Source organism: Apodemus sylvaticus, chromosome 12, assembly GCF_947179515.1.
Source record: "Apodemus sylvaticus chromosome 12, mApoSyl1.1, whole genome shotgun sequence".
Lineage (NCBI taxonomy): Eukaryota > Metazoa > Chordata > Mammalia > Rodentia > Muridae > Apodemus > Apodemus sylvaticus.
The window spans coordinates 85,140,759-85,280,128 of NC_067483.1; the positions used below are offsets into that span (position 1 = coordinate 85,140,759).

The 139,370-nt window shown below is 43.0% G+C and overlaps 2 protein-coding genes and 1 pseudogene across 2 annotated transcripts; 2 read left to right on the forward strand and 1 right to left on the reverse strand.

Annotated features, from left to right (window-relative positions):
• The first annotated feature begins 34,946 nt into the window (after positions 1-34,946).
• On the forward strand, positions 34,947-35,726 carry LOC127697091 (60S ribosomal protein L7a-like; annotated as a pseudogene).
• Positions 35,727-62,328: 26,602 nt separating this feature from the next.
• Positions 62,329-77,267, forward strand: C12H1orf100 (chromosome 12 C1orf100 homolog). Its single transcript, XM_052200658.1, has 4 exons — positions 62,329-62,384; positions 71,117-71,212; positions 73,149-73,321; positions 77,158-77,267. The coding sequence occupies exons 1-4, from the start codon at positions 62,329-62,331 to the stop codon at positions 77,265-77,267; spliced, it is 435 nt and encodes a 144-aa protein (XP_052056618.1).
• A 6,854-nt stretch (positions 77,268-84,121) lies between these two features.
• Adss2 (adenylosuccinate synthase 2) lies at positions 84,122-117,146 on the reverse strand. Its single transcript, XM_052200031.1, has 13 exons — positions 116,847-117,146; positions 105,764-105,866; positions 105,018-105,086; positions 103,777-103,827; positions 97,580-97,646; positions 97,235-97,342; positions 96,223-96,304; positions 94,402-94,528; positions 92,896-93,050; positions 91,975-92,099; positions 90,727-90,824; positions 88,205-88,354; positions 84,122-85,225 (listed from the first exon to the last, which is right to left on the reverse strand). Exons 1-13 carry the CDS (start codon positions 117,027-117,029, stop codon positions 85,173-85,175), a joined length of 1,371 nt encoding a protein of 456 aa, XP_052055991.1. The 5' UTR covers positions 117,030-117,146; the 3' UTR covers positions 84,122-85,172.
• Positions 117,147-139,370: the final 22,224 nt, after the last annotated feature.

Sequence of the window (139,370 nt, forward strand, 5' to 3'; positions counted from 1 at the left end):
AAGCCCGGGCCTGCACACATTTTTAGCTAATGACTTCACTACGGAGAGCCCACCATAGTCTCAGGTTCCTCTAACTGAAAGGCCCTAGGGACAGTCCAATGCTTCCTCCCTAGAGAAAGCGGGACTTCTCCAAACCGGCAGCCATTCCTCCCCACCTCACAGAGAGGAAACTCTCCAGGCTCCTCCCAAAGACAGGCCACGCCCACTTGCAGCAGACCACCTGCCTACACGGAGGCTCGAAGTCCCTTTGAGCTGGTGAGGACTCCCACACTGCCACCTGGGATTCCTGATGTCTGGAGGAACAGGGAGAATCCTGTGCCTAATAATTCAATCTGGGCGGGAGGCACTCTTACTTAAGACAGGGATGGAAAGTTTCTCTTCTATTTTGTGTTGCTAAATGAGAGCGCTCCACAACCAACCTAATTCCTAGCCCCTCTGGATAGCTATTTTTAAAGAGAACATTAGATGAATGCACAACTTCTGATCCCTTCAAGTACTCATTCAACAACCATTTAGTAGGCAGCAACCGAGGAAGCGAGATTCAGCATAGACAGATTCCATCCTATGCCTGCCTGCGAGCAGATTTCTTAAAAGCCATTGCCAGGCTGGAAAAGCACAGACTAGAGCCAGTGGCACTGGACTAGACACAGCCCAGCTGCTAACAAGACCTGAGCAGTTTTTAACTGGAGTGCTCTATCTCCTGGATGCTGTGAGGATTTTAAAAAGATGCTGTGGTCCAAGGCCCTACACATTGAGTCTGACATGCCCTAGACAGTCGGGAGAGGTCTCAGGTTCTAATCTCCCTCCACTGACCCCCTTCATTTGTTTGTTTGTTTCCATCTTCAAACTTTGCTACCGGTGCCATCTGCTGTGAAGGGGACTGGGTGACTCTCCTCTATCCCAAGTTCACACTGAAGCCTTGGTCCTCCAAGTGAAAATGTGTCACGATGAGGGACTTTGGGGACATTTGTAAGGTTAGAGCAGGCTGTGAAAGGGGGCACCCTCTCAAATGGAGTTAACATCGTTTTATAAGAAACACAAATGCCAAATCTGTGGCGGCTCATGCCTGTGCTTACAGCAGGAATTTGAGAAGCTGAGACGGGAGTACTGTGTGTTTCAAGCTAGACTGAGCTACACAGTAAGTTCCAGGGCAGTCTGAGCTTCAAAGTGAGTTTTGGGCTAGCCTGAGTTACACAAGGAAATGCTGCCTTCAAAAACAAATGAGGATGGGGAGAGGGAAGATTAAACACACACACACACACACACACACACACACACACCAAGTCCATAATTATTAACTAGCCACCTTTAGAAACCCAGGCAGGGTCTGCCAGCTCCTTGACCTTGTACTTCCCACCCTCTGGAACTGTGGAAAACGTCCTGGTGTTTGAAGCACCCAGTTCTCCTGTACAGTAATCCAAGCCAGACACCATCTCATATGCTCAGGTCGATATGTAAAGACAGAGCTTAGACCATAAAATGCTGAAGAAAAGAAACTCAAATTTGGGGTTCGTTATTGTAAAAGTAGCAGATTTTGTCCCAGGGACCAAACTGATTATCTAGAAACCATGCTCACTTACCTTGTATGTTGTGTGGCGATTTTTTCTGTTGTTTGATGTTTTGTTGACTTCAGGTTTCATGTAGCTCAGACGGACCTTGAACTCACTGTGTAGCCCCTGGCTAATCTTGAAGTCACAATCCTCCCGGACCTCGCCTTCTCGAGTGCTGAGATTATAGGAAAGAGCCTTGGGTATTTTGGTTGTTTTCATGCTGGGCATCCAAACCTGAGTAGTAATGACAAAAGACATTTTCATCTCAAATTGTTATCTAAGGTACGGCCTTCAAAACCCCAAATATTGACTATATGGTTCTTTCAAGAAAAAGTTTCCCAGGACATGCTATGAAACCTATTCCATCCTACATGCCCAAATTAAGGTTAAATGCTGAAAATTATCTTTTCAGCTTGTGAGTCAGTAAGGTTTACAAGGCATAGTGGTTGTGGCTGGGATGAGAAGAGGTTAGAAACAGAGACAGCTCTGGTGGCCTCTGGCCTGACTATAAAAACAAAATTAGGGGCTGACATAAGGCGCTTTTTTTTTTTTAAGTAAATAAATTGGGCTGGGGATGCAGCTCAGTAGTAGAGCATCTGCCTACCTGAGCTCCAGCCCCAGCCCAGCAATAAGTCGATTCACTTAAGTTAAAATAAAATGAAAGGTATTTTTAAATTCAAGACAGCCGAAGTGGGGTAGGAAACAGAAGTAATGGGCTGCCACCAGTTAGGTGTATAATTGGGGCAATCACTTCATTTCCTTGAGCTGCTACTTTATTTACAAAATAAGACACTCCTCCGCTTATTGAAACTCTCAGGCCCCTCCTGTGGGGAGCTTGCCACTTCAGACAGGGACTTTTTGGGCTCTGGAGTAAGAGCCTCTCTTAGCCCTGGAGCTCAAGGTGAAACAAAATGTTGAGCCACGCCCTGGGTAGTCCTGCAGAGTTGTGCGGAAGAACTGAGAATTCACAAAGTACTGTTGGCTCTACTAAGTCTTAATGATATTCGCCATGGTCATAATTTATCACCACCTTGCCTTCCAAATAGATAGATTAATGTAAGCCGGTCTCTCCCATCTGCAGAGGGAGGAGACAGCAGGACAGCTGCGGATGGGACCGTCAGCTTGAATTATGTAACAGTAGCGGAGAAAGGCAGAGAGGTTTTCTGGATTTATGCTTCGTGAGACTAGCGTTACAGCGAGTTTCTCTACCCTAAACTCTCACCACACACAGTACGGATGGCTTTGTCCCAGGGGCAGTTAATCCATGTAGCACAGGAATCCTGTAGGCATTGCCAGAGATCTTGGGGTAATTGAGACCCGACAGTAGATAAATCCTGCAGAATCAGGACCGCTTTCTCTCTCCAAAGCCCTAAAGTGAAGACCAGCTTTCCGAAAGCCCAGGCTCCTGAGCTTGTTTATCCCCTTTTGTGGCTGAGTCCTCCATCCTGGACCCAAGAGCCCTGCTCCCCGCCCCCCCACTCCTCCCTAGCGCTCATTCAGAGAAGTGACCCCAGTTGGCAGCCAGGCTGCACAGAGTGCGATCAAATAACACCCACAAGAGAACTGCAGCTGATGGCCGGGCTTTCAGGCAGCGGCTGCTGTGCGCCGCTCTCTCCTGGCCTCCTGAAGTTCAAATGGCAGCCTGATTTTGCCCTGGAAGCATCCCAGCCCAAACATGGAACAAAAGTTCCCTCTGACAAGCCTGTTTGGGTTCCAAAGTATGTTTTTATGCTTGTTGGCAAATAGAACCGTCACCAGCAACAATAACGACACTGTCTCCCCTCACTGAAGCGACTTCATTTCTTCACATTTGTTCCAGAGCTGGGGCTGGACAGATGAATAATGTTCGCTAAGGGGCTGGCCCGAGTCCTGACCTCCTGCCTCCGAGAGCAAACAGAAGTATCACATAGGCTTATGTGAACTTTCATTGCTTGATTCAAAACAGAAAGAAAGTAATACAAACTTCGATTTAACCTATGTGGCCACCTACGGGCTTTTGTTTTGTTTTGTTTTTTCTTTATTCCTTAGTTTTATTTTTTATTATTTATTCATGGCTTTCATTTGTCTTCTTCAGCAAGAGGGCCTTCAGCTCTCCACTGTTGACCCAATGAAGTCAGTTTCTCAAAGACCGAGATTAACCTGACATCTTGTGGCTACACTGGGGATCTACAAGTCTAGACAAACCAGACCCTCATAAAATAAGGGGAGGGTTACAGAAAATGTTTGAACGGGTCTTCGAAAATACTTTCCACAGTGTTTTATTTAAGACATCTCAGGAAGTCATGTAATATGTTTTAGGAAAACTACACAGGACCATATTTAAGTCCCAAATGAAACTATTCATCTCTCACTTGAATAAATCATTTCATTTTAACGGTTGGCTTCTCATCTGTAAAATGGAGTTCATGATAAATATTATTATACTTTTCTGGGGATTATATAAAATAAAGCAAATAAAACGACTATCATCAATTCATGGCGGCTTAGTGCTAGAACTAGAGGTCACGCTCGGCATGCAGAAGGCCCTGCATCCAATTTCAAAACAAAACCAAAAAATAGCATTTACGCCTCACATGCACGTACACATGAGAACACTAAAGAGTCCTAGAGAAGTAGAGTCTAAACTCACACTCAGTTACACTTCTTCAAAAACCCAAAACCTGTTTTGATGTCTAACCCCGATATAGCATAAAGCCCTGGCCTCGGACTAGATAAAAGAAAACACATCCACACAGTCACGTGCTTTCCTAAATAGACCTACTGCCAAATTCTCGCGCTTGTGTTTTCTGTGATGTAGGTACAGCCATTTTCTTTTCCGTTTAGAGTCAGCAAGTGAACCATGAGGAAGGGATAGGAAGGGGTCTTGGGAGTTAAATCAGTTAAATCACAGGATCACACGGTACCTGATCGGTAGTGGGGCTTGAGAATCTAACTATCTTCTGTTTACAGCACTAGGAGGAGAGTCTTGGTGTGATTGGGATATTGGAGGTCAAACCTCTGTCTTGTTTTTTTTTTTTTTTTTAAGATTTATCTATTTTTTAATTTATGTGAATACACTGTAGCTGTCTTAAGACACACACCAGAAGAGTGCATCGGGTCTCATTAGAGATGGTTGTGAACCACCATCTGGTTGCTGGGAATTGAACTCAGGACCCCTGGAAGAGCAGCCAGTGCTCTGAACTGCTGAGCCATCTCTCCAGCCCCAACCCTTTGTCTTTTAAGTACTAAACATGTACCGAGTGCTAAACATGCTCTCTACCACTAGGCCATACCTCTGTTTGTACCTTGTCTTCTGGAAAAAGCAGGAATTCAACACGGCAGCCCCAGAAGTTCCTGGGTGTCCGTGTCCCACAAGGGTGATGCAGGGTGACTCATCCAAGACAAGATGGGTTTGGCTGTTGCTGCTGTGCAGTGTGTGGTGTGGAGGAAACCAAGAACTCCTGTTGTCAATGCTAGGGAGTTGGTGAAGAAATGCGCATTGCATAGACCTCCTCTTGTGCTACATTTCAGTTCTGCTGGGGTCAGTGGACCAGCTAGCTAGTGTCCTGTCCACCGACAGTGTTCAAGCACTCCCAGGAGCAGAATGTCTTCCCACTCACTGATGACCTTTGCTGGATCCTCTGCTTGCTGAATTCATCACTTGTCTCCCTGAGGTGAGCTTAAGGTGCCTCTGACAGCAAGATCAATAGTTTTACACAGAGAGTGTAGCAAGCCAGCCAAAGGGACCTCAGATCCTTGGGTGAATGGTCAGGACAGATGACTCAGACTTCCAACCATCTTCCCTCCAAGCTGGGCTTCCTGGATTGTCTAGGGGACTGACAGGAGGAGGGTGCACCACAAAGGGGAGGGTAGCAGGATGTGAGGGGCAGATGTTCAAAGAACATTACATGCTTGTCTAGAACTGTCCTTATGTAATTCAGTACAATAAAAATTAAAAATAAAAACTTGTGGCAAGGCAAAAATCCCCTGCAGATAGGCAAGGGTTGGTTGTTCACAATAAAACAGGACTTCTGAAGTCTGGCAATATTATCAGAAAGACTTGCACTGTTATAGGCACTGGGTCCGGGTCTTGGTGTGTAGCCCTAGATGACCTAGAATTCACTGTGTAGACCAGGCTGGCCTTGAGCTCCGAGATCCGCATCCGCATCCGCATCCGCATCCGCCTCCACCTCCATGTGCCAGGATTAAAGGCATATGCCACCATTTATATTTATATTCTTGCCTCTACATCTGACTCTTGTCCTTTAGTTCCTTCCATTGTCTGGTATGTTCATCCTCAGACCTGGTCATTCAGACCTGTAATCTCTTCAAATAATGGGAAATGACAGTTGTTAGCACAATTTTTTTTTTTGCAAAGAAACAAAACAAAAAATGGTTGTATACATGAGCTCTGCTCCTAAGACTTAGGAGTCCTGTGGTCTCACAAGATCACAGCTCTGTATGACAGGGGAGATTGGTCTATATGACCATGTGTTAGGCAAAGTGGTCTACTCCCAGCCCTGAACACATATTTTTGATGCTGACATGATTACATAGTATCTCCTCATTTAGCTCCCCTTGATGTATCCAACTGGATCCCCACTTTTGTGTATGTAGGTTTCCAATTTTCAGTGTGATGTATAGTTGTGTGATAAACACTCTTGTAGGTCATTTCTAGTTTCATTTGTCTCCAGAGACTGCTCAGGTGACATTCTCTCTAGCCCCCAATTCAGAGGCTGGTGAGAACCAAGGATCCTCAAGCCACTGCCAATGAATAAGCCTGAGCCTCCCAGAGTCTGATGCTATGGGCCTGCCTTCTGGACTGTCTCCACCCTGGACAGTGTCTACCCCCCACTGCCTTTGCCTTCCACATAGGAAGCCTTGCACAGGGAGAGGAGGTGTGTTGGGAAGCGGGATGCTGCTGCTTTGTGCCTCTTACCCCTCCTGTAGCTGCCCATGCCCATCCCATCTCCCCTGTGGTCGGTCATACAGGCCCTCCAACAGCTGGGCGGTGGTGGCGCACACCTTTAGTCCTAGCATTATGGAGGCAGAGGCAGGCAGATCTCTAAGATTGAAGCCAGCCTGGTCTACAGTGTAAGTTCAAGAACAATTGGGGCTACACAGAGAACCCTCATCTCAAAAGAACCTAGAAGGGGTGGGGAGAGGAAAGAAAGAAAGAGAAACTTTTCATGTGCTTCCTACTTAAAGGAAAGAAAACTGGAAGGCTTTTGAATATTTTCATACTGGAAGCAAATATTTGAGGACAAATGTGTTTCCTCTGACTTGAGCATTTCACAATGTATATGTGTGTCTCAAAAATGTCATGTGGGCCAGACACAATGGCTCTTGTCTTCAGTGCCAGCCTTCTGGGGGTTGAGGCAGGTGGATGTTTGTGAGTTCATCTGCACAGCGGGTTCCAGGTCAGCCAGAACTAGTATGGTTAAAAAAAAAAGTCACATGGTAACTCTATAAATGTGTCTATAAATATGTGTGTTAATTAAAAGGTAAATGCTGGAGTTGGGAAGGGAAGGCAAGAGGGCTGTTGGAGACAGAACATAGCGAAAATATGCTATATAGGTGTATGAAAATACAATGAGACCCAACACACCACCAAAGAGAAAAAAATCATAATATAATAAATGGGTAAAAATTGTTCTCAAAGACTAATTTGTGACTTGCAGAAAGTTTCTGTTGTAAAGACAAGAAAAGAATTACAAAATGTCTCTGTTGACGCTAGGTTTTTTGTTGTTGTTGTTTTGTTTTTTGGTGGTTTGTTTTTGTTTTAACTCAGTGCTATTATAGACAAGAAGGCCACAGTTTTACCCAGGTTGTAACAGTCTAAGAGGCCTGTCCCTTTTATCTGCCTACTTTTGAGAGACCAGACCAACTCCATCTTGGGTTCAGGCTCCCTCTTAGAGAACCTGACCTAAGGTTGAACTCGTGTTAACCACCAGGCTTGCACCTAGCACTCGGTTCCAGGTCTCTCCCTAACAACCACCAACAGGGAGGAAAGCAGAAGTTACAGCTGTACCTAAAGATATTTACTTATAAAAGTTTATGGTTTGGCTCCCAGCACCACCCAATCATTTTCAAGAGCAGCAAATTCCATAATAGCCTCCCCAATCAGATGTGTGCCAAGCTGGAAACCCCCTTGCTAGTTTGCTTGCCTCTATAAATGTTTGCTTGACACTGGGCTCAGTGCTTCATCCCCCCCCCCCATCCACAGTGTGGCCCCAGGCTCAAGCTAGAATAAAGCCCCTTGGTGCAATTGTATCAGAATTGGCTCCTTGGTGGTCCTTTGGGGCTCTCGAAACAGACACAACACCTTTGCTTCCACTTAATCTCAGACCCCTCTGCCATGAGAAAACATTTTTAAAACCATGACACTCTAAGGTATGGGAGTTGGTCTGTCTGGGCTTGAGTTAACTTGGCAATGCTATAGGACTGAGGAGCAGGAGGGACACTGCCCTCCAGCCATGTTTGGTCAGAATTTATCTACACCTGCTTAGACACAGCCACCACTTGTTTAGCAGAACTCTGATTACCATTTTTAGGGGACTTCAGGTCTTGTTAGAGAAAAAGAAAGAGGGAGAGAAAGAGGGAGGAAGAAAGGAAGGAAGGAAGGAAGGAAGGAAGGAAGGAAGGAAGGAAGGAAGGAAGGAAGGAAGGAAGGAAGGAAGGAAAAGGGGAGGGTAATAGGGAGAGAAGAAAGAAGAGAGAGGTAGTGAAAGAGAAAGCAGGGAAAGATAGGAAACAGAGGTTGAATGGTTTGTCTCTGGTGCAATTGTATCAGAATTGATACAATTCTGTGTGAAACAGATATCTCTGCTGAAACAGGCTTAGAACTGCCAGGCTATTCTTCCTATCTCAACTTTACATGTTCTTGCTTTTCACGACAAGAGGTAGCGGTGGAAACTGGCAAGTGGACTCATGCAACAGCCACGCTTAGAAGAACTCAGTTGTGTGAGCATGTAGAAGAAAGTAGCAGCCACCCTCTGGGTCATCCGTGAACTATGAGCTCTGTCTCCTCTTCCTGAAGTCTCCCAAAAATAAGGACTTTTGATGAAGCCACAGCAGATAGCAATACAATGGCTTTTAAGTCTCCCTGGTGCCAGGTTTAAAGTAGGCTGAGACCTGGTGACACATTGTGATCCAAAGTCTGAGGAGGAAATGCTGTTAAACCCCATAGGTCAGCCAGAAGGTTAGTGCCCCCATCACAGACACACACACACACACACACCAGTTTACCTTCTCAATTTAGACTGCCAAAGAATAGCCTCACACTCCCATAACATCACACAGGCACCAGGTCACCACAGAATCCACACACTATAAAAGCAGTCATGTCTTCTCCCTCCAGCACCTTGTTGTGTTAAAAGAACCTTGGGGACTTTGGGGTGCCTCTGAGCACTGACAGACTGTGATCATTTGAATGTAGGGTAAGAGAATGCATATGTGCTTGCATGTAGGGGAAGGTATTTATGATGTGGTGCTTTGTATGTGTGGTATGGTGGGAAGTGAATCGTGATATGTGTATGTGGTATATATGATGTGTGTCTGTGTGTTATTTCCTTTCCCAAATGATAGAAAACTAGACCAGGTATGGTATCAGACACCTATAATCCCAACACTTGGAATGTGGAAGCATGAGGATCAAGAGTTCAAGGCCGGCCTGGGCTCCATAAGTCACGGTCTGAGAGCTAGCTCAGTGGGCTAAGATACTTGTTGCCAAGCCTGACAACCTGAGTTTGACCCCTGAGGTCTGTATGGTGGAAGGAGAGAACAGACTCCTCTAAGTTGTCCTCTGACCCCTACATGTGTGTGTTGGAATGCAAACACAACCCAAACAAACACAAGATAAATAAATACATGTAACTTTTTTAAATGTAGAGAATTGGACATGGCCTGACAATGTCAATGGTACTTACCCTAACAGGAAAACGAAAGGAATTTACTATTGTTTGCACAACTTCTGGGACTCTAGAACTACTCTGGGAATCTGATGAGTGTGTGTATGGTGCGTATGATATGTATGGTACATGTATAATGTGTATGATGTATGTGACATGTGTATGATGTATATATGATATGTATCATACATGTATAGTATGTATGATGTGTGTGACATGTGTATTATGTGTATACGATGTGTATGGTACATGTATAATGTATATGATGATGTGGCATGTGTATGATGTGTAAACGATATGTATGGTACATGAATAATGTGTATGATATATGTGACATGTATATGGTGTGTATATGATATGCATGGTACATGTGTAATGTGTATGAAGTATGTGACATGTATGTAATATGTATATGATATGTGTGGCACATATATAATGTGTATGATATATGTGACATGTATATGATGTGTATATGATATATAGTGTCCACACGCCATGGTACACATGTGAAGATCAAAGGACAATTTTGTGGAGTCAGTTTTCTCCCTCCACTTTTACCTGGGGTCACAAGACTAAACTCACCTGACTCCTTTACTAGCTGGTCCTGCCAGTTCAACTCTGGGTCTCTTTTTGAAACTACTTCATTTCATTCCTTCAAAAACCTAATTACTCTCCGACACATTTTTGGTCTAGAAACTGAAGTTCAGAAAGAAGGGCCTAGCTGATTTTCAGCAGGCAGAGGGGGACACAGCTGTGGCTCCCCAGCACACTGTGGTTGGGGACTAAGAGCTCAGAGTGATCTACATCCCCAGGGACGCACCCCTCCCACCATGTTCCCAGACAATGAAGAAAGGCTAATTGACCCAACTTGCGTTGGTTGTTGTATTCAATGGCAATCCTAAGACTGCTGCTGACACGAGCAGAGTAGGCAAGAACCCGGAAGACCGCTGTCCCCTCCCCATGCGCCACGCCCAAGCCACCACCACTCTCATTTTATCTGGGAGGAAATAGATTCCAAAAGTTTGATATATGGTGACTTCTAATATTGTCGGCTTGACAGGATCCAGAGCCACCTAGGAGAAACCCCCAGGCATGTCTGGGAGGGAGTTTCTAGACTGAATTTGAGGTGGAGAGACCCAGCTACAGGTATCTGGGACTAGTCCTGGGGTCTTAAAGTGAACTAAAAGGAGAAAAGATGCTGAGGGACAGCGGTCACTGCACTCTGCTTCTTTCATTTCTTATTTTATTTTCCGTGTTATGTCTGTGCATCATATGTATGCATACAGAAACCAGAAGAGAGCATCAGACTCCCCGAAGCTAGAGTTACAGACTGTTGTGAGCCACTCGTGGGTGCTGGAAATTGATCCCATGTGCTCTGGAAGAGCAGCCAGTGCTCTAACCACTAAGCCCCCTCTCCAGCCCCAGCTCCCTGCTTCTTGATAGCAGCTGTTTCCCACTCCTGCCGCCCTGCTCTCCTTAACAAGGAGACTAATAATAATTAATTAATAATGGACTCTGTGCTCAAACCATGAGCTAAAATAAACCCACATACATACAAATACTTCCTCCCCACCTCTGTATGTGTGTGTGTGTGTGTGCATGTGGTGAGTGAATATGTATACACCTGGAGTGTGAAGACCAAAAGAGCAACCCTAGGTGCCCTGTACAGCTTCTTGGTGGTGACTTACTCTTCCTCTTCCTCTTCCTCTTCCTCTTCCTCTTCCTCTTCCTCTTCCTCTTTCTCTCCTCTCCTTCTCCTTCTCCTTCTCCTCCTCTTCTTCCTCCTCTTCCTCTTCCTCTTCCTCTCCTTCTCCTTCTCCTTCTCCTCCTCTTCTTCCTCCTCTTCCTCTCCTTCTCCTTCTCCTCCTCTTCCTCCTCTTCCTCCTCCTCCTCTTTTTTCTTTTTCTTTTTCTGTTTCTGTTTCTTCTTCCTTTTTTTTTTTCAAACAGGGTCTCACTGACCTGGAATCATTCAGTAAGTTAGGCTGTCAGACTGGCGAGCCTCAGGATCCTCCGGTCTCTGCCTCCCGAGCTGGGGCATTACAGGCTCTAACAGGTCACCTCCTCATCTCAGAGACTGTATTTGTGGGGGAAGCTGCTTCCCCTTGCCTGACTTTTGCAAGTTTGTTTCCTGGCATTACCTTGTGCTAGCCTCCTTCTGCCGGTCTGCGTGGTTCAGTAGATACAGCAGAGACGACTCGGAGCCGGATGCCAGGCATTGCCTTCCAAGCCCCACAGCCTTGCCTGCTGCAGGGCTGCCTGCTGACCTCAAGCTCCCCCCAACTGTCACTGGGCTGCAGCCTTGCCTGTGACCCTGCCAGCCGCTCACAGGTGCTGCCCAGCTCCGGCCCCCTCCACAGTCTCTCAGACTGGGAATACCGCCGCTTTGTCTCCAGGCTGAGGTTGCCTTTAGACCTCCCATGGGTCCTCGCATAGACGAGTTCCCACAGGGTGGTTAATCTCACCCCATTTCACAGATGAGGAGCTGTGGCCCCAGAATCCCCTTGTCTTCCAAGAGGGAACAAAGACAAGGAGTCCACCGGGGCAGAAATAAAAGCCTCTCCTGGAGCCAGGTAAGGTTTCATAACCGGTCATGCATCTTTTTACCTTTTGAAACTTTGTGAGGTTTATATATAGCCTCCATTTTTGTCCCTCTGAACTCTGCAGGCTTGGTAATCAGTCACTGGGCTGAACACCTGGAACTCTGTGGGGACCATCATTAGAAGGATGCGAGGCCAGGTGTGGTTTTGGACCAGAGACCTATTGGAATGGGGAGGATGTCTCACTTTCCAAGTTTGCCCGGCTCAAGTTAAAACAATTAACCTCCTTACCCTTCAAACAACTGCTTGCAGCTCTCCAAGAGCAAAATAGTCAACCACAAACACCGCTTGGAAAGTAGAGGCTGTCAGCCCCTCAGAACCTTCAGAGCAGCCAGCATGGTGCCATCCTCTGATCCCAGCACTGGGGAAGTGGAGGCCAGAGAATCAAAGCCAGCCTCAGCTATGTGGTGAGATCGAGACCCTCCCAGGCTACAGAAAGCCCTGTCTAAAAACCAATGAAAAGCTCTCTGATGAGGAGACAGGCGGGGCCTGTTCTTGGGGCTTCCTTCTGCTGTTCTTACCCACCTACTTCTCCATGTCCAGAGGCATGGGAAACCTCCTTAATCAAGCATGGATTTTCTCTCATGCTGGGGTCACCAAGACATTGTAGCAAAAGAGGGTCTGACCACAGTTAGGCCTCCACACCTCACCTCTTGATACTTTGCCAGACTGGCCAGCAGGAAGGGGAGGGCAGATGGTAAAATTATTCCCAGCCACTCGGAGTCTTAGCACTCTGAATGATGTAGCTGTCCACACATCGCCCTTCTCAGGCTGTGACATGTCCCAAGACTCACACCCTCCAGAGCCATTAGGAATATTAATGTTTCCAGGAAGCCACACAGCTCTTCTTACGTAATTCTTTAGTGTGCATGAATTGAATGCTTACGGGTGTCTTTTCATGCACCAGTTTAATCCCCACAATAATCCTAGGAGGAAGTTTGTAGGATAAGCCTGAGACTTAAAAACTAAAGCAAATAGCTTAGCTAGGGTCCCACAGCTACCCGATGGCAAAGCTGGAGACCCGGTCTCACCTGACAGGTGAGTTTGCCATACCCAGTCTAAGGCCTTCTCTGATCTAGGATCTGGGATCTGGGAATGTAGTTGTCAAGGCCTTACCAATGAATACCCAGCTATCCCTCACCAAATACATCCACATCTTCCACAGGCTTGCCTTTTTCAGAGTTGAAAAGGGAGACTGGGATAGCCCACTGCCCTGTGAAAACATGGCCCGTAGTTTATCAGGCAGGAGATGAGAACATGGGAAATGTTAAACTTCGGCCACTGTCTATAGGATGTGCTAGGACAGCGCTGGGAAGAGAGTGGTCCAGAGTATTCCCCAGGGCTCTAAAAAGCGTTCTTGGGCATATGCCCTGGGTGGGTTATCCAAGTTTACATGGAGATGGGCATGAAGGGAACTGTAGAGTTCAATGTTGGGGCAACTAGAAAAATGGACCAAGCAATTTGTCTCTGACAAAATGCTTTATGATAGGCAGAAGGAGGAGACACCTAAAACCCAGAAAACACTGAAACGAGGCTGAGGGCAAGCTGAGCCCATAAAGTTCCCATTCACAAGCTTGTGGGGTCCAGAGGGGATCCCAGCACCCATGTGAACCCCAGGTTCAGCAGCAGCTGTATCACCCAGCTATAACCCCAGTGCTGGGCTTAGGGGAGAGCAGAAACAGGCAGGTTCCTAAAGCCTGCTGGCCAGCCAGTCGCCAGTTGGTGAACTTCAGGTTCAGCAGTAGACCCTGTCTCAAAGAATAAGAGTGACTGAGGACATCCCAGTGTTGACCTCTGGCCTCCATTAAACTTACATACATGCATACTTGCACATGTGTGCATTCATCTATATAAACGCATATATACAACACACATAAACATACATAAGCCTCAAGATTATGCTAGATCAAACAGATAAGAAATGGAACCCTTACAGTGTAATAGCATTTATAACAATTTTTAAACAATTATGCAAAAATCGAGGCAATAGGCGTGCGTTTGTGCAGGAGAAGGTGGATTGGAAACCCTGTGTTAATATGTAAGTCTAGATCTTCTGGAATTGAGGGGCAATGGGATTGATTGCAGATAATTCAGGGAAAAAGAATAATTATTTTAGATGCTATAGATGTAACTAACTTAGCTGGGAGAGTGCTTGCTTTGTATGCACAAGGCCCTGGGTTCAATCCTCAGCACCCCAAAAATAAATGGATAAATAAGTAAAGTCTTGTAGAGATGCTGATAATAGCACACCATGCATTAGTGATTGTGCTTAATTAGATTTTGTCCCTAGAACTAAATGGGGTGAATTACGGAGATCTTCGAGAAAAGTTTCTATGATCTGAATGATCCCTAAACTTGTCTGAACCAGTCCCCACAAAAGGAGGGGGGACTCTACTGACAGCTTTCCACTTTTGCACCTTATTTTCCTGATGAAGACAGGCCTGTTCCTCACCTGGCCACACAGGTGTCCCTGGGCCCTCTCACCACTGCCCTGTGTCTCACCTGGCCACGCAGGTGTCCCTGGGTTCCCTCACCGCTATTTTCCATAGCGTCATGCTCTGGTGACCAAGTACCATGGAAAAGGAGCAGAGGTGCCCAGGCTCGGAAACATGAGCTTGGGTCCTGGCTCTGCTACTTACTGTCCGTGTGGCCATGATCTAGAAGCTTCACTTCTCTCTGTGTTCCCAGGAGACCCAGAGCCTAAGAGCAGTCTCCGTCTGCAGACCTGCTACCTGTGTTCCCAGTGGCAAAAGTGCCAGGGTCAGCTGACTCCTCCCCCTGGCATGTCTGTGTGTTGCCTGACTTGCCTCAGACATGCCAGGGAGGCCGTGGAGGTAGCTACAGGTGGGCAACACCTGGGAGTGGCTGGTAAGACACAAGAATGGCTACAGGAACCTCTCCAGCTATCCACACATCTGATCATTCCTTCAGTCGGTGTGCATGGATGCGCACACATATGTGCAGTACTGAGGATGGAGCCCATGAGCTCTTGCATGTACCAGGCAATCAGACTCCAGGTATCAGATTCTACCCCTGAGCCACACTCACAGTGCCCAACAGGCATTCTGAGGACGTCCTAGCTAGGCGCTCTGTGGAAGGAAACAGTGGAAGAAACTCCAGCACAGAACTCCCCAGCTAGTGAGGAGAGAGGAGTTAAAATCACAGGGCAGGAAGAGACCTAGAATCACAAGCAGCACTGGGGTGCATGAGGGGAATCCCAGGCCATGTGAGGAGTGAGGCTAGACCCCGAATTGAGATGAAGAGCAAGAGAAAAATGTGTCTGTCAGGTGTGTCAGAGAGAGAGACAGGGAAACTGAGGCAGAAATCATGAATGTGAAGGGTGGGGGAACAGAATCAACAGCCAGTGGAAGGACCCCTGGCAGAACCAGGAGGCCTCGGGCAGTCAGGCCGGGGAGCTCAGGGCAGATGCTTCTGGCAATTTTGCCCCTTCATCTTTGAAGTCCAGTCCTATGTCACTGTTGAAATAAGTGTCTTCACAAGTTTAAGAGAAAAACAAACAAAACAGAGACGGGAGTGTCTGCTTCCTGTCAGTGACCTAAACAGCTGCTGAACGGCCCCAGGGTGCAATAAAGATTCTGAACAGGATGGGAACAGGTGGGCCCATCTTCCCTTACCCAGCAAATGGCAGTTTCAGGAGTTAATGCCGACCTGTCTGACTGGTTGGGACCCAGCTGGGCTCTTCTGCTCAGTACAGGTGGAAAGGCTACAGAAAGGGTGTGGGAGACCAGAAAAGACTTCCCGGACTCAGGCAACTCGTGGTCCCCTCTTGGGCCCAGATGCCATTTGCCCTGGGGCTCTGACCCCCGGGACCTCAGTCTCTGTCATTCTTCTTCTGTGGTGTAGCATTGCAGTCTCACACGCGGCCAGGTCCTCAGAGAAATAACCAATCCTCAGCACACAGGGGCTGCAAACTAGAGTGCCACAGAGTACTGCTGGAAGCTGACTTTAGCCAATTGTCTCTTCAACTCCAGCCTGTCCTGCCCACATGTACTAAGGGCCTCAGTGATGTCTTAATAAAAACTACCTATGATTCTTTTTTCTTAAGATTTATTTATTTTATTTATATGAGTACATTGTAGGTGTCTTCAGTCACATCAGAAGAGAGCATCAGATTCCACAACAGATGGTCGTGAGGCATGATGTGGTTGCTGGGAATTGACCTTAGGATCTCTGGGAAAGCAATCAGTGCTCTCAATCCCTAATCCATCTCTCCAGCCCTCCCCGATACCTATGGTGGTTTTATTAATTTATTTATTATATGTAAGTACACTGTAGCTTTTTTCAGACACACCAGAAGAGGACATGCAATCTCATTACAAATGGTTGCAAGCCACCTTGTGGTTTCTGGGAATTGAACTCAGGACCTCTGGAAGAGCAGTCAGTGCTCTTAACCACTGAGCCATCTCTCCAGCTCCCACTCAGTTCTTTATAAGACAGTGAAAGTATTCTCAAATTAGAGAGAGGTGATGGTTACTTTGAGCAGCCTAGAAGCATCAAGTTCTAAACTTTCAGGGAGGAAATTTTGGCATGTAAACTAAAGCTCAAGAAAGCTGGTAAAATGTATCCAGTCTGGGCCCCACGCCAATTAAATTGGTGAATTCAGGGGTTGGAGCATCTCTGCAAGTGTGTTTGGTCTGGCTTTGGGTCTGGCTCTGGCTCTGGCTCTGGCTCTGGCTCTGGCTCTGGCTCTAGCTCTGGGTTTTGGTTTTGTGAATCCCCCAGGCCATGCTAGTCTGTAGCAATTGACTGAGAGCCACTTCCTGGCCTAACCTTCTGTGAGGCAGCAGAAGACGCTGGGGTCCAGGAGACTGCAGTGACCTTCAATGTCATTGGCAGATGTGTACTTTCTAGCCTCCCCTGAGCCTGGTCACTGAGTGAATGCCGGACGCCTCAGTCATCTGCTTGATAGCCCAGGTTGGATCTCCCAAGGCCTCCCTGACTCCCCTGAATGTCCCAATGACTTCACCTGACAAGATGTCTCTTTCAGCCCCACTGCAATTCCTGTCGAGCACCGGGCTGATTCTGAGTCGCTTCTCTGCCTCTTCTTCACGCCTCGTTTCTCCCACCCATCCTGCGAGTCGGCTGGTTGCTCGTCCGTTTACTTCCAGCCAATTTCCTATCCATTACGGGTCTGCACGTACGAGCGTCACATTTACATTGAAGGCACAAAATGAGCACTGTCTTCAGCTCAAAGTTTCTACCTATTCCGTCTTCACAGTGAGCTAGGAGAAGCCATTCATCACCCGAGGTGAAAACCCTCAGGGAAGCCAGGGTAATTGGCTGTTCATAATTCCCATTCTGAGGTAGGTGTCTGTTTAAGCTGTAAAGGTTGTTGGGAATTAAATCCAGGGCCTTCTGAAATCATCCTTGGGGAAATCTTGACCACTAGTTAACATGCAAGGTAGGAATATAAGAAGCAGGAGGAACTCCTGTCAAGAAATTAAAAATAAGTTACAAACTGGGCTATATTCGGTAGCTCAATTAAAAGATAAATGAAGAGTTTTCAAATGAGGGCTCAGTCAGTAAATGCAAAACTGATTTGTTTCCAAGGCACTAAGATATCTGCAAGATTTCCTCATCTAGGAAAGCGTACAGAAGGGCGTGGCTTACTCACGTGTACATCTTTCCTTTCCTTTTAGACTTTTATCTGGTTTTGTTTTTCAAGACAAGGTAGACCTGGCTATCCAGAAACTCACTCTGTAGACCAGGATGGCCTCAAAGTTCAAGTTCGTCCGGCCTCTCCCTCCCTGAGTGCTGGGATGAAGAGGGTGCAACAACACAGTTCCCTTTTAGGCAACTAAAGATAGTTATTCTTAATCATCTCTGATCTATCAGCCTGCCCTTCATTAGGGCCCAGCACTGTTTCAAGGGTCAAAAATTATGTTTTGAATAAGACCACAGCAGTGAGTCCCTGATAGAGCCAGGAGTAGCTGAGGCTGGAAGTGTATGTATAGGTTATGGATTGTATGTATAGATTTTTACTATACAGTCACACTTGGCAAGTGTTTACTGGGCTTCTAGAAGCCAGGCTTAGCATGTGTGCTCAGGCCTCTGAGCACGGGTGAGCCAAGCTTCTGAGAGCCCCAGGAAGGAAGCTTTCCCACACAGACGGATGGAGGCATGGGGAATCCACGAATCCTCCAGAAAGCAGAGAAAAGACAACCACTTGTCCAGTTTTCCCGGTGCTCCTCAAGCTCCCTTCATGGTTCTCTTTCCTCTGTGAGTTCTTTGTTTGGTTCCAGCAGCTGTAAGTGCACTGTCAGGCAGCCGCACACATGCTATGGACACATGCTATGCCGTACTATTGTGACAGAAATGCAGAGGAGCAAAATGGGCAACGCACCAAAGGAACAAACGCAGGCACGGCTTGCTGCCTGAATAACCGCTCACAGTGGCTGATCTAGTCCCACAAGAGATCCATTGATCCCTCTTGACCTATCACCTCAGAAGGGAACTCCGGGGTAGAAGGGAGCATGGGGACACAGCAGATCTTAGGACTCTGGAGTCTATTGAAGCCTCTGGTCCTTGAGAATGGAGACTTTTAGCACAGAGGGACTGGCAGATGACTCGGTGGGCAAAACACTGGAGTTTGGATCCCAGAGCCCACCTGGAACCCTAGTGCTCAGGAAGTGGAGACACGGGGTGCCCAGGGCAAGCTGCCTACCTAGAGGAGCTGAGGCAGCTAATGCGGGGTTCCACAAAAGTCTGTCTCCGTAAGGAAAGTGGATATCAGTCAAGTAAGGAGCTCAGCATCAGCTTCTGACCTTCATATGTATGTGCACATAGTACACTTGTACACAGCTTCCCTCCCACACATGTGAGACCATGTATACACACATGCCAACATGCTACACACAGACACATAAAGGAAAGATAGAAGAACCCCAGCACGATTAACATTTGCTATGAAGACTGCTGACAGAAGGACAATATTGCCTTCTTTAAAGGGTTTATTTTATTATTTTTAATCATGTGTATGTGCATGGGGTCTGTGCATGGGTATATACTTGGGAGCGCAGGTACAGAGACCAAAAGAGGGCAGCATGTCCCTGGAATGGAAGTTATGGGCACTTTTGACTCACACAACATAGGTGCTAGAAACCAAACTCCAAGAGCAGCCGGTGACCTTAACTGCTGAGCCGGCTCTACAGCTCCTGCTATTTCTTTTATATAGATAAATATAGTAAGGCTGTTTTATATAGAGTCATCCAAATAAGGATGTTAAAGTAGCAATAAACCATGCTTAAAGCTGAGAATCTATGACCTTAGTATGACATTTCTCCTTTCCCAGAGGTTCTCTGGGAATCTCACAAGCCAATACCTTTAGCTTACAATGAAAACATCGTTGTTTGCTGTGCAAGCCTGGGACTTGGGGTGTCACTCTGCCAGCTGTAATCCTGTCCATGACCTCCAGGAACTGCCCTACCCACCACAACTCTGGAGATGGCCATTGTTAAGGGAAGCTGGGCTCCTTCTTGAGACACTCACATTCCAGTGTGCCATATACTTTCCTCTGTTTATAAACCCCAGCTCTGAGGCATGTCTGCTCGGCATGAACTCTCTTCTGCACCGACATCAATAGCACTGCCTCACCTGTGTGCAGAGCTCTGAAAAGAACTCCCGGGGCCTGGCGGAGTGCGGTGGCTCACTCCTCTAATCCCAGCCCTCAGGAGGCAGAGGCAGGAGATGCCTGTAAGTTCAAGGCCAGCCTGGTCTACACAGAAAGCTTCAGGTGGGTCGAGGCTCTACAGTGAAGCTGTCTGAAAAGGAACTCTGCAGGCTGCTGCAAGCACTAACCACTGATGACATCAACACCTCAGGCCTGTCACACAGGGACCTGAATTTAGACATGTGCTTTGGAGAGGAATCATGAGGCCAAATGGCATACAGTATACAGGGGTATGGCATGATACCGAACTGAATCCCCCAGGTCCTCCCCCATTCCACCCCTGGTTTCCTGAGGGGAACAGGAAGCTTAGGGATGGAGACAGGGGACTGACTGCTCATCTCAGCCTACACATTGAGACATCAGTCTCAGAAATAGGAAATAGGGGCAGAGTGAATAAGTAATTGTTGCCAGTAATAATAAAGCTATTTCCTAACCCTAAAATGACAAGCGTTAGGCAATCCCAATTTATTAAGGTCTTGAGTAACTTTGGTAATAAACCCTCCTAGAATACTGACATAGATGGCTACCACATCTTCAGCATGCAGGGGCAGACTGACGGCCTAACTGACCCTGTTCCCCACTAAGTCTGACACCTTGCACGGAAGATCGGACTTTACTAAAGCCGCTCCAAGTCCCAAGGGATCCCGGGGGAAGGCGGCTTTCACAGGGTCACAAAGAGTATTCCCAAGTTCTGTGAAGCCATTTGAGGGCTGCAATGAGCCACAGTCGCCCCTGTGTGGCAGCCTGGCATCTAGTCATGGTCGAGAGCAAAGCTCTCCTCGCTTCCTTCTGTGGTGCGTTTTATTCCCTGGGCAATGAATACCAAGGGGAGCCCCGAGCTTCTGCGAGGAGGTGCAGCTCCCACCCGCAGTGGCCCCTCTACAAAGGCCATGTCAGACTGATGCCTGCAAGGGCTCCTTCCTCGCCATCACCTCATTTGCTTCCATTCTTCCCTAAATCTCTTCTCTCTCCAATTAGCCTGTCTTCCCACCCTCTGCTGACTCAGACAAAAAGTGGGTCTCCGCTCAGGCAACAAACCACAAGAGGCCTCGGGTCCGCCTGGGGACAAAAGAAAGATCCCTTGGAAGATTCCGTTGAGCACTGGTTTCTCAAATTAACTGGGTGGGAGAGAAACGTATCCGAGCAGCGGCAGTCGCAGAAAATGGTACACTGCTGCCACCTAGAGGCAAGCAGACTCAAATTCAGAAACTCTGGACCAGCCCAGGCTTGCAAGCCCTCCCTTGGGAGCGGGCAAGTCAGCAATGAAATTTCCAGGATGACCAGGAGGCAGCCCTATTTCCCTCCCATCCAGCCACCGAATCTGTCCTACAACAGACTAGAGAGTCAGTAGCTCTGTAAGGAAAGGTGACTTAGAGACAAAGGGGAAGCATCTGACACAGAGAAGAGAGAGAGAGAGAGAAAGAGAGAGAGAGAGAGAGAGAGAGAGAGAGATTGTCTTGGGATGGAGGTCGACACTCAGAGCCTGCCCTGCCGGCTTGCCCAGGTTTTCCCCCAATGGCCCTGGGATTCACAATACTCTAAGGAACAAATGAATAGGGAAAATAGAAACCACCACAAGGATGTCTTGGGCCTTGGTCTCTGAGCCCCCAGTTACTTCTGCCAGTAGTGGCTCTACAGAACAGGATTTAAGTACTTCATTGCTGTAATATTACATAATTTGTTTCTCTCTCCTTCCAAAAATGGAGTATACTTAGCAGTTTTCCCTGAGTCATTGAGTCATGGAAAGTTTACCGGTAGCTCTGCTTCCTTCCTAATGACTAATGTTTTCTTAAGAAAGTTTTCAAAGATGGATAGATGACTCAGCAGGTGAAGGTGCTTGTGGCACAAGCCTGACTGAATTCAGTCCCCAGAACTCCCTTAAAGGTGGAAGAATATGACCTGTGGCACACTCTACAGGGCCGGGGAGCAATATGTGTAATACACTTATAAGATTCCAGATGAAAAACACACTTTATGCATCCTAAAGATTTCAGAGCTTCCTTGGATAATATCCGGTAAAAGCAAAATACAGCATTCAGATAGAAGATCTCCAGGAGACTGGTGTAAAAATCCTATTTTGACACATAGGTGGGTCTTTTTAAACCAGGCCTGAACAGGCTGCCCTTACATCAGACGGTGTTTGATTCCCAGCACCCAACATGTTAGCTCACCACCATGTGTAACTCCAGTCCCACGAGATCCTGTTCTGGCCTCTAAGGGCATGAATATCATGTAAGCAAAACACCCATACACATAGAATGAAATTTAAAACTATATTTAAAAATAGAAGGGTGAGTCCTGCGCTGAAGAGCTTCCGGGTTTCCTCTGCTCTCTGTTCCGTTGGAGAACTCTGTCAGGTGGAGCTATCCATCTTTAGGACAGGTCTCTCCCACCCCAAGCCCAGGTCTCCAACCAGGCACACCAACCTCCTTTCAGAACACACCCACAAACAAAACCGGAAGTCAGTTTCCTGTCGAGTCTGGATCCAGGGCAAGTTGCTTTCTGTGGTGTTTCAATGTGACTTTTGCGGAAGAAGCACCTGGGGAACTTAGGGACATCTTCAGAGAGAGCTCTGTGGGCAGCACTGCTCCCAGGAAGTGCAGTCCTGCACTGAATAGAAGCAGAGACGCCAACTGAACCTCAGTGTCTCTGGCCCTCTGCTTCCTAATCCCTCCGATGTGAACAAGCAGCTGCAGCTGAGACCGCCATGCATCCCTGCTAGGATGGACTATACCCTCAAACTGTGAGCGAAGACAACCCCTTCTCTCAAGCGGCTGCTATTGGATATTCAGTTAGAGCCAGTCAGTGCTGGTCCATTGAGTGAGTACACCCTAGACTTCCAGCCATGCTGCTTCCGGCCACACCAGCAAAGGCGGAGTCCTGCAGACTTGCAGGACAGCTGCATTTTCCAGCCTTCTGGAGTGCATACATTTCTGATTTTTTCCTCCGCATCTTGCCCATCCTGTCTCCATAGGATGCTGCGTTCTCCATCTCTCAGAGCCTCAGTAGCAATGCACCCTCTCCTTCTCCTGGGGTTCTCACTCAGAGCACCCAATCATAATCTAGGGGAACATTCAGGTAGCCAAAAAAAAAGTCCTTTTGTCCTAATTTACAGTCCACCCCTCTCTGTTAAAAATGTACCCAGGAAGCCAGGCACTGGTGGCTCACGCCTGTAATCCCAGCACTTGGGAGGCAAAGGCAGGTGAATTTCTGAGTTCGAGGCCAACCGGGTCTACAGAGTGAGTTCCAGGACAGCCAGGGCTACACAGAGAAACCCTGTCTCAGGGAAAAAAAAAATGTACCCAGGATACACATGGTTCCAGCCAAAAATGTGGCAGAGGAATGCCTTGTCAGGCATCAGTGGGAGAAGTGGTCCTTGGTCCGGTGAATGCTCAATAGATGTCCCAACAAAGAGAAATGGGGAGGGGGAGGTGGGAGTGGGAGATACTTGGAGGCAGGGGGTGGGAGGAGGGGCTGGGGGTTTTCAGGAAGGGGGGAAACTGGGAAAGGTTTTAGCATTTAAAATGTAAATGAAGATTATATATTCAAGAAAAAAGAAAAAAAGTACTCAGGATTCCTTTGAGTCGGGTGAGACAGCAAACTTGGAAACAATTGTCACTAAGAATTTCTTGTGACAGATTCAAGAAACAGGAGGCAGCAAGGTAAAAGGAGGGGTGTTTGACTGGGTCTGTTCTCTGGAAGGAACAGGAGAGGATAGGTACAGTGTGGGACTGAATAGTGGTGATGACGTCAGCAGGGACTAGGCAGGATGGACTGGACCTGTAGTCTCCAAATGCTCACATGCATGCAGACACACACACACACACACACACACACACTACACAAACACATACTACACACACTACACACACACACACACTACATGAACACTACACACATGCACATACACAAATGTATATACACACAGAAAAACGCAAGAAGTTACGTAGCTCATTATGACCAAAACCACAAGAGACAGAGACTGAAAGACAGAGAATTAAATCCACTTAAACCCCTTAGAATTAAGAAGATATATAATCAGCACAGCCCCCACCACTGGCCTACCCTACCCCATTCTTTGACTTATTCCCTCACCCCAGGACTATCTGCACTGTGCTGGCTCTTGAAAGCTGACCTTGGTCTCACAGCTCCTTCTCTTTCTCTGAAGGCCCAGCTCTTCCCCCTCAAGCTATAGTATGTAATAATCAGCCTCACGCTCAAGGGGGCGGAAGAGGGCAGATCCTCTAAGGTGCCTGTTGTCTCCAGGCACCGTAGTATCTTGGTACTATGTAACTTGGTATCTACGTAACATGGCTACCGTAGTATCTTCTTAACCAGCAGATGGATGCCAGCTGCTAATGCAGAGACCGGAGTTGATCTTTCTGTGTTAGGACGGTCCAGGGAACTGGGATTTTTTGAAGTATGTGGGCTCAAACGTCACATGTGCTCATCTCCAGATTCCACCCTACCATAGCCAGAGCTTTGACTAGGGAATGGCTCACCTACCTGGGCTGAGAGCTCAACTCCTTTGAGAAATCTCATTTTAGGTAAAATGAGCTTCACCCTGAGCTTTGTCTGTTTTCTAGCGACTACAGATGGGGATTCCTTTTATCCAGCCCTGGCTTTCACACCAAGCTTGGAATTTGTGCAATGGCATCAATTGTCTGGTCCAACGGTCACCAAATCCCATCACCCTAATTCCTAGTGCAGGCCGTGTTTCCCTTGGGCCTGATGCACTTCATCTGCTACTGCACTTCCTCCCACTGAAGCACAATCTGCATTTACTACTGGCAAAGCTTTGACAACTACACTGCTCTTTGACCAGGCCTGAGCTGTGTCCATCTAGAAGCAGGTGCAGCATCCTCATTATCAGCCCAAGAGCTGGCTGCTCGTGGCAAAACTTCTTCTCAACATCTTTCTCATTCTTGGGCTACCCCTGGTGTGAACAGTTACAGATGGGTCATCTGGGCAACAGACTGACATAAAGATTGACAGGAAAGAAATTGGTTAGAGAGGTCTTGAGGTCAACACCCTTGGAGAAAGGGCAGGAGGTGGTCACGAGGACAGATAGATGATGCATTGGTACCACCGAAGATTTCATTCACTCTATGGGACACTCTGACCTGGGACAGTGGTCTGGTTTCATCTCTTTTGATGTGACAAAATACCCTGACTAAAATCGCCTTAAATCACAGAAGGGTTTACTCAGCATAAAATTCTATGTTCCGGTCCATCATTGAGGGGAAGACAAGGCAGAAACTCAAGGTAACTTACATGATATCCACCGTCAAAAGCAAAGTAATAAATACCCCCTTGCAGCCTGCTTTGCTCTGCGCATGCTCAGCTAGCGTCCTCCTGTCTTACATAGTCCAGGATGCCCTGCCTGGACTAGCATTACCCACAGTAGGCTAGTCTCCCACAATAGGTTGGGTCATCCTCCACCAGCTAATGATCAAGACAAGTCCCCCACAGACGTCCACAGGCATGTCTGATGTAGACAATTTTTCATGAAGACGTTGCCCGCGAATGATGCTAGGTTGTGTCAAGCTGACAGTTAAAACCCAGCCATCACAGATGGCTGGTCAAAGCTGCCAGAGTGTGGGGAGAATGGCTTTAGTCCTTGTAGCCCTGCAATGAGCTATCACTGGATACAGCTCCAGCCTGCCTTCTTTTGCTTGCGACAGACAATCACTAAGTAGCTCAGGTAGGCCTTCGTCTTGTGAGCCTCCTGCCTCCAAATCTATCAGCTGAGACTATAGACTCAAAGTGTGGCTACTCGGTGTTCTCAACAGGAGAAAGCAAACTGGGACTTTTGAATTGCACATGGGCCCCACCCAGGCAGGTTTACTTGGGGAAGGCATGATCTACCTTAGCAAAATAAAAAAATACAGATGTTGGGAGTTGAATTCAAAGCAGCTGTGAGTGGCAGGTATGGAACAAACAGAATTTTCTTGTTTTTGTTTGTTTGTTTGTTTGTAGTTATGTAGGTTTTTAATATTTTATTCATTCACTTGACATCCCAATATCATTTCCCCCTCTCCTCCCAGTATCTCCTCTCATAGAGCCCCCTCCCCATTCCTACTTCCTCTTCTTCTTTGAGAGGAGAGCCCACCCCTCTAGGTAACACCATGCTATACACACACACACACACACACCAGGTCACTGCAGGACTAAGCACAGCCTCTCCCACTGAGACCAAACAAGGCAATCCATTTAGGGGAACAGGATCCAAAGGCAGGCAGGGAGGCAGGCAATAGATTCAGGGAGAGCCCTTCACTCCTATTGTTGGGACCAAGCTGTTCTTCTGCTACATATGTGCGTGGGGCTTAGGTCCAGCACACGCTTGCTCTTTGACTGGTGATTCTGTCTCAGGGAGCCCTAGGGTCCAGGTTATTTGACTCTGTTGGTCTTCCTGTGGAGTCCCTGTCCTCTTCAGGTCCTTAGATCCTTCTCCCAGCTCTTTCATAAGACTCCTCAAACTCCATCTAATGTTTGGCTGTGGGTCTCTACATCTCTTTCCACTGGCTGCCGGGTGGAGCCTCTCAGAGGACAGTTACTCTAGGTTCCTTTCTCAGCTGGCTGTGTCCAGAATAAACAGTTGGTCTTGGTCAAAGTAGAAAAAGCCATCCCAATGCAGGTTCCAAAGCACACGTGCTTACAGGTCTCTTAGGGTGGCACAGCATGTCCCAATATGCCCATCTGGGTAGTATCAAACCACAGTAGGTAAAATGGTGCAGGCTGGGGTGTCTGACCAATGACAGAGACCTCACCTTGGGTTCCCAATGCTCAGGGCCCCATCCCTAGCACCACAATGCAAAACTGAAACTGATCTCAGGATCCAGCTTCTAAGGAGGGTGAGGCAGGAGGATCCTTGAGGGCAGGAGTTCAGGTCTAGTCTGGGCAATACAATAAGACCCAACTTCCTTCTTCCTTTCATGTTTTCATTCTTAAAACAATGACATTCAACCCAAAATTCCTCTCAATAAATAAATAAATAAATCGCAAAGTATATTCAAACAGATCAAGGGGCAGTCTGATTCCCAAATGCCAAGTCTGTGGTATTCCTTCTCTCTAGATGGTATCTATTTCCCAGGGAAAACAAGAATGCATAAATGTTGCTTAAAGATCTCATAGACCTCCGGGCAGTGGTGGCGCACGCCTGTAATCCCAGCACTCTGGGAGGTAGAGGCAGGCGGATTTCTGAGTTCAAGGCCAGCCTGGTCTACAAGAGTGAGTTCCAGGACAGTCAGGGCTATACAGAGAAACCCTGTCTCGGAAAAAAAAACAAATCCAAAAAAAAAAAAAAAAGTCTCATAGACCTAAGACTTCATGGTTTGCAAATCTCATTCCACTGTGTTATTTAAATGCAGACAAGAACATAGGATCTGAGAGCCTGGAGAAATGGCTCAGTGATTAAGAGCACTGGGTGTTCTTGCAGAGGACTGGGGTTCTGTTCCCAGAAGATGGCTCCAGTCCCAGGGGATCTGATGCTATCTTCTGGTTTCCCTGAGTACCAGGCATACATGTGGTGTTCATGAACATATGCAGACAAACACTCATACACAAGAATAAATAAATAAAAATAGATAAAATTTTAGAACAAGCAAAGGAGTATAGGCTCTGACGACTCAGGTGGAGCCATAAGACCTGGGGGAGTCACTGTTACTTCGTTGCCCTGTCCCCCTAATACATGGGGAGGTTGGAAGGACCGGCTGACCTCCATGCTGCTCTAACTTGTGCTTCTTTGACTCATTGAGGTTGTGTCATTGAACAGACAGTTCTACACGGAGGAAGCTCAAGACCTTCATTTTCAGGGAAGTCCTGGGAGTACTGGTTAGTGGTAGAATGTCCACCTAACATATGCAAAACCCTGGGTTCCCTCCCCAGCATGAAAAGTAAATTACTATATGGATGATAGGCAGATAGATTCATTAGAGACATGTTCCTGTGTCTCAGAAAACAGAACAAAATATGAAAATCCATGGAGGACCTGAATTCTGTCCCTCTCTCCTCCAGATTTTCTCTATCCTCAAGCATAGTAGGACTTTTAGGAGTAGCTCAGATCTGAGTCAGTATTAATGTAAAATCAGAGCTCCTGCATTACTAATCATAAAATAATCTCTGACTTGACACAACTCTCCTTTTGCATCTTAAAGAAAGACCTATTGAAACAGTTTGATCACCATTGAGTTACTAGTAAATTTTTAAAATATATTTATCAACTCTTTGAGCATCTCATACAATTTATTTGGATCACAGTCACCCCAACTCCTTCCAGATCTACTCTTACCTCCCTATCCCCTCTTTTGGTCTTTTTTTGTTAGTAATCAATCAACTTCATCCTGCGCTATATATATATTCCTGGATGTAGGACCATCACTGGGGCATGGTTGACTTACCAGAATCCATGACCTCATAGAAAATTGACTCTCCCTCTCCTAGAAGCCATCAACTGTCCGTAGCTACTCAGTTGGGTTGACTTTCATAGAATCTGGCTTGATCTTGTGCAGGAAAGTACAGTTGTGAGTAGGTCAGTTCTGTCAGGCCTAGAAGACACTGTTTTATTCTCATCCTCCCCAACTGTTGGCTCTAACCAGTCTTCTACATCCTCTTCCAGTGTGCTTCTTGAGCCTTAGGAGGCAGGTATGGGGAGGCAGGGCTGAGGAGGCAAGGCTGGTGGTGGGACATATAAAGGTCTTGTTACCAAGAAAGCTTCTTTGATGAAGTCTGAGAACTTCATTAATCCCAGTTCAGAACTCAGTAGCTACTGAGAAGGCCTTCCAAGAGGAGTCCTGGCACATACTGAAAAGGGACGGGACAAGACCAGCTTATGTGTAAGGAACATCAGGAAACTGAGGGAAACATTCACAAGTGAGTCTGTGAAGGAGCCATGAGTCAGAGATGGCAGGAGGGCAGTGGTTTCCTTAAGCCTTGCCTTGGAGGTTTAAAAAACAGTGTTTCCTGCCAAGAAACATACCACAGCAGTGACTCAATCCTCACTCTGACCAGTCAACTTTCAGAAAGGGTAGTTAGGAGTCCCATTGAGTCAGCGTCCCTGCAGCACAGACAATGTAACTAGACATTATTTCTTTTGCTCTCTTGACTTTTCAGAAAAGGGAAGGTGTCTTTGAAGGAAATGTCTGGGTAACTACAAAGTTGAGCTAAGAGATCCTTGCACTTCAAATTCTCCATCTAAAAAAATACTGAAGATTAGGGCTTCAGATGTAACTCAGAGGTAGAACAGGAACTTCGCTCTGGGTTCCAACATCAGCACCAGGACTAGGGGAGATAAGAACTAGATATACTAATTCAGCCTTGTGTGATGGTGTATGCCTACAATCTCAACACTCTGGAGACTGAAGCAGGAAAATCACAATTTCTTGGGCAATATAGCAATGTTCTAGTTCCAACAAAGAAATTATAATATTTATTCTAAGCCATATAAGATACAGAGAAGAATATCTGCTATAAAGCAGCCATTGTGTAATATCCCTACCACCACCATCACATTGAAAGGCTTACCAAGGTCTTGCTTTTTGACATAATCTCCTTCTCTTTTCCACCCTACAGTTCTCACATATCAGCCACACCATATGTCTTACATATAGTGACATGAGATAAATTATGTCTCTTAAAATTTTATGATAAAGTCCTAACCCCAAATACTTCAAAATGTGACCTCATTTAGAAATTGGTTGTTGAAGACTTAAAGTCAGTAGGGTAGTCCCCTAATCTAATATGATTTGTGTGAACACAAAGGCAGAGAAAGGGGGAGAGGGAGAAGAGAATAGACAGACAGACAGACAGACAGACACACACACACACACAGATTCTGAAGAGATATTTTTGAAGAGGAAGGCAGAATTCAAAGTGACATGTCTATTAAGTGTTGTGTAGCTGTTTCCACTGGCCATCTTGAAACAGTACTGCTGTGGCCACTCATCCAAGATAAACCCTATTAACTCTCTCAGGTGCCAGTTCCCACCCCTGGAGCAGAGCCAGCAGGATGTGGTCTCCTCAGAGTGCTGATGGGTACTGTAGGCATAGCACTTGTTTGCATAATTTACATATTTTACTTTGTGTTCCTCCTTTTCTTTATTTTTAAAGATTTATTTATTTATTATATGTAAGTACACTGTAGCTGTCCTCAGATACACCAGAAGAGGGCGTCAGATCTCATTACGGATGGTTGTGAGCCACCATGTGGTTGCTGGGATTTGAACTCAGGACCTTTGGAAGAGCAGTCGGTGCTCTTACCCGCTGAGCCACCTCTCCAGCCCCTTTGTGTTCCTCCTTTAAGGAATGTTCTCCATGATAATCAGAACAGCATGATTCCAGGAAGTAAGAATGTATATGGTGACCCTCATCAATATGGTGATGCTGTGACCTTCAGAACTGCCCTTAAGGCTGTGGGAAAGAACTCTGAAAATGTGAGTTCAAGACCACATAAATCAGTGTAAGAACTGTTCTTTACAGAATTTCTCAACTGTGCAAAATATAAAGATATAGTATGAATTGTATGAAAGGCTTCATGGACCTGAAAGAACAGAGGCAGTTGCACTAATGAGGAGATATGATTTGGTCAATAGAGGAAAACTTGCACAAAAGAGAAAGGAATAGTTAAAAAAAAAACAAAAAAACCGAGGCTCAGATACATGGTTATATAATATTAGTGACAAAATGATGGTCTTCTCCATAGAAACCATCAACAACTAAATTTGATCCAGGTATTCTACTCTCTAACTGAGAATGTGTGATCCAAATAGAGATTGGGGACAGATGAGTCTGATATCAAGAAAAAAGATGAAGGATTAACGATATTCCTACTTTCTGGGATTGCTTAATACTTTCCAATAATAAGCCTTAGAGTTGCTGAGACAAAAAAAGAAAAATATTAAACATTTAAAAAGAATATACTGAGGTAGCTAAGAATTATAAAAATGAGCTTCAATGGTACTTGCACTGGCATAAACAAGAACTTGCCAAATTGCAGGGATAAATTATATATAAAAAAAGTATTATACTTGAAATTAACTTTCTCACATAAAAATTGTCTAGATTTGGCAACCACAGGTGCTGTGCCCAGAGAACCACATAGGACTTGCTATGTTAAAAAAAAAAATGTGCTGGCTCTCTGGTTTATTTGCCTTGAATGTACCCTGTATTTCTATTTCTATTTCTATTTCTACTTCTACTTCTACTTTTCTTTCTTTCTTTCTTTCTTTCTTTCTTTCTTTCTTTCTTTCTTTCTTTCTTTCTTTCTTCTTTCTTTCTTTCTTTCCTTCTTCTTCTTTCTTCTTCTTCTTCTTTCTTCTTCTTCTTCTTCTTCTTCTTCTTCTTCTTCTTCTTCTTCTTCTTCTTCTTCTTCTTCTTCTTCTTCTTTCTTTTGTTTTTTCAAGACAGGATTTCTCTGTGTAGCCCTGGCTGTCCTGGAACTCACTCTGTAGACCAGGCTGGACTTAAACTCAGAAATCCACCTGCCTCTGCCTCCCAAGTGCTGGGATTAAAGGCATGCGCCACCGCTGCCCAGATCCCTTTCTATTTCTAAGGGCTAAGGTCATAAACTGCTGTTTTGTGGAATGATCAAAGGGGAACCTGGGTAAGTGATTAAACTGTTATGCAATTTCTAAGGAAGTAGCTTATGTGATTGTAGTAAATAAAAGGTTGGGCTTTGGTCTGCAAGATACAGCTCTCTCAAACAGATTTCAGAGCTGTCAGCTTGCATCCATCACTGGCTCTTAGTCATTCTTCCCCTGCTCCAATTCACCCCTTCCTCGGGACCCTTTCTTAGGCCGAGGCTGGACCTCAGCACTCAAGGAGAGAGGGAGGAGGCTCACAAAGTTCACAAAGCTCACGGAGCTCCTGGTGCTCATGAGCCTCCATGCGAGCCTTAGGAAAGCCTATCCGAGCTACAGAAGGGGTTAACAGCTAACTGGGGTGGACTCATTGGAAGTGTAGCTGTTACTCATGAAGCTCCCTGTTAGCATAGCCATCTGTGAGTCACCCGCACTTCTATTATTAACCCCAGTGAACTTATGCACACCCAGATGGACTTGGAAAGAATCCTGTCTTTGGTGTATTGGCACCCTGTATGGAGGAGGTAGATAAATGCTTCCCCCAGGGAAAGTCATGCAAACTCTCCCTGAAACCTTTATCAGTACCAGTCCTGCCTTTATCAGGACCAGTTGTATCTCCAACTGTAGCTTCTAGAACTGTGAAACAAGAAAGAAGTTTCTCTTACTTTGGTACATTAACTTAGGAAATTAATCCACTGGCACACGGCTTGACCTTTTCCATCTCTGTGTTCTGACAGTTCTATATTTTAAATGTCTATTTAGCTGCTTGGATTATCTGAAGTCAGAACAAAGTTACTCAGTGCTAAAGAGGCATTGTGTGGTTCTGGTTCAACAGAGGAAAGAAGGAAAGAAAGAAAAAAGAAGAAAAGAAAGAGAGAGAAATGAAGGAAGCAAGGAAGGAAGGAAAAAGGAAAGAAAGCAAGAAAGAAGGAGGGAGGGATGAAGGAAACGTGGTAACGTGGCACTTGGGAGGCAGAGGCAGATGAATCACCACAAGTTCAGAGTGTAATGAGTTCCAGATCACCTCAGGGAAACAAAGTGAAAAACCCAACCTCCCCATCCTCATTCCTCACTATATTTGTTCTTGATAGATAGCTCTTACCACAATTTTCAGCTACAATTATTCCTGTCTACTCACCAGAGTATATTGTATTTCTTATATTTAAAATACATTTATATTATATAGATTATAAATCAGAATCCAATTTTCTAAACCAATTTTATTTACTGATTGTATGTATGAGTAGGTGTGTGTGTACACATGTCCACCCATGTATATGCAATGGATGCTGAAGTCAATGCCAAGTAACTTCCATGTTTTCCTCTATTGTTCTTCAGGTGTGTGTGTGTATGTGTGTGTGTATGTGTGTGTGTGTGTGTGTGTGCCACATGTATGGGTACCCAAAGCTAGAAATGGGCATAATATTCCCCTAAAAGCAGAGCTACAGGAAGTTTTAAGCTACTTGGCATGGGCGCTGGGAACTGAGCTATGGTCCCCTGGAAAAACATCAAGCACTTGATCAACATGGTTAATCACTGAGCTGTCTCTTGCCCCAACTCAGGCTTCCCTTTTGCATAGAGTTGTTTCCATTGTTTCCAATTCAAACACTCAGGGACCTACCGACTTTTTATAGTGTAAAATTCTCCATCCAGTTTCCATTCTGCCATTTTTTTTTTTTTTGAAAACGCAATGCATGACCTCCAACTGAGCATGCTTGGGACCGTGTCTGTGTCTACGTGTGATGGTAAGCATGATGACAAGTCTTTCTTACATGAGTCTGTGGGAGTTTCCCTAGTAAAAAGCTCCTCAATTTCTTTTGCCTGGGGAAACACTGTACAGAGACTAATTTCTCTCCATCCACTCTTTGATCTGATTGTACAAACTGGCTTTGTACTCATCAAAAAAAAAAAAAAGAAAGAAAGAAAAAAAAAACTATTGCATCTGATTATGTAAACAAAACCCAAATCCGGCCTCCCAAACCCCATGATGAACTACTTTGTGTTGTCTTTTTGATTACTCTCAGGACTTCAAATGAAAATCTTAGCTTCCTGTAAGCCTTCAAGGAGCCCCATCAGCACAGAAGCCTTCAATAATCCTTGACTGTGTGGCAGACAGAGTCTTCCTTGGACTTTCCACCCTCGATCCTCTCTAGGTTCCTACTAGACTGGACGCTGAGCTGTTTCTCACTGCCTGGCTTCTCCCTCTCTGCCCTACAGACGCTCTCTGTTCCTGTCTTCCTCCTCCCAAGGCTTCTCACACACTGAATCTATCTCTGGAAATTATCCCATGTCTAACAGTAAGGTCTGTTTCACCTAAGTGAAAACTAAACCTAAGAAGATTAAGTACGTTTTCCAGCAGGTGATGAGCAAAACCACGTTTGTTGTCAACAAATTTTGCACTGGTTACTTCAAAAAGTAATTGTTTAATTAACAAATACTGGGCCTCAGGGCTTGCAAGGTGGTTCGGAGGTCCAAGGCACTGTGTACCTGACAACTACTTCAATCCCTGGTAACCACATGGTGGAAGGAGAGAACTATTTTGTTTTGTTTTGTTTTGTTTTGTTTTGTTTTGTTTTGTTTTAATTTAATATGTGTAGATATTTATTCTGAATGTAGGTATTGAGAATCGAACGGAGGTCCTCTGGAAGAGTAGCCAGTGCTATGTACCATTGACTCGTCTGTCCACCCCTTAGAACTGACTTGATCTTCCCACAGATTGTCACGGGATACCCCAAACCCATCCCATCCACCCCTCTGATCCTTTCTGGGACTCAGGAATTATTTGAACCACATCTATGTGGCCCTTGAAGAGATACATACTCTGTGTATGGCTCTCCAGTGGTGATTTTCCCCCCTACACACTTTTGCACATGGTCTTCTCCAGGCAATCTGATTACCTTCATAATTTCAGGGCACATCTGTCGTGCAGAGGCGAGCCTTTTCTTTTGCTACTGCAGGTGTTATACACATTTAAGTGTGCAGCTTAACCAATGTGAGCAAACGTGCAGTCACCACCACTATTCACAACACAGTGGACGCCTATCAGCGCTTCCTGGGACCTCTTTCATGGATAATCCCTTTTCCAGACCAGTGATGAACTTTCTTATTTTTTAAAAAGGTTTATTGATTTATTTTATGTATATGAGCAAACTGTAGCTGTACAGATGGTTGTGAGCCATCATTGCCGTTGCTGAGAATTGAACTCAGGACCTCTGCTCATTGAGGCCCTGCTCGCTCCAGCCCAAAGATTTATTTATTATTATATGTAAGTACACTGTAGCTGTCTTTAGACACACCAGAAGAAGCGGCAGATCTTATTACGGATGGTTGTGAACTACCATATGGTTGCTGGGAATTGAACTCAGGACCTCTGGAAGAGCATTCAGTGCTCTTGTTTTGTTTGTTTTTGGTTGTTTTTTTTTTTTTTTTTTTGAGACAGGGTTCTCTGTGTAGCCCTGGCTGTCCTGGAACTCATTCTGTAGACCAGGCTGGCCTCAAACTCAGAAATCCGCCTGCCTCTGCCTCCCAAGTGCTGGGATCAAAGGTGTGCGCCATTTGAGCCATCTCTCCAGGCCCAAACTTTCTTATTAGTACAGGAAATTCATAAAGTGTGTACTCTTCTCTCTCTACCAGCAGAGCAAAATGCCCAAAGGAAAGAAGGCCAAGGGGTAGAAGGTGCCCCGGTCCCCGGCGCCAAGGAGGCAAAGAAAGTGGTTAATCCTTTGCTTGAGAAAAGGCCTAAGAACTTTGACATTGGGCAGGACATCCAGCCCAAAAGAGATCTAACGTGCTTCATCAAATAGCCCCATTATATCAGGCTGCAGTGGCAAAGAACCATCCTCTATAAGGGACTCAAAGCACCTCCCGCCATTAACCAGTTCACCCAGGCCCTGGACAGGCAAACAGCTACCCAGCTGCTTAAGCTTGCCCACAAGTACAGGCCAGGGACAAAGCAAGAGAAGCATCAAAGGCTCCTGGCCCGTGCTGAGAAGAAAACTGCTGGCAAAGGGGACGTCCCAACTAAGAGATCCCCATCCTCGGAGCAGGAGTCAACACAGTCACCACCTTGGTGGAGAACAAGAAGGCTCAGCTGGTGGTGATTGCCCATGGTGTAGACCCCATTGAGCTGATGGTTTTCCTGCCTGCCCTGTGTCGAAAGATGGGGGTACCCTACTGCAGCATCAAGGGAAAGGCCAGGCTGGGGCGCCTGGTCCGCAGGAAGACACACACCACTGTTGCCTTCACACAAGTTAACTCAGAAGACAAGGTGCTCTGGCTAAGCTAGAGGAAGCTATTAGGACCAATTATAATGACAGATATGATGAGATCCGCCACCACTGGGGAGGCAACGTCCTGGGTCCTAAGTCTGTGGCTCGCATTGCCAAGCTGGAAAAGGCAAAGGCTAAAGAACTCCGCCACTAACCTGGGTTAAATGTACACTACGTTTTCTGTACATAAACATAATTACAAAATTACCTTCCAAAAAAAAAAAAGTGTATAGTCTTGTCTTCGGTGTTTGACCTCTTTCGGTCAGCTTAATACCTTGAAGTTCATCTCTGTCTTCATGTGTGTTAATACTGTGTTACATTTCATTGCTAAGCTGTAGTCTATACTATAATTTACTTCAATTTTCATTTCTTCTTGAATTCATAGTCTTTGGGTTGCTTGCAGTTTAGGATTGTTCAATTAATGTTATCATAAATATTCGTGTGCTTATCTTTCTGTGGGCATACTTTCCTATTTCTCTTAAATAAATACCAAAGAAAGGAGCTGCAGGTAGCCTGTGTCTGCCTTTCCAAGAAATTGCTGTATTATTTTAGTAGCTGTTTATTTCTGTTTGTTGAATGTGTTCGTCTTCCATTTCTTTTTCTTTCTTTTTTTTAATTTTATTTGTTTGGTTTTTTTGTTTGTTTGTTTGTTTTTCGAGACAGGGTTTCTCTGTGTAGCCCTGGCTGTACTGGAACTCACTCTGTAGACCAGGCTGGCCTCGAACTCAGAAATCTGCCTGCCTCTGCCTTCCAAATGCTGGGATTAAAGGTGTGCACCACCACCGCCCGGCTCATTTCTTTTTCTTATTTGATTGCATTGGCTAGGAAGTTCAGTAAATGAGATTTGATTTTAGATAAATGGCAGGGCTGAGCTGTAGCTTGATGGCAGAGGCTTGGTATATGTAAGACAGACCGGTTTCCTAGCACTACAAGGGTGTTTGAAAACATACATTCATAGGCGGAAGAAGGCCCTTTCTTTTGTTCCTTTCTTCTTTCCACTTCAAACTTTTCAATTTTATTTTTGTAATTCTGCTTTTGTAAAAGGACCTAGCTGTGCTGCCCAGGCTTACCTCCAACTCCTGGGCTCAAGCGATCCTCGAGAGAGATCTCTCTCCCGGTCCTGGTCACTTTCTGTGTATACACCTCTGCTGCCCTTCCACCGTGCTCTGAGCCCCCAGCAGGGAAGCTATTGAACCACTCACTGAACTCTTTATCACAGTAACCAAATGCAGCCTAACACAGCTAGAACCTGGACTATCTTGCTAAGTGCATCGCTAGCTCCTGGATTTATCCTGTCTTTGTTAGGCATGGTGTTGTGTCTGTTTATAGTAATTGGGTAGATGACAGTGTTTGAGTTTCTGAGTCCTTGCTGATGGTTATGACAGTTTATCAACAACCAAGAGATGGATATTGAAACTTTCAGCAGCCATTTCAGCATTGTTTCAGTATCTCTTTCAAACTGGTAATTTTTGCTTCCTGTTTGAAATGTTCTTACTCAAAGCATACACAAATACATCTTTCCCAATTTATTAACCCTTTTATCATTATTATTGATAACATATTCAGTTTTTTAACCTATTTTATCTGATATTTATACGGCTATTTTAACCTCCTATGCTGTTGGTATGTTTTATATGTTTATAGGCTCTTGCATTTCTCTTTGTGTATTTATAGTTTAGGGAAGTCTGTAAAGAGCTCAGAGTTGTGTTTTCTTGTGTTATCGTGAAACAGATATTTTATCTTTGTTTCTTACCTCTTGTGATACTTAGTCTTCATTATTAACTTGTCAAGATTTGGAATAATCATAGAACTCAACTCTGAGCAGGTCTGGGATCCACCCTCAGTGCAGGAGGTACTATCCCATAGACTAGGGTGTGCGACATTCCTCTCTCTCTGTTCTTGACTATGAATGCAATGTGACTAGGTGCCTCTCACCATCCACTTCTTCCCCACCATGATAAACTGTACCCCCAAACTATGACCAAATCAAACCTCTTCTTCCTTATATCTGTGTGTGTCGGGTGTTTCATCATAACAAGAAAAGTAATACAGTCCATGATGCCTAAAGCCCTTGGAATCTCTCTTTTTTTAACTATTTATTTATTTACTATATGTAAGTACACTGTAGCTGCACCAGAAGAGGGCATCTGATCTCATTACAGATGGTTGCGAGCCACCATGTAATTGCTGGGATTTGAACTCAGGACCTCTGGAAAGCAGTCGGTGCTCTTAACCACTGAGCCACCTTTGGAATCTCTCATTGGTGTCTCTGTATGCTAGTGAGTTAACTGATAGCTAGGAACTCTTAGGAATAGGTGGTAGCTGGTTGTCTGGGGGAATCAATCATAATTGGAGCCCTGGCTTCAGACTCACATTTCCCATTATATAACTTGTCAAGTAAGGAGAAAGGCTCAGGCTAAAATCACCAAAAGTCAATGATATGATCATCTGTGCCTATGTAGTAAAACTTCCATACACGTTGAAAAGTGTCAGGCATCGAGAGCATCTACACAGCTGAATCCATTGGTACCTGGAGGGTGGACTGGTGGAAAGGGGATGGAAGCTCTGCATGCCTTCCCGCACACATTGCCCTTCCATCCGATTATTTATCTGTACATTTTTTAAAATCCTTCATAATAAATCAATGCATGTGCATATGGTTTCCCAAATTCTATGAGCTGAGCTAGCAAATTAAGGAAACCAGAGGAGGAGTTGGTAAACCCTAATCTGCAGCTAGCTGACCAGAAATGTAGGTGATATCAGTCAACCCAAAGTCAGAAACTGCCGAAGTAAAAAGGCTTTACTAGAGATGGTGGGTCTTAGCAATTGCAACTTATAAGATTCAGGATCATGGAATGCTTCAAAGAGCCAGTTTCCCAAAGTAGGCAGGAAGAATGGGACTTAGAAGGTCTGCTGAATGTTGAGAAGGACCCTGTGAATATCAGAAAATATAATGCAGATGGAAGTGTCGATAACAGGGATCTGAGGACACTGCTCTGTGCATGCTAACCTAGACATGTCAACCCTGCAGATCGCAGTTGCCTGCAGTCAAAAGCTAGAGGTAATACAAGTTCTCATTCCTAGGAACCAACTGGAGTCTTGCATAAAATGGACCTAATGGCTTCCAGGCCCCATTGGAAAAGCTCTTTCAATGTTATTCCCATTGTAAATTTTCTTTTATTTTCACAGTGAAAGCCTCCTAAGTGTAAATGCTGCCTGAAGTAGCAGAGTCTCATGGGACTGAATTGCTCACCCTTCAGGGTCTGATACTAACTCTGGTAGTGTTAGAACTAATATGAATCACAAGGTATTGAGCTAGTATTCACTGAAGAATTCCCCTCAAAACATGATTGCTGGTAGGAAAAAAAAATCCACACACATTTTGGTGACCACAGAAATGATCTGTATCAGGCTGGAAAGATGGCTCAGCAGTTAAGAGCACTGACTTCTCTTTCAGAAGTCCTAAGTTCAATTCCCAGAAACCACAAGGTAGCTCACAATCATCTGTAATGGGATCTAATGCCCTCTTCTGGTGTGTCTGAAGACAGCTATGGTATAGTCATACATAAAATAATTAAAAAAAAAGAAATGATCGATATCTAAGAATAAGAAAAGACAATGGTGGTTTTCACTAGTCTCTCATAATCTCTGCCTTTTCACTAGTGTTGATCTAATCCATTTATATTTGACGTGTGTGTGTGTGTGTGTGTGTGTGTGTGTGTTTTCTTTGTTCCTCCTTCACGCATTTTGCCCACTTTTGGAGAGAATCTACCTTTATCAACCTCATTGGTTGGGAACATTCCAGACCACTAGTGAATGCTGAAAACCTCACAGAGTACTGACCCATGAAACCTAGTGCTTTTCCCATCTTGACAAAGCTTGGTCCAGTCCCTATGGCTACAATGTGCAGTTTGAGGTGTGACAGCAAAGACAGTACAGGTTGTCACTCTTCCTCATTAACTTCATAACTGAAGAAGATTGATTCTTATCAGATTTTAGCTATTTTAATGTACTTTTGAAAGATCGTGTGTGTGTGTGTGTGTGTGTGTGTGTGTGTGTGTGTGTGTGTGTACACAAGTTTGTGTGAGTGTCCTTAGAGGTCAGAAAAGAGCACCGAATCCCCTGGAACTGTAGTTCAGGTGGTTGTGAGCAAGAACTCTTAACTACTGAGCTTCTCTCCAGTACATAATATACATTTTTAACAGTTTTTGTGTTAAGTGAAGAACTTTTGCCTTTTCACTTAAAGATACTTACTGCTACCTCTTGACTTATCTAAATTTCTGGTGTCACTATTTTGTGCCTGGTGGCCATTAGGACATAAAATAAAGCTTACCTGAGCACAAGCACGGGGTCTGGTAACTAATGTCCAAATGACTAATGGTGCACATTGAGTGCACAGCTCAGCCACTAGGACAAAGGGATTCCTCAAGACCCAAGTAGGACAGAGCCTTGTGGGAAGAGACTTCATCATGGGACTCAGAACAGGGCAGTATGGTATTTAAACTTTTGGGTTATTTCTGGAACTTTCTATTTGGTATTTTTTTTAGAGCTTGGTTTATTGTGACTGAAAGTAAAGCAAGGGGAGGTCATCACTCATGGTTTGATTTTCTGCATCAGACTTGAGGTATAATTACTCACTTCAGGTTTTAGTGGCTACCCTAGGAATTTGTATAGGTGGGTAGACAGATCATGTCTTCAGGCTTTATTGCTGTGAAGAGATGCCATGATCAAGGGAGCTCTTATAAAGGACAACATTTCATTGGGGCTGGCTTTGAGGTTCTAAGGTTCAGTTCAGTCACCATGGTGGGAAGCCTGGGCATGCATGGCCCTGAAGGAGCTAAGAGATTCTATACCTTCATCTAAAGGCAGACAGAAGAAGACTAGCTCCCCAGCAGCGAGCAGGAGAGTCTCAAAGCCCACCCACAGTGATATACTTCTTCCAACAAGGCCACACCCACTCCAAGAAGGCTATACCTTATAATAGTATTACTCCCTGGGCCAAGCATATTTAAACCACCACAGATAGATGATAGATAGATAGATAGATAGATAGATAGATACATACATACATACATACATACATGCATATATACATAAATACATACATACATAATAGACACATAGAAACAGATGATAAGAAGGTACTTAGATGTTTGATAATAATAGATAATAGATAGATGATTGATAATAAATGAGATACATAGCAATGATAAATATCCTTAACTTTTTATATTTTCTTGCAATTAATATGTATTATTTTCCATAAAATGTAAACATCTTGGGCTGGAGACAAGTCTCAGTCTTAGGTTATTGCTTTGTCATGATGACCAGAGTTCAGATCCCAAGACCCACAGCAGCCAGTTCACAAAACCCTGCAATCTCAGCCCCAAGGAATGTGGCACCCTGCTGTGGCCTCCATGGGCACCCATGCATACACGTGTGTGTAAACCTGTGCCCTTCCCCCAGCCTCAAGTAGGCTAAACAAACCCATGAAGGTTTTACAACCTAGCTGGAGTGGTCCTAGCTGGAGTTCAGCCTTGCTGTATTTGAGATTTCCTACAGGAGCTTTGAGGAGTTGACTGCTGAACACAGTGCTGAAAATTAAACTTTGAGCCTTGAAACTTTTGTCTTGGCTTCATCCTTCTCTCACCCCTGTCCTTTTTTATTTCCAGGCTCCCTTTCAGGTACCCAGTTCATCCATGGCTGCTGGACAGCTACATAAACCCTCACTCAGACACAAACTTAAATAAAAGAAAATATAGACCTCTTAAGACTACATACATATTTCCTTTCTGCCATGTTTAATTATTGTGTGTTTACATCTCTACAGTTTTTGTTTTGTTTTGTTTTGGTTTGGTTTTGGTTTTTCAAGTTTCTCTGACAGCCCTGGCTGTCCTAGAACTCTGTAGACCAGGCTGGCCTCAAACTCAGAAATCCACCTGCCTCTGCCTCCCAAGTGCTGGGATTAAAGGCGTGTGCCACCACTGCATGGCTACATCTCTACAGTTTTATTTCTTATAAAACTATAACTTTCATTTGGGTCAAAATAAGTTTAAAAAAATTCTCATCAAGAACTATATAGAAAATTAAAATTTCCCCTAAGATCTATGAAGATCTTACTCACAATCAACCATTAGTCATGGCTTCTTAGTAGTTCCTTTCCCTAAGCGTGCACGCACAGCTGTACAGTGCCTGTAACTGTCCTATCTCTCTAACTTACTGTTTCTGAGGGAATCAGCCAAGGAACTAGCCCTTCGCTGTAAGACTGGAGCCCCTGTGCATTCCCTCACAAGCTAGGAAAGCCTTGTGCCCTCCTCCCCACCAACCCCAACCTCAGAAGACTCCAGGCTAAAACATGATCTCTCCCTCTCTGTGATTCCGGCAACCCATCCACCAGTGCCTGCTCAGGGGCTCATCTTTTTTTACCTCATATGGGCACAATCCCAGCTCTTAGTTCACTCGGAGTCCAAGACCTTGTGACTTTACTTGCTTGTGAATCTAGGCTTGTGACGTCACTGACCTCCACTTGTGAGAGCCTATGGAGAGCTAATAAACCTGGCTTTGTTTGCCTCTAATCTGGTCTAATCTGGCCTATGTCTGTGGCTCTGAGGGAGAGAAAAGGCCTATGACTCACTTTCAACTCCTGGGGTCATGCAGGTGGCTTTTCCTGGGTATAAATGAGATGGAGAGGCGCCAGGAGGGAACCTGAACTGGGGCAGAGATGGCTCAACAGGTAAAGGTGCTTGCTGTCAAGGTGGAGGACCTGAGTTCAATGCCCAGAACCCACACAGTGAAGAGGGCGACCATTCCCTAGGGTTGTCCTCTGACCTCTATACAGCGTCCTCTCGAACAGGTATTAACTCATGGGAGGAAAAAGACAAAGTCAGTCAACTGGCATGAATTCAGCCTGGCAGAACATATACTGGTCCCTGGACCCATTCCAGGTAAGGTCAGCTGGGTAAAGCTCATCACAAAGTCTACAGTGGTAACTCCCAAGGACAAGTCCTCATTTCGTTCATAATTGTTCCCCCAACAAGCCATGATCATGTAACTAAATGGGAGAGTTCAATTTAACAACTGGGAAATAAAACTCAAATGAGATTGAAGTAATGGAGGCGTGGAAAAACACCTCCGAGGCTAGGGAAATGGCTCAGCAGGTAAAGGTATTTGCCAGCCGGGCAGCCTGAGGTTGTCATGTGGTAGGTCACACCCTAAACCTAACCCTAAAAAACTGACTCCTGAAAATTGCCCTTCGACCTCCACATGTGCAAACACAATAAACCAATAAATAAGTAAACCTATTTTTTAATAAAATAACGTCCATTATTGTAAAACAATGGGGTGCACCTAGATCTCCTGGGTCCCCACTTCAGCCTTCTATCTTCTGTGCTGCCATCATCTTTCTGTTGGGAAACCCACAGCAACCGGGAGCCATAGCTCTGCACACTAGCAGAAAACGGGGGAAAATCTCCAGTGCTCACATCCCATTTAACGCAAGAAGGGGGGCGCCGGGGTGGGGGGAAAGAGGGGCAGAGTAGAGGGGGTGGGGGAGAGGGGGACAGAGGAGAGGGAGTGGGGGGGCAAGAGATGGGAGGGGGAGCAAGGGGGAGGAGCAGCAGAGCTGAGTACCTGCTGTGTGCCCAGTTAACTTAATCCTAGAGATCACTGCAGGGAGGTGTGGCCTTCAGAAAGCGGCTGAGTCAGGAGGGCTTCATGCTCTGGGATTATGTGTCCCTCTTTATCCTCTTCTTTCTGCCGTGTGAGGACAAAGTGCCCGACTTCCAGAGGATACCACCATCAGAAAGCTACCCTCTCTAGACACCTGCGCCTCAGTCTTGATCTCAAACTTCCCAACAAATAAACTTGTTCATAAACTACCAAGACTTGGCGCATCTAGTTACACATGTTAAACCAAGAATCTTGAGGAGAAAGACCAGTTCCACAATTATCAAATAAAAGCAAGCTTTATTTAATACTCACCAGCAAGATGGACACTGGCCAGGTCCATATCCGGGATTCCCAATGAATAGCCCCAAATTTAGGTCAGTCAGGTGCTCACAAAGGCGAGCCCCGCCCCCACCCCCGACAAGGCTATGGCACTTCCCACCTTCATCCAATCAGGGGTAAGCTTATATTCTGATGTACTTCCTGCCTGCATATCTCCTGCCGACATGGGATTGAGCACATCTGGTGCAGTTGGGTGGATCAAACTTGGTTAGAGGAGCAGAAACATGTTACTTGTTATATGAACAACAGCTTCTGGCATCTCAGGAAATATCTGTCCTTAGTAAGTGTGGCTTGCAGGTTAGCCTTAGCTCTTACAGGTTAGCCTTAGCTCTTACAGAGCCTCTGTTCCCTTGGCTGACTCTGTCTTTAGCATGTGAGTTATCAGATTAGAGTCAACTTTCACCGTGAAGGTTTGTACAGGCTGATCTTCCTAGAAAACAGTTCTCAATTACATTATCTAAAATGTAGCAGCCTAAGGAGTGTCCAGCCGGGCACAGCTGTACCCTTACTGAATGCTATCAATGCTGCTTCATTCTCCCCTGTGAAATGAAGTTCCAAAATTCTATGAAGCTGTCTAGGACAGCCATGATCACAGAGCCTTGGAGATCACAGAGCTCTCCTCACATTTCAGTAACCTGTCTATGTGGTGTTTCCACAAGAGTAATTGAAAACTACCTTGATTTATGACTTTCATTCTCTAATTATAAAAGCCTCATGGAACTGTTGTTGTCATATTTAAATGTGGCATTTGGAGCAGCTTGTATCTGTTTCCAGGGCATGGCCACTCGTATTTGACTCCAGAATAAATTCTTCTCCTATTCTCTTTAAGGTAAAAGCTGCCAGGCAACGGTGGCACACGCCTTTAATCCCAGCACTTGGGAGGCAGAGGCAGGCAGATTTCTGAGTTTGAGGCCAGCCTGGTCTACAGAGTGAGTTCCAGGACAGCCAGGACTATACAGAGAAACCCTGTCTCGAAAAAACAAAAAGAAACAAACAAGTAAAGTAAGAGCTGTGGTTTTGTAGACTGGGCAAGGTAGTACACACGTCTTGAGGGAGAGACAGGCAGATCTCTGAATTCCAGGTCCAGCTAGTCTACAAAATGAGTTCCAAGCCAGCCAGGAGAGAAACCCTGTTGGGAGGGGGATGGAGGAGTTGTGCTTTTGCACTGGTCCGCTTCAGGCTGCTAGAACGGTAAAGGAGAGAGAATGTCATCTCTACAGCATCTTGGAGTGGAGCCAGCATCTGAGCTGTCTAGTCTCTCACACAGCTTTGGGATTTTATTTAGGACAGCCTCAAAGCCCGTTTCTCCAGGACTCAGCACCAAGTCTGTGTTTCAATAGTCTCGCGTTGGTCTGGTCCTTGGTGGTGATAATGGATAACCACCCTTGTCCTTAAGACTGAGTCTTCCTCTCCCAATACGTGCTTAGTTCTTATCAAAAGCCTCTGCACTCTTCTCTTTTCTGGGAGTCACCAGCACCCCCTATTCCTTAGTGCCTGAGGGCCTCGGGTACCTTCCAGAAAAGAGGAAGAGATGTGTTGGCATCCACCCAAGGCCTTCCCCATGCCAGTCACTGGTCCAGGCCCTGGACCACGTCACCCTTTTATCTCTCCAGCAGTTGTGAAAGACTCATACAATCTCCCAGTAGTCAAGTGAAAGGTCTCATGTTCCTTTGGTTCAGAAACAGGGGCCTTTCTCAAGGTCACCTAGCTGAGAAGCAGGAAGAGGGCAGGTTTGAAGCCTGCTCAGTCCAGTCTGAGGGCTTTATTATCGCCAAGTCCCCATGCTTCCCAGACGTGAGCGTTGCTCCAGACCACAGCCGAGACTGGGTCCTAGCTTCCAGCTACCTTTCCCATTGCCCTGAAACCCTCCCTCCCTTCCTTTCTCCCTCCTTCCCTCTCTCCTGTCCAGCCACCTTCCTCTCTCCCCCTTTCTTCCCATTTTCTACAGGGTCTCCTGTACCCTAAATTTCAGACTCATAAAGTAGCTAAAGATGGATTTGAACTCCTGACCCTCTTGCCTCTAGCCCAGGATGTTGTGGACGGTAAGCAAGCAAGCAAGCGCTCCTCTTCCCACCAAGCTCTAACCCCCGCCTCATTCTTTCTTTGATGCTGGGGACTGAACACAGGGCCTTCAACCTGCCCAGTGTATTACGCTACAGAGTCCCAGCACTGCTGAGGAACTTCCAAGAGCTGCTCACCATCATCAGGGTCACGGCTCTGCAGTCTCCCCTGGCTGGGGTCCCTCACTTATACATCATGATGCGAGTCAGCCTCTGGAGAGAAACAAACTTTGGGGGTCACAGGAGCTTAAAGGCAACTTGGCCAGTGGCCAGCTTGTGCTGCAGCCTGGCCCTCCTTGTTCTCCTGTACCAAGTTCAGTGGGGGGCGGGGGGGGGGGGATTTACCCTTACAAGCTTCCATGGACAAAGCTCCTTTCTTTGCCTGGGAGTCTGGAGTCATTGTTTAAATGTCTTTGTTCCAAAGCTAAGTTTAAAACAACTAAACTGAAATGGGCTAACGGTGGCTGCCACAGATGCTGCGGCTGTGGAAATTTGCATTATACACAAAATAGGATATAACGATGTCACTGGGCATTTATCAAAATCGCAGCCGTTAGGCAACAAAGGCTCTGGAAATTATGGCTGCACTGGGAGGCATCTCCCAACAATGCCTCCTCTCGGGAGGGGCCCCACGACCACCGCTGACAATTTCCTTCAGGCCTCATCAATGTTTTTCGTTGTTTAAAGACACACATTAATTTAGAGTCTCCTCCCATTCTCTCCGTAAATTACAGCATTCAGAAGAAGTGGCAGCTGCTGTAATTAAGACACAGTTAATTGCCCGTCTCCTTAATTGCAATGATAGGATTTTGACAGTTTGGTAAATAAGAATTGTTTGGTTTCCTCTGGCAACTTCAGCCTCAGCCGACTTTCCCCTGTCAGTGCCGTCCCCTTGCTCTGGGACAAAGGGGTGCAGTCCAACCTAAGAGAACAGGAAGGTTGGTGTGTTGTTTCACCTCCAAACTTGTCTCTCTGCCACAGCCTACCACTGCCCCACCCCAGTGGGTGTCTCCACATTCCAAGATTGTCACATGAGCCTACTGAGTGAAAGGCTCAGAAGCAGGATGCTTCCACTGCACACCAACTATCCCCTTCACTACAGGAAGCCAGAAAACACATTCAAAATCAGGAGCAAAGCCAGAAACTCAGCTTAGCATTTCTGGTCCATAGTCTTCCCACTGGCCTCAAAAAACATTCCACAGAGGCAGAGAGACATTAGGGGTCACACAAAGGTGTGTTCTAGTCAGTGTTTGGTTACTATGATAAAAAAAAAAACCTGATATGATGAACTTATGATGGAGAAAGGTTTGTCTTGGCCTAGTCTGGAGGTTGCAGTCCTGGTCAGGTGGCTTGCTGCTGTGGGGCCTGTAATGATCAGCAGGTCATGCCAAGAGTGGGTCGGAATGGAAGTTTTCACTTTAGGGCCAAAATGTGAAACAGATGAAGGAATCAAGAGTCCCACCAATGTCTCCCTCACATCCACACCGCCAATGACCCAGGACCCTCTATCTGATCCACCTCGGAGTGACCCACCACTTCCCAGAGCATCAAGCTCCCCACACTTTACCTTGATTGGTCAGATATTGTATGTGTGTCGTGCCCAGCTGCTTTCATGACAAATAGTGTAGAGGAATATTAATGTAACAATATGGCTGCTCTGACAAGGGATTGCGTACAAAGATCTAGGTCTGTGTGATCAGGTTGGAATGATACACCTTTAATCTCTCTGGCTGAAATACAGACATGACCTTAACACATACCTTTAATCCCAAACAAAGAAGGCAAAAAAAAAAATTAATTTGTAGAAGGAAGCAGCCATGTTTGAAAGTAACATCTAACTGAGGGGCAGAAAAATGGAGAATCAAAGAAAGAGTTGGCAAAATAAATCAGAGGTAGGATATAGCCAACTCTCATGAGAACAGACAGCAAAGTGAGGAGAGTTAAGAGCAGCACAGGGAGAGAGAAAGTTGAGACACAAGAGGTGGTGTGTGGTATGGGTATATGCCAGCTTCAATGGGATAGTTTTACAGAGACGGGCTGCAGGTCAAGACAGAATGAGCCAAATAATGAAAAGAATCCAGAAGATCAGAACACATTGCCAAAGTCAGTGTGAGGCCGAGCAGAGCAATTCAGCCAGAAGCCAAGAGAAGCCGTCTTCAATCAGTCAGCTTGGAGAGGCATTTGGGCTGGAACAGCTGAGTTGAACCAGCCAGCCAGAGTTTAGAAAGAACTAGAGAGGATGAACTTATTCAGCAGTAAGCCACTGAGATGACAATTACATCTGGCAAATACATATTCCTTTTTAAAGAAAAATAGTATTTTAAGAATTTAAGCTACATTTTATTTACTTGAGCGTGTATGTCTGTGTGTTTGTGTGTGCATATGCATGTATAAACTGGTTTTCTCCCTCTACCAGGAGGGAGTATGTGGGTTCCAAGGATCAGACTCAGGCTACCAGGCTTGGGGGTAAGAGTCTTAACTCAGGGAGTCATCTTACCAGCTCCCAAAGTGGATTTTTAGGATGCAAAGTAAAAAAAAAATAATTGTGCCATGCTTGTAGTAACTTCAATAAATAGAGGTTATACAGTAAGCAATATTGTTCCACATTTTATGTAAACCTGTTTCTATTTCTTTTTTATTCACGTTTCTCTATTTTTCTTAGGCCTAATTCTATAGGAATCATTGTTTATATTCTGGACTCCTATTTCAGGCATTCATAGAATTTTGCCACTTTCCAGTGACTGCATATAAAGAGCCCCGGGGTACAAGCAGTCATCAGAAACACTAGATCTAAGTTTGGGAGCCTGGAGAAGTGTTCACACTTGTCTGGATCCCTGTAGAATCAGGGGTTGGGACAGGGGTAGAAACAATGTTATCAGTGATAAGAAATTAGAAACAATATTAATAGTGATAAGAACATAGAAACAATGTTAATAGTGATAAGAACATCACTCTGGTTGTGTTGTGACAGCTGTGCTATTAGTTGGTCCTGCTCCTCAGAGGGCAAACAGGCTGACAGACTAGAAAAAGGTGATAGTGACAACGACCATGTTTTCCTCAGAGCACCTGCCCTTTCAAAAGTAAATAGCAAAGAAAGGCCAGGTGGTGGTCACCTTTTTTTTTTTTTTTTTAAAGACTTATTTATTATGTAAGTACACTGAAGCTGTACTTCAGACGCACCAGAAGAGGGCATCAGATCTCTTTACGGATGGTTGTGAGCCACCATGTGGGTGCTGGGATTTGAACTCATGACCTTTGGAAGAGCAGTCGGTGCTCTTACCCACAGAGCCATCTCTCCAGCCCCAAGTGGTGCTCACCTTTAATGGCAGTCCATGGGAGGCAGAGGCAGGTGGATCTCTTGTGAGTACCAGGCCAGCCTGGTCCAGAGAACAAGTTCCAGGACAGCCAAAGGTATACAGAGAAAGCCTACCTCAAAATACAGAACAAAACTAACAACAAAAACAGGAAGCGTCAGCCATCTGTATACTAGAGTCCAGAGGGAAGTAAGCCATCACCAGGGAGGCAGGCGTCCTTAAATGCACGGTTTCACTAGTACCTAGGGACATGGCTGTCATGACTCCTTCCCAGCACTACCTGAACCCCACATTTTACCTGTCTTCCCCATACAAGGTCTGAAGCCTCTAGCAGATGGCACAGAAGACGCAGATGCAGATCTTGCTGCTGATGTGACTTGGATGTGATAGACATGGTTGGTAGTTATAATCTTGTTGAAAATTGGAAACATCTCTCTAAGCCCTTCTGGTTTTAAGATTTCTATTGAAAACGGCTATTATTCGGAGGGCTTGCCTTCATACAAAACTAATCTTTTTTTCTTGCAGTTTTCAATATTAGTTTTTTGGTTTGTAATATCCAGTGCTTTAACCATTATATGCCATGTGCAGTTTCTTCTTTGCTGTTTTCTTCATTGGTGGTGGTGGGGGGGGGGGGGGAGGTTGTTTATTTATTTGACACAGTGTCTTGTTATATAGGGCTGGCTGTCCTGAAACTGGCTATGTAGAACAGGCTGACCTCGAACTCACAGAGATCTGATACCTCCGCCTCCGCCTCCGCCCTCCTCAGTGCTGAAATCAAAGGCATGCACCACAATACCCTGACTATGCAAAATTTCTTTTCTGGTCCTGTCTATTTGATGATTTAATTATTTGGGAATTTTGCATCATGAACCTCAAGTATATGTACTTCCCATTTCTCCCAGGTCTGGCTCCCTCCACCAAAGAGAAGAGGAGGGAGAGGAGGAGGAAGAGGAAGAGGAAGAGGAAGCAGAAGCAAAGAAGGAGGAGGAGGAGAACAACAACTTGCATTGCCGCCATGTTCACTGGAACATGGCCAAACTCCCCACCTACTACAAGAACCCATCCACTGTGGAGAGCTACACTTCACTTTCTTTCGCAATTTTTAAGAGTTTGCTTTGATGGCTTTCTGTCTAGGCTGCTACTTTGGCAAGGATAGGGTCAGGGTAGGAGTTGTCAAAGAGCCTTCTGTGTCCCTTTCTCAACTCATGTCCCTCATCAATACCATGGCTTCCTCCCCTTTACTGTCAGCAGGAACATGGGCTTACAATGATTTCTGGTGACAGTACAGACTGTGGGCATCCATCCACACGGTCTCGGACATCAGCACGTGCCATGGACTTCAGCATGGTCTCCAGTAACAGATCATAGACATCAATTCAGTCCCCTGCCACTGAGCAGGCTACAGACATCCTCATAGCCTTCAGCAGAAGCATAGGCCACTCTCAACAAACTCAGGTGACACCTCGGGCCACTCACATAAACAAGGCCTCAGGTAACACCTTGGGCCACTCATGTCAACAAGGCTTCAGGTGGCATCATAGCCCATGGATATCAGCACGGTTTCAGGCGGCAGTGTAGACCATGGACATTTGCACGGTCTTTGGTGGTAACACAGGCCCCAGTTGCAATAGGACCGCTGCAGCATGAACTTGGACATAACCATGAACTCAGGCGGCACCACAGGACACCCACATCAATATGGCCCTGGGTGGCAGGCAGCACAGCCCACAGACACCAACATGGTCTCAAGTGGTGACCCAGACCAGGACATCCATAGGGCCTTTGCTGATAACTTGGGTCAGGGACATCAGCATGGCTCCTAGCTGCTGAAGGACCAGGAACATCCAGAGGAGCCTCTGGCTTCAATACACCTAGAGCAGTTGACCACATGTTGTCCAAGAGCAGCAAACACCATAGAAACCTTTCAAGGAGGTCCAGTTCAGAAAGTGAATTGTTCTTCATTTTGGATACCAGTTGTTGCCCAGAACCAGGGCCATCACTTGACTGGGCAGTGTGGTTGGGGCTGAGTACAAGCTCCAGGCTGCTGAACACCACTGTGTCTGCCCTATTTGACAGTAATGAGTTCCCCCATCCACTGCAGCCTTTTCTCACACCTCTTACCGTGGTTGAGTCTCTAGCTCCACCACGCCACTGTTCACCCATGCCTCCATTCCTCTATCTTTCCCACCTCTCCATCGAATATGTGTCTGTCATTGTGGCATTGGAAACTTAAGTGTCACATGATATATGTGTGTGTATATACACAATATACAATTGTGACATATAAATGTATATTATGTGACATATATACATATATGCATACGCACATACATACACATACACACACATACATACACAAATACACACATACACACCCACAGACATACACATACCCACACACAAATATATATAAAACCAGGCAGCTTTGTATGCAAATATTCATTGCAATGAGTGCTAGGTCTGGGTCAAGGTTTCTAGTTTCTGAAGCACTATAAATACTGAACCATTTCTGAGACTTGTCTCAGATATCCTGCTGTTGCAGGATGATGTTGCATTTAGGCAGGGCATCCAGGAGCAGGTTCTGTGAAAGCTCCTGGCTGTCACATACCTCCGTCCTCGATGTATGCCACCTGAGGCTCACCAGGCTCGACCTGTGGGCTTGTAACCTGCAGACAGTGTTGCTGTCCTGCATTCTCCATCTCCCAGCAGGGCAGGCAGCTGCTGAAGCATCATCCTGGGTTCTGGCTGGCCGGCCTAGGACCACCCCTAATTCAGTTGTGACATGTTTCCAAGGGAGTGCCAGGCCTCTGCGCTCTACCCGGTCTTTGGTGCTGGCCTCCCCACAGTCTGTTCACCAGGCACAACTGGGCCAAACCAATGCCCAGCTCCCTCTACCCAGCAGCAGGACAAGCAGCACAAGCTGCCCCACAGTGGCTCTATGTAGGTGGCTGGTGGGCCTAAGGCTTGCCCTGTTCAGCAAAGATCTGTTTCTAAGGGAGCTTGGGGAGGGGGGGAGCCACACATCTCCCTGAGACATCTGCAGCAAAGAGTATATAGATTAGTCATTCTCCACAGAGCTCTGTTCTGTCACCTTTCCTTCCAATCTTGTGAGTCCACATTTTAAGAGCATCTTCCTGGTGGCACACGCCTTTAATCCCCAGCACTTGGGAGGCAGAGGTAGGTGGATTTCTGAGTTCGAGGCTAGCCTGGTCTATAGAGTGAGTTCCAGGACGGCCAAGGCTACACAGAGAAACCCTGTCTCAAAAAAGCCAAAAAACAAACAAAAAAAGAGAGCAGCTTCCCACAAGACTTGCCTTTCTCTTTCCTTAGTTGTTCTGGAACTTTTACAAGCCCTGCAGACCCCCTTCCTACCGCCTCACTGCCCTTCAGAGTCTCCATGGCTCTCTCAGATTCCTCAGCAGAGGCCCGCAGCCACCGCCATCTTGGTGTACTTCATCCCTATTTGTAGATATTTTCCCCTATGATTTTATTTAAAATATTTTCTATGCCTATGGCATGAAATTCTTTTTCTTCTTTAAAATACATAGATTTTCCCCCATTATGTCTTCCCAAAGGTCTTCATGTTCCATTCATGCATTTTAGAAAATTATCATTTGTCTTGACAAAATGATCCACTTCCTCTTTCTTCTCTTCAAGCCCTATTATTGCGCCTGCACGACCCATTCTGCTGGTACCGCTTTCCTTTAAGCTTTTCCCCTCCGTTACCATTGCAGTAGATTGGGCTGTCTTTGTCCCTTTCTGTTGAATTCTTTTTTTGTATACCAAAGTTAACTTCCTAACTTCATTCAGCTGTTTGCATTCTCTTGGAATTCACTCAAGGTTGTATTCCTGTCTATAACTTATTTGAACATATCCGTAGTCAGCCTTTGTCAGGAACAGATGAAGCCCTGAGGGAAGGCATATTGTTAACCTGGACATGGTCATGGCAAGGACCAAGGCCTCAGACTCATGGGAAGTCAACCAAGCGTCTCCACGTGCACCAGGCTCCACACTGGCAAAGCCTTCTCTGGCCCAAGTGCAAATGGTGGCAGCATATGCAAGTGCCAATGTTAACAAACGGCTGGCCAGTGCGTCCAAATCCTGGCAACCACAGCTTCCTCCTGAAGCCTACCAAAACGGCTAGCCAATCCCTCCCCTGTGCCAAAGTGCCCAGTTGTTGCACAGCTGGCACCACCCCCTCAGGGTGTGTCCAACTCACCTGACCCCAGCTTTTCTGTACATGTGTTTGTGTGTCTGACTGACCTTGGTGTGTGTGTGTGTGTGTGTGTGTGTTTCACCTACATGTATGTACGTACACTTAGTGCCAGCCTGATGTAAGAGGAGGCCAGAAGAGGACACCAGATCCTCTAGAACTAGAGTTGGGCTGTAAACTGTCTTGTGGGCAATGAGAACCGAGCCCAGGTGTTGTGCAAGCCCAGTGAGCATTCTTAACCGCTGAGCCATCTCTCCTGCCCCTGTAATTCTCTTTATTTCCTTGTCTAAAGTTATATCTCAGGGAGTCCCACTGGAGTTACCATTGGAGTGATGATTTTTGGAGAAGACCTATTGTCTTGGTTTTTCTTGTTACTGGTGTGTTTGTGCTGGGATCTGCCCATCTGTTGACTAACTCGGGTCACCTCTCTTCTTTCTAGTGTTTGCAGAGTTCAAAGACTAAAATCTTTGTAGTGGAGTCGAGGTGACATTTTCCTCTTTTGCAGGAGTGTTCCAGGTCACTAGGCCTCCCCTGAGAGCTGAGTACTGTCACCAACAGCAATAACGCACCCTGAAAATAGCAGATTGGGCAAGGACAAAGCCATCACTTTTAAGTACTCATTGCCTTAGAAAACTCACTGGCTCACATAACAAAACAAACAGAAATGAAAGTGGAAGGGACACTTGTAGGGGGACTGACAGGGAAGGGCAAAGGGGAGGTGAAGGGGGGAGGAGGGATAAAGTGGAGGTGGGGAGGAGTGGAGAGTGGGGATGGGGAGGAGTGGGAGGCTAAATAATCTCAGTGTATCACATACATGTATGAAACTGACAATAAGTTTGATCTAAACAATGAAAACAGAAGAAAGGGGAGCCTGGAGAATTCGGCTTAGTGCTGCAGCACATGTTTGGGGTGGGGTGGGGATGGGGAGACTCTGCATTGGACCTCCAGCATGAAAAGACGAATTGTGTAATATGGTAGAATACTAAAGACTGGAGAAAGCAGGCTCAGGGTGCACTAAGTGTACACCATGCTCTTAATTGTATTTTTTCAACTTTTCTGTGAGTTTGACATTTTCTACATATGTGGAAAGCATGTTCAAGATACCACAGTGTCAACAGATAGATTTCTGCCATTAAGTGGGACGAGTCTGTGTGAATTCTCCCCTCCCGCGCCCCTCCCCCATTCCAGGCCTTGGCCTGTTTGACTTCACATCCTAGAATTTCTTCTTCATGCCTGGCTGACTGGTCAGAAGCTTAGTCAACACCAGACAGGTTCTCCTTAAACACCACATATTATTTGTCTGATAAAGAGAAGTTTAAAACCTGAAGCAAAGACTATGTTAGCGAAGTCTGAAAAGTTTGGATTTGAATATCGGGTTTCAGAACAGTAGAAATTAAGAGAAGCAAGCTGAATCACCAGAAAGGAACTTCTCCTCATCTCTTCAGTCTCCTCAAAGGCTTTCTCCCAGTGTGGCACTCTTCCCTCACTGCCACCCCCATCTCCCACCTTTGTGTTTATCACAGCGATAGGAAACAAACCAACACAGGCTTAGGGGAGAGAGGACATAGCACTTGACGACAGTACAATCTCTAAGTGCAGATTGTTTAAAAAAAACAAAAAAACAAAAAAACAAAAACCCTGTTCCTAAGCAAAACAGACAGGGAGGGAGACTTATAAGGAGGAAACATAAAGGTGGGTCATCACTTCACCTAGGACAGTCTGCAAGCAAGAGAGGGGGAGGGGAGGGAGGGAGGGAGGGAGGGAGTAGTTAAGGACAGAGGTTTCCTCACAATGCAGGTGAGCTGCCTGCACATGGGGCCATAAACCTTTGACTCTAGTGTTCTTTGGCCTGGGGAAGCCATGAGTTAGCAAGATCAACATCAACTCACACTCTGCAGATGTGGAGACAGTCCAGTGTTAAAGGTAGGGTCTGGGGTGTGTCATGTTCTCCTGCACGGGGTCCCTGCACCAGTGACTAGAAGCTCCTCCATTTATATGTGAGGCAGGTAGAGAAGTCAGTGAGGCAGCCTGAGGAGCAGTAGGCAAACTACCATGGCCAGGCTGGCTGACTGCGTTTTCCAAGTTGGTGAAATAAAAGAGATGTTTGTAGATAGCAGGGGAGGGATCATCAGTACTGTTGCTCTATCCTAGAAGGAATTCTGATTAACTAAGCACCAAGAGACTACACACTGCCCCAATAGTAGCCACAGTTTAATTAATGATTAATTAGATATGCACACTAGTCTCTCTGGGTTGAAGATTATATTACTTTAATGTTTTTGTTTTTCCATATTACCTGAATTCTGGAAACACATGTTATTTTTAAGACACCTCCCCCACCCTATCCCTGTTTCTTTAGAAGGAAAGAGGGGCATGCAGCACATGTGTGGAAGTCAGAGGACAACTTACAGGAGTCAGTTCTCGTTTTTTTGTTTTTTTTTTTTTAATTAACGTGGGTCCCAGGAATCAAACTCTGGTCTTCAGACTTGGAGGCAAGTGTCTTTGCCCACTGAGCTATCCTGTCAGCTTAAGAGAATGTTTAGAGATTCTATGCAAACAAGAAGTCTCTCTATTCACCACAGAAGGAATGAGAGATGAAGAGAAACTATCCCTAGCTAGTGACTCCCTAGGCACTGGAGAGGAGTTATTTAATGATTATACTTCCAAACTTGAAAAATCTGAAGAAGAAAAGTCATAACTGTCTTCATAGCTAATCTTCACTGTCAACTTCAATCTCCTAGGAGACACACCCCTGGGCATGTTGAAGGGGGTGTTTCTAGAGGAGCTGAATGGAGATGGGAAAACCACCCCCACTGTGAGTGACATCATTCTACAGGGGGCCCAGATTGAAAGGGGGAAAAAAAAAAGGAAAAGGGTCAAAAACCAACCTTGGCCCAGGTTTCCCCTACATGCCATCGGGAGCTTCAGAGGAATATTTCACTTCCTACTTGCAAACTTTGTTTCCCTGAGCTCTGCCCTGTTTCCAGGACAGCCTCTTGTAGACAATGCCAATATTTGTTTTGGGCTGAGTTTTGCTACAGCTTGGTCTGAACGACAATTCCACAGCCATTCTGAGCCTGACTGAGACTTGGTTTTCTGTGTAGTTGTTCTCCACAGAAAGCTGTGTAGATGGCGGGTGGTTTGGTTTGAATTGTATCCCTGAACAACTAAAAAAACTCCTTCGATGGCTTTAGTAGAAGCCGGCTTCTACAGCCTAGTGTCATTTTAGACCCGGCAGCGCTGGGTTCCTTTGTCCCTGTGCCAATCCTGCTTTCTCAGTTCCAACTTGCAAAGGACACATGCAGCACCAGATCCTTGACCTTATGCCACCCTTGAAGCAGTGTTTGTAGCAAAGCAAGTTTAGTGATTGCATAGTCTGGGTCACTTACCTGTATGGTTTCCCCTTGACACCAATTTCTGCCCCTTCCATTCTATTCGCACCTATGCTTTCTGTTAGAGACATTCAAACAGGCTTTCTCTAGGCCAGAAAGGCCTTGCTTAGCAAAACTTTCCACCCCAGAGTGCATCATAATCCCCTTTGAGTGATGTAAGGGGATCAGATCTCACAGCCTGCCCCCCACAGAGGTGACTCAAATACCTGCAGCCCTCAGAGGAGAACTTCTTTGAAGAAGGAGGCCCCCTGCCCACTACTGCCCAAGCCGGTAATGCAGCAAGGCTCTTACTTCCTGGGCCTCTCTCTTCTCACTCTGTGGTTGCATTACTACATGAGAGGATTGCTTTTGCTTTTTGTTTGTTTGCTTGGTTGGTGGGGTTGGATGGTTGATTGGTAGGTTGGTTTATTGGTTTGGTTTGGTTTGGTTTGGTTTGGTTTGGTTTGGTTTGGTTTGGTTTTTCAAGACAGGATTTCTCTGTTTTCCTGGGTGTTCTAGAACTCACTCCATAGACGAGGCTGGCCTCAGACTCAGTTATCTGCTTCCCAAGTGCTGGGATTAAAGGCACGAGCCACCACAACCTGGCACATTTTAAATAGGTGCTCACCACTTGCAACTTTACAGTTAAAATTCTTTGCAAAGCCAGGAATTCTGCCTCCCCACTCGCCCCGGGTGTTATGCATGTGTACATATCTGTGTGCGGCTTTGTACACAAGACACAGAAGAAGCTATCAAATCCCCTGGAGCTGAAGGCTCAGGAATTTTAGCTGCTGGAATACTAGGAATTGAACCTCCATCTGCTGGAAAAAAAAACAAAACAAAATTAGCAAGCTCTTAAAACCATTAAGTTGTCTCTCTGCCCCTAACAATTGTTTTAGAATGTGAACAGTGTCTACTTGAGATGTTTTGAATATTTTTTTTCTCAGTATTTTATAGAAGTTTGGTATACCCAGCTGCAGAGCAACCTCGAAGCCACAGGGCTGAGCAGGTCTAGCACTGCCGTGCTGGCTCTATTCTATCAAGGTGACTATGTTACCTTGTATGTCCTGAACACAGACACAACTCTTCCAAGGAGAGAGGGCTTTACAAAATATATCTAGAAAGTTAACAGGTACTACCTACACACAGCTGACACCCAGACTCCCTGATTGCTACAGTTTAGATGTAGTCAGTCACCAAAGGGTTCAGGTGTTAGAAGGTGTTGGGAAGGCCTGTGGAATTGTGAGGGAGGTCACTAGACAGAAGAGGCTCCCTCCTGGGACTAAGGTAGTTCCCGTGAAGGTTCCTTAAGTTAAGGTTGTTTAGAAATCCCTGCCTACCAAGTGCTCTGTCTCCTTACCAAGGGCTCTGTCTCCTTACCAAGGGCTCTGTCTCCTTACCAAGGGCTGTCTCCTTGTGTCGAATATTTTCCCCTGCTGATCCCTTGCCAGACTCTAGCTAACGCTGTTGCCATGCCCCTGAACAGCTACGAATGATAGATACATCAACTTATTCTCTTTGTATCATCACCTCAGTGGTGGCGCACGCCTTTAATCCCAGCACTTGGGAGGCAGAGGCAGGCAGATTTCTGAGTTCGAGGACAGCCTGGTCTGCAGAGTGAGTTCCAAGACAGCCAGAGAAAAGCCTGTCTCAAAAAAAACCAAAAAAAAAAAAAAAAAAAAAAAAAAGATGATGGTTGGGTCTCACCAGTAAAACCCCACGGAACACTAAATATTAAGTTAACTATTAATATACTATAACTATTAACATATTAATATTATATAATATTAGTAACTATCAAACATTAAGATTAAGAATTAAGATAACTGTGGCGATAAACAAAATAGATAAATTATGGATGCCTTTACTACTCTATAGCATTATTTTTCTGAGTATATATGTTTTCAGTTTGAAAAAAATGTGTTATAATATCTGAGTCAGCTATCCATGACTATAACAAAATATCTGAGATAATCAGCTTGTAACAATTGTATTTTGGCTCACTGAGGTGGTTTGAATGGGAATGGGGCCCATAGGCGCAGAGTGTCTGAATAGTTGTTCCCCAGTTGGTAGAACTGTTTAGGAAGGGTCAGGAGGCGTGGTCTTACTGGAGGAGGTGTGCCACAGGGATGGGCTTTGAGGTGTCAGAAGCCCACATCCGGTGTAGTCTCTCTCTCTCTCTCTCTCTCTCTCTGCCTGAAACTTGAGAGACACGTGAGCTTCCAGCTATTGCTCCAGCCCTGCGTCAGCCTGCCTGCTGCTGTGCTTCCTGCCATAATTGGTCATGGACTAACCTTCTGAAACTGTAAGCAAGTCCCCAATTAAATGATTAAAAAAAAAAAAAAAAAAAAAAAAAAAAGAGTTGCTTTGGCCATGATGTCTCCCCACTGCATAGAACAGTAAATGAAACACTCACAAGACACACAAAGGTCTTGCTCTGTAACTGGTTGCCTCGTTGCTTGGGGCCTCTGGTGGTAAATAGTGTTGAATTGACAGAACAGAACTGTGGGCTTTGGGCCTGGAAAATGGTTCAGTGGGTAAGAGGGCTTGCTGCTCTTGCAGAAGACCCATCTTCAGTCCCCGGCACCTACCTGTAATTCCAACTCCAAGCAATTTGTCTTCCTATCCTGACCTCCGCAGACACACAAATAAATATATGAGGCACATACACATACACACATGTACACATAAATAAAAATAAATTTTAAAAAGAGATAAGGAAAGAAATGAAAATGCAGCGACAATCTCAAGATTCCCTTCCCAGGCCTCCAATGACTCAAAGACTTTAATGTGTCTCTCCAAAAATGATTATTTGAGTGGCTTGGTCAAACAGAGACAACCCATGACAAGTCTGCTTCCTGTGACACTCATCCACAGCCTCTAGGTACTGAACATTAGCTCATCAAGAGAAGAGAGCAGTGTGTTAGAGCAAATGTTCTATGTGCTGCCTTCCTCTTCCATATCACGTGTAAAAAACTCAACATTCGGGTTTTAGGGTTTGGTTTCTCAAGAGCTCAGTTGTGTTCACCTAAATTTTCTTTCATTCATTCTTCCACTAAAAACAAAACCAAGACAAAACAAAAAACACAGTGGTCCTAGAGGCAAAAGTTCATGTGGAAGAGACACGGCCATGTTCACGGGAGCCGAGACCCCCCGCCCTTCAGCCCAGGTTCCCAGGAGCAGGGGAGTGGATGCAGAAATATGGCAAAGGAACTCGAGGCAGCCACAAGGAAGCTCTGACTCACACAACGTGCAGCCAACTGCGCGAATGCGCGGTATGAAGTGAGCCAAGGCAGACACGAGGATAAGAATGGACGTTCTCTCTTAAAGAAGCAGAGCTCATGCAAAAGTAGAGTAGTGATTGGGGGCGGGGAGCAGGGCGGGTGTCGAGAAGGTGAGGGTTAGAATGGACCGGCACGCGGCGCATGCATGTGTGCATGAGCCTCATTAATATGCACATTAGCGTATATTAGTCTGAATTTTTTAAATAGGTCACTCGTGGGAAAAATATGTTATGCAATAAACAGGCTTCTTGGGATCTATCACTAACCAGTCTAGTTATTACAATGTGTTGCTATTGGGAAATTTCAAATTGATTTTTGAAAAGATGGAATTTTGAGATGGATTTTGAGATGGAAAATAGAGCAGCCAGGAAACATAAGGGTGAGTTAAACTTCACTATAAAAGGAGGAGGGCATCCTCAGCCTCACATACATTTTTTGCCCAACCCTTTCTCCCTCCTGGTTACTTTTTTTTTTCTCCTGGCTCCTTCTGAATACTCCAGGTTTTGTTTTGGTTGAGGTCTCTTGGTGCCTTGGTTTGTTTGGGTATAACTCAGTAATTAAGATGGATGGCCCTTGAGTCTGAGGATTCCAGCCCTGGCTCCTTTGGAATTTGCACAAGTTACTTAACTTCTTGTGAGTCAAATAGTCACAGTGATTTGCAGACTTGCCACCAGAATGCTGTTAGTTAGAGTGTGCTACCTGGCATATGTCACAGGCTCACACACTCATGTTTCTCCTTTCTCAAGAGTGCCATTAAGTCACAGAGCATGTCCCCACACAGTATTGACTCGCTGAACCCTACAAAGAGGTACTGTAATCAATACACAGAGCTGAGAAGTAACTCGCCCAGGCCACAAGGGTCTCCATCTAGGGCTCTCTAGCTGCCCAGGGTTGCCATGTTCATGCGAATTAGGGACTCAGCTCTCTTTATGTAGAGACAACCTATCCACACTTAGTGTGATAGTGTGAGCAGTCTATAAGGTACACAGCGGTACTCTAGAAACCATAGGCCTGGGCTGGAGAGATGGCTCAGCGGTTAAGAGCACTGGCCACTGACTGTACTTCCAGAGGTCCTGAGTTCAATTCCCAGCAACCACATGGTGGCTCACAACCATCTGTAATAAGATCGGATACCCTCTTCTGGTGTGTCTGAAGACAGCTACAGTGTACTCACATACATAAAAAATAAGTAAATAAATAAATCTTTTTGAAAAAGAAACAGAAGACCTTGCTCCCACCCACTCACTTTCCCTCCCCATTGTGGACTTGCTCACATGAATGTTTAACTGTATTGTCTGATTATGGCAAGCCATATTCTCCAATAAATAATCAGAGATAAGTTATAAAACATAAGGCAAGAAACAACACGGTTTAAGATGAGTATGAAGATAGAAAAAGACTTGACATTGAGAAGGGAGAGCTTTAAAAAGAACACAGTCTGTTGAGGTTTGGTCTGTTGCTGTGTACTGTAACGCTGAATTCTACACCCAAAGTTTGAGGCCCATGAGGGACCCTTATGTTTGCAAGCTTTTGTTCTGGAAACCTTGCGCCTTGATTTAAAATTATTGGTCAAATAAAATTAGCTGCAGCCAATTACTGGAGGGATTAGAAATAGGTGGGTTTGGAGTGACCTGCTTGGAGGAGAGAGAGGAGAAAAGGAGTAGGATAAAGAGGGTTAGGAGTCAAGAAACCATGGCCCTAAACCAAGCAGTGGTGGTGCCCGCCTTTAATCCCAGTACTTGGGAGGCAGAGGCAGGAGGAGGCAGGCAGATTTCTGAGTTCGAGGCCAGCCTGGTCTACAGAGTGAGTTCCAGGACAGCCAGGGCTATATAGAGAAACCCTGTCTTGGAAAAACAAAACAAAACAAACAAAAAGAAACCAGGGCCCTGAGGGCTGGCCAATTGAAGTTAAAAGCAGCCCAGATGAAACATAGTAAGAACTCAGGGTTATCAACAGAATCTCTTGTGATGTTTAAGGCTTATTGTAAATAATGAGAGTTATGTGTCTTTTATCCAGAAACTAAATCATCAAAGGTGGGGTAGAAACCCCAGATTGAAATTAAACATTTCAACCACACAGTCAGGTTTGGGGTGGGACCAGAGGAAGTTTGTTAGACAATGGCACAAAACTCTGGAAGCTGTTTCTAGAAAGGCCTTGTTTGCTTCTCTGTTGATATTTGCTTCTCTGACCAAAAACAGCCTGGGTAGGAGGGGCTTATTTAGCTTACAGGTTACAGTCCACCGTAAAAGAAAACCAAGACAGGAACTTGAGGCAGGAATCTAGGGGCAGGAGATGAAACAGACACCATGGAAGCCTTGCTTACTGGCTTGCTTCAAAAGGCTGAGGTTCAGCTACCTTTCTTATACAGCCCGGGTCTACCTGCCTAGCAAGGTCTTGCCTTTGGAAACAGTCCAGCTCTGAACTGGAGCAATAGCTAATGCCCAGGAATGTATGTAAACTGGCAATGTGAAATTTCACTCCACAGCTTCTTCAGATGCCCATCGATCATGACGACCATCCGACTACGAGAATTTGTAGAGCGCCGCCGGTCGATTCCACCTAGGTAAGGCTCTCCTAGATACAGAAACCACCAGGCTGAGGCAGGTGCCCAGGGCACTAGAATTACCCACCCTGTTGCTCAGACACTGAGGTGCAACTGCTGCGGGGGGCAGGGGGTGGGTGTCAAGTGAGTCCTGGGTTTAGAGGAAGATGTGGGGTTTGTATGGTTTTTTAAAAAGACATAAACAATGTGCGTGCATGTGTTGTGTGTATGTGCATGTGCGTGTGCATGTGCGCGCGCGCGTGTGTGTGTGTGTGTGTGTGTGTGTGTGTGTGTGTGCGCGCGCGTGTGCGCGTGCCACATGCTTGTAAGTTCACCTACAGGCCAGAAGAGAACATCAGGACTTAGAGCTAGAGATATTGGTGGTTGTAAGCTGTCTTGTATGGATGCTGAGGTTTGAACCAGGATCCTTTGGAAGAGCATCCAGGGGTCTTAACCACTGAACCAGTCTCCAGCTCCAAGTTTATGGAAAGTTGTGAGTTAAGAATACCTTCTTTGCAGAATCCAAGCAACCAGGAAACTCCAAATACCCAAAATATGAGACAGATGTTGGTTTTCTCGTGGAATGGGCTTCACCAGGAAGAATGGGAAACTCAAGCCCAAACTTTGAACCAGAACCATTTATTCTTGGGGTAAATAAAACCGCCATGTTTCTCTGCAATGTAAGAGCTGACTGCATAGAGTGAAACCAAGGCGGGCTTTCATTCATTCTCCAAGGCCATTTATCACACGGGATAATAAGCCCTGTAGGTATACTTTACTGTGCTGGGTTTATCTTGCTGGGAAACAGCAGGTACCATCCATAAGGCCTAAATTCACGCTCTCTCATCAGCCCCTGCTATGGATCTGCAGAGACTTAGAAACTAAGAAGTTTGGGGTAGCAAGCTTCATACCCTGGGAGCTAGCTTCTTTTTAAAAACTTTTTAGAATTATTTTTAAGTTATTACAAAAATATATGGGGTCTAGGTGTCCCGACCCTCAGGACAGTCAGCAGGGTCCTGGAACCACCTAGGGGAATGGCGAGAGACAAGACAGACACAAAAGAATTGAACAGCAAGACGAAATTCCGATCAAGCTGTCAATCTTTAATTTTCACACAAGGCGTTATAAAGGCAAGCAAGCAGATATGGGGAGGGGTGAAGGGGGAAAGTCATTGTATTTGGGGAACAATCTCAGGGGGCTAGCATTGTATCTCAGGAACAGTTTCTCAGAATTGTCTCTCAGGGTCTCAGCTAAGATTTGGCAGGTGCAGTAGGGACTTAGCATCATATTTCGATCATGAAGTGGAAAGGAGTTGCTGTGGTAACCTAACCACGGGTGAGCTTCGTTGGTTCGAGCCCACTCGGGTGAGCTCTGTACGTACTGACCATCTAGCTTACTTGGATAATCTTTAAACAAGTACATGTTCTTCTAAAAGCAGCCTAGAGAAAGCCAGCTGGAAATGGCTGAGAGGAGGGGGTTTTTGAGATCTCTGTGAGAATAGCTCCTGGCAGTCTAGGTTTAGAGTCGAGAAGGATACAAGAAATGGGAGAAGGATACAAGGAAGGGGATGTGGACTCTTCCTCCGAGGTTAAGGAAAGTCCCCCCTCCCCCAGGCTTGTAGAGCGGAGTCCCAGCATAGAGGGCTGGAGAGGCCGTTGCTTAAAGCTCTGTAAGCCTAAATCACACTGGAAACCCAAAGGTGTTGGCCATGCCAGCGCGGTGGGATTCCTGTCAAGGAGAGCTGCACATCAGAAGTAGAACCAGTGCAAGAGAGAGACTTACATGTGTTGCAGGCAACAAAACTGGAGTGGGATGCATGAAGAGTTATCTAAACCCTTGGACGTCAGACAGAGATAACAGAATTTGGGGTTTGCAGTGTTGCTTTGGTCCAGTAGTTCCTTAATATGCCCTGTTTCCTCCCATTTGGGATGGTAGGTGTATATTCTATGCTGTTGTGCCTGGAAGTATGTGATCTGGTTGATCTATGTTGATTTTATAGGGGATTATAGTTAAGAGATTGCATGAGTCTCAGAAGAGACTTTGAACTTTGAGCTTTTAAACAGTGTTGAGACTGTGATAGACGATGGGGGCCTTTTGAAGCTAGACTAAATGCATTCTGCATTATGGTGTGGATATATGTTGGGGGAAATATTAAAAATCTACCTACCAGCTCTCCTGCCCCTGCCAGGCCATCTCTCCAGCGGTCCTGCCAGCCTGCCAACTCTCTACCTGCCGGGCTATCTCCGGTGAGGGTTTGGAATACGTCTCGCTTCCACACAACACCCCACACAACCCACAATCTGCCACCTCTACACCTAATTACCCAGTAGAGTCATGACTCTTAAAGCATAATTATCCAATCAGATTTATATAACAATAAAATCACAATTTACAAGATGCCAATACAATAATTTCAGAGTCAATTGATAATGATAAAAGCTTTATCCCAAATTTTTTTGTTTTGTTTTGTTTTGTTTGAGACAGGGTTTCTCTGTATAGTCCAGGCTGTCCTGGAACTCACTCTGTAAACCAGGCTGGCCTCGAACTCAGAAATCCACCTGCCTCTGCCTTCCAAGTGCTGGGATTAAAGGCATGCGCCACCACGGCCCGGCTATCCCAATTTTTCTAACCTTGTGAAAATCTTAGCTACTTGTGGCTGTTTAAAACCACACAGGATCAAGATCTTCTTCCTGTCCATCTGCCTCCATGTTGGCTTCTCCTTTTTCCTCTGGCCCCCTCCCTCTCTCTGCAACTCTTAGCTCTGCCCCTTTTCCCTGTCCAATCACAGACCTTCTCTGCACTGATGTAATTGGACAGGGAAAATCCTGCATGATAAGCCTCTGGGTGCCAGGGAGTGGAATGTGATGTTTTGAATAAGAATGGCATAGGTCAGCCAAGCACCAGTGGCACACGCCTTTAATCCCAGCACTTGGGAGGCAGAGGCAGGTAGATTAGTGAGTTTGCGGTCAGTCTGGTCTACAGAGTGAGTTTCAGGACAGCCAGGGCTATACAAAGAAACCCTGTCATGAAAAAAGAAAAACAAAACAAAACAAAACATAAAAAAGAATGGCATAGAGCAAATGTTTGAATGCTTGGGCTCAGTCCCAGTCTCTATCTGCTGCCTATCACTTAGGATGTAAAGCTCTCTGCTCCAACCCTGGGCCTGTCTGCTTCCCATCATGATGACCTGGGGTAACCCTCTAAAATAGCAAGCAAGTTTCCGATTAAACACTCTCTTTGTATTTATTTTTTTTATTTTAACATGCTCACTTTAAATTTCTTTTTTTTTAATGTTTTTAATTTCTATATTCTTTGTTTACATTCCAAATGATTTCCGCTAACACTCTCTTTTATAAGAGTTGCAGTGGTCATGGTGTCTCTTCACAGCAGCAGAACAGTGACTAAGACAAGTATCAACCATAACAGTCTTTGAAACACCCAGACACCACTGCAGGGCTCATTCTACCTAGGAAGACAAAAACATCGAAAAAAGAAGGCACCGTTCAGTCTCCTACAAATGTCTCATTACTCTTGTTTCATCACTGATGAAAACAGTACCTATTGTTCCCATTTTACTGATGAGCAAATGGAACCTCCTCTCCCATTCCTGAGGAAATACCATGGGTCAGTCATCCTGGGTGGTAAGAGGGTACATTGGCCATCTCCAGTCCTGCCTTTAATCTCATTTTCTCTATTTGTTCATATCCTTAGCTGAGATACTTAGCTCCAAGTTTCTTGAACATGTCGTGACATTCACCACTGTCATTATGACATTGTCTAGTCGAGGCTGTCCTTACCATGAGATGAACTTCAAGAGTACCCCCGTGCCTGAACACTGCACATACATCCGAGCTTCTTAACAGTTCTTCTGATTGAACCCAAAGCAGCTTTCTCTGTCCCTTTGGTACATTAGGTATGCTTGCTGCCTGCCTAGAAGTAGGAAAATCACAGTCCAAACAGAAAGAGTGCTGAACTTCTCTGGAAAATATAAATCATACATAGATGGCTCTGAATAAGACATAGAATTTAGGGACTGAGTTTTATGCCTTTGGTATTTATTAGCTGCGTAGTATCCAGAATGTCCACCTAGCCTCTCTGAGCTTCTTTTTGCTGTTATAAAATAGTTAAAAAAACAGGGAGCTCATGTTTCCTTTGCTAGGTGCCTGATAATTAAATGGGATCCTATGGTTAAGGCTGGAGGCCCAGCACAGATGTCTCAGAAGGGCACATGATGGTATCCCTCCGGTAGTGGTACTGTATAGACAGACAAATTCAGTCCTGAACTCACCCATGTATATTGAATGTTCTCTGTGTCTAAGTCCAGATCCTGTTCTGGGTGCAGCCATCCTCCTGGGGGGCAGATCTAATCTACCATAGGTTGAAACCACGCTTTCCAAGCTGTCTGGACACACAAATGACGGAGAGTGTAAGCAGATACAATGGGCTTACCAGCTTACCTTTGGAGGGCTCTGACTGATGCAGCAATCAGTAGCCTGTAAGCACGGCATGACCCAAGGGGCGAATATTCCCATTCATGCATCCTTCCCTCCCTCCGCCCCCACCAAACCTCCAGGGAAGAAGCTGAGTACTTACTGTAAAGCCCCTGGCCAAGCCAGAGCATTTCTCCCTAAGGGGATTTTTTTTTCTCCCTCACTATTTTAAAGGCTGAATTAGACATTCCAAGTTAAGGTGACACATAAGAACTTAGAAAACCACACTAAAGAATCAGAGGGAGATGGGCAGGCAAAGTAGAGAACACCTCAAACCCAAGCATTCAAGAAGTTGAGGCAGGGGGCTGGAGAGATGGCTCAGCAGTTAAGAGCACTGACTGCTCTTCCAAAGGTCCTGAGTTCAAATCCCAGCAACCACATGGTGGCTCACAACCATCTGTAATGAGATCTGATGCCCTCCTCTAGTGCATCTGAAGACAGAGACAGTGTCTTTGCTCACTCAGATACATAAAATAAATAAATAAATACATATTTAAAAAAAAAAAGAAGTTGAGGCAGAAGGATTGTAAGCTTTGGGGTCAGTATGGACAATTCAGAGAGACCCTATCTCAAAATAAAAATAAAGGGGGTTGGGTGGGACTCGGTTGGATAGAACTCCTGCTTAGCACGCGAAAGTCCCTGGTTCAACAGCTCTGACAAGATGGGAAAGGGGTGGGTAAGCGGAGCGGGGCAAGCAAAAGTCTCCACTCAGCCTGTGCCCTGCCCCCATGTAAGCCGCTCACCCTCCCCACCTCTCGCCACTTCCGCCTGGCCCGCCAGGGCTCTCTTCCAAGGAACTGCAGCGGGAAGCCGGTGAAGGATGGCTCCATTCTCGAAGTAATGGCGGATGAAGTAGAGCGGGATGAACTGCTTCAGAGCCTCAGCAGGCTTTGTTGTACAGATGATGTCAGAGGAGATCAAACAGCCTGCTGTAGACAGCACTGCAGACATGAGGGCCGTGTCCCAGATACCTGTGATATATATATCACAGGTATATATATATATATATATATATATATTGGATATATATATCCAATATATATATATATATATATCTCCAATATATATATATATATCACAGGTATATATTGGTTTTTTTTGGATTTGGTTTTTTCGAGACAGGGTTTCTCTGTATAGCCCTGGCTGTCCTGGAGCTCAATCTGTAGACCAGGCTGGCCTTGAACTCAGAAATCCACCTGCCTCTGCTTCCCAGAGTGCTGGGATTACAGGCGTGCGCCACCACCGCCCGGCCATATTTTTTTTTTTTAAAGATTTATTTATTATATGTAAGTACACTGTTGCTGTCTTCAGACACTTCAAACGAGGGCATCGGATCCCATTACAGATGGTTATGAGCCACCATGTGGTTGCTGGTATTTGAACTCGGGACCTTCGGAATAGCAGTCGGTGCTCTTAACCACTGAGCCATCTCTCCAACCCGCTTGGTATCATTTTTAATGATTTCTTTTCTTTTCTTTTTGTTAGTTATTTGCAAGCTGTTATTATTTTATTTATTTACTGTTGCCCCCTTCTCAGTCCCCCCTCCACGAAACCCCCACACCCTCACCCCTCCCCTTTGCCTTTAAGAGGTTGCTCCCCCACCCCTCCACCCACTCCCACCTCATCCCTCCAGCATCCCCCTTCTCTGGGGCATCAGCTGAAGGGGATTATATCCTCATAGGAAGAACAACAGTATCAACTAACTGGACCCCCTCAGAGCTCCCAGGGACTAAGCCACCAACCAAAGAGCACACATGGGCCTGTTTCTGTCTCCCACTACTTAAGTAGCAGAGGACTGCCTTATCTGGCATCAGTTGGGAGCAATGCGCTTGGTCCTTTATTGTTTTTAAGATTTATCTGATAGTTACTATTGTACATAGTATCTGTTACTGTTGTGGATAGTATCTGCTACTGTTGTGGATAGTATCTGTTACTGTTGTGGATAGCCCTGGGCTTGTATTTTGATGCTAATTCCACTCCTCAGAGGGGCTGCAGAGGAGGAATTGCCTTGTGAACCTTCTTCCCACCTAAACTTTTCAAATAAAGGCTTGAGCCAATGATTGGGCAGGAAGAAGTGGGAGGAGCTAAGAGTCTAGGGGAGGAGCAATGGGGGTGGGGAATAGGAGGGGGAGGAGCTACATGAGATCAACAGAGAGGCTGCAGAGAGAGAAGCTCGTGGCCTGGAGAAACACAAGTTATATGGGATAATATAGATGGGAATAGAGTAGTGTAGTGGGAGACCTGTCCAATCTAGGTTTGTAGCTTGTTTTGTTAACTGAGTTGAGCTTTCTTTTACTGGGGAATTGGGTTGGAAACAAAGTAGCGACATGTTACAGTAACCAAAAGCTAGCACATCCACATATACTCTAAACTCAGCTGTGATTTAGTCTTGGCTGATGTGTGACTTCCCTTCTCTAGACTCTTCCCCATACTCTTAGCCTAGGCCAACCTTAGTGTTCCATCAGCTCATTCTCTAACCTGTCACAGCTTTGGTGTAAGGGTCTATTGTACTCTCCTGTCTCAATATTACCAGGGACCAACCTCCGCTGAGCACCACCTCCATAGGCTCTACCACTTCCTAACAGCGCCATCATGGGAGCCGAGGCGCCCGTCCACATACCTCTGCATCTTGGTTATAGGAACACACCTCAAGCTCACACCCCAGACATACTTCTTCCCATGTAGGTGGCTCATATTACGCTTCAAAACAAGAACCAAGATGGTGGCATCTACTGGCAATCCCAGCACTGAGGCAGGAAAATGGTAATAAGTTCAGGAACAGCCAGCCAGACCTCTGTCCTTAGCACACAGCTCCCTCCCAGACTTAGTACCACATGCCTTGACATTACGGTCCTATATAACCAATTATTACAGTTAAGTAAAAAATCTTTTTACTTAACTGTATTTACCCTTTATGTACTTAGTATTTACCCTTTGAAATGTTTACAAGATTCTTGTAAACATTTCAAAGGGTAAACAATAAGGAATTCTCCTTTTTTTATTCCTGTGTTTCAGCAATTATCAAAATCTGTTTCATTGACTTTGAGGATTTATTTCATTTTATGTGCATGTATGTATATATGTATATATATATATATATATATGTGTGTGTGTGTGTTGTAAGACCCCAAAAACCGAGGGTGCCCCAGCACCCCACATCCCGGAAGGCGACACCCAAATCACTCGAGAGAAACGGTCTCGATGCAATAGCATGAGGATTTCTTTATTTCCAGAATTCTGGGTTCCATAGCCGTGCATCAGGCAGGGTTAGAGGACTATGGACCCGAGTGCCGAATTGCAACAGCTTTTATAAGTTTACAACAAAGCCCGCGAATCACAAACCAATCATTTCTTAGCATGGAGAGCCCACGAAATGCGAGCCAATTGATTTGTACCACTCATAGTTTTTTGGCCAATCAGTTTAAATTATCAGAGCCTGTGCTCAGTGGACCAATTAGTTTCCTACAATGTCTACAGCTGTGTGAACTCCTGCTTGGGGTAAAGGCGTAAGTTTACAGAAGATAAGCTTAGCCCATTTCCAGTTACCCTATGGGGCCAGGATCCCCTATTCAAGGCCTTTCTGCTAGGTCTAAACAAAGGGCGGGCTCTGGAATGTGACCTTTCACCTAGTTTCTAACAAAGTGAGATAGCATTTTAAACTCCTGATTTCTTGGGGTCATTAGAGTTAGGCTGTGTTATTTTCTGTCCTTTCATGTGTATGTCCCACATGTGTGCAGGTAGCCTCAGGGTCCAGAAAAGGACATCAAATCCTGGGAACTGGAGTTATGGAAGGTCGCGAGCTGTCAGATATGGGTTCTGGGCACTGATCTGGGTCCTCTGCAAGAGCAGCCAGTGCTCTAAACTGCCCTGAACTGCCTGTCCTTGTCTCTGGTTTTACAGATTATTTCTTATTCCTTCCTCTTCCCCCTCTCTGTCCCACCCTCCTTTCCTCTCCTCCCTTTTTCTTTTCCCTAATATTTTGACCTAATACATGACATGCTAAGAATTTCCCCATGAATCCTGGAAGTAAATGACATTCTGTTATAGGTTTTAGAGGTTACTGGGGAAGGGAAACCAGCCAATACCACAAACTCAGGTCTGGCGGAAAGACACTTATGAATAACTACCAACATGCCTGGAAAATTCCACTGGCCTCAGCCACTTGGAACAGAGTCCAGATAAATTATCTATCACACACCAGCTGGTATGCCTCTGGAAAGAACAGACTGCTGTGACTACTTCTTCCTCGCCTGCTTCCCCTAGGCTATATATCACTCACCAAGGAAAGGACATCAAAGGCTATTACCCTGGACAACTGGCAAGACTCCATTTTGATTACAGTGTGAAGAAGGCTCCAAGGTGAGACATGGCCTAAATCTTAATTTCTAAGAATATCATCAAAGCTAAAATGATAAGTGAAGTGGACTGTATTATCTTTTCTAAAGATTAATTATGGATGTGCATGTATATGTGGGTATGTGTACCTGAGGGCAGGAACCCATGGAGGGCAGTGAACTGCCCCATGGAGATGCTGGGAATTGAACTCAGGTTCTCAGTAGGAGCTGAGCAGTTGTATTCTGTAGCTGCCTGCAGCTACTACGAACTGGGTCCTGGAAGAGAGCTGAGGGATGGATGGGGAAGAGGTGAAAAGGAGGCCAGGATGATAGTTTACTGATTGAGGCCCCAACTTTAATGGAGGTCAGACCATTTAACAGTTTGGGCAAGCCCCTCCCCCGAGACTCCTGGCTGAGTTCTGGGGAAGTCTTCTGGTGGTCCTTGGCTCCTTTGCTCAGGCAGTTGGGTGGGTCACCCTGCTTAATTCAGGAATTCATAGACCTGGAGGAACAATAAACTTGACCTTCACTCAGAGCATTCCACCCTAGGTGGAGCAGGATTCTGACTTGCACAAGAATCCACGCTCCACCTAGGCTGGGAGAGGAAGTTTACATTGACCAGTGTCAAGTACACTCTGAGCACTCCACCCTAGGATAAAAATTCCTGCCGTAACCTACTTCCCTATTATGCCCTAACATCAGATTCCTGCCCAAAGCCCTTGTCTTTGGCCAATGTCAAGTTCCTACCAAGTGGCATGACACCCCAATATGGCTCTGTACACTGAGTCATTTCTCCAGTTCCTAGCTGCACAACCGTAATAATAACAATAATAATACTGTTCATCACAAGTGTTACCTGATAGATAGAAGGGTGGGGGGGGGGGGAAATACACCAAACTATTAAAATGTTAGGGCTTCTTGATTTTGGTTTTGTGGGACTTTGAGTGTTGAGGTCGAACCCAAAGCCCCAAGTATGCTCAGCATGAACTCCAGTACGGGTCTGCGTCTCTAGCATTGACAAGAACGGGTTTTGTTTGTATTTTTCACAAATAGTAATATTATTAGTACTTCATCCTTTTTTTAAAAATCTTTTCTCTATTTCATAGTACTTCCACAAAATTAAATCATCTATGAAATTCAAGAAACATGTAGTTTAGAATTCCAGATTGGCAAAACAAGTTAAAACTTGCTAGCATTTGATTTCATTCTAAGTAGAGTTATAAGTCTGGTCTATGTGTTTCCTTCCGATCTATGCGTGGCTTTCACGAAAAGAAAAGCAAAAAATAATAAGCATAGAGGTGTTGACTTTATTTTCTGGTTCAGAAAAACTAGAAGCTATAGGAGGCAAAAAGAAAAAAAAGTGTTGATTTGAGGAACTTATAAAATGTTTGATTTGGGGCAATTTTCACATTCTCTGAGTATCACACTCCCAAATAAAAGCATTGATGTAACATCCTAAGGCAGAGAGATAAAGCACTTGGCTTTTGAATTCATCATCAGGATTTCAGGTCTGCCACTTCTGATGTCTCCCTACTTTTTTCATGTGCTCTCATTCTTTCAATTAGCACAAAGGTCCCTTGAAAAGCTTTCTTAGTCTTTGTTGACATCCTTCATTGCTAGACGTGCTGAGACAAAATACATGTATATTTTCAAGGTCTCAGTGCAGGCCACCTAGCGTCCCAGTGTGCTTACATCCAAGCCTTCAGCATGCCAGGCCTGTAAGTGAATGCTCCCAGGGATGGGTGCCGTTATTGGCCACTGCGTTTGGATGTCTCGTGTGCTTTCATCTTTGGGGGATAGTTGGGGAGGAGCATGGGAAGGTTACAACTGTTCTCCAGGATACCAAGGTAAGCCGTAGGGTTGGTCTAGCTAAAAAATGCTTTGACTCCTAGATTGCAGTTGATGAGGAAATGGACCAGTTCTCCAAAGGTGCTCAGGAAGCTGTTTTTGTTTCAATGTAGACCCCTCATAGACTTGGCAGTTCCACTCAGGAGCAAAATTCCATATCAGCCTCAATTAGACCAGCAAACGCTCTTTCGATACATTAGTTTCAGAAGATTGTCAAGGCCTACAGACTTGTGGCATAATGAAACGACTTACCAAAGAGACTACTCCCTGCCGTTTTATGAGATTGGTAAGTGCTGTCATCTAGCAGAGATTAGTCTTGCCAGTGGGCCAAGATCAGCATGTCACCGGGGCTTAAGGCCTCAAATGGCATGACTGGGACCAGTCAGGCTAGGGGCAGAGGTACATGTACAGATCTAAAAGTTGAAAGAAGTCAATGCCCAAGCCTCGTCCTTTCCTTCTAACTCCCTGTATCTGAGACTTTAAGACCCCAAAAACCGAGGTTCCCCAGCACCCCACGCCCCAGAAGGCGACACCCAAATCACTCATGAGAAACGGTCTCGATGCAATAGCATGAGGATTTCTTTATTCCAGAATTCTGGGTTCCACAGCCGTACCCCATGCAGGGGTAGAGGACTGAGGACCCTGTGCAACTGAAGTCGGGTATTTAAAGGGGAAAAATTACAAGACAAGGGTTGGAGGCCACAATTCACAAGGCAAGAGGTGTTGGACAAAATGTGCAGAATGGGGAAGTACAGAATGAGGAAGTAAGGAAGGTTAGAGATTATCTGGAGCAAACGTCCTTGGGGCTTTGAATTGTTAAACATTGGAACTAGAACCGGGTGGGCTATCTTTCTCAAGCTGAAAGCAGAAAAACAAGTTACTCTGTGCTGAGCTAGTTGTTTAGAGGTCTAAAAACATTGAGTTGGGGGTCTCTCAAGACCAAAACGGTGAGGGCCCTTCACTGTCCCCAGAAGCTAACCCACTGAGCACTAGAAATGGGTTCTTGAGTGCACCTGTGCTCTGCTGAGGGAGCCCTTTTAAATGCCTAGAACAATAATTTACATCATGGTTCAGAAGTTCTACACTCCCCTGGAAGTACATCTGTATGTTGTGGCCTGTTTGAGGGTCCCTGAGGTGGGCAGAAGGGATCCTGGGTATTCATGTGACACCCATTGAGACAGTACCCACGTCACCATAGTCATTGATGCTTAACTTTGGCTCGTTGAGTGAATTGCTGAGTTTCTAAATGAGTGACCCCCAACATTTGGAGGTGGGGTGGGGTGCGGTGGTCTCATACTTTGGCAGGCACATATTTAGTCTCTGTATGGCTCTCTGGGTTGAGTGCTGTTGTTTTAAACAGGGGAAGTCAAGTTTCCAAGATGTCTCATGAACTAACCCTAAATCACACACCAGGCAGGAGGAAAGAGGCAAAATTCGCACCCAGATTGCTTTTCAGCATGGCTCACCTCAAAGCTATACTGTCTGTCATAGTCTGCATTGCTAATTGCATAGTCGGTTTCCTTAAAAAATAGTTCCCAGCCTGGCGGTGGTGGTGCACGCCTTTAGAGGCAGGCAGGTTTCTGAGTTCACCAGCCTGGTCTACAGAGTGAGTTCCAGGACAGCCAGGACTATACAGAGAAAAAAAACCAAAAAAAAAAAAAAAAAAAAAAAAAAAAAAAGTTACTGCCTTTAAACTGAAAAACAGAAAACTGATGATATAAGTATAACTATCTACTCTAAAGGCTGAAGCTTACAGACTGGAAGTTCAAAGGTGACCTGGGCTAAAAAATGAGTTTAAGAGTAGTAGAGTTGGGAAAGATTTCCCTTCTGTCTCTTGTCCCCAGAGAAGGCAACTGCAGTCTGGAGGAATGCTAGAGTCAGGAGGGAAGAGAAATCCAGGCTGAAAGCCAGAAAATAAAATTATAAAAGAGCTCCACTCACTCTTCAGACAGCCTTCTCTGATAGCTGCTAGAAAATTTAAGACCCCAACCAGTGGTACTTGTTTCGAGACACAGAGACACGGAGATGAAGATAGATGCGAAAGCAAGAGGTTTATTTTCTAGTACATCAGGTCAACCCTCAATCAGTTCTTTAAGGCAAGTGACGAGAAGGTGACCCCTGAATGGCTATTACAAGCAGTTTTTATACTTTTTAGGAGCACAGGTGACATCAGCAAGGTTACAGTTCAAACTTACTGGCTAAGCATATTGACTTTTAAACCTATTGGCTAGCAAACATGACTCACATTTGAACTCTACCTGGGACTTTCCAGAGGGTCAGGTGACTGACTGTCAGTGAGTACATTCTGAGAATTTTTTATTCAAAATGTTCCTGTGGGTGGAAAATGAAATTTGGCCTAGCCTTTACTCCTAGTGAGAGGGGGAAGCTATAAGAGTATATATAAGAGTATAGCTATAAACTATATCGTGAAGGACTAGAAAAAGCCCTTAGGGTCCCTCAAAAACATTCTAAAAGAACTGTCAGCTCTCTAAGTAATTCTTGGGATTTAAAGTCAGAAATCCTGTTAGAAAAAAAATCTAAAAAAGATATAAAAAATTCTAAAAGAGCTGTGTTTGCTCTCTATGAATTTCCCAACTAAAACCAGAAATCCTGTTAGAAAAACATTCTTGAAAAGCTGTGCTGGGTAGTGGTGGTGCACACCTGTAATCCCAGCACTTGGGAGGCAGAGGCAGGTGGATTTCTAAGTTTGAGGCCAGCCCTGGTCTACAGAGTGAGTTCCAGAACAGCCAGGGCTACACAGAGAAACCCTGTCTGGAGGAAAGGAGGGAGAAAAGAAAAAGAAAAAGAAAAAGGAAAAGAAAAAGAAAAGCCGTGTTTGCTCTCCAGAGATCCTCAGATAAAAAATTCTGAAAAGGACCTGCTATTGCTCTCTGCTGACTCATCTCATATAGACCAGAATGTTTGTTTTTTTTTAATTCACATATTAAGTCAGTTATTTATTCCAGGTTTGCTTTTGACCATCCCATGAATTAGCACTCCTTAACTCTTAGGAAAAGGATGGCAAGTTTTTTTTTTTTTCCTTTTTCCAACATTGCAAAAGAATTCAGAGATCTCCTTGCCTTTGTAAACTTAACTGGGTGGGACCACATCCTGAGAGTACCATTCTGACCACACCAGGTCCTAAATTAGCTCTGTTCCAGGCTGACCCAGAACTCAGGAATCTGCCTGCATTAGTAAGCAAGAACAACCTACAACAACTACAACAACAACAACAACTTAGCTGGGTGGGACCTTGCCCTGTAATCACCACTCCCTAAATCTCTTTATCTCCTTAGTAACTTTTAGTAACTTTCTGACAAGCATTTCTAGTCATAGTCCCTAGATTAATGAAACATTTTTCATTCTTCATATCATGACATGGTTGTTTCTAATAGTGTGTTTAAAACACCTAATAGCAGAGTAAAGCTTTGTCATAATGGCATCATCAAAACGCTCTAGCCTTTGCCTCATAGTGAAAGGCTATTGCGTTCAACCCTTGCCTTCCTTGGCTCCTTCCTGCTACACACAAGGACCTGCGAGGGATTGCAAAGAGTAATGATTGGGATGGGGGCTCCGACAGGCACGAATTTAGAGATGGCAACTGCAGACACAAAGTTGGCAGAGAACAGACAACAGAAGAAAGAACAGGAGACTAGGGTTGGACATCAAAGTAAAAATCAAATGATTGTTATTACATTTTAATATAATCTTAATAATATCTATTAATTGTAAACTAAAGAAAGGGACTTTGATTCAATCCCTCTTTTCTATATTTAAAAATGTTTTAATTGCATTCTTATTTGTTATGTGTGTGCTCATGCACATGAGCATGAAGAGGTCACAGGTGAAGGGGGGGGGCGTTGGTTCTCTCCTTCCACTATCTGGGGCCAGAGGATTGGACCCAATTTATTAGACTTGGCTAGGAGTGCATTCTCCTACTGACCATCCCCCTGGCACCTATATTTTAATTATATCCCTTTAAATACTTTTATTTACTTACTTACTTATTTATTTAAATACTCTTAAAATACTTTTATTGCACACCATTTCTTAAAAGATGGTGTGATAAAATTTCAGATTGAGTAGCCCTAAAACAAATCACTAATTACTTTTAAATTCCAGATTGGGATCGGAAATTAGGCACAATTTCACTGAATCCTAGACCAGTTAATTCAATACCAGAAGTCTACTGTTGTGGTGGCGAGAGAAGCAGCTTCACAAGAAGTTTTTAAAACTAAAGTAAGCATGGCATTCCAAGAAAACAACTAGTCACAATTAGTGACTAAATTAATAGTAGCATCACTGCCTTTAAGTATGTATACAGATGGATCTAATCCTAAATGAATTTTGTGTTGCAAAATTTTTTTTTTCCAGGGCAAATGGTTTGGGAAATCAAGATCCAACCTTGAGAACATGTCATCTGTTGAGGGCCATAGCTGCGTTGTGCGGTACAGTGCTTGCCTGCAACACCACCACATAAATGGGAAAATAAAAAACCATGTCAATGTCATAATTTGTCTTAACCTGTTGGCATCTTGTTGCTGATGCTGACCCAACTTCTAATCACCTAACCTCAGTAAGTGTTCATCCATAGGATAAGAGATTATACAGTAACTTCCTATACTTATAATCATGCCATTATTACATATACACACAGAGAGGGAGGAAGGGAAAGAGGGACGTGAGTAAGAAGCCAAATGATTGTCAGGTGTTGGAGTGTCTCCCAGCACCCAGAATGCAGGATTGCTTTCCCTGGGGGTTATTTCTTTTCTTTGGGATCCTTTATTTCTTTTCCTGAGGAGTTGATGCCTAGTTCTCAAGGCTTCTTGAGAAGGATGTTGTTAACTGTAGTATAAATTATTAATTAATAAACCCCGGTGGTAAGAGACCCCAACTCAATGTTTTTAGACTCCTAAACAACTAGCCCAGCACTGAGTAACTTGTTTTTCTGCTTTCTTCTTGAGAAAGATAGCCCACCCAGTTCTAGTCCAATGTTTAACTCTACTTAAGGAAGGTTAGAGATTATCTGGAGCAAATACTCCAAGGACATTTGCTCCAGATAATCTCTAACCTTCCTTAAGGCATAAACTATTGCCTGACTTCCTCATTCTGTACTTCTCCATTCCAAGTATAATTTGTCCTCCACCCCTTGTCTTGTGATTTTTTTCCCCTTTAAATACCCCGACTTCAGTTGCTTGGGGTCCCACAGTCCTCTACCCCTGTGCGGTGTACAGCTGTGGACCCCAGAGCCCTGGAATAAAAGAAATCCTCATGTTATTGCATCAAGACCGTTTCTCACGAGTGATATGGGTGTCACCTTTCGAGGCATGGGGCGCTGGGGCACCCTCGGTTTTTGGGGGTCTTACAGTGGCAGTTTCCACTACCCACTCCAGTGGTCTAGGTTCCCAAATGAAAGACACACAGACAGACTAAGCTCCATGCAGTTAATCCTGAGTTATTACTGATTCTATGATCTACCTTGGCTGCTCCAGACCTAGGTGGGAGATCCTCTAGGGCACGCTCTTCTGGCTCCTTCACATGGTGGTGACACCCGTCTGCCTTCCACTCCTCTCAGGCAGGGCCTCTCTCCTCTCTCCCACACTCTGCCAGCATGGAGGGTCTCCCCTCCTCTTCCTTCCTCCTTCTATGCCAAGCTCAGGAATCCTAAAATCCTGCCAGTCTGTCCTCTCCAGCTATTGGCTATTGGCATCTTTATTTACCAATCAGAACCAGCTGGGGACAGGTTCCAGGAAGCTACAAGCAGGCATTCTCATGCAAACAGTTTTATTGGGGACATAATTAGCATTCAAATACAAGCAGCTACAGTTAACTCTTCTGTAAACACATGTTCATCAACCTCCCTCTTTACAGGTCCTAAATCCCACTACAGATTTGTCTCCCGGTCTTCTTCCTTGACCAATTCCTTCTGGCTCTCTCTCTTCCTCTCTTTCCCTCTCTCTTACCACTGGGGTTTATTAATTAATAATTTATACCACAGTTAACAACATCCTTCTCAAGAAGCCTTGAGAACTAGGCATCAACTCCTCAGGAAAAGAAATAAAGGATCCCAAAGAAAAGAAATAATCCCAGGGAAAGCAATCCTGCATTCTGGGTGCTGGGAGACACTCTCCAACACCTGACAATCATTTAGCTTCTTGCTCAGTCCTCCAAAGTGTAGCCTTCCCATGAATAAATTTCCTCCAAGAATATGGAATTCCATCACCAAGAGATTTGAAAACCTACATAAGAAAGACTAAAGCCAAAATAAAGGCCCAGTCAATCTAGAATAGAATTCAAGGGATGCAAAGAAAAGAAAGCAAGTGTAACTGGTTGTATTAGAAAAATAGAATATTATGTATGAATCAATATTATGGGCATTATATATGCAGATTAATGATGAAGGACTCACTCATGACTGAGAAGCCTTGTGATATGCTATCTATCTGTAAGCTCCCCTGAAGGCTGTGAGGTTCCATTCCAAGCCCAAAGTTCTGAGAACTTGCATGGAGAATACTGGTGTGTTAGGTCCTGGTCCAAGTCTGAAGGTCTGGTTCAGTCCAAATGAATTTCCTACATTTAAAAACTTAGTCCCTAATTGGTGGCCCTGTTTGGGTAGTTATAAAAGATGTGGCCTTGCTGGAGGAAATATGTCATTAAGGACAGGATTTGAGATTTCAAAAGCCACATCCCACTCCCAGTGTTCTCCCTCACGGTCACAATTCGAGACGGAAGCTCTCGGCTTGCTGTTCCAGCCACCACGCTTGCCTGTTTGTCATGCTCTCCCAATCAGTACTCCGACCTTTGTGTCAGGTAACCGCTCTTGAAGGACAGCTTAATTTGCATGGTAACATGTTAGCTTAAGGTCAAACATTCAGTCTCTATTGAGGCCCAACAGAGGCCAAGAACTGTCTGAAAAAGAAAGTAGTTTTCTGCAAGAAAGGTCTGGCTCTGTTCTAAAGACCTGTTCTGTGATTCTGGGCCTGCCAACCTCTCTACACAGCATTTCTTTTTGCCACAGACAGGCCTACTGGCTCATATGGCCTTAGTGGTGGGGCAGCTTGCAGAATAGCCTGGGTCTACTATAGAGCATTTTTTTGTTATGAGACCAGTTTAGAACCATTAGTTTTTGGTAGTATACAAGTGTATAAGACGAGAATTCCCTTATTTTAATAATTTGTTTGGCAAAATTAGCAGCTTGAAATAATAAGACCAAAAAAGGAATACAAATGTTTTATTTACATATAAAATAGAGAGGCCCAGTAGGCTCCTGGGAGGAGCCTGATGCAACAACTTAACCTTTCCTTCAGGAGGTCTATCTTTTTTAAGTTTTATTTTATTTTTATTGCATTTTATTATTTATTACTGTGTGTACATGCGCATGGGGGTATGCATGTTGTATGCATGGCACACGTGTTGGGATCAGAGGACAACTCTGTGGAGTCAGTTCTCACCTTCCACCTTTACATGGTTCCAAGGATTGGACTCAAGTTATCAGGCTTGTACAAGAGCTCTTGTGTACCGTGTACTTGTATGCTCTCTCCACCTTTAGTTCTAGGATGTGACTGAACTACCAGCCCCCTACCAGCTTCCCTTAAATCCTCGGATAAAAGACACACACACACACACACACACACACACACACACAATTTTTCAATTACAACTTGCCTTCTTGGCACAATTACTGGGTGCTGATATCTCCTGCCTGCAAAAGCATGCCCCTACCAGTTTATTTTCTCTGTCTCTCCCACCAGCCCTAAACTTCAGTGGCTAGTCCCACCCAGCCCCCCTCAAACATCCTTGGCCACCCACCTGTAGTAGTGGCCACAGGCCCCAGTTTCCCCCCAAGACCTCACATAGTTGCTGTGTTCTTCCTCCAAAGCATGGCAGAAACTCCTCCACCTTCCTTTTCCTCCTGGGACCAGGAATTCCCACCTGTACCTTCCACCTAGCAATTAGGCCCTCAGCTTTCTTTACTGACAAATCAAGAACCAATTAGGAAACAGAACCTTAGCATCAGAACCGCCCCCTTCAATCCCCAAAGATACTTAGGCTTTAGGTTTACTATTTCCTTAGGCAGAAGCAGTTCTAATGACTTCCAGGTGGTTTCTCCCACCAGCTAGCCCTCTGCTCCTGGGTCAAAGCACCAATATGGGATTCTTTCAGATGCTAAGTATTATTCGCATTAATTCTTCTAGAACAAAACAAAACAACAACAACAAAAATGACAGTACAGGTTCAGAGCCCTGAGACACAGCATTGAAGACCCACACCACCACAGATCCCAATCTCTGTAAGCTCTGCAAGGCCAGCTTCAGATCTGGAATCAGTCAGTACTGAGCCAGACCACACAAAGGTGAATCATTTCTTTTACTCCAAGGAACATAAACATTAGTAAGAACCCACATAAACCTTGCCAGGAAGCAAGAAGAAATAGCATCAGCATGTTTGGGTAAATGAGCTGTTGAGATCATGACCCCCCTTCATACACAGTCCCAGGGCCTTGAGCATTCCATGCAAGCAGTCCGTCCCTCAGCTGAGCTATACCCTCAACCCCTATTTGTTTCTTCTGGTTAAAAGTCATTCAGACATGAAGTTTGACTACTTTTCAATTGCCTTTTAATTGTATTTAATCCTTACAGATTGTCAACAAATTCCACCACTTTTAGTTTGTCTTTTGTATGTTCTATGCCTTGTTAAATAATTTTATCTCCCATTATTGTCTCTTTTTGTATTTTGTTTGTTTGTTTGTTTGTTTTTTGTTTTGTTTTATTTTTGAGATGGGATTTCTTTCTGTGTAGCCCTGGCTGTTCTGGAGCTCACTCTGTAGACAAACCAGGCTGGCCTCAAATTCAGAGATCTGGGGCCAGGTGTGGTGGCACACACCTATAATCCCAGCACTTGGGAGGCAGAGGCAGGCGGATTTCGGAGTTCGAGGCCAGCCTGGTCTACAGAATGAGTTCCAGGACAGCCAGGGCTATACAGAGAAACCCTGTCTCGAAAAACCAACCAACCAACCAACCAAAACCCCTCAGAGATCTGCCTGCCTCTGCCTCCCAAGTGTTGGCTTCAGATTTTTAAGTTATTTTCATAGAAAGTTGACACCCCCTGGTGGGGTATAATAAGTCTTGAAAAGAAGTTCAATGTGGCAGGTGCGAGTATTCTGGTACATTAAGTTGGTACAAATGGTTTATTTCTTTTAACTTGTTTAAATTGTTATGATCAATATGTTAAACTTTGTGGTTATATTGTTCCTCTGGGAGAGGTCAAATAAGGGAGACCTCCAGAAGACTGGATTCTTATTTTGACTATTAGACTAACTGATTTAAAGCAACTCTGTCTGTGACGCCAAAATCAGGTCACAGAAAGTAAAAATTCCTATTCTAAATCTATATTTAATACCAATTTAGCACCAATAACATACAAAAATTCTGGTCCCTGCTCTTGTCAATTACATTTTTATAAATGCACCAAGTCCCATAAATTGTTAAAACATTAATGCCAGTTGTCAAGTAGCTTCCGTGGGGATCTTTGGGTATATTTTGTGGTTCATTTATTTATTCTTCCTGTAGATTCATTCATTTTTCAGATAGTTATTTTTGTTTGTGGCATCCTCAGTATTTTAAGGGTCTGTATTAAAATAGCTTTTCAAGTTCCAACTCCCTCAGGTTCTCAAAACCATCTTCAACTTCCCCCATGAGTACAGTAGCTTTGTATGTGTCAACTGGCTAAGGCAGACCTGAGCCAGGTGTGGAAGCACACACAGGAAAGTGGGTCCAGAAAGTTCAAGGAAATTCTGAGCTACAAGGTGACTTCCAGGCCAACTAGGATCATCCAAGACTCTGTCTAAAGTAAAACCACAGAACCTCATATTATCTTTTCAAATATGTTTTAATACCAACTATGTGTACTAACCTTTCCTGCTCAAGTATCTCTTGCTACATTTGAATAAGGTTAACTTTCTGGTGAGTCCCACTTGCAGACACTCAATATACTAAATTTTAAAATTTAAGATGTGTATGCCCACTACATGCTTGCACGTATTCATGAAGACCAAATGACAGCATCAGATCCGCACAACTGAAGTTAGAAGTAGCTGAGAGGCACTGTGTTGGAAGTGAACTCTGGTCTTCTGAAAAGACAGTGACCTAAACTGCTGAACTGTCTCTCCATCCCCTAGCTCAGGTTTTCCAGTTCAGCAGTTCTGCTGCTCACTGTAACAGGCATATAGTATTTCTACCTACAGGAGCCTCTCATAATAACAAGTACTGGTTATTTGGCTGAGCATCCCTGAATCCACTGCCAACTCACCAGCTCCTTCCTAATTTGGTTCCATTTCTTCACTTCTGCAGATCTTTCCAGTCTGGACCTGGAACATTGTCCCTCATCCCATTAGTTAGTATGTTTAGCTGTCTCCTAAGAGCCTTCTCTGGCCCTTATCGATGTTTTGATTAGGTTCCATTCATTTCACCATGTATTGCTTCATTGGAGTATATACGTATAAAACATCATTCATCAATGTTTAGGATGCTGCTGTTACTGTACGGTTAGACTGTATTTGCCCCAGCTACTGCATATTCAGTATCTAGCAGGATATGGCATATATATAGCTTTGTTAAATAAAATTATAATAGTTATCAATGATTTGAAGAACAGAAGATCATCTTGTCTAAAGCAACTGATAGTTCACATTCAAAGAGAAACTGAATTATCCAGCGATGGAAGACATTTCCTGACTTGAATGAAAATGTGTTCATTACTCAAAGTATGTTTCAATAATGCAATGCTTATAGCCAAGAACACAGACTTTCCAAGACCTTTCAGTTTCCACAGGGAGAGAAGCAGGATTTACTGCCATTTGCACTTCTGACATGTTATATGGCTGAAGAAATCACCTGTGTATTGAACCCAATGAAACCACTCCTATTTTAGAATTTTTCTTGAACCATGTATTAATATATTTTCAGTAAAAAAAATTTAGATCCTCCCAAAGATTATACTGATCTCTGCCCATCTTGTCCCAGGGTGCAAGGGAGACCTTCCTCTCCACTAATATTACAAGGAACAGAAGAAAACAACACACAAAGCATACTGGAAATGTTTGGTTCCTTTTAATCAGCTATTGGTGGTATAATAAAATAATTTCAAGAGATACCTAATTTAAGCATTTAATGGTTCATGGAAGGATAATCTCAGCATAGCATAAAGCCTAAGTGTCAGATGATACCTCTTCCTCAGGAAAGGAGGGATGGAGGCTTGATCAAAACCATAGCTGACAACTTGGGCTCATGTGGGTTACTTAAGGGTCATGTTGTGTAGACTGGCAGGCGAAATGTTGGAAGCAAACCCACTGTTCTCAGAAACAACAGTATGCTTAAAAAAGAAAAAGAGATATACATTTGAGCTCATATCTGAAAACAAAAATATTCACCAACTATCACAACATATTTTTTTAATAGTTATCTTCTAACATTAAGATTGTTATGGTAGGGAAACATCTTTTTGAACACTCAATTTAATGTTCACTGTATTAAATAAATTGCAGAGAGAACTAAGTTCTGTGTTCTATACAAATTAAAAGTCCCATGAACATACTCCCCCCACCCTACCAAAGCTCAGTTTTGCAATGGTCTCAGCAGAAAAAAAAAAAGCAGTTTACAATTTAAACAGAATTCTTAGCATTACAAAAGTTGACAGAACCCCTATCTTTTCATTATTTTTTTCCTAACAGCAAAGATTACAATGACAGAAGTGAATGATCAGAATGTAAAAAATATTTGTGCAAAATTGCATTAACTGTTCTCACCATCTAATCAGGGTAAAAAACTCAAATGCAATGGCCTTAATGAAGAAAAGCTACGCTGGAAGTTCTAGATGTCAAGCAGGGATTATACAGTTACTGATCATGGAAAGGACTGTGCGGCACCATGAGCAGCCAAGCCACAGAAGTGGCAGCCACGCCAAACCGGCAGCTGGATGAGAGCGCCAGGCTAGCCATGACAGCCACCGTCAGAGACTGCAAACCAACGCCAGCTCAAAACTCATTTCAATGTCTTTATTCTTGAATTTGCAGATCACAGAGAAAAGTTTAAGTCTTTTCCTTCCTCTCAAGGAGAGTCTTCGAGCACTGCTGGAAATCCTTAGAAGAGCTGAATCATGGACTCTCTCGATTTACCTACACCAATCCATTTAACTAGAAAACAAGAAAATAGCATCAGATCCCTTAGGTACTCGCCCTTCGATAGAGAGAGAGGGGACTGTCCTGCTAGGCAAGAGTTAAACTCCCAACTTTCCTACATTTTAAGATCAAAGTGATGTTGTATTTAAAAAGTAAAGGTTCAAAAAAGAAAGTATTAGGTTTTTCCAGTACTATGAGTGATTGACATGAATTTTTTAAAGTTAATATTATTTCTTAAAGGTTAATGTATACTGTTAATATTATTTCTTAAAGTGCAATGAATAAATATCTTTCATCTCAAAAACAAAGTATAATTCTGCTAGATAATTTAGTGTATGACAGAAACCTTTTAGGATAAATTAAGTAATATCCATTAATATAGATTTGAGAATCAAAAGGAATAGGTTTCTAGAGAGTTGGCTCAGTGGTTCAGAGTCCTTGCTGTTCCTGCAGAGAGGACCCTGGTTCAAATCCTAGCACAAAATGACTCAAAACCATTTGTAACTGTAGATCCTGAAAAGTCCACAACACCCTCTTCTGGCTCTGTGGGCATTGTACAAATGTGGTGTGCATTTAGGCACACATAAAATAACAAACCTTAAGGAGTTCTTCCTCCATGTAATATAATTTTAGCATATTTTAAACATAAAACATGACTTGTTACCCTTTGTATTAAGTGTATTTAAAATTGAAAAAACATATGCTGTATTAAGAGTATTTTTTTAAGAGTACTTTTTGTGTTTTATTCTAAACATGACAAATACACAGGAAAAACTGTCATCTTTACATACAATGATTTGAGTAAGTAAATTGATCTTTTAAGACATTAAAAAATTAAGTTGCACATATTTCTGCTTTGGGCTTTTTTTTCTGTAAGGTTTCTTGTTATATAATGGTAAAAAATTGATGAGCTAGTTTCATTTTCTTTTTTCTTTTTTTTAAAAAAGATTTATTTATTATATGTAAGTATACTGTAGCTGCTGTCTTCAGACACCACAGAAAGAGGGCAACAGATCTTGTGACAGATGGTTGTGAATCACCATGTGTTGCTGGGATTTGAACTCAGGACCTTCGGAAGAGCAGTCAGTGCTCTTAACTGCTAGTTTCATTTTTAGTTATTGTTTTATGATTTATTATAGTATACTAAATTTTATATATTTTCATTTCTAGACCACAAAGAATTACTGCTATTCAAAAATAATTTAAATGGATAAAATAAACATTTCAGTTATGTTATTAATAAAGGTGAATTCCAAGTATTTTGTTCTGCTTGCTTTTTTAAAAATGTATTTAATTCTTTATTTTATGTGCATTGGTGTTTTGCCTGTATTTATGCCTATGTGAAGGTGTGCGGTTATCAGATCTTGGAGTTACAGGCAATTGTGAGCTGCCATGTGGGTGCTGGGAATTGAACCTGGGTCTTCTAGAAGAGCAGTCAGTGCACTAAGCCGTATCTCTAGCCCTTGAAGTTTTGTGTTTTATTAAATAAACAGCTGTACTCTGTATCAGAGAGAGGTCGTCATCTACTTCCTCCACGTTGCTCCTTTTGTCAGCAGCTTGTGCTCATTGTCTTCTAGAACGGATGCACACCAGAAAGAATCCAGATCTGACTAACCTGCCTTTTATTCTGTTTTAACTATACAACTTTTACCATTTCTTCACCCTCAATGATTATGACAATAAAGTCTTGGTCCCAATCGGCAGAGATATAAGGAATTTTTTAAATAAAGTTTTTGATAAATACAAAGCCTTAGGAATAGCCCAGTATACCAGTCCAGGGCTAGGAGCAGTCATCGCTGCCTTAGAGTTCTAGATTATTTGTAGAACTACTGGGTTCCGTACAGTACAGGTTGGATAAGAGTCAGCTGGTTGGTAAGAGTCAGCCATTTATATTTCAAAAACAGTTGACTAAAAACCATTAGCAAATATGCTTTACTAACTCTGACATCAATCTGGGACAGGAACTACATCTGAGATGAATCATGAATAAAAATGAAACACAGGAGACAGTATAAGTACATAATATGTTGTGTGTGGACACGTAATAAAAGTGCCACACCTACTTTTCTTCTCTAGTTCCCATCAATGTAAGCAAAAGGATGAATGGGAAAAGCAAGTCTGCTCATCTCATTTTAATGGTCTCATATTAGTTATATCCATTTCTCCTTTGTCTATTTGGGTTGTTTTATTGAGACAGGGTTTTACTATTATAGGCCTATGTAACCTAGCACTCTGAGCAATCCTCCTGCCTCAGTCTCCTATGAGCAAGGACAATGAGTAAACCAATTCATTCTTTATTATTGTGTTGTATTTTTTGCTAATGAAATGTACTGGCTGGTTTATGTTGCCTTGACACAAGCTAAAGTCACTAGAGAGGAAGGAGATCCTCAATTGAGAAAATGCCTCTATCAGACTGGACTGCAGGCTCAGCTGTAGGGCATCTTCTTCATCAGTGATGGATGGATGGGGAAGGCCCAGACCACTGTGGGTGGTGCCAGCCCGACAGGTGGTTGGCTGAGCAGCCACCAGGAGCAAAGCCTGCCCTCTTCATGTCCTCTGCCTCAGCTCCTGCCTCCCAGGGTCCCTGCTTTGTTTGAGTTTCTGCCCTGAATGAATATCAAGATGAGCGGTAATGTGAAGTAAGAGTAAGCCAAATAAACCCTTTCCTTCCCAAGTTGCTTTGGTCACAGTGCTTCACTACAGCAACAGAAACCTGAAAACATGAGATGTCCTTTTAATATATTCTCATTCCTAATATCTATGCAAGATTTCAACTCTTAAGGACAGCTTTAAGCCAAATGAAAATTACCACCACCACCACCACAACAAAAAACATTTTCTGATGAGGGCAAAAGCCATAAAAGTATTATTAATCAACAGAAATGACTAGAGTCAACATCTCAGGGGGAAACAAAAACAAAAAGCAAAAAGCAAAAAACAAAAACAAAACTAACAGAAAGCTAAAGGCAGATGCTCATAGAATGTTTGGGTTACCTGGTATTTGAAGCTCATCTTCAATAAACCGAACATAATTTTGTGCGTTGACAGGTAGCTCCTTAAATGTCCTTGCATTAGAAATGTCTGTGTTCCATCCTGGGAGAGTCTTATACTGAACTTCCACTTTATTTAAGACTTCTTGGTTTGCTAAAAGAAGTATATGTGTTATATTGAACATAGAGCCTACTGCCAATTTATTTATTGATTGATTGACTGATTGATTGATTGAGACATAAGTTTCCCAGGCTGGCCTTATACTCTTGGGAATCCTCCTCCTTTAAGCCTATCCAAATCCTGGGATTATAAACATGAACCATTATGGCCAGTTCAGATTACAGATAAAATAAGGTTCAAGGACATTATCAAAATCCTCAAAATCAGACATGTGTCAGAATTTCATTTTCAGACCTTTAGAAAGGTGAGAACCAGCTCCAGCAATCTAGACTGGTGTTTTATAAGCTGACATTTCTTGAACAGCATGACTACACACTGTAAATGGAGAAAGATTCCACAGTTATGACGTCAGTTACAGTGGCTGGTGAACAGGCTGTACCAAACTTTAAGCTTCTGCTTCTGGAGCATTTAGAATTTCTATAGCATTAACTGTGTGAATACAACAGCAACTTCACAGAAGGCTGGTATACCTTCAATCCTCTGAGAAATCTACTGTGGGATGAAAATTTTCTTTATTATTTCACCTGATGATTTTATAGATATAGCCCCCTACTGGAATCTGCATGTGCACTACAAATGGTGAGCAATTTCTCAGACTACAGACTACATAGTAGACAGTGTGGTACAATGCTCAGGTTTCCCTCTTCAGAGTGGAGAGTCTCAAGAATGATTCAAACCATATACCAGCTAGAGAGGTTTGTGGAAACATATTAGGTTTTCCATAAGAACATTAACAAAACATAAAACCAAACGATACAAGTTCAAGATGACCATCCATCAATTCAATGGTTCCCTAAAGTAATAATCCATAGTGCTTAGAGGAAGACAACAGAATCTGAGTCTCTCGAGTCTCCCCTGATGTCTGATATTCAGGGGAAGCCATGAGACACAGCCATGAGCTACACTCCATGTACCACTGCTCTCAGCATAAGCAGTGTTTCCGAGAACATCCTACCAAACACTTAATGGATGAAAATCACCATCTTGGGAGTATCCCTGAGGGAATCCAGCCCAAGTCAGCTTAATAATATAACAACAACAACAACAAAAGCGTAAGTTTTGACAAATTTTATGCTTATGAGTTTTTAGTATTTTAAAGAAATTTGATGTACAATTATGAGATAGCTTGCCATATTTGATTATACTATTTTCTTTGGTACTTGAGCTATATTAGAACTCTTAAAAGAGCTTTGAGGTAGCATTAATGACCAGGGTAGTAACATATACTTGAATAAACAGTTTTCTAAGTAACTGTATCATAAAATGTTATAAGATGCCTGATTTTCTGTAAGAAAAATGACAGAAAATTATTCTCCATGAATGTCCAGTCTTAAGAGTCACAAAAGCTCCGGGCAGTGGTGGTGCACGCCTGTAATCCCAGCACTCTGGGAAGCAGAGGCAGTCAGATTTCTGAGTTCAAGCCCAGCCTGGTCTACAGAGTGAGTTCCAGGGCACCCAGGGCTACACAGAGAAACCCTGTCTTGGGGGGGGGGGGGGGGGGACCCAAATAAAAAAAAAAAACCAAACCAAAACAATAAATAAATAAATGAAAATTTAAAAAAAGGACTCACGAAAACTTCCCAGTCTGCCAAGTTTCATTAAGGATGCCAATATTCCTTCATTTGGCATTTCTTTGCTTTTTAGGAAAACTAGTCTGAAAAATCAGCAATTTCCATTTCTAAAGCTAGAAGCATTTACTGAACTCCCAAGTAACTTAAGACAGGATTCAAAAAACAACTGCGCTGCCTCAATAGTCATCTCCTTCACCTGGAAGCTTCAGACACAGGTTAGGAGTAGGTTGATGTACCAACAAAGAGCACACCACAAGGCACAAAGGTCTTTCCTTTTATCCTTTTTTCCCCAGGAAGAGAGAACTCCTCCTCTATGGAAATCATTCTCTTTAAATTATCTCTCTCTCCCCCACTTTGATGTTGCTAAAGAAAGAGGTCTTACTATATATGGTCCAGACTAACTCTGAACTCTTGAGTTCAAGTGGGCTCTAGCCTTAGGCTCCTGAGGAGCTGGACTACAGACAGAAATTCAGCACCTTACTTAGTCTGTGTGTATCAATTACCATAAGTTAACAAAGTTGAAAGCTTGAAGCAGCGTGATCCAAACAGCTTTCTGATTCTGAGCCAAAGCACATGCTTGGTGACCCAACCCTCACCTTAATGCCAGTTTTGAACAAATGCTTATAGTTCAGTTTATCTGCACTATTAGTAAAAATCAAGCCTGTGAGAGATAATCTTATAAATAAGTAGCAATTATATAGCAAATATAATATATAGTTAAATAGGTTATAATAATCTTATAAATTTTAGACACAGCTTAAAAATCAGGAGTACCTGGGAAATGTGGTATGATTTCCCCATCTAATTTGTAAGCAACTCCAACTTTGATTTCCGTAAACATATCCAAAATATCCAACTTGGTAAGGGCCAATCTAATTTTGAAAGAAAAGACATTGTTGAAACAGCATACTTTTGGCATCCAGTAAGACTGATGCAGGAGTAAGGAAATTCATGCAAAGCTCAAAGTTCCAAAGCAAGTCTGAAAACCAGTTAGGACTGTACTTGAAAGCGTGCCACACATGGACATCACACTGATGAGGACACTGCATGGACATGTAATCTTCATAGTACCCCGAGTTACTTTCTAGTAGTTACAACAGATTTGCACTGGTGGCTTCACACTTGCTCAGCTTTCTCACTGAAGGAGGACTGTGGGAAGTCTGCCTGGAGTTAAGGACGCACGTTGTGTCAGAGGGACACAGCAGAATGCACTGCTCCACAGAATCACAAGATAGTAATAACATTTCCACACACGCTACCAGCCCAGCTCTTCGGTCTGGTTAACATCACCTCCACCCTTCTGGTCAGAAACTGACAGAGTAAGGAAACGACCTCTTCGTGATACATCAAAGTTTCTCGTAAACTGACTGGAAAACAGGATTTTAAGGGAAAAATCTGTGAAAATTAGATAAAACACTAGGTTTGGGACTCTGATCCATAAATTTTGGAGGTTTTTGTTGTTTTAAAAAAAAAAAAAAAAACCTTGTTAGAAGTTTAGCCTAATTAATCCAGATACAGACACATTTACTGCGTAGTTTCAATGATCTGGACAGTGTATCTACACCTCAGCCCATACCATCACCTTGACTTAAGGCAGTATGTGCAGTCATATCAGCCGACGTCTGAACCCCGGCTGTCAGACACTGAGTTCGCCCCCACACTGATCTCCATGCACCAGCTCCACCTTTGTATATGTGTACACTGTCCACACTGTCCACCCGTGTAGGCATCCAATCTCCTACCTGCCTATCGACCTTGCTGCCGCCCTCTACAGAAACAGTCTTGAGGTCAGGTACTCAACACTCTCTCTAAAGCACTGGATACCCAGAATAACCTGGGTCTCTTCCTGCGCACTCTTCTCCTGTATCTCAGTCCACTTCTGAAACTATAATTTCATTCAGGAGGCAAACGAATGAAGCTTCTCTGTTAAGAGGACTCTTAAGTTTACTTACTACAGAATCAAATCTGTTGTTAACAACTGTCCACCATTTTCTAAAATAAATGTTTCTTAAGAACACTCACGCAGTAAATCCATTGATCATATGAGCGTATTTGAGTAAAACAAGGTCCAGCCAGCCGCATCTTCTTTTCCTTCCAGTAGTTACTCCAAATTCTCTACCCCGTGTTTGTAATAATTCTCCAATTTCCTAGATAACAGAATTTGTAAGTTAGTCTATCAGAGCAGAATTATAATACACACACACACACACACACAACCCCCCCCAAAATCTCCTGTATCTCTTTTGATAAACATCTTTGTGAAATAATATGAAAACAGGAATTCCAAGGAAATGACATTACTTGGAATATATTTGGTTTTGATTTTATTTTTAAGGTTTTTACACTAATATTTTTACAATGTTATATACAGGTCAAGTGTAGACTGACATAATAAACAGTTAAATATTGTCAATTAAGAACAAGTTATGGTCTTTGACAAGTCCCACAAAAAGGCTCTCGTGTTGAAGGTTTGGTCCTAAGCAATTGGCAATATTGTGAGGTGACTGTATCATGAGGACACCAATGTTTTCAGTGGGTTGTCCATTAATGAGTTCACAGCTTAATAGAGTATTAGGAGGCAGGACCTTGCTACCTTGCTGGAGGACAGGTTCCTGTGTGTGTGCCTTTAGGGGAAAGCCTGGTTCTTGCCATGAGCTGAGGCGATGAGCTTCCCATACTGTGCCCTTCTGCCACAGAGTACTTACTGTCTTATCACTGGCCAAGAAAGAGAACGGAATAACCACAGACTTGAAACCATGAACAACAACAAAAATACATCTTTCCTTCTTTTAAATTTCTCATGTAATTTTCACAACAAAGGAAAAACTCATAAACAAATACATTATTAAAATTTGTTTAAACATTCAAACCTATCTAGTCATTCCAGGATCTGTTAAGGTTGGGGTCAGGAACATGATTTTTCTTACTGAGAAACAGACTTACGTTGTCTTGCTCTGTGGGAAAGGCACCAATACCAACTCTAGTAGTGTAAGCTTTCACAACTCCATATACTTCTCCAACATTTTGAGGGGGCATACCCAAGCCTGTACAAACACCTCCAACAGTACAGTTTGAAGAAGTTACAAAAGGGTAAGTTCCTAGAAAATAGAAGACAAACAAAAAAACCACTAAGATGACCACATGGACCCAAACATTGTAACACAGAATTACCATTAAGACCATGCATATGAGTTTACTCCAGGCACCTGACAAACTGGACCATAATTGTCACTGTCCTCTCTCAAGTGATCAATGTCTTAGCTTTGAGTCTCTTTGTGTGCAATGTTAAAACACAGTTAAAAATGCAGGTGGTTAGAGGTTGAGTTACAGGGAACCCCAGAGTATGAGCAGTTGTAACCTTGGCTCTCTACAGTACATACTGACTAGTTATAGAGGATCATATATAGAAATCCACCTACATATTTTGACTGGGTCCTGTTAATTCCAAGCAAACAACTACCCGGTGGACATATTTAGGGTGCAGCAGGACCCTGGGCAACAGGAAGTTTGTGGTGTTCAACATTTCCCTAGCTTTTAAACTCTGTTCAGAGAAACCCTCAAATCATAGGAACAATTATGAGGGTGCATTTTCCTTCCCGTCATACTTAACCACTCACCCTGCTAATTATATATTCCCTTTCCAGATTGAGAAGGCATATTATAGGATAAAAGGATAAATGAATCTATTATAGACAAATATATTCTCTTTAATTAGTATCTAGAGCCAACGAAATGCCAAGGCTCAGCAGTTAAGGACGCTTGCTGCTCCTCTAGCTTTGATTCCCAGCACCCACATGACGGCTCAGCAGCCATCTGTAACTCTGTTTCCAGGGGATCCAAGGACTTCAGGCCTCCAAGGCCCCTTCATCCACATGGTGCACAAAATACATGCAGGCAAAACACTCAACCCATAAAATAAAATAAACAAATGAAAAAGAAAAGAACTGTCACCTAGAACTGTTAACTGTATAAGAAAACATTTAGATATAACCACCAAAGACTAAGGAAGACAGCCATCTAAAACAGTTTAGCTTAACCATAAGGATGAAAGAAATGCTGAGTCTACCAGAAAGTCATGCACAGAGTTAGCAAAAACAGGTTTTCCTAGACCTCACAATATGTGTAATCCAATTTCTATATTTTAAAAGACTTCAAGGCGATATTATTTTACAGTTCCAGAGAAACAGTAGTTGAATAAATCAACAATTCACAATCTGCAGAACTCCAAACCCACAGAATCCAAATGATTTCATTTTTAATGAAATATAAAACTTATACTGTGCTTGCTATAATATTAAAAAAAAAAAAACTTACTATATTGACAAGCTACCTCATTCCCAAATACACAGGCCAAATGTACTATTTATAACCTCCTTAACGCTAACATTAATATTTATATCTAAGTACTTTGAGCTCAGTCAAACTCCCTATAAATCATATCTCACTTACCAAAATCAATATCTAACAATGCTGCGTTTGCACCTTCTACCAAGATTTTCTTGGGTGGTCCATGGAGGGCCTCATATAGGAAATAAACTCCATCTCTCACCATCGGTTTAATCCTTTCCATATAACCCTACACAAAGACAAAAACCAGTTTCCATGTGCACTAATACATTGTAACACCAGTCAAAGTGTAAACTACCTGGCCTTCCACAGTGGAAACTGACAAATCAGAACAGAAAGGCGCTGGTGACAGGCTCATTCTAGTGCAACATTTAGATTAGCTCTGGTCTCTCAGAAAGAGTGATCAGTAATACACGGGCTAGGGGTGTGGCACAGGAGCGGAGTACTTACCTAGCATGTGTGAAGTCCTGAGCAATACGCATACACATGCGCTGTAACATTTAACAGTTCTATAACAAGTTCACTGGGAACAGCACAAATGCTCACTTCATAAACTGGCTTTCAGGAAGAATAAAAAGAGCTACTATCTGTTTATAGTAGATGGCACTTTTAATATTTTTAAGGTATTTGGAAAGCTACATTTATAATCCATGTAACTAACAATTTTCAAGTTCAAACCAGACACCAAAATGTGGTAAGGACACAAACTATATAGCCAAGATTGCAAACATTGTTGACTAAGCGCTGTCATTCTTTAGAACAACACTGTACGATGTCATCAGTTAGTACCAAATACTAACTTGAGGTGCTAGTAATGTCTGACTTCAGAATTCATGTAAAAACTATAAATAAGAGTTTCCCTGAGGACTGCAGTACAGCCGCAATCAATCCTGGGTTTGACTATGGATACAAGGAACACTAGTCCCGGAAGCTGCTCACCAGGAACCTGAATGAATATGCTGCACAAACAAAAGGTTCTGTCTGGCCCTTCCTTGGCACTTGACTTTACTCTTTTTTTATATTTTAGCCCTTTCTATCTGGCTAAAACAACACCCTGGTTCAACATATGCTACTTATGAAAACCTTTTCTGGTTTCTTTTGTTGATTCACTTTCTCCCCTTGAGCCCCACCCCACTCCCACCCCCGGCCACCCCCGGCCTGTTCCAGGCTGAGCTCCACCCCAGTGTGTAGCTGAGGATGAACTTCAACTTGTGATCAACTTCCTGCTTCCACCTCTAAAGTGCAAGAATTACTAGTGTAGGCCACCACACATAATTTTAAGACTCATAAACAGACCTAAGGTCTACAGCTATCAAAGAATGACATATGGTATGTAGATTCTTAGTTCTGACAACAAGATTAATAGTTTTAAAGAAGTAATCACCAGGCATATAGGAAACAATGTGAGATTTACCAATGACTGAGAAGGCTCTGCTAATTCAGGCGTCAGTGGTTCTCACAGCTAAGACTGTTAGTCTTCTCTGGTAGCCAGTAAAGTTAGCTGTCTCAGGAACTGTTCTCAATCCTACCAGCCAACATTATAAGTTACCACACATCCCTTTCTTTACTGATCCACACGTCAGCAGCCATGCATGGTTTCTTCATAGGAACCATGCTTCAAGGAAGCAAATCTGGGCTTCCTTGTGCTCAAAATTCTCCAATAGCTTTCCACGGTCTCTTAAATAACAGCTCTAAGTTTCCTGCAAGTGCATTTGAGACCTATGATCTGGCTACTTTCACATATCATTCCTTTTCCCATCCAGTATTCCATCTAGACCTAACTGTGTGAAGTCACACAGACATGCTATGTCCAGGGATGACTGGTCACTAGCTAATACACAAAGCTGAAATATATGAGCAACTCAAATATCAATTTGGCAAGTTAGTATTTAAAAGCCCATTACTGAGCTAAGAAAGCATTACCTTGAGTTGCTGTAATTCACCTTCAATGTCTATTTCCAAAGTCGGGTATATAGATTTATACTGGTTAGCTAGAACTCTGAACCTGAGAAATAAACAAACCATGGCATTAACTATGTTACAGAACATTTCAAATAATATCATCCAAGTCAAGTGATTTCGGTGCCTCATAAATGGTCTTAAAAGCAAATGTTTGGAAACTGAAGTTACTTCTGGAGAAATAAAATTGAAGCAAGAAAATAAACATGAATAAATTACGCACTCAAGATATGCCTTCTTTTCTTTTTTTTTTTTTAAAGATTTATTTATTTATTATATGTGAGTATACTTTAGCTGTCTTCAGACACACCAGAAGAGGGCATGAGATCTCATCATAGATGGTTGTGAGCCACCATGTAGTTGCTGGGATTTGAAGTCAGGGCCATCTCTCCAGCCCTCAAGATACATTTTCATGTTTAAGACAAAATATAATTAAGGTGATGTGTGTGTGGTTGAAGAAAAAGGATTGGAATAACTAAAATCTGAAAAGATAAAAGTACTGTGTAAAACAATGGAAGGGGCAGTTTACATGGCACTCAGACAGCAGCAATTTCCTCTAGGACTCGCAGTGCTGTGGCCTGCTAGTGCAAGTATATAACTACAATTCCCATGAAAATCATTTTATAAACAATGTCAGTATAGTTTTCTACTTTTAAAGACGTATCCAAAACATTTACCAGGACCTGGAAGGCTAATTATTTCTGGATGGATGGGAAGACATGAGTCCCTGAACCTGAAACACCAGAGGTAAGATCCTGACTAAGGCATGGTTAGCACATCAGAATGCCACACTGGGTGCTTTCCTTTCATGGCTGGCTCTGTCCCCTTAGGATACCATTCTTCCACAACCATCAGGTTTTTTTTTTTTTTATGAAGCAAATGCGAATACTGATTCTACAATTTTGTACTCTGGGTATTAAAAATCTGTTTGTCTGGGTTGTTTTTTTTTTTAATATTGAAAAGACAAATCTTTTACCTCTCAGAGAAGCCATCAAAGTCAGAAACAAGATCACACATCCGGAGTCCACTCCGAGCAGCTTTAGAGGAATACACAGGGCCAATTCCCTTTTTCGTGGTACCCAAACTTAAAAACAAACCAAAACAGCTTCAAGTTACACAAGGAAGATGTAAGTCTTGTTGTCAGATCTTTTCAAAGATTACATGATTATTTCCTATTTGTGCAATTTCCTGTAAGATTATTTGCATAATCTAACTGAGGAACTATCTATCTGGGGGTTTGCTTAGTTTGATCTTGGCTCACAATTTATAGACAAGGATGAAGATGTGCCCAAACCATATAAAAATGATCTGTATGTCATACTTTTTCCCTGCTTGCTCTTGTCTCTGCTGTTCCTGGATACCATCAGCTGCTTGATGAAAGTCAAACACTGAGGAGAAATCAAACCACAGTCGTTACTGAAACAAAGATAACATGCAAGGTAAAAATACTCCACTTCAAACTACTCAGACTAGAGATCCTCCCAACCTCGCTTCTGAAGAGCTGTATAGGTATGTTTCTAAAAGTAACAACAGCAACTTACACACGTAATTTCAGCACTAAACAGGCTGTAGTAGGAGGATCACCCCAAGTTTGAGGCGGGCCTGGGCTATATAGTGAGTCCCAGGCCAGCCAGGATTACACAATATTTGAAAAAAAGTAAAAAAGAAGAAAAAGACAAAAGGCCAATTTTAGAATATCCTAACTTAAAATTCAATAAAGTTTAATCTATAAAGATGCGTCCCCCCCCAACCTAAAATTCAATAAAGTTCAATCTATAAAGATATATCCCCCTTTCTTCCTCAACATCTCCAAGTTCCGGACCCGTGTACAGTGCTCGCCTTGAGGCCTCCCTTTTTCTTCTTCCCTAGTCCCAAACTGCACATCACCGTCCACTAATACTGCACCTAGTCTGTGTGCCTCTTTCCACTCTTGGACATGGATGCATTCTTTAATGCATCCAAAAATTTCTTGCCAAGACACAAACAAGTCACCACACCCTTGCCAAGACAAAAACAAGTCTTTGTTTGAAACTTAAGGGCTGCCTGGGCAGTGGTGGCGCACGCCTTTAATCCCAGCACTTGGGAGGCAGAGGCGGGTGGATTTCTGAGTTCGAGGCCAGCCTGGTCTACAGAGTAAGTTACAGGGCAGCCAGGACTACACAGAGAAACCCTGTCTCAAAAAACAAAAACAAACAAACAAAAAAATTAAGGGCTTTCCATTACTCTTCAGAAAAAGTCTGATATGGCAAACTCATTTCTCCTCACACCAGCAGTCCCTGACTACAACTTTGCTTCCTGTGCAGTGTGCCTTTCTATGTGTACTCACACTCCCTGACACACTCTGAGTACTGGGACAATGTCAGTTTGCTAGTTAATTTCTGTAGCAGCAAGTGCTCAAATATTTACTGACTGACTACGTAAGCAGCTCACAGACTGGCCTTTCTGAACTTCTAACTAAAGTTTATCTATTTAACAGCTTTATAATTAACAGACCATAAAACTCACCAATTTCAGGTATTACAATTCGATGACTTTTGCATATTATGCCACTATTTCTTTCCACCAATTATGTTATTTCAAAATAAATATATTGATATATGCAAATGTTAAACAGAATGATTAAGTTTTTTAGAATTAGGGGAAATATCTGTAAAAGAACAACTTAAAAACATTAAAAGATACACATTAGATGTAGGAGCTAGAAACCGCTGATAAACCTGGACTGAAACTGTCTCAGGAGCCCTGGCCCCCAGCTAAGCAGGAAGCGTTCCTTAGTCTGCTTTGTGAGACACAGAACAAACTAGGAGGGTGCTGCTTTCTTTGTGTGGTTACCAGTTTGCTCTGGCAAGCCTACTGAGAGCTTTGAGATTTTTATATGTCATTACAGTACAGATGCTGAGTTTGCAGTGTGTGAATTAATACATGTCTCAGAACCATCCAAGTAGGTAAAAGAGCATCCTTACAATTATACTGAAATATTACATAGTCAATGATAGCTATAAGAATGTCTCAGCAATGCTATTTTTAATAGACAAATACTAGAAAAACTCAATTTTCATCAATGGTTAAGGGGATAAAAATTTGGGTATATTCATAATAGAATTTTAGGTAACAATTAAAAAAAAACTTGCTTCAAGAAGCAATGGCAATAGAATTGTAACAATTATAGGTAGATCATTCAGTGGAGGCCTGATGCAAAAGACAGTATAAACTACAATTTTAAATAAAGTTTCAAATGTCAGAATTAATCTATAAGAGTAAGAGCTATGGTCACTTTTGATCAAAGGAAACAGATAATGACCCAGAAAAATCATAGCAATTTTTCCAGGGACTTGGAAGACTATATATTTTAAAGATTATGGTGGTTGAGTATTTTGTTTACTTTTTGTGAATTTCAGTCTATCATGTTGTACTTCAAACTGCTATCATATGATTAGTTTATCATCACGTTCCTATCCTGTTGCCTACTCAAAAGCCTTTCTAAAGTATTTCAGGAGCCAGAATTATCCTTAAGAATTGCTTCATTTGCGGGCAGTAGTGGCACACACCTTTAATCCCAGCACTTGGGAGGCAGAGGCAGGTGGATTTCTGAGTTTGAGGCCAGCCTGGTCTACAAAGCGAGTTCCAGGACAGTCAGGGCTACACAGAGAAACCCTGTCTCAAAAAAACAAAAAAAGAAAAGAAAAAAAGAAAAAAATTGTTTCATTAAACCTTAAATTTGCAAGTCAGTTATGACTGAGGTACTAGACTATGCCATACACTTTCTTCTGAATACAACAGCACTTGCATTTAGATACTTATTTTCCATTATCAGAGAAGTTAAAAAAGCAACTAGAAAAACCACAAATAAACAGTTAACAGAAAGCAGTTGAGCTCTATTTTCAAAAAATAATTAAAACCCTGACACAAAGCTATTGCCTTCCTAGGACCCAGGAAGATATTAGTATAATCAGGACAATGACTTTCACGGTGTAGAACCTTAATGCCTTCTAATTATTTTTGATTACTCTCTCTGAAGTTGTTTTGAATACTCCTTTTATTTGCTACAGGTCTAGACAACTCTGAAGGACAAAAAAACAAAACAACAACAAACAAACAAAAAACTCTTGAGAATTAGTCCAGTTTTTAAACGGAAAGAAAACTGTACATCCTTTGCAATTTCATTAGCACCCCTGTAAAAATATTGTTATAAATAAATTTGGTTGAGTTTTACTTATGCAAGTGTTTGATACTGGTAAGTACTCAGGATTTTCTACCACTTAACTACATCCCCAGCCCTCTACTTAAGCTTTATCACACACTTAATAAAATAATGCCCTCAATCTAACCCCAATACAGCTAACACCTTTGCCTGCTATCTGTGCCTCATTTCCACTGGGGCTTCAGTTCTCAGGGAAACCTCCCAGGCACTTCATCTATAATTAACATGTTCCCACTACCTCTCCCAAACTGTCTGCTCCTGCTCAGGACTGCTCTCCTGACACACAGCTTCATCTGGAAACTTGTGCCATGACACATTCATTATATATTTATCTTACATACTGTATTATGTCCAGCTTACTATAACCTCTATTAAAGGATTTTTCTTTTTTTTTCTTTTTTTAAAATATTTATTATTATATGTGAGTACACTGTAGCTATCTTCAGACACACCAGAAGAGGGCGTCAGACCTCATTATAGATGGTTGTGAGCCACCATGTGGTTGCTGGGAATTGAACTCAGGACCTTCAGAAGAGCAGTCAGTGCTCTTAACCCCTGAGCCATCTCTCCAGCCCCAGGATTTTTCTTTTTAATATTATCTTTTCTAACACTCTTGAATCTTCAATGTCTAGTATCATGTCTCACACAAGTTAGGTATTCAATATATGAATAAAATGACAAATAGCAAATCTGGATTTCAGATGCTTACAATATTTAAGAAGTCTAATCATTTCTCAGGCTACTCTGAATAAGTATCTCTCTTATTATAAACTAGATCAATATGCTAGGACAAAAGATGTCAAAAAGTTTGCATTAAGCTGCTTAATTATTTTAATTACAAAATATTTAAAGTTATTTTATGTGTGTTTTGTCTGCATGTAAGCCTAGTGCCCAGAGGTTAAAAGAGAGCATCAAATCCCCTGGAAGTGGAGTTCTCGATGGTTAAGAACTACTATGTCGGAACTGGGAATCAAAACTGGGTTCTCAGCAAAGCAATGACAGCTCTTAAGCCACTGAGCCATCTCTTCAGCCCCTGCTTACGTATTTTTAAAACTGCATAGCAGCTTCATCGTTTTAAAATTTCCTTGGAAGAAAATAGACAATTCAAAATACTGACACTGTATCAAGTTTCTATTGTAATGTTGACATGAAAACTATGACAACAGCAGAAAAGACTGGCCAAGCAAATAGAAGCATGCTAGTATGAGAGTCTCCAGGAATACTATTGATGGTAAATTGTGTTAAGACAGAAGGCAGAGAGGAGGATCACATATCTGAGGCCAGACTGGAATATACAGTGTGTACCAGGACAGCTGGTGACTTAACAAGACTCTGATGCAAAGCCAAACAAAGAAGGGCCTTCTGACCCCTCTGCACCATTCCCACACCCCGTCTCTTTGCTGGGGAGTCTGAAGCACTGAAGTAATCTTCTAAGTATGCAAATTGCATTCTCAGACAAAGTGAGGAACTTTAAGCATTTGTATAGAGAATCCTACTTTGAGTTTTTGAAAACATCAAAGTATTTTAAATGTTGTAGAGTTATACCAATAACTATTGAAGTCTCCAGTACAGACAGAAAAAATAAGCAGTCAGCTTCAAAAACAAATCATACAGTATACTATTGATATAAAAAGGTTTCACAATATTAGCACAAATTTGCTCTTCGCAGATTTTATAGATTACGAAGTCCTGTGATGGTCTGTTTATGATCAGTCCAGGGAGTGACACTATTAGAGAGCCCTGTTGGAGTAGGTGTGTCACTGTGGGCGTGGGCTTTAAGGCCCTCATTCTAGCTTCCTGGAAGCCAGTATTCTGCTTTCCAGGAAGCTAGAAGCCTTCAGATGAAGATGTAGAACTCTCAGCTCCTCCTGCTCCATGCCTGCCTGGATGCTGCCATGTTCCTGCCTTGAAGAAAATGGACTGAACCTCTGCCTGTATGCTGCCATGTTCCTACCTTGAAGAAAATGGACTGAACCTCTGAACCTGTCAGCCAGCTCCAATTAAATGTCATCCTTATAAGAGTTGCCCTGGTTATGGTGTCTGTTCACAACAGTAAAACCCTAACTAAGACAAGTTCCTACTGAGCAATATAATGGGAAGATGACATTTTTCATATAAAAAACTATGTAAATTCAATACAGTCTTCCTCAAAAAGTTTTTTTTATTTTTACTTTCTATTGCTCGTGTAATGCACATGTATGGGCACATATGCCAAGGAACTCAGGCCATCCGTTTACAAGGCAAGCACGCTACTGGCCGAACTATCTTGCCATTGTTTTACTGGGTTACTGAGGTGATGCACAAGGCTCACATCTGAAGCTGTTACGTAGCCACATTGTTATTTGATTTCCATTTTGGTTGAGACCTTTTTTTAAAAAAGAACACTTAACTAGACATTAGTGACACATGCCTTTAATCCCAGCACTCAGGAGGGAGAGGCAGGTGGATCTCTGAGTTCCAGCCTGGTCTTACAGAGTGAGTTCCAGGATGGCTAGGGCTAAAATATCCAAAACAAAACCAAAAACTTGTCTTCAAAAAAACACACAAAAAACCCATAAATAAATAAAATAAATACGTGTGTGTGTGTGTGTGTGTGTGTGTGTGTCAGAGAGAGAGAGAGAGAGAGAGAGAGAGAGAGAGAGAGAGAGAGAGAGAGAGAGAGGACAAAGCTAAAATTTCAACAACAACTGTACTGTATCAGGATATAAGCTTTTAATAGCGTCAGGTCCATACCAAAGTTCTCTATTGGTCTAAATCCCCTACTATTCTTTTTAGGTTATCATCTTGTAAACATGTCACTGCTAATTAATCCTATTGGTTCAGGAATGATAACCAAGAAAAAAATAACAAACTTACTGGTGACAGCTGAAATTAATTTTAGAATCTAGTTCTAATTCATGGAGAAAACTAGTGTGAATGAAGAGAGGTAATTTATCACTGTGCAGACAGTTGTTATAAAGACTGAATTCATCACATCTGCAGACTGACACTCTAAAGATTTGCCAAAGGGCAAATGCATTCTTACAGGAATGTCACTATGTACAAATAAATGGTTTGTATTTATATGATTTATTCTTTAATGACTAAAGACATTACAAACTACTAGTTCTATTACTCATCTGCTTAACTACATTTTCTTTAGAAATAGGTATATTTCTATCTAGTCCTTGACAAAACAAAACAAAGAAAAAAATCAAGATCTTATTATTTTAACTTCAACTACAATCCTTAAACAAGCATAGAAATAATCCATTACTAAATGCATTCTCTTGACACATTTGACTAAAAGGCAGTTATAAATACAAATGCCCTCCTACCAATATGAGCTCTATCCGATATGATAAGTCTTTTCTCCCAGCCATCTAGACCTAGGAAAGAAAAAAATACTTTATCAAACATTTTGTGTAACAATTTTTAAGACTTATTTTTACTGAAGCAATCATGTTTGTATCTCTTCTTCTGCACAGGAAGCATTGGGCTTATCAAGTTTGTCACTGGTCTTAACGTACAAGCTCATTCACACTCTTATCTCCAAATATTTTGTTCAAAATAGTTCCTGTCTTAAGTCACATTCAAATAACATATTCCTAAGAACTCCAAAAAAGAAAACAGGAGGAAAATATTTTCTGGACTAGGTGCGGGGATCAGGTATATAGTATGGGGGAAATTCAAGAGAAGGAAGCTGGTTTTAGTAATGCCATCCTTCCCAAAAGAGTTATAAAGATATATGACTGGACAAAATAGTGAAACCTAATTTTTCTTCACAGTACTGTAAATGACTACATTTAGTATATCTCAGTAATGAGATACATGCATCTCCCCATGTAACTATAAGAGATCAAGACCTGGTACTTGCTGTTAGCTTTCACATCTAGGCCTCATCACCCAATAAATTAGAGGGAGATTAGAGATTTGGACATGGGTAAAAAATGAGGGTAATTGGGAGGGTGGGCAACAGAGACAGTGGGGAGACAGGGTGTCTTAGTCAAGAACATTATAGTCAAGAACACTTACGGATGGGTTATTTTAAAGCCAACACAACTCAAATAAGATAGAGAGCATTTTAAATCTGAGCTCATCTCGAAGGAAACTGTATTAAGACTGTCCCGTAACTGTGTATTACTTGCCTTGTAAATTCCCTCCCACCCTAATGAGTATCCACAGCTGTCAGTTAAGGCAAAACTCAAGGATGCTTCTTTTCAGGTCAGTGCATGATCCCTTGCTTTAGGGGAAAAATCCTTCAGTGATGCAGCAGTATAGTCCAGAAGTTTTAGCAATGTGCAAAGCTCCAAGAGTTGGCAGTACGTATGTTGTCACTGTAGCTACCCCAAGTTCAAGTGAGGAAGAATGAACACATCAAAGACCTGGTACCTTTACAACGATCTATGAGGATGCTCTCCTTGATTAGAAATAGTGACTATGAGTGAGATTTAAACTCATAAAAATGTGAACTCTAATAATCTGTAAATTCTAAGTACAAATACTCAGTTTATCTGGCATGAGATCGTACTGAAACTGTATAAAATAACACATCATAGTTAGACCCATTCATTCATACCTTTCCCCTTTCTAACATTTTTCTCCGCTTCTTCAAACAATCCAGGAAGATGAATTACCACTCCATTTCCTAAAAGAAACAAACAATCCTCCACCTTAAACACCTGTAATTATAATATAGACATATGCATAAATGTTAAAATGTAGACATCTATAATAACCATCTATTTTGAACAGAACAAGTTACACATTCATTAACAGAGCACTGCATTTTATGAAGAAATCACAGAAAGTACTCAAAGTTTATAGTATACATATAAGTGATAGGGGATATAAAACACTAAAATCATGTTCAAAACAACTTGGAATTTCTTTGTAATAAATGAATTACGTTCTGAAAGAAGCTGGGTCACCATCTACACCGAAGTCTTTTAGAACCACACTCTGCTAGTGATCACAAAATAACATGAACATTTTTTAAACAACAGAATATAAATCATCAGACTGTAAGGGTTTAGAATGATTTCTTATAACGAGTCGGAGTTGAAAGTCTTTGGAAACTCATTGATGACTAGAACTTCTCTATGGAACAAAGGCTATGATGCCCACAGGTGACTGCCAAGTAAACACCCTGGAACCACTTCTGCAAGACCCAAGAGTGATAAGCAGCTTGGCAGGTCTGTCCTATAAGGCATCACAGCCAAAATTAGTGAGGCATCAAGAAACCATCCGGTCAGTGAAACGTCAAGTCAGTTTTGATAATGAAACACTACCATGCCCCCCAAGAAGTTCAGTTTAAACACTTACCGATAAAGGCAGTAACGTTTGGGTTAATTATTCCACTAGGTAAAAGATGAAAGTCATATTCCACAGAATCTACAACGACTGTGTGACCAGCGTTATTCCCTCCCTGAAACAGAATAAAGGGGACATTGAGCCTAATAAATCCTTGCTGAGCCAGGCAGTGGTGGCGCACGCCTGTAATCCCAGCACTCTGGGAGGCAGAGGCAGGCAGATTTCTGAGTTCGAGGCCAGCCTGGTCATCAGAGTGAGTTCCAGGACAGCAAGGGCTACACAGAGAAACCCTGTCTCGAAAAAACCAAAAAATCCAAAAAACAGCAACAGCAACAACAAAAATCCTTGCTGAAAGTCAATACAACCCAAGGAAACTCAAATGTTTGCCGTTTGTGTGTGTGTGTGTGTGTGTGTGTGTGTGTGTGTGTATGTGTGTGGTATGTGTGTTTGTGTATCAAAAATGTATAATTGTTTGTGTTTTTTCTTTCCACACTACAGTATACTTGAGTGATCTCTGTCAAAGGATCAAGAAATTTGTGAATTCAAAATCACATTTATTTTTAAGAGCGAACAGGTAGGAAAGGCAAAACTAATTTAGTTTTTTAGGCTGACTTTGGCCCTATATAGGACATGTATCGATCTAATTAGTCATCATTCTTTACACACACACAGCTACAGTGCAGACAGTTATTCTAATATCATACTCAGGTTACCCCCATTGCTCTTTGATATATCAACCAACTCTAAATCTGGAATTTGTATTCTTAGATGGATTTAAACTAGGATATGTCTCCAAGTAGTTCCCAGTACTGGTTGTCCTATTAAGACTCTAGTTTACAAATCCATCTTAAGCATTTAGTTAGTGACTTTCTAAAAGACATTAGATCAAGAAATCCTTAATGCTTAGAATTACAGTCAAAAGCCATGGCTATTATGGTTAATCAGTAGTAACATGTCAAATACTAAATTTCAAAAATTAAATATTAAAACAATATTAAATGACCACATACTTTTTCCAACTTTTAAATTAAATAAAGAAATACAAAGCAACTGATTTGACTGTAGAACAAACTTTGAAGAGTAAACAGCAAAAGAGAATACAATTCTCTTCAATTTTTATCTTTAAGATAATAGCACTATTATGTAGCATTTTAAAACACACACACACTCACACTCACACACACACACACACACACACACACACACGCACACAGAGCAAAATTGCCAAGTCTTTCTCATATACTTACCACTTGGTACCAGTTACAAGATTTTAGTATCCTTCTGAAGAAAATTTTTGCATAAAAATATGTATTTATTTTCTATTTTGTTGTGGGTTTTGTCACCATGTGAGGACTCAACCTTAGATCCTCCACAGGAGACCACAGCCATCCTTTATTTTTTTTTAATTTTTTTTTTTTGTATTGCACACTCACTGAACAAAGTATTGAATCTCAAGCATATTATATATTTGATATTCATTTCCTTTATCTTCTCCTCCCACCTCAGTTCCTTTTTCCAAGTTGTCAACTATCATTTTTCTCATATATGTTAAACAACTATATATGCAAATTATGCAATTTCATTCTTAATGAATGAACAAAATATCATCTGGTGACAGACAACTAGATTTATTTATTTCACAATGTTAATGACCATTCCATAAATTCCAAATAAAACCATTTCATTCTGTATATACAATAATTAAACTAGTCTCATAAAGAAATGCATGAGTTGTTTCCAGTTTCCTGTTGTTATAAGGCCAATCAGTCTTTCTAAAAATCATACATTTTTGTGCTTCAAAATAACATGTCTCAAATTTTCAAGAAAAATCTCTTAAAATAAGAAGCACATTAAAAATTCTAAATCCCCAAGAAAATGCTAATTTGTCATGACTAAAATTGTTTAATTCTAAATCATTATTAAATTTAATAGTTACATATTTATTTACATACGTACATATATTCATTCCTAATCCCAAAAGCCTCCAAGCCTGAAACTCTGTGCTAATGACACCGTTAGTGGAAAATTCCACACCATGAAGCTTATGTTTCATACACAAATTAGAAGTCTGAAATCTGAAACACCCTAAGCCACAAACACCATGAATGCAGCATACTCAATTTTAAAAATCCAGCCATTAAGGGGCAAAGTGAATTACGTTCTCAATACCTCTTAATCAAACCACTTAGAATAAAAGGAGATAGGAACTATCCTAGGCAGGAAAATCCTAATTTAAGTGTCCTTCCAAAAACTAAATGTCACTCATCTGTAATCTCCTCTTCAAGTTTTGTTGCCTAAGAAAATGCATTTGCTGAGTCCTGAAAACTTAAGTGGTTTAAATTTGTTTTCACCATTTACAGCAGGTTACTGGACATCAAAGATCCACTGCACTTATGAACAAAGAGTCTTATTTTCAAGTTCTGCATAATTTTGCAAAACTGTATAATGAGTGGGTGCAAGCCTTTTTTCAGTTTGGGAGGATAAATGTTTACATATGTAAAAAAACTCATATATTGGTGGTGCACCCCTGCAATCTCTGCTTTTGGGAGGTAGAAGCATGAAGACCAAGAATTCAAGTCATCCTCAGCTATAGTAGTGAGTGAGGCCAGCCTGGGCTACATAAGGCTCTGTCTCAGAAGTACCCCCTTAGTCCATGATTTGTTTAAAGGCTGCATTATTTATTGTAATTATTATCTAAGAATGCTCACAATATCAAACAAGCCTATTCTCTCAGCTACTAGTTACCATGACAGATAATAGTGTTAACAACAGTGACACCTAACAGTTAAAAACTGGCATGGTTCTTTTTTAAAGGCAGGTGGTTATGAGTAATAATTTCAGGGAGATAAATTAGCTTCCCCCCTAAGTTCATCCAAGTTACATAGTTTGGGCTAGAAAAGTTCAATTATAAAAGACTAGAAATTCCATTTTGCTGCAAAGTTTGCTCACTGAAATACTAACTTCCATTTTTAAATAACCAGTTCAGTTTAAATTATTTAAATTTAGCAAATGCAGGAATATGGTGAAAATATCAGGAATAATCTTGAATTTCCTTATTAAGAGTTGAGATACAGTGAGATAAGCTTAGGGGGATACTACATATAAGAGGTTTCTAAATGAGCTAATCTGTAAAATACGTTGTAGTACATGGTCATATTCATAAAATACAACAGGTAAAAAGTCAGATTTGAAGTACCTGTTTGGACGCTAACCTAAAATATGTATAGATTGTAAAATGCAAAATTATCTCGAGAGCTCAGGCAACTGTCCTCAAACACAGATATTGACCCAAGGAGAGGGCATGTACATTAGCAGATGGCAAAACAAAGAGGTTCTAAATGGAAGCACTACTGCCCAGGACCTTAGCTTCCCACCTGCAAACTATCAGAGGAAATGGAGCCACTTCCAATACAACTCCATTGCTACATGACCAGATGAGCCTCAGATGGCCTCACTTTTAACATAGATTTAATCTGAAACACACAAACTTGCTCCTTCCAAAAAATAAGCAAAAAAAAAGTATTAACCCCGAAGCACCTTATTATATTATGTGAAAAGTTTTTAGGAAATCCTAAATTTGAATGCTTTTACAGTATATACCAAGAATAAATGCAAGTTAACTGCACAAAAATGAGCAATAAATACATGAATAAAAAGTGGAGAACCTTTCATCACAAAACACCTTCTCATGAGGTACATATCCCCTAGGGGGTACTTGTTACCAGTTTTCTTTGACTGCAACTTTTATGTTAAGATTAAGTTTCTAGAGGCTGGTATGGTGGTTTGAATGAGAATGACTCCCATGGATTCATATATTTGAATATTTGGTACCCAGTTAATGGAACTGTTTGGAAAGGATTAGGGGGTGTGGCCTTTTGGAGGAGATCTGTCACTGGGGCAAAAAAAAGACTAGTGATTCCCATGACACTTTGCCTCATGGTTGAGGATCAAATGTGAGCTCTCAGCTGGTCCTTCACTCTGCCATCATGGACACTAACCCTCTGAAACCATAAGACAAACAAATTAAACATTCTCTTTTTTAAGTTGCTTTGGTCATGGTGTGGTCATGGCAGTAGAAAAGTAATAAAGACAGAAACAGGTACCAGAGAACAAACTATTGCGACAGGCCTGACCATGTGAGTTTTTTTAGAAAAATGTGTAAGATTTTGAGACTTTGGAATAGGCAAATAGTTGAACCATGTGAGCAGAGTTTAATGGGCCATCCTAGTAAGATCTTGGAAGAGAATACTGCTGAGAGCTATACAGACTGTGTGTGTGGAGGCTTAGCTCAAGAGGCCCTAGATGCAAATAATAATAGCAAGTGGGCTAAAGAGCATTTTTGTGAAACTTTGGCAAAGAATGTTGCTGCTGTTGCCCTTGTCCTAAAACTCTGCCTGGGGCTAAATTGAAAAGTAATAGACTCTGAAACCATGAGCCAAATTAAATGCTTTTTCTTGCATGTTGCCTTAGTAGTCATGGTGTTTTATCACAGCAATAAAAAAAGTAACTAAGGCATATAGAGAGGGACCAGAAGTTAAGAGTACTTATTCCTGCGGGACTTTCAGTTCAGTGCTTAGCTTGCAACCATACAGAACTCTAGTGGTAAAGACTCCAATTGTTTTCTGACCTTCTTCAGACCTTCACAGATACCAGTCACAGGTGGTCATAAAAGCAGACAAAACACTTGTGTCCTTAAAATAAACAAGCAGAAAAAGAATAAAAAAAACCCTGCAATCCCAGCACTCCGGAGGCTGAAATAAAAGAATAGTTAAATTCCAGGCAAGCCTCGACAACAGAGTGAAGCTCTGACTCAAAAACAAACAAACAAACCAAGAATTTACATTAAGCTTCTTAATAACTTGGGTATTACATCAGAGAGCTTTGGAATAACATTATTACAAAACAAACAAACAAACCCAAAACAACAACAACTAAAACTCACCTAGAACAAAAAGCAAGGTTTATAATGAATCCCCTTTTGCCTTTAAAAAACTATATTGTAGGCATAAAGTTTTCTCAACCTACTTTGATAAGGGCTCAACCTCCCCTCTAGCCCACCACCCACCAGAGGTAGTGGAAAAGGTACTAGGATTTGGGGGACCTGTTCAGAAATAGTTCTTTGGGGCAATCCCAGTCTTTGTTGTTCTCACTCTTGTCCACTAGCAAACAGCAACACACGAATCAGCAGCTGCAGTTCAATCTATAAGAAACTGTAAGGCTCACTAAGCAGCCCAAGTCTGCTGCAGCAGCAAGAAGGCTGCACGAACCTCATGAGAAGTTCTTCAGCAAGTTACTCCCTATGACATCACCACAAGCAAAGCTCAACAAGGCGATGTAAGGTGAACCAATATATGCAAGTTGTCATCAAAGAATAGCTAAGCTGAGCAAAGCGAATCAATCTCTGTGGGGTCATATTTATATTCCTTCTAAACATCACATGTCCTTTCACTGTCTGCTTTAGGAAAAAAAAAATTCCATTCACCTGTGTCTGCTTCAGGAAAACATCCTATTCACCTGTGCCCCAACAAACCATCATTTGACATAACTGACTTTCCAAAGAAACCAGAAGTTTGCACTTCCTATATAGCTAATTTCCACTCTTGTTTGTTTTACTCTCTACAATTGAAATAAGAAAATAATTTGGTTCCAAAGATTATTTGATCCAGAAAAGAATATTTTATGAACAAGAACAAACCCAAATTTCCTAGATGTTTTCTTGTCTTGTATTTCCATATGAAATTAACTCCAAGTCAGCTTTAAGAGTATGTTCAGCTACCCCTCTTTTCCCTTAATAGCAATAAACATGCCCTGGCCACAGAGACTGATCCAGACACGCACAGTAATCCAATCTGAGCTAATCAGACTCAGAAAGCCAAGATTTAAAGTGCTATGCTATGAATGCTGAGAGAGAAAGCCCAGAGCAGCCCTGATCACTCTCCTCCACCACCAGACAAATCCTCACATTGCTTGTTTCAGTTTCTTTCCCTTCTCTATAACAAAGAATGCTTACGATTCAGGATGCAAGCCCATCACACACAGTAAGTGTACGCCCTTGCTCTTGGAGTTCACTTCTCAAGCTAGTGATAACAATGTGAGATTAAATGCTGAATTTTAATAACATTTCTATGGCGCCCAGGACAATAACGGAAAGAATGGCACTGCAGGATACAGGGATGCAATAACAATTCTTAGTCATCTTGCAATTATTCTCAGACTTTTCTAACTGAATCTTAAGTCAGAAGACAACTGTTTTGGATATTTTTTTTCTTTCCGTGCTTTTCAAAACCAAAGGCCACCAAGCCAATTCTACAGTAGAAGATCAGATCAAACATTGTTGATATGTCTAAGTTTCTAATTTTGAAGTTCTAACGTCCTGGAGACGTCTAAAAAGGTGTAGGCACAGGGAGCTAAAAGGAAATGAGATCAGCCTGCCATCAGAATGAGTCCATTCTTAGTTTAGTTTGCTAAGAGGCCTTTCGGTTCTTTCAAATTACTCCCCTCTTTCTAAACACTTAAGTGAGTTCCTGCTGTGAGAGAGATGAAGACAACCTCTTGGCAGTGTTATGAATACAAAACAATGGTATCTTCTTTTACAACGGCAAAAGCTCAAAGTTTCATACACAAATTCCAAAGGCACTTCTCAGACCCCTTAGGACTCTAAATAATGTCCTATTGAATACATGGACACTGCTATAATCAACAGAGCTCAAAATGAATGAAACAGTGGGGTTCCCACTATAGATTAGAGCCAAAGTCACAATGTCTCAGACCCCATTGAACTATTCCAAAAACCAAAAAGGATGCTATTCTCATTAGACTGATCTACAGCCTGGTCTACGGAGCAAATTTCAGGACAGCCAAAGATATACAGAGAACCCCTGTCTTGAAAAACCATAAGGGGGTTAGGGGGAAAGAACCTGGCAGAGTTAATGCTTACTGTCAGTGACACTTTCTTGGTACTAAATCCTCACTTTTCCAGAGAACTGTTTCACCAATCTAATGCACCTGTCAACAATAATCACCTTTTTAAAAGGAGAATCAATTCTTTTTTTTTTTAAAGGCCCTACTGCTTAAAGATTTAATTTATTGTTATATCTAAGTACACTGTAGCTGTCTTCAGACACACCAGAAGAGGGCGTCAGATCTCATTACCGATGGTTGTGAGCCATCATGTGGTTGCTGGGATTTGAACTCAGGACCTTCAGAAGAGCAGTCAGTGCTCTTAACCACTGAGCCATCTCTCCAGTCCCACAATAATCACCTTTTAAGCTCTAGTTTCAATTAGCTTGTGACTCCAAAGTAGACTATTACTACCAGTATACTGATTGAACTATTCAATATAACCAGACACACTACATAAGAAAATACATAAAGGCATCTGCATTACTTTTTAGGAAAGATGTCCAAGTGTTCAGACAAGCTTTGGAAGATTAAAAACATGTACTTGGCCTTTCACCATTATGGCTACTTTCAGTTTCAACTACACAGAATCTGGAAATGATGACAGTCTCAGGGTTTGTTTCTTACCTTAAATTTCCATTATGAAACAACTCGCGATGAAAGCAGCACTCATCGTTGCCTCAAAGGATGGTAGTTAAGTTTTGGACCCTAAGTATCAAATTTCAGTACCTAGTTTTACCTGATTACAGGCAAACCATGTCTATCATGGTAACCAAGATCAACCCCTTGCTTTCTCTAAGAATACTAACTAAGGATTGGCACCAAGTACTACAGTCTACTCATCTCTAGCCCCACTCAACAAAATAAAGGAACAAAATATAGTCATTTATTGGGGGAAGATGGGAACAGTAATAGGTTCCTGAAAAGCTAACTGTGCTATCCTGTCTCCACACACCACCACCTTCCTCAGCCCTGCCCTGGCGACGGACCCATGAGCACAGCAGTACTTCCTAGACTAGGAGCTTCTTGTAGGCACTGGCTTGCCCTCTCTGGCGTTTCCATGCAGAGCTAAGTGTTGTCCTGTAGATACAAAATAGGTGTTTCCTGGATGAATCATCAGCCTGCGGCTGCTCCTCTACTTATTCTTCTCCTTTCCATTAAAAAAAAAAAAATGTTTATAATGATTTAAAACCAACAGCAACACAGCAGTAATGGCCATGCTTTGATTCAAATCCTACACACTTGTTTACCAACACATTTATAAATAACTGTCTATGATCCTGAGGCAGAAGACAGGCCTTCAGTGCTCCAGAGTGAAAATGGCATTAGTTTTGCACCTATTTCTTTCCCAAACGAAATCTTATTTATTAAGATGTATAACCGAGGAAATACCCCTTGAAAAACATTTCAACTTATGTTTCATAAGCAAGAGAATTATTTTGAGATTCTATTTGAAATATGGAATACTCTCTCTCTCTCTCTCTCTCTGGAGAAATGACGTGTAAACTCTAACACAGGATACATTTTATTAATATAAACGTTTACGTGTAAACTCTAACACAGGATACATTTTATTAATATAAACGTTTGAATATATACTTAATTAGCACATAGTGACTGTACAAAATGGTTGAATAGTTATGACACTTTCAAACTTTGATTATATTTACTCTTTGTCCCAATTTCCTTCCTCTTTCCAGATAGTTTTGTCTTTTTTTTAATTTTTCCTTTGGATGAGGAAACATTCTATATTTGTCTTTCTGACTTACTTAGCAAAATGTTTTCCAATTCCATCCATTTTCCTGTGACATAATTTTTTCTTTATACCTAAAAACCAAATTATGAAATAAACTCAAAATCGATCCAAGCTCAGAATGTCTTTCCCACCATTGGCTTTCTCTACTCTCTATAGCCCACTGTCTTCAGTGTTGGAACCTAAGAGAACTTCAATAAGCAGATACTGAGTTACTAATAATGCTGGTCAAGAAAGTTAGTTACAAAGATGAATCATCACAAAAGAGAAATGTTACAGGGTCAGTGGTACCATAAGGAACTTGGGAGGTAGATGCAGGCTGACCTCTGAGTTCCAGGCCACCCAGGTATAGAGTGAGGTCCAGGACAGCCAGGGCTATACAGAGAAACCTGTCCCAAAAAACTAAACCAAAACAAAACAAAAATAAAAGAAAGAAAATGCTTAAGTCTATTCTTCACTTTCTTACAGCTAATGAGATTAGTAAAAATCCTAAAGTATACAAGAAAAAAAATGTAAGGATTATATAAGTAGTAAGGAGTTTATAACAGTGAGAAGTCTGATCATTTATTTCTCTGCTGGCCTCCTCCCCAATCATTCCTCTGGAGATTCCAAAGTCATCAGATCAGACTGATATACGACCTCCCTCAGGAACACTTTCTTTTCTTTTTTTTTTTCTTTTCTTCTTTTATTTATTTATTTATTTTTGTTTTTCGAGACAGGGTTTCTCTGTGCAGCCCTGGCTGTCCTGGAACTCACTCTGTAGACCAGGCTGACCTCAAACTCAGAAATCCACCTGCCTCTGCCTCCCAAGTGCTGGGACTAAAGGCGTGCGCCACCACTGCCCCGCACTCAAACACTTTCTTGGTGAAATAGTAACACTGTCAATCTGCCGAACTGATTCTATAACCTTTTAAAGGTCTGTTATTTTGAAACCCCTTTAGAGAAATGCCACAATGGCTACAACCATGCACTCTACAATGCAGCTGGACCTGTGCACATTTCCAAGTAAAAAGGCAAGCAGGCCTCAAGCCCATCCTTCTGCCCAGCAAGAGTTGAGGTGCTTTCCTAAGTCTTCAGCCCAACTACCAGATCTGACTTTTAAAAGTGAAAGGTGAAGGCTGGGCTTTGGATCACTTTCTGGGCGATGGCGAAGTGAGTCAGATTCCATGCCAACACCTGTGAGAGCAGCATTAAATATGCATGTCGCCAGACAAGCTGCAGGAAGAGAAGATCGGTGGTGAAGCAGTGGCCGGAGCAATAGCTAGCTCAGACAGGGTAGGTGTGTCTGCACACAATAAAAAGGGAGATGACCCACCACGTCACCTGGCTTTTTACAGACCGGTTTCTTCATAGGCTTCAACTTTAGGTAGAAAGCCTCCCACGACTAGCCTAGACCACAAGGCATCCACACACAAAAACCATGTACCTCCAAGGAGAAAAATTCTCCCCCCCCCACACCCCCACCCCCGGTTTTTTGAGACAGGGTTTGTAGCCCTGGCTGTCCTGGAGCTCCTTCTGTAGACCAGGCTGGCTTTGAACTCAGAAATCCGCCTGCCTCTGCCTCCCGAGTACTGGGATTAAAGGCCCGACCAAGGGAGATAAATTCTTACACCCTAAATATGCCACCATTAACTTCCAACACTGCGTGTTGTTTTGATTGTGGGAACTGCTCATTTATTTTGAATTCTGAAACAGGGAGATAGTTTTCGGACAGCCTTTACAAAGGCCTAGCCTCTAGGCTGCTTCAAAGCAAATGACAAATAGGAAAAAAACTAACACTAAAACCCACGTGTCTCCGGGTAGGAAACACTGGGTTTCCTGAAAGTCAACTTTTTATATGACCGAAGCCTTGCAAATATTTCTAAATATCCGACTTGAAATCTCCGTATCTACTTGCCTCACACTCTTCAATTTACAGGGGACGATGAGTAATTAAAAACAGATCTCCCCTAAATAGTAAACTATGAAATACGGAGTTAAAAACAAAAACAAGCAAAAGCACCGAAGGACCCCAAACAAGTCTCATTGCCCCGCTGAGGACTCTGATATCAACAAAGTGGGCCAACGGAGGCGAGGTTCTGCGTGCCTAAGCCTGCAGGTAATGCAGTGCTTGTTGGTCTCGGTTTCAGGGAAATTGAGGAAAAGGACCCTTCCTAGTTCGCGCCGGTGGGTGGGCCCGGCCAGGTCCAGCGGGAGTCCCGAGCAGGCCTCGGGCGGAAGCTCCCTCTACTCTACCCGCGGCGCCCCGCCAACCCAGTCCCCAGACCCCGAAATGCAGCTCGAACATCGCGCATCTTCCAGGTTCCTCCAGAGCCAACCGGAGCTCCGCGTCACCCGAGACTCCAGGGCAGGGGGTCCCCGCAGCTCCCAGACCGAGGGAAGCACCTCAAGGTGACACCTCACCGCGCCGGCCGTCCCAGAAAGGGCCCCGGCTTCCCTCACCTGGCAGCGGCACACGATGTCGGCGTCCTGCGCCAGCAGATCCACCACCTTCCCTTTGCCCTCGTCGCCCCACTGCGCTCCCAGCACCACAGTCACCCGGTTCCCTCCGGGCCGCGCCCTGGGGCGGCCGCAGTCGCCGTTGGGCAGGGAGGTAGATGCCGGGCTGCTCTCGGAGATCGACATGGCTCCCGGCAGGGCAGAAGAGCCTAGAGGAGACCGAGCGGGAGAACCGAGAGTGAACCCAACTGCTGCGCGCTCGCCAGCCACATGCGGAGGAAGAAGGAGCCAGAGGCCGGCCCCGCCCCCGCCCCGCGGGCCGCCACCCTCCCTCCAGGCCCCGCCCCGCGCTCCGCAGCCCGCTCAGGGCGGGACCACTTGGCGCAGGCCGGAGCCGCTGCACTGCCCGCAGGCGCCACGGCCTCAACTGCCGCCACCCCAGGGCAGAGGCCACACCCCATCCCCGGCCTGGCGCGCTGCTCAGGGGTGAACCGCGCGAGAGCGGAGGCCAGGGGGCGGGGCTAACAGAGAGTTCCGCCCTCTGAGCCCCGCCCACTAGCTTCTTTGGCCTTTCAAACTTGCGGCGGCGGGGAAGGGGGGGTGAAGGCCTTGAGGGGTGTGGAACTACAATTCCCAGCATGCAGTGCTTTGTGAGGTGCCCAAGGAATGAAACTAAGGTGTCAGGGTTGGCTGGTTTCGGTCTCTAAAAGCCAATTTTGTTTTGTGTTTAAACACTTGGATATTTTAAAGAATGAAATGCCCTTACAAAACGCAAACTAGAATTTAAAAATATGTGGAAGCTGGAGTGGAGCCGAATATATGTAGAATTGAAAAGGGACTAAAAGCGCAAACTCAAAAGCAATAAAAATGAAATCTAGAGATAGAACCCTAACCCTTCTCATTTTTACAGTATCTGAGGCACAGAGATGAGTCAATTGCCTACGTCATATCCGAGTGCACCTGTGTTATTTGGTCCCCACAATCTTAAATTTTACCATATTTTATAAAGTATGTTCTTTCTACAAAAAAATTCTTTTCTGCTCCTCCCACTTTTTTTCCTCTCTTGATGTGATGGAGAAAAATTTAGAATCTTGTAATTTGAGGCGAATACTCTACCACTGAGTTATCCTCCGCCCCCCAAATCTTCAAACTATTAAATAACACTTCAGTTGCTGTCATGAGGGTTGAAATGGTACCTTAGACAGTCTGCAGACTGAGTAAGCCCATATGTGCCTCTGTATGTACTGCTCTAAGTGTTTCAGTAGTCAATGGCTCCAGAGTATGCCCATTGTCCATCTAATATGGGTTTATCTTTGTATTTATTTATTATATAGTATTTGTGTGTGAGAGATCACATACTGTGTTGTCTGTCTCTGTCTGTCTGGAGGCTAGCAGAGGGCACCAGAACCCTGGGAACTGGAGCAACAGGTGGTTGTAAGACATCTGAAAATACAGCTATTCTCAATCTATAGGTTGAGACCCCTTTGGGTCAATCAACCCTTTCACAGGGGTTGCATATCAGATTTCCTATCTGTTAGGTATTTACATGATGATTCACAACAATAGCAAAATTACAGTTACAAAATAGCAACGAAGTAATTTTATAGTTGGGGACTGGGGTCACCACAACACGAGGAACTCTATTAAAGGGTCACAGCATTAGAAAGGTTGAGAGCCACCGAGATACTAGGTGCTAAAAATGGAATCCAGATCCTCTAGGAGAACAGCAAGTGCTCCTAACTGCTGAGCTATGCTCCAGCCCTGAGCTAATGTTTTCACTGCAATCCAAACTGTGACATTAAATTTTGGTGAAGAAAACAATTGCTTTGAAAAAAAGACTAATAATAAAGAATGTAGCTCATTGCTTACTAGCACATATAAGACCTAGGATTTAATACTTGTACTGGTTGGTTTTGTGTGTCAACTTGACACAGGTTGGAGTTATCACAGAGAAAGGAATTTCAGTTGGGGATGTGCCCCCATGTGATCCATCTGTGGGGCTTTTTCTCAATTAGTGATCAAGGGGAGATGGTACCTTGTGGGTGGTACCATCTCTGGGCTGGGAGTCTTGGGTTCCATAAGAGAGCAGGCTGAGCAAGCCAGGGGAAGCAAGCCAGTAAGGAACATCCCTCCATGGCCTCTGCATCAGCCCCTGCTTCCTAACCTGCTTGAGTTCCAGTCCTGACTTCCTTTAGTGATGAACAGCAATACAGAGGTGTAAGCAGAATAAACCCTTTCATCCCCAACTTGCTTCTTGGTCATGATGTTTGTGCAGGAATAGAAACCCTGACTAAGACAATACTCATCATTGCAAACAAATACATATGGCGTAGAATCATATTCTGTATACTGTCTCCCAGTGTAGGTAACTGTCCTGATGTCTGAGCATCTATGAAGCCCAGTTTCACATTGCATAGCTCTCCTACTCACATGTTAAGCAGACCAGTCTCTGCCTAGACTCTATGGTGGGCAGGGTTTTGGCTGTGATCATAATAAGGAGCACTTATTGTACCTGTCCAGGTCTTATCATTAAACACTGAGGACCTACTATATATACTAAGACTTCTGGGCACAGGTAACACAGTGAGACAAGACCATCATTTAGGATGTGAAAGATGATTTACTACTTCTGTTCTCCTGGTTCTGATTTCTACCCCCACGATGGCTATTTTAGCCATGTAAATAAAAAGTTTCTCCACTTTGGTTAAGTCATGTCAGTTGCCTTGAAACCACGGGAGTTAGCAATAGAGAACTGAGGTCATTTGTTTTCCTAGATTCTTGCCACATGCCTCGAGAGCCTGATAATGAATGACCATCCAGAGTACTTCTTAATCACCTAGCATTCTTGACTACTCACTCAGTTGTCCCTGCAAAGGCCAGTATGATGGCCAAAATAGGAAACCTACCCACACTCCCCTAGCTACCCATCTGTGATGGTTTGTATATGCTCAGCCCAATGGAGTGGTCTATTCACAGCAGTAAAACCCAAACTAATACAGAAGTTGGTACCAGTATTGATGTGATAGGCCTGACCATGCTTCTGTTTGGAAGAATGTGGACTTTGGGACTTAGGGTTTGGAAAGCAGTGGAATGCTTTAAATGGGGCTTAATGGGCCATCCTAGCAGGAATGTGGAAGACTTTGTTACTGAGATTGAATTGAATTGTGCAGACCTGGACCAAGAGGTTTCAGTGAAGAATTTCAATATGCTGCCTAGAGACCGTTTTCTGGTGCTTTGGTGAAGAATATGGCTACATTTTGCCCTTGTCTGAAGAGTCTGCCTGATGGTAAGGTGAAGAGACTCAGATTAATTACATTCAGACAAAGGAAGTCTCAGAAACTCCCATCATAGACTTTGTTCTCTGGTTAAGTCTCATGAAGAGCATTTTAAACAAGCTGAGAAAAAAATATAAAATATATGGTTTGAATTTTAAAGGGGCTCCAGGAAGTGAAATGGAGCTAAAACCTTTGTTCAAGGATATTAAATTGAAATAAGGGAGGAGTAACCTTAGGGCAAGACCCCCTGCCCTTAACTAAGTTTATGACCAGGCAAGATAATACAAACCTTTAATCCCAGGAGGCAAGGACAAGCAGATCTAGGTGAAGGACAAGTTCTAGGTGAAGAAAAACTTAAATCCAGGCTTGGCGGACCATATCTATAATCCCAGTGCTTGGGAGACAGGCATGCAGATCTCTGAGTTCAAAGCCAGTCTACAGAGCAAGTTCCAGACAGGCAAGCTTAGGAGTTGGAAAAACAAAAAAGCTGGTTATTATGTAATAGAACAAGAGGGCCATGTTCCAGCTCCTGCAAGTGGCAGAACGCAGCAGCTTCGGCCATGTGTGTCTGGCTTCAGCATGAAGAGTAGAAGAGACTACTTGGACAATCAATGCTGATTAAACTGGAGCTAAGAAATAAGCTGTGATTTAGAAGAGACCAGTATCAATGTGTTCGAGGCTCTTTCCCACTTTGCTCTTCTTTTAGATTCCATATATCTGGTTTTGTGAGGGGGTCCTTGATCCATTTGGACTTGAGCTTTGTACAAGAAGAAAAGAATGGATCAATTTGCCACCTGACCCACCACGATTTGTTGAATATGCTTTTTTCCACTGGATGGTTTTGGCTTCTTTGTCACAGATGAGGTGACTATAGGTATGTGGGTTTATTTCTGGGTATTCAATTCTATTCCATTGGTCTGTTTGTCTCTGTACCAATACCATTTGTTTGTTAACATTATTGCTCTGTAGTAGAGCTTGAGGTCAGGAATGGTGATTTCCCCAGAAGTTCTCTTATTGTTGAAAATAGTTTCTGATATCCTGTGTTTTTTGTTATTCCAGATGAATTTGAGAATTGCTCATTTATCTTTGTGAAGAATTGAGTTGGAATTTTGATGGTAATTGCATTAAATATGTAGATTGCTTTTGGTAAGATGGTCATTTTTACTATGTTAATCCTGCAGGTCCATGACCATGTGAGATCTTTCCATCACAGGGGAAATTTTCCTGAACAGAACACCAGTGGCTCAGGCTCTAAGATCAACTATTGACAAATAAAATCTCATAAAACTGAAAAGCTTCTGTAAGGAAAAGTACACTATCAATAGGACAAAATGGCAACCAACAGATTGGGAAAAGATCTTTACCAAACCTACATCTCATAGAGAGCTAATATCCAATATAGACAAAAAACTCAAGAAGTTAGACTCTAGAGAACCAAATAACCCTATTTAAAATGGGGTACAGCGCTAAACAAAGAACTTTCACCTGAGGAATATCGAATGGCTTAGAAGCACCTAAAGAAATGTTCAACATTCTTAGTCATTAGGGAAATTCAAGTCAAAATGGCCCTGAGATTCCATCTCATACCAGTCAGAATGGCTAAGATCAAAAACTCAAGTGACAGCAGATACTGGTGAGGATGCAGAGAAAGAGGAACACTCCTTCATTCCTGGTAGGATTGCAAGCTGGTATAACCACTCTGGAAAACAGTCAGGCAGTTCCTCAGAAAACTGGAAATAGTTCTACCTCAGGACCCAGCTATAACACTACTGGGCATATACCCAAAAGATGTTCTAACATATCAAAAGGACATGTATTCTACCATGTACGTAGCAGCCTTATTTATAATAGCCAGAAGCTGTAAACATCCCAGTTGTCCCTCAACAGAGGAATGGCTACAGAAAATGTGGTTCGTTTACACAATGGAGTACTACACAGCTATTAAAAACAGTGACTTCAACACACAGGAATGGCAGAACAGCTGGGACAGGGTCCTTCTGGGCTCCATCTGCACCCAGGAGCTGGGCTGCTCCACAGCTGTCTGTAGACTGGTCCTGCCAGGAGAAAACTGGTCTCTAGGGAATGCTTTGCCTCCCATGTTTGGAGGTGAGACTGCCATTTTCTCTCCTGTGACTGTGTAAGGCGGGTATTGCCAGTAGTACCGGGAGCACAGGAGTGTCAGAGCACCTGGGACAGGGTCCTTCTGGGCTCCATCTGCATCCGGGAGCTGGGCTGCTCCACAGCTGTCTATGTCAGGGGAGAATTGATCTCCTAGGGGTGCTGAGACAGGCTTGCAGGGCCACAGGATAAAAAAGCTCCAGTAAGAGACAGTGGGACCAACTAACACCAGAGATAACCAGATGGCAAAAGGCAATCACAATAACATTGCCAACAGAAACCAAGGCGACATGGTACCATTTGAACCCAGTTCTCCCACAACAGCAAGTCCAGGATACCCCAACACACCAGAAAAGCAAGATTTGGATTTAAGATCACAGATCATGATACTGATAGAGGACTTCAAGGACAGATAACTCCCTTAAAGAAATACAGGAAAACAGCCCTGCAGTGGTGGCACACACCTTTAATCCCAGCACTTGGGAGGTAGAGGCAGGTGGATTTCTGAGTTCGAGGCCAGCCTGAACTACAGAGTGAGTTCCTGGACAGCCAGGGCTACACAGAGAAACCCTGTCTCAAAAAACAAAAAAACAAAACAAACAAAAAATCCTAACCCAGAACATCCAGGAAATCCAGGACACAATGAGTAGACCAAACTTAAGGATTATAGGTATAGAAGAGAGCAAAGATTTCCAGCTTAAAGGGGCTAGTAAATGTCTTCAACAAAATTATAGAAGAAAACTTCCCTAACCTACACAAAGAGATGCCCATGAACATACAAGAAGCCTAAATAGATTGGACCAGAAAAGAAATTCCACCTGTCACATGATAATCAAAACACCAAATGCACTAAACAAAGAAAGAATGTTAAAAGCAGCAAGGGACAAAGGTCAAGTAACATAAAAAGGCAGACCTATCAGAATTACACCAGACTTCTCACCAGAGACTATGAAAGCCAGAAGATCCTGGGCAGATGTCATACAGAACACAATGGATGGGAAAACAAATGCCACCCCAGGCTACTATACCCAGCTAAACTCTCAATTACCATAGATGGAGAAACCAAGGTATTCCATGACAAGAACAAATTTACACAATATATTTCCACAAAGCCAGCCCTTCAAAGGATAATGAATGGAAAATACCAACAAAAGGAGGAGCCAGGCAGTGGTGGCGCACGCCTGTAATCCCAGCACTCTGGGAGGCAGAGGCAGGCGGATTTCTGAGTTCGAGGCCAGCCTGGTCTATAGAGTGAGTTCCAGGACAGCCAGAGCTATACAGAGAAACCCTGTCTCGAAAAAAAAAACAAAAAAAAAAACAAAAAAACCAAAAAAAAAAAAAAAAAAAAAAAGGAGGAAAACTTTACCCCTAGCAAAAGCAATAAAAAAATTCTTTTAACAAACCAAAATGAAGAGAGTCACACAAACATAATTCCACCTCTAATAACAAAAATAAAAGGAAACAACACTCACTTTTCCTTAGTATCTCAATATCAATGGACTCAATTCTCAAAAAGACACAGACTAACAGATTGGATACCTAAACATAACTCAACATTTTGCTGCAGGAAATGTACCTCACTTTTCCTTAGTATCTCAATATCAATGGACTCAATTCTCATAAAAAACCTTAGAGTAAAAGGCTGGAAAACAATTTTCCAAGCAAATGGTCTCAAGAAACAAGCTGGTGTAGCCATTCTAATATCAAATAAAATCGACTTTCAACTTAGAGTAATCAACAAAGATAAGGAAGGATGCTTCATATTCATTAAAGTAAAAATCTACCAAGATGAACTCTCAATATTGAACATCTATGATCCAAATGCAAGGGCACCCTCATTCTTAAAAGAAACTTTACTAAAGCTCAAAACATACATTGAACCTCATATAATAATAGTGGGAGACTTCAACACCACACTCTCATCAATGGACAGATGACTGAAACAGAAACTAAACAGAGGCACAGTGAAACTAACAGAAGTTATAAACCAAATGGACTTAATAAATATCTATAGAACATTTTATCCTAAAACAAATGGATATACCTTCTTCTCAGCACCTCATGGTACCTTCTCCAAAACTGACTGTATACTTAGTCACAAAACAGACCTCAACAGATATAAGAAGACTGAAATCATCCCATGTAACCTATCAAATCACCATGGACTAAGGTTGGTCTTCAATAACAACAAAAAACAACAGAAAGCCCACATACAAATGAAAACTGAATAACATTCTACTCAACAATAACTTGGTCAAGGAAGAAATAAAAAAAAGAAATTAAAGACTTTTTAGAATTTAGTGAAAATGAAGGCATAACATATAGAAACTTATGGGACACAATGAAAGCAATGCTAAGAGGAAAACTCATAGCTCTGAGTGCCTCCAAAAAGAAACTGGAGAGAGCTTACACTAGGAGTTGACAGCACACCTGAAAGCTCTAGAACAAAAAGAAGCAAATACACCCAAGAGGAGTAGGTGGCAGGAAATAATCAGACTAAGGGCTGAAATCAACCAAGTAGAAACAAAAAGAACTATACAAAGCATCAACCAAACCAGGAGCTGGTTCTTTGAAAAAACCCACAAGATAGATAAACCCTTAGCTAAACTAACAAGAGGGCACAGAGACAGTACACAAATCAACAAAATTGGAAATGAAAAGGGAGGCATAACAACAGATACTGAGGAAATCCGGAAAATCATCAGGTCCTACTACAAAAGCCTATACTCAACAAAACTGGAATATGTAGATGAAATGGATGATTCTGTAAAGAGATACCAGCTAACAAAGTTAAATCAGGATCAGATAAATGATCTAAACAATCCCATAACCCCTAAAGAAATAGAAGCAGTCATTAATAGCCCCCCCCAAAAGTCCAGAACCAGATGGGTTTAATGCAGAGAGTTCTTTCAGACCTTCAAAGAGGACCTAATACCAATACTCTTCAAATTATTCCACAAAATAGAAACAGAAGGAACACTACCCAATTCGTTTTATGAAGCCACTATTACCCTGATACCTAAACCACACAAAGACCCAACAAAGAAAGAGAACTTAAGACCAATTTCCCTTATAAATATTGATGCAAAAATGCTCAATAAAATTCTTGCCAACCAAATTCAAGAACACATCAAAATGATCATCCATCACAACCAAATAGACTTCATCCCAGAGATGCAGGGATGGTTCAATACATGGAAACCCATCAATGTAGTCCACTATATAAACAAACTCAAAGAAAAAAAACCCACATGATCATTTCATTAGATGCCAAGAAAACATTTGACAAAATCCAACACCCCTTCATGATAAAAGTCTTGGAAATATGAGGAATACAAGGCCTATACCTAAACATAGAAAAAACAGTATACAGCAAACCAGTAGCCAACATCAAACTAAATGGAGAGAAACTTGAAGCAATCCCACTGAAATAAAGGACTAGACAAGTCTGTCCACTCTCTCCCTACCTCCCAAAGTCCTACCCAGAGCAATTAGACAACAAAGGGAGGTCAAAGGGGTACAATTTGGAAAGGAAGAAGTCACAGTATCACTATTTGCATATGATATGATAGTATACTTAAGGGACCCCAAAAATTCCACCAGAGAACTCCTAAACCTGATAAACAACCTCAACAAAGTGGCTGGATAGAAAATTAACTCAAGCAAATCAGTAGCCTTCCTATACTGAAAGGATAAAGAATCTGAGAAAGAAATTAGGAAAATGACGCACAAATAATATAAAATACCTTGGTTGTGTCTCTAACCAAGCAAGTGAAAGATCTGTATGACAAGAATTTCAAATCTCTGAAGAAAGAAATTGAAGAAGATTTTAGAAGATGTAAAGATCTCCCATGCTCATGGATTGGCAGGGTTAATATAGTAAAAAATGGCCATATTAACCAAAGCAATCTACAGATTCAATGCAATCCCTATCAAAATTCCAATTTAGTTCTTCATAAAGTTAGAAAGAACAATTTCCAAATTTATCTGGAATAGGGACTAGAGAAATGGCTCAGGGATTAAGAGCACTGGCTGCTCACCCGAAGGTCCTGAGTTCAAATCCCAGCAACCACATGGTGGTTCACATCCATCTGTGATGGGATCTGACACCTTCTACTGGTGTGTCCAAAGACAGCTACAGTGTGCTTAATATAATATATAATAATAAATAAATCTTTTTTTTTAAATAGTGCATACTGCTAAAAAAAGTTTATCCGGAATAACAAAAAGCCCAGGATAGCAAAAACTATTCTCAACAATAAAAGAACCTCTGGCAGAATCACTATCCCTCACCTCAAGCTCTCCTACAGAGCAGTAGAGATAAAAACTGCATGGTATTGGTACAATGACAGCCAGGTAGATCAATGGAATAGAATTGAAGACCCAGAAACGACCCACACACTTGATCTTTGACAAAGAGCTAAATCAGTGGAAAAAAGACAACATTTTCAACAAATGGTGGTAGTTTAACTGGCAGTCAACATGTAGAGGGATGCAAATTGATCCATTCTTATCTCCCTGTATAAAGCTCAAGTCCAAGTGGATCAAGGACTTCCACATAAAACCAGACACACTGAATCTAATACAAGAGAAAGTGGGGAAGAACCTGGAGCACATGGGCACAGGGGAAAATAGCTTATGCTCTAAGATCAAGAATTGAGAAATGGGACCTCATAAAATTGTTAAACTTCTGTAAGGCAAAGTACACTGTCAATAGGACAAAACGGCAACCAACAGATCATGAAAAGATCTTTACGAATCCTACATCTAATAGAGGGCTAATATCCAATATATACAAAGAAATCAAGAAGTTAGACTCCAGAGAATCAAATAACCCTATTTTAAAACGGGGTACAGAGCTACATAAAGAATTCTCAACTGAGGAATACTGGATGGTTGAGAAACACCTAAAGAAATGTTCAACATCCTTGATCATCAGGGAAATGCAAATCAAAACAACCCTGAGATTCCATCTCATACCAGTCAGAAGGGCTAATATCAAAAACTCAGGGGACAGCAGGTGCTGGCCAGGATATGGAGAAAGAGACTCCTCCATTGCTGGTGGAATTGCAAGCTGGTAAAACCACTCTGGAAATCAGTTTGGCGGTTCCTCAGAAAATTGGGCATAGTACTACCTAAGGACCCAGTTATACCTCTCCTGGGCATATACCTAGAAGATGCTCCAACATGTAATAAGGACACGTGCTCCACTGTGTTCATAGCAGTCTTGTTTATAATAGCCAGAAGCTGGAAAGAACCCAGATGTCCCTCAACAGAGGAATTGATATAGAAAATGTGGTACATTTATACAATGGATTACTACTCAGCTATTAAAAACAATGAATTCATGAAGTTCTTGGATGGCAAATGGATGGAACTATAAAATCATCCTGAGTGAGATAACCCAATTATAAAAGGACACATGTGGTATGCCCTCGCTGATCAGTGGATATTATCCCAAAAGTCAGAATACCCAAGATACAACTCACAGACCACATGAAGATCAAGAAGAAGGAAGATCCTTCTTAGAAGGTAGATCAAAATACCCATGGCTCACAGCCAATCAATAGACTGAGCATAGGATCCCCAAAGGAGCAGTTAGAGAAAGGATCCAAGGAGCTGAAGAGGTTTGCAGCCCCACAGGAGGGACAATACTATGTACCAACCAGTATCCACAGAGCTCCCAGGGCCTAAACCATCAACCAAAAGGTACACATGGAGGGACCCATGGCTCCAGATTCATATGTAGCAGAGGATGGCCTTTTCAGACATCAATGAGGGGAGAGGCCAGGGGAATGCCAGGTCAGGAAAGTAGGGGGGGGAGGGTTGATAAGCAGGGGGAGAAGAGATGGGATGGGGTTTTTTGGAGGGGTAACAAGGAGAGGGGATACCATTTGAAATGTAAAAAAGCAAATATCGAATAAAATAAAAAATTAAAAATTAATAACAAACAAACAAACAAACAACAACAACAAACCCTAATGACTTCATGAAATTTGCAGGCAAATGAATGGAACTAAAAAATATCCTGTGTAAGGTAACCCAGTCACAAAAGAACACACATTGAATGTATTAGCCCAAATGCTTGGAATACCCACAATACAACTCACAGACCATATGAAGCTCAAGAAGGAAGATCAAAGTGTGAATGCTTCAGTTCTACTGAGAAGGGGGAACAAAATAATCACAGAAGGTAGAAGAAACAAGAGACCTGGGAGGGAAAGAGGAGGGGAAGAGAAAGAGGGAAGCAGGATCAGGTGTGGAAGGAAACAGGGGAGAAGTACAGAGGGTCAGGAAATTGAATGGAGGTATGTAGCAGTGGGAGATGGGTAACTTCAGGGAAGCAAGAGTTTCCCAGGACACAATGGGGATGACATTAGCCAAAATATCCAACAAAAGGAAGAGAGAACCTGTAGAAACCATATCCCGTGGCTAGGCCCTGCTCCCGGTTGAGAGATGGGGCCACACACCCATCTCAAAAGATTTAACTCAGAACTGTTCCTGTCTAAAAGAAATGCAGCAACAAAGAGTGGAGCAGATACTGAAGGAAAGGCCATCCAGAGACTGCCCCATCTAGGGATCCATCCCATCTGCAGACACCAAACCCAGACACTACTGCTGATGCAAAGAAGTGCTTGCTGACAAGAGCCTGGTATACGGGTCCCCTGAGAAGCTCTGCTAGAGTCTGATCAACTCAGATGCAGATGCAGATGCTCACAGCCAACCCTTGGACTGAGCACAGTAACCCTAATGGAGGATTAGGGGAAGGACTGAAGGAGCTGAAGGGGAGGGCAACTCCATAGGAAGAACAACATTATCACCTAACCAGACCCCAACCCCAGAGCTCCTAGGGACTAAACCACCAACCAAACAGTATGCAAGGAGGGACCTATGGCTCCAGCTGCATAAGTAGCAGAGGATTGCCTTATCTGGCATCAATGGGAGGTGAGGCCCTTGGTCCTGTGGAGGCTTGATGCCCTGGCATAGAGGGATGCTAGGGCAGTGGGGCTGGAATGGGTGGGTGAAGGAGGACCCTCATAGAGGTGGGTGGGGGAAAGGGTGATGGGATAGGGGGTTTGAAAAGAGGAACAACATTTGAAATGTAAATAAATAAAAGAAGCAATTTTAAGATAAGAAGGAGAGATCAGTACTACTGAGGTGAAATCTTCTGGGAAGTATTTTCTGAGAGCACAAAGAAACTGTGTTCCAAAGATAGCCAAGGTAGTACCTCGTGCTGCAACTAGACTTAGCAATGTGTAAGAGTCACTCGGGTGGTACTGGTCTTGAAGTCATGAAGGGGTTATGTAGAACAAATGAGGCTTGGCACTGTGAGAGGCTATGGAAGGTCATTGGTGAAGGTGTAGCCTCAGTTACAGTTGACAGTCCAGGACTGAAGGGGTCATGTTAAGGAGCTGAGGCTTGGCACCTTGAATAGAGCCTATGAAAGGCTATTTGTGAAGTCTAGTTACAGCAGAAAACCACAGATCATCCCAGTACCATGGAATGAACACCAAGAACAGCAGCAAAAGTGGGGTGGATCTGCCGTGGTAAATCTCCAACCCGAATAAGCCCTGGCCAGGAAAACACAACTTAATATGAATACAAGCTGCATCCTACATTGGGCAGATCTACCACTACACTACTATATTCCTCATCTATGAAATCCATTGCAACTTGCTTTTTTGTTTGTTTTTTTGCCACATGCTTCTGTTCCATGTTCCTTCCACCTCCACGTCTGTCTTCCTCTCCTTCCTCTCCTCGGCTTCCCTCCTCCTCTCTCTCTAAAGCTTTCAGCTCCACCTTCCCTTCCACTACCCAGTCACCAGCTCTAGCCTTTACTTTACAAGTTAAAATGGGGAGAAGTTTCACATAAAGTCGCCTGAGTATGTGATTCACTCCTTGGCCTAGGCAGCCCCTCTTGGGGAAGCAGAATTAACATCAAAATAAACAGCACCAGGACAATCCACATTTGCCCCCTTTTTGTCCAATTAAAGGGCTTTTTCTCTCAGAATTGAGTACAACTATTATCATTCTATAATTTATAAAGTATAAGATACACTTAACACCCAGTTCATCAATTTTGTGGATTAGATAAAGCCTTTTATCATCTATCCTAACTTAAAAGGCTTCTAATTCTACTCCTGACTTATGCCTGGTGGTAGATTGTATACCATCTGAAAACCAGCCTCTCAAATCTATATCATCTTTTTTTTTTTTAAAGATTTGTTTATTTATTATGTAAGTACACTGTAGCTGTCTTCAGACACACTAGAAGAGGGCATCAGATCTCATTACAGATGGCTGTGTGCCACCATGTAGTTTGCTGGGATTTGAACTCAAGAACTTCAGAAGAGCAGTCAGTGCTTTTAACCGCTGAACCGTCTCTCTAGCCCTGTATTATCTTTCTAAATGCCAAATAGCTTGGGTTGGTTATGAGACTATAACCAGTCTTCAGCCCCATCAGAAATCTGAAAATGACTAATAATACCTGAAAATATAAGGAGCACAGAACATAGCTTCCAAAACTTAGCCAGTTTATAGAGACCACTGATTACCTGGACAGTCCCTCATTCTCCAAAACATCAGAGCATCAGTTTTTAGCCTTGTGGCCCAGGATCATCTGATAAATCTTTGTAACACAGAATTTTGAAGGACTGATTACCCTATCTTGGCAGAGATTATCAGTCTACTATTCCGCATAGTGTGCCCTTTTTCTGGACAGTAGTCTGTAGATAAATTGAGGCAACTCTTGCCTAGTGGCTATCTCACCACTACTGGATCACCTTAACTGATGTTCAGTTTCTTCTTTGAATCCAAGAAACCTCTTTCTTGGATGATGTCAGGAGCAGACAGGTCTCTAGTCAAATAATCTTTAAAAAAGACATAGCCATAAACCTCATATTCTGTGGACTTCTGACACCTTTGAAGACTATCTATGCAAAGTATTTCTGAAATGTTAAGCCTTGACCACTCTCAGTCATTTCTAATTGAAATATTTTTAAAACACCCTTTTAATTAACTCAGAACCATGAGTTTGTTATCTTGCCCTTAACTTGTATTGTTTAATCATATAAAAATAGTTTGTAATAGCAAATATAGAAGAACTGGGTCTAAGCTTTGTATTCTTAAATATGTTGTATAGATACAGCTAAGCAGGACTATGGCAGGACTTTCTAATGATATATTTTTATTGGGGGACCACTATTGAAGGTAGGTACTGAGAAAGGAAACCTTTCCTTATCACATTCATGTAGATGAATTGTGAAAAAAACAATCTTTTAGATCAATCATTATGATAGACCATTCCTTAGGCAACAAGGAAGCAATGGGATTCCAGGCTGCAAAGATCCCATTGGCTGAATAATCGTATTAATCACTCTAAGATCTGTCAACATCCTACATTTGCCAGATTTTACTTTTTAATAACAAGTACTGGAGAATTCCAAGGGCTTGTAGACTCCTCTATATGCTGAGCCTCCAGATGCTCCTGCACTAGCTGTTCTAATGCCTTTAGTTTTTCTTTTGTCATAGACCATTGATCAATCCAAATGGGTTGATCAGTCAACCACCTTAGTGGTGAGGCTGTTGGTGTCTTATCAGCAGTGGCTCCTTGGGGTAGAGCTAATTGTCAGCCTCTGCTGTATCTTTTTTATGGACAGACTGGACAGTGTGTAACTGCCTTGGATAATGTGTCCTAAATAATTTAAAATTTTCATTAGGAGCCTGACCTTTCCTGGCCAGACACTGAAACTGAGGGGATATTAATTTGGGTTTTCCACTGCTATAATAGATCTTTCTTCCCCATATGCTAATGGCTATATCAACTACATATGGCCTCAATTTTCCTTCCTAACCTTTTGGTCCTGTACATTCAAGCCATCTGTGCTTTGCTTTATTTGGGATAAAATCCCAACTCCTTGAAAGTGGATGTCTACTTCTTGAAGTAGACTTACAGTCCAAGGCAGAGGCAGGCTGATTTCTGAGTTTGAGACTAGCCTGGTCTACAGAATGAGTTCCAGGACAGCCAGGGCTACACAGAGAAACCCTGTTTGGAAAAAACAAAGGGGGGGGGCACATTTGAAATCTAGGTGTCTAGTGGCAGATTATCTTATTACAGTTTTTTCAGGCCAACTTACAGGCCAAGATTTTGGAGAGATAATGGTGACATCTGCTTCAGTGTCAACCATTCCTTCAATCTTAATATTGTTTACTAGTATTCTTAGTTTTTGCCTTTGATCCTCTATAGAATTTTGCCAAAATATTTGTTTTGGGCTCCCTTTTAAGTTTTTTGAGTTGTCTATAAACCTTGCCTCACCCCTGTCATCTGCTCTCACATCTGTTTTTGAAGCAGTGATGTTTGTCCTGAGGAATTCTGCTTTCCTGGCATTTTATACTGCGAGAGGCCCCCTGGCAATTTTTTGGCAGGATGTTGCCCCATTTGTCTGTTGTTGCTCTACATTCCCTAGTCCGATGTCAGCGGTGGTGGCGCATGCCTGTAATTGCAGCACCTGGGAGGCAGAGGCAGGCGGATTTCTGAGTTCAAGACTAACCTGGTCTACAGAGTGAGTTCCAGGACAGCCAGGCCTACACAGAGAAACCCTGTTTGGAAAAACCAAAAGGGGAGGGGGACACATTTGAAATCTAGGTGTCTAGTGACAGATTCTCTTATTACAGTTTTTTCAGGCAAGCAAGATCCAACATCATCTATTGATTCTGATCTTGCCCTCAGTGGTCTGATTACTTCCTTGCATTCAGCATTCGTATTTTCAAAGGCTAAAGACTAGATTATTGCCTTTCTTGCTGCTGAATCTGATACACTCCTTTCCACAGCTGAGGCTAGCCTTTGCAAAAAGTCAGGGAAGAGGCCAGGCGGTGGTGGTACACGCCTGTAATCCCAGCATTATGGGAGGCAGAGGCCGGCAGATATATGAGTTCAAGGCCAGCTTGATCTACAGAGGGAGTTCCAGGAGGGCCAGGGCTATACAGAGAAACCCTGTCTCCAAAACACCAAATCCAAAAAATAAACCAACCAACCAAACTAACAAACAAAACAAACAAACAAACAAAAGCCAGGGAAGGTTTCTTTTGGACCTTGCATGGCTTGAGTAATGGTGACTTTGTCCCAGGCCTTTAAGGCTGACAATCGACACAATGCCAGAGTTTCTTCATCAGCAAAGCAACCTTCACCAAATAGCTGGTCTGTGGAAATCCCTCTACCCTAGGCTCTATTTTGTTATGTTATCTCCCTCGCCTTGTCTGTCTACCATGAGAACCCCTGTAAATGTGTGCCTGGTTCTACTATCTTTTCCAGTTCCTGTATTCCACCTTCATTTTCATATCTCTCTCTCTCTCTCTCTCTCTCTCTCTCTCTCTCTCTCTTTTTCTTTTTTTTTCTTTCTTTCTTTTTTTGAGACAGGGTTTCTCTGTAGCCCTGGCAGTCATGGAACTCACTCTGTTAACTAACTAGGCTGCCCTCAAACTCAGAAATCTAATTGGCTCTACCTCCCAAGTGCTGGGATTAAAGGCGTGCACTACCACTGCCCAGCTCATCTTTCTGTTTCTTATTCTGATCTATAATTTCCTGTCTTCAATTCTAGTGTTTCTTCTAGCCCACAGTGCCAAGTCTTAAATTTCTCTTTCTGCTGTTCATGCTGCTCTATAATTTCCTGTATCTTCTGTTCTAAGCCCTGCTTCCATAACCTTAGCTTCTCTTTATGTTGTAATTCTGATATTGAAGCATCTGCCTTATTTTGATTTGCTAGCCTTAGTAAATTATTGTTGCGTCCACCCTCGCCGGCAAGGAATGATGCAACACAGGAAGATCTTCTTCAAGCAGTTTACTCAGGACCCTTGTACTTCTTCTTCTCCCCTGTACTACTTCTTCTCCCTCCTGTACTTCTTCTTCTTCTGACCCCGAGAGAATCAGCCCAGCCCTTAAATACTAATAGCCAGCCAATCAGGCTTAGCCACGTGGGCATTGCTGATAGGTTGTATCCACGCGGAAGGGCACAAGACTCAACAGGCTCCACCCAAATAAGGGCTTGTTAACTGTTAACGACAGTTAACGACAGTTAACGGGCAAACAGCTCCCTATAGTTCCTCCTTTTTCTTTTTAAATACGCATTCAGGTGAGAGTAGAGGTTTGACCTCTGATATATCATTTGCCCATTGGGTGGACTCATGGACCTTGTTTTGACGCCCTTCTGAGCCATCAGCCCAGTGGATTTCGTCAAACCCATCTGGTACCTTTTGCTCAGAGACAGGTTCTGGGGTACCAACCCGTGTGCAGTCAAACATGCTCCCCTCAAGGGCTCTCCAATCATGGGCCCCTGAGTGCAGTGCTTAGCCTCGCATCCTGAGCGTGGAAAGCATCTTATTAGGCCTTCATGGCTGCCAGCCAGGCCTAGGAGGACTGTCCAGCTTCAATGGCTGTGAATGCCTGTACCATCATTGCAACCTGTCTTTGTTGGATACACCTCATCCTGCAGATGCACCACAGGCAAACAATTGAAAGTACTATCAAAAGGATGGCAAGGGCATAGTTTTCATTTACACTCCCTCCTCTTTATCTAAAGGTGAATAAGGTATATCAAGAGACTTGTTAGAACTAAAAAGACAACTTAAGAAACAGCTTAGTATCATGGCGTATCGGCATGGGTCTCGGGAACACCGACAAGATCGCCCATCTTGGCTCCATCTACACCAGCATCAACATCTCGCCGAGAGTCAGTAACAGCAGGAGGATCTTCATTTTTATTGCAGTGTCTGGTCAGCCGCTCAGGCACCCACAGTGGATCTTGTTGAGTCTGAGGAAACACACAAACAGAACCTCTCGCCCATGCCGACACTGGATCAGGGCCATGACAATAATCCAGTAAGCACATCCTTCCATTTAACATAACCCTTCAAGGTATTATTAGGGCATTGGTGCCGATCAGCTGCAGCCAAACCATCATTATCCAGATTCAAAAAATTTAAAGTAAATAATGCCAATGAAAGTCGTTCTTTGGGTGTTCTACCATACCCAATTCCCTCTTTTTGTTTTGTTAAACATTCCTTAAGGGTACCATGAGCACGTTCAACAATGCCTTGGCCCTGAGGATTATAGGGTAGACCATGATTCAAGATTATATTCATTTGCTTGCAAAAGGATTGAAAAGACTGAGCTGTATAGGCAGGGCCATTGTCTGTCTTAAGCTGTTGAGGTTGCCCCCAAGCCGCCCATGCTTCAAGGCAATGTGTAATAACGTTACGTGTCTTCTCTCCATTCAAGGCTGTAGCATGAATGATGCCAGAACAAGTATCCACAGAAACATGAACATATTTTAAAGTTCCAAATTCAAAAATATGAGTAATATCCATTTGCCAAATTTTTAAAGGTAGCAAACCTCTTGGATTAATTCCTAAACTAGGGGGATGATTATAAACAGCACATTGTTGACATTCGAGCACAATTTGTCTGGCATCTGCTCGGGATAATCCAAACCTTCGTTGCAAGGTCTTTGAAGGAATATGAAATTGCTTATGAAAAATTTGGGCATTTTCCAAAACAGAACTCAAAAAGGCATATTCCATTCTAGTGCAACGATCAACCAGATCATTTCCTTCACTTAATGGGCCAGGTAAGCCTGTATGAGCTCGAATATGTTGTATAAAAAATTTTGACTCTCTCAGCCAAATGATCTTTTGTAACTCTCTTAGTAATTGACAAACAGTACTGCTTTGTTTTATAGGTCCGGCTACCTCTAGAATTTTTACAGCATTTACCACATATGCCGAATTGGAAAGCAAATTAAAGGGAAAAAGGCATTTTTTAAAGACTTCCAAGACAATTTGCAACTCAACCACCTGTGGAGAATTTGGCTGGAATTGATACAGGACTGGTTTCTGATGTTCTACCATATACACCCCACATCCAGTTTTTGATCCATCTTTAAATATATTGGGAGCATCTGGCAAAGGATTTTGTGCAGTTACTTTTGGAAACACAACAGGATGTTCTTTAAAAAAGAAAAGCAAAGGGTGCTTGGGATAATGATTATCTATAATACCATGGAAACTACAGCGCAATATGGCCCAGTCATCAATTGCTCCACATAATATTTGCACTTGAAAAGCAGTATATGGAATAATTAGGGAGGCTGGATATCTCCCAAAAAACTGCACACACTGTTGTATTCCATTAAGGGCCAATTTTGCAACAGCAGTGGGGTAATGCTCTATGGATTTTGCTGGTGAGGCTTTAGGATGAATCCATAATAAGGGTCCTGCCTGCCATAACAGCCCTGTAGGCTGCAAAAAGGTAGGCAGAATGCACAGGATAATATCCAAGTCCTCTGTGCAACGATATAGTACTGCATCCTGTAGTCCTTGCTCTACCTTCCTCAAGGCCACTCGAGCCTCCTTAGTTAGTGTCTAGGAGAATCCAGGGCTGAATCACCAGCCAAAAAATTGAATAATGGCCTTAATTCATAATTAGGTATTTTCAAATAGCTTCGGATCCAGTTTATATCACCCAACAACTTCTGAAAGTCATTAAGTGTCTTGAGATTATCCTTTCTAATTTCAGTCTTTTGTGGAACTACTGTAAGAGGATCCAATCTTGCTCCTAAATAAGAGACTACACTGGTTTTTTGAACCTTATCAGGGGCAACAAACAATTGCTTTCTTCTCAATAATCTTATTAGCTCTTCATAAGCCTGTTCCAAAACCTTCTCATCTTTATTACTCAGAAGGATATCATCCATGTAGTGGATGCATCTTACTCTGGAATATTGCTCTCTTAGAGGAGCGATGACAGCACTCACAAATACTTGACACATAGTGGGGCTATTAGCCATGCCCTGGGGTAACACTTTCCATTCATACCTCTTATCAGGTTCCTCGTGATTACAGGAAGGGATGGTAAATGCAAACCGCTCCCTGTCTTTAATGCAGAGGGGGATTGAAAAGAAACAGTCTTTTATATCGATTGCTATGACTGGCCAATGGCTAGGTAAGGCAGACAACAAGGGAAGGCCTCGCTGCACTGGACCCATCACTTGCATTTGTTGATTAATAGCGCGGGGGTCATGAAACAGCCTCCATTTTCCTGTTTTCTTTTTTATAACGAAAACGGGTGTGTTCCAAGGAGATACTGAGGTTTGAATGTGCCCAAGGGAGAGCTGTTCACTTACTAAGGAATGAGCTGCTGCAAACTTTTCAGAGGAAAAGGGCCATTGAGGAACCCACACCGGTTCCTCTCTCTTCCATGTAATGGGAATACCCTCCTCAATGGCCCCTAGGAAAAACCCAGACCTTGCCAATCGGGTCTTTGTTGAGCAACAACTGGGCTAGTTCTTCCTTGTAAAAATTTCCCAATGCCCCTTCCGGGGTAATGTCCCATCTGCTTCATGAGTTGTTGCGAGACTTCCAAATATTCATTGGTTAATTTATAGCCCATATTCTTCAGCAAATCCCTCCCCCATAGGGTGATTGGCAAATCTAGGACATAGGGCTGTATCACGCCAGAGTGTCCTTCCTGATCTTGCCACTTGAGCTGTCTTGCACTAATATCCGGGGCCTTTGCATAACCCAAGCCCTGTAATGTTTGAGAGGAGATCTGGATTGGCCAGCTTGCCGGCCAATCCTTTTTAGCTATTATGCTTTTGTCAGCTCCAGTGTCCAGTAGTCCCTGAATTTGTCTATTTTCAATTTGCAATTCTACAATGGGGCGCTGGTCTAAATCCAGTGCCAAAAATGTAAGGTCATTGCCAGTGGATCCGAACCCTTTTTTCCCCCTATTTATTTTCTGAGCTGGAAACTTTGCATGCAAACTAGGGAGCACAATGAGCTGAGCTATTCTATCTCCTGGGGAAATAACTGTAATTCCTTTTGGGGACTCTACCATTATCTTGACTATTCCTTTGAAATCTGGATCAATAATCCCCGGGTGCACTATTAAGCCTCTCAAAGCAGTGGATGATCTACCAATGAGTAGGCCCACGGTATCAGGGTCAAGGGGACCTTTAAAATCAGTATCAATTATTTGGACTCCCATTTGAGGAGTTAATACAAGCCTGGAGGTGGAGCGGAGGTCCAATCCTGCAGAACCAGCAGTGGCTCTCCGCGGTCCCTTGGATGGCGAAAGGACGGCCATCTCTCTGATGTGGGACTGGTGGTTTGTTCCTCTATGGCCCCATATATTTGTGGGCCCTGGGGACAAGGGCCCCGCTGGCCATTTTTTGGCCGAGCACCTCCATAGCCAGATGGAAGGGGCTGTCCATGTATGTCCTTAAAGGACCTACACTCATTAGCCCAAATGATTTCCCTTTTTGCACTTGGGACACAACCCAGGTTGTCTAGGGTGTAGAAAAATTTCACCTGTGCCTGTGCTTCCTCTTTCCAGACATTGTTTTTTAAGATGGCCCAGCTTTCCACACCTGAAGCAAGCTCCTGACTGTGGCTTCCTGTTCTGTGTTAATTGCACCACAGCCGCAGCAAAAACCTGCATTAGTCAGCGGCCCTCCTAACTCTTTGCACGCTTTCATCCATTCCTCTATCCCCTTGTTTTTGAACGGGGTTATAGCTGCACGGCACTCCTTTCTGCATTGTTCAAAAGCAAGCTGCTTTATTAGGGGCCCTGCCAAATCCACATTGCCAAAAATTCTGGTGGCAGTCTCGAGGAGTCGAGCAACAAAATCAGAGAAAGGCTCCATAGGCCCTTGAATAACCTTGGTAAGATTTCCTGTTACCTCCCCTTTATTGGGGAGGGACTTCCAAGCTTTTATAGAAATATCATTGACTTGATTGTATACTTGCACCGGATAACCAGTCTGTAGGTTGGCGTACCTTTCTTGACCCAGGAGCATATCCCTATCCCATTGTGGGTTGGTTGCCCGCCGCTATGTTAACTGCCTCCTACTCAGTTGCAAATTCTATAAGGAATGCTTTCCAGTCAAGGTATTGTCCTGGGCTTAGGCAGGCACGAACCAACGAACTCCAATCCCCAGGTGTCATACAGTGCCTAGTAAGAGCCTCAACTTGAGCCACCGTGAAGGCAGCGGATGTTCCATAATTTCGAACTGATTCGGCCAGAAATTTAATAACTTTAAAGTCTAAAGGCTCATAACTCCTTTGCCCTTGTGGATTCTGA

Coding starts and splice junctions, on each gene's coding strand:
- C12H1orf100 (XM_052200658.1), top strand. CDS start 62,329: ATGACGACCATCCGACTACGAGAATTTGTAGAGCGCCGCCGGTCGATT. Junction 62,385..71,116: donor CGCCGGTCGATTCCACCTAG/GTAAGGCTCTCC, acceptor TGCTTCCCCTAG/GCTATATATCACTCACCAAG. Junction 73,322..77,157: donor CCTGCCGTTTTATGAGATTG/GTAAGTGCTGTC, acceptor TTTAAATTCCAG/ATTGGGATCGGAAATTAGGC.
- Adss2 (XM_052200031.1), bottom strand. CDS start 117,029: ATGTCGATCTCCGAGAGCAGCCCGGCATCTACCTCCCTGCCCAACGGC. Junction 90,825..91,974: donor ATGATCAATGGATTTACTGC/GTGAGTGTTCTT, acceptor TTTCAAAATTAG/ATTGGCCCTTACCAAGTTGG. Junction 88,355..90,726: donor AATCATACCACATTTCCCAG/GTACTCCTGATT, acceptor TACTTCTTTTAG/CAAACCAAGAAGTCTTAAAT.